We start from the raw sequence: 144,179 nt of genomic DNA, 5'->3' as shown, positions 1-144,179 counted from the left end.
TAAACTCCAAAAGTACATTTAACCATTGGCTTACCCTCAGAACAAAAAGACCTCCCCCTCTAAAGCAAGTTACAGGAAATCTCTTGACTCAACAAGTCAGCTAACTTTTCCCTAGCCTAACATTTTAGTGTTTGGCAATGATCCAGGGCTTCCGACTAAGGAAAAAGATGCTGAGGGAACAGATTTTTGAAGGTGCTGAGCACCCACAGAACATGCTGATTTAAGCTGAATTTGCATATTCTGGGCCCCTGGATTATCCTGCCCCATGACGTCTTCAATTCACTTTCTCTTGGTGTGACAGAGTATCACTTTCACTTGTTTTTGTTCTATTTTCTTGACCAATTTAATTCCACAAAACAGTGATGCTTATATCTTCCTGGGCTTAGCTGCAGAACAGAATTTTCATTTGAAAAATCAAGTATTTCTACACTTTCTTCTCCAAACAGAGCCATCACAGGGTTTTGAGATCATGCCTGTGCTTTCCATTGCTGCTTTGATTTATTCGAGCTAAAAAGGAAAAACGGAAACTGGAGGTTTTTATTTCAACTGCTGGACTGGTCCCCCAAATGGGTGACTCAGACCTTGTGCCATTCATTCCTTGTGCATTTCTCACACATGAGCAATGTATCTATACAATGGAGATGATGTGGTTTCCTTTCTTCTGTTCTTCCACCCTTTCTCTTAACGAGTTGGGCAATAATGCCTGCAGGAATCCTCAGCTGAGAGCTCCAGGATATAATGCTATGAGCCTACAGCTGTATTTTCATAATCATGTTTAGGGAATTAAATGTTCAAAATGTTGTATATAATATCTGTGAGGACTTGTTACAGAAATACCAAGCTAAAAGCCCTGGCAGTGCAAAAGTGCCACAGGGCACTTGGTCTCATATTTCTCAAGCAGATCACCTCTACCATGAGAAAAAAAAAAAAAAAAAGTATGTGCAGAAGAAGGGCTAGACAGAAAGAATCTAAAGATTACTAATGGCCAAAGAGATGAATTGTCTCTAAACGACTTGCTGCTCACTGTTGGCTAAATCATTGCCCCATGTTTGGAGAAGCAGAAGCTCTCAGGACTAAAACAGTAAAAGGATTTATTGTAATCCACCCTTGTCTTATATGTTTTATAGAAAGTCCATGACAGGACTTAGTTTTCACGTTACAAATGGGATGGAAAAAAAATCAATGAAGAAGCTAAAAAGGCAAAAGATAATCATTGGGAGTGTCTCACAGAAAGCCACAGGGGCGGAAGGAAACACTGAATGTTCATGTCTTCCTGTGCTTCAAAGCCGTTTTCTTTCCATTTGGCTTTAAAGAATGTCGTTTTGGCTGGTTTCATGGCTTTTATATCAGGAGAAGCAGTGAGCCTTTTGCAATGATTCTGTGCTGAGACACACCTGAAAGCTAGAGGGGAGCAAAGAGAGAGGAAATAAAGCTTTAACTCAGAAGAAAATCAAACCGGGAATTTTTTATGATGCTCATTTTTTTCTTTTATTATTGATGGCAGGGTATGAGGGGAAAAAAGTGGTTGAAGTAACTGATTTTTGGAGTTAAAAAACAAATGAGCAGATGAGCTTAGCAGTCCTAGCCATGGAAACATGAATACCTGAGAGAAAAAATATATTCAACTTCATTATTGCATACTCCTGCAACAAAATCTCTTCCGATGGTATAATAAGAAGTCACAGAAAGTAATTTTCAGATAATGGTTAACAAGTAGAAACAATTTCAATATTGCTGCAACATTTGACAACTCTCAGTACCATAAAATCTGTGTAAGAAGTGCTGGTTTGTTCACTTAGAAGTGACAAGTTTAAATATCTGTAATTTATAGTTTAATTAAAATGAATGTCTTAAGTGCAGGATCATAAGAATCTGGAGATATACACTCAAAATCCCCCTGGAATCCACAAAGGCACACCCATGGCTTCATCAGACTAACTACACATTTTTCTTGTCCTGTGTAAATATGTGTTTTTCATATAAGAGAAATTTGGCAGAGGTTTTCTGTAGGTAACTCAAACCTCTGTCCATCTGGCTTACAGTTTGCAAGTTCTTGAAGTCCTTCTTACTCATGCATTGCTGAGATATTTCCACTTGTCTAGCTACAATAAATGGGTTCTCCAAACAAATAATAAAATTTTTAATAATTAAAAATTGCCAACCCAAGACAAGCTAGTTGATAATTAGATGCAAACTGTTTCAGAACTAAAAAAAAAAAAAAAAAAGTAACAGGTAAGATTAAGGGGTTTGGTGCTCTGAAAACTGTGGTGTGGGTCTGTCAGGTTGCCTGTGCCCTTTCTGGTCAGAGCATTTGCAGTTGAAGTTGCTGCATTCAAGTTTCATTGCTGCAACCAAAGAAAACCTACTTCACTGCAAACTAGCAAGTGTGGGAAGATGGATACACTTCCTCATGGTCTGGGACTCTGCTCCAGGGTTGACTTTCTTGGAGACAAGGGTAAAAGAACATGTCAAGTTGCTACCTGAGAAAACTGAGAAACATTTGAACTGCTTAGATTGGCAGATAGGAAAAGACTAAAACTGGACATTTCCACTTTTTTTAATATTTGTTTGTGTGTGTAATATCATCTTTCAGGAGTTCCTTGAGGACTGGATGCTCTGCATCCAACCTTGCAAAAGAGACAGAGTTAGGGGGAGATCAGGCCAGATCCCATCTCTCCCTATCTGGATATGAGATTACAAGAGTGGCTCTAAGTCTCAAACCAACATTACATCTCTCTTCATGGCATTTTTTTAAGACTGTAGGAAGAATTTAGGTGGTTGACACCTAATTCTGTATCACCAGAGAGGTCTAGATCAGGGCCTGTCATTCATCTCTCTTCAGAAAGATCCTGCTGAGCACACGTAAGAGCTCCAAGTGGGAGTTTGGGAACTCTCAGGTTAAGCAGACAGACCCCTACAGGGCTAGGCAGCCCCACTGCAGGTCACAACCTGACAGGTTTCATACAGCCCATTTGGGCTGGGTTTAAACTGACTCAGTGGTCATAAGGGACTGGGGGGATTTAGAAGATACTGTACTCCACAGTGCATAGAGAGTGTTTGGGACAGGCACAACCAATGCATGCAAAGACCCTCAGACACTCATAAATGTCACTACATGAACCAAATTCTGGCTAACTCTCACCAGTTTACACTTTCATTTGCATAAGACTTTGTGCTGAGATTCTGGGATTGTTCAGACTTCAGATTCAAAGTGAAACCTGGGAGTGAACCAGCCTGGCTCATAACTAACTGAAGAGAAAATTCATCAGCATCCTGAGAGGGAGAACTGACAAGTTTCATACATTCCTGTCTCTAGCACAAAAAACAAAAAAAAACAAAAAAAAAAACAAAAAAAAACAAAAAAAAAAAAAAAGGGAACACAATGAAAGGCTTATAGAAGGGAAATTATCAGATTACAGGGCAAGAAAGTGTTCTTCAAACCATCGTTCATGAATCTTTTGATGAACATGCTCAAAGGTATGTCTGAAGTGCAGGCACAAATTGGTACATTTTTCATTACTTCTGTCATCATCCTGCCAAAATTCCCGACAGCTTGGAAGAGCCCTCAGCTTCCGTCTGGCCCAAGGATTCTCACCCTGAGGATTCCAAGCACTTGGCAGATGACTCTCACCACCCTGCCCTGTTCTCAGGATTCATCTCCATGGATAAATCCTGTAGTAACAGGTGGGATCCATTTCGATTAGATCATTCACCAGAGAAATCACATACTTAGACCCTGAAGGTCTGTCTTAGAAGGTTCAGCACATCCAGCAACAGGAAGGGTACAGGCAGGGAGTACCAAACTGACAGAAGCCAGTAGTGGGGTGAAGGCATCCATACCTATTCCTTTCCACCCTGGTTCCCTGTAGGAACATGACCCTTCTCCAACTCTCCGCCTCTTACAGGATAACCTGAGAGATCTACCTGTCTCTGGATCCAGCAGCACTTTAACAAGAGTTGGAATGTGTTCCCCAGACTTGTTTCAGTAGTCTAAATGTGCATGTCCAGCAGAGGAGCAAGGGGGTAGTCAGATACTAAAACCATTTACTTGTCCCCATGTAAATATGCTGCTCATGGGAGTCAAAGCCTTTAGCCAGCTAAACCTAATTTTCAAGACCACCAGGGTGCCTTTAAGGTTGTCTGCATCTTATAAGTATTTTAACATTTTTATTAATCTCTGTTCCCTGTTTATGATAGGAGATAATAACATTCCTCTCATTTACTGGGATGCTGGGGGAATAAATATTTATGAAAAAAAAAAAATTAATGGTGAAATTCCATAGGATGCAGCAGCCTTGTAAGTACCATAAATAGATTGCTAATATATTGTGCAAAACAAAGGAGATTTTAGCTTCTATTGCCTCCATCCTAACACAAGGAAACAAAGTTTGTTTAGCTCTGTGCTGCACAGCATCTTGTGAGATCAGGCAATTTTTAATTTTGTATGTGTGCATGAGGTTTCTACAAATACCACAGAGCCAAATCTTGTCATGATCTTTCACTCTGTCCTACTTCCAGTCCCAGGCAAAAGCAGGAAGTTTAGAGGAGTGGAAAAGCATACAAATCAAAAGCAACTGAGCATTTGTGTGTCTATTCAAAGACTTCTTTAGGCACTGGCATGGAGGATATGGTTGGGACAAGGATTTGATTTCACCCTTGCTGGCTCCCACGCCCCTAATTAGAACTGAGCTCTTTATAGGTAAATAACATTTAAGTGGAACTATTTCTGACCACTGGGGTCCTGCACTCTGCTGTGCAGTGCCCTTTCATTAGGAATTAGCCGACACGATGCTGAATAAACACATTGTATGTTTTGCAAGAGCTCTGATGTGGTCTCTGTTAATTACTCTCTTTAACCTATTACAATCATGTGCTGCTTAGCCACACACACCACAGGACTGCTTGGGAAGGGGAAGATTATGGGGTATGCACTGAGACTTCTTAAAGGGACAGACAACATAAAGCGATGCCACAATGTCTGTTTGAACTGGTGTCAGCTACAATAATGAGTGGCTAGGAATAAAAATAAATACATGGCACTTCAGGAACACTTCACATTCTCCAGCTGCTATTGCATCAAGCAATATGAACAGGGCTTTCTCTCTCACCAACACCCTCTTGGCTCGGTTGAAGAGACCAGCCTTGCTTGCTTATTTGAGGGTTTTCTGCAATGCCCTTGGCAGTGGTTTGTACTTGCAACCTCACCTTCTCCCCCTCGCCCTCAAAATACACTTCTATTCATGACTGCCTATTGAAAGGGTGCTTAGATGCATGCTTAATGCTTTGTTGCTAAGCTTTCCTCACAGGTGCCTAAGGGCTTTTATCCTTGGAATAAGAAGCTGAAAGTCCACCATTCCCCTCTTCCTCAGGTCCCTGTGCTGGAACTCCTAGAAGATTTGCGGGGAGGCAGCCAGAAGTCACCACTGCAGGGGATCCTCACTGATCCAAGGATAATTGTGTGTCAGTAATCGGTGCTTTACTATCATTAGCAGCCACTTTAATACAGTCTTCACTTAGCCCCAAGTTAGGCTTATGACTATGGAATTTGCTCTGTCTTATCAGCTTCACTGGAGCATGTGAATGAGCTCAACCTCTGACTATTTAGGCACATATTCAGATGGGAAAAGTAGGCAGAAACCTGTGGTTTTTTCACATTAGTTATATTAGTCCAGTAAAACAACTCCTTTGTTTAGTCCTGGAGCTGTCTGTCTTCACTGAGTGTCTCCAGCAACACAATTATGCAGTAATTACCACAGCACTGATTCCCTTCATCTAAACAGGACCCAACTTTAGATATCCTTGGTTAAAAACTCAGTAGCCTTTCTGAATCTCAATTCCCACATTGATAAAGGAAGAGGCATTACTATTACCACAATTAATTATTAATACAATATTAATATGTGCAAAGCCCTAAGGCTTCCAGATGAAAGGTGCCGGATAATTGTAAGGTGTTCTCCACACAGCCACGGGCTGTTAGCAACCAACTCAAATCAAAAAAGATTATCAAATACACACACTTAAAGAGATTGGGCTGATCAAGTGAAGAATTGCCATGAGATATTGGTCTCCCACCGCTACAGAAATTCCAAAGCATTAATCTCCAAAAAGCATCACAAAGGATCAGAGGCTTTTCTCTTCAAAGTGGGAGGTATTACCCTGTCACAATGTCTGAGGACTATGATGCTCTTATGCCAAATCTCTTGCTGAAATTGTAAAGTTTCATGCAATGAGTGTCTGCAATACAGAGTTGCTGTTGTAGAACTCCTTCCCATTGGCCAGCCAGAAACTCTGTGGAAATGCTGACACTTTCAAATTTTATTTTTTTTAAAAATATTTTAGTCTTCATAGAGTCTTTTATCTCCTGGGGTTAAGTTGTTATGAATCAGTCAAGCCTATAAAGAGATGTACATACGGACCCCTTCCTCTGTTGGAAGTAAGTCCCAAATGGCCTTCCATTCCTGTTTTCAAGAGGTAGCCCAGATTCAGCCCTATCTAGATTGTAGGTACTCTGTAGTCAGTGCAGACAGACAGGCATTTCCAAAGGGCAGGATAGCTCACAGCTGTGATGACTTGCCATCTGTAGGTGCCTAAATTCCCTGAACATGTATGCTGGAATCCCCAAGCCTCAAATCAAGTCAGTCTAGGTGCTTAAAGGAAGTGTTTCAGTTATGTGATCATGATGAGGTGGGATAAATTTAGCACACACTTCCCAAACTGCCATGTGTACAGCCAGACTGCAGCAAAGAAAACTTGCAGGAGATTCCACCAGGGTTTTCTTGTCAGCAAGAGCAATGTCAGGACCAGTTATGACACTGCCTTGCAGCTGAAGTAAGCCTGCTGTGATGTAATGACAAAATTGGTGTTTGGTATAAATCTGCTCTCCAGACTTTTCACCACTTTCCTTCTGCAGTGGATTAACCTTGGCTAAGGGTGTCCCTGCCCTGGCATGGGCCCTTCCGCAGGCTGCAGGTCTCCAGGGACAGCTGCTCCCACTGGACTCTGCACAGCCTCAGCTCCTGCAGGGAATATCCCCTGGGCTGTAAGGGTGGGTCTCTGCTCCAGTCTACAGCCCCTCCTGCCCTCCTCCTCTTCCAGCCCTCCTCAAGGTCACTGTGTTGCTGTTCCTCCCTCCTCACCTCCCTCTCTCCCTCTCTCCCATTGACACCTTTGGCCCTTTCTGGAACCTGTTTTCCCCAGTGGTCCCAGCCTGGCCGAGGGACTGTGCTCTGTGGAGGGGCTCTGTGGAGGGGCTGCTGGAGCTGGCTGGACCCAGCTGTGTCCAGCTTAGGGCATCCCCAGCCCTAAGGAATCCCCAGACCCTCAGCATGGGCCCAATACACTCACTCTGCACTGCTGACACACAAGTGAACTTTCATGGTCATCCTCAATCCAGAGCTCTGGAGTAGCCTTAGAAACTGAGAACCTGTTAACTATGGTTCTTCAGCTTGGGACCAGATATTTCTCAACATCTCCAGAAAGCTGTGCCATAGCTATCAGAAAAAGTTTCAACTTTCTTGAATTCAGGAGTGGCAAATTTCTACCTCAACCCAGGTCACTCTAGGCACAGGTCCTGGTGCACTCAGACTTGGCTAGGTAATGTGACTCAGGGGATGGAAAGCCCTTAAGGATCGCTCCAATGCAATTTAGCTCCTCTTGCTCCTCCAAGAAGAGACTGAGAGGGCACTTTATTGCGGTCCACATCTTCCTCATAAGGTGCAGCAGAGGCACAGGCACTGAACTCTCTGGTGACCAAAGACAGGACCCAAAGGGGTGGCTTGAAGTTGTGTCAAAAAATGTTTAGGTTGGATATTAGGAAAAGGTTCTTCACCAACAGGGTCATTGGGAGCTGGAACAGGCTCCCCAGGGAACTAGTCACAGCACCAAGTCTGACAGAGCTCAGGAAGCATTTGGACAATGCTCTCAGGCACATGATGTGCTTCTTGGGATTGCCTTATGCAGTACCATGAGTTGAACTTGATGATCTTTGTGGGTCCCTTCCAACTCAGGGTATTCTATGGCTCACCTTAAAAGTGAGGATGCTCCCATAAACAGCCACCTCATCTAAGCTTCTGCACATACCTTTGCATGGCACATTTAAGTCATTTCACCTTGGTCTCTGTACACCTTCTGCTCTTATATTACAGATAAGAGAAACAACTCTCAGACTCCTGGAAGGAAGTATGGTTTTGGAAAGAGATCAGAATGGTCTGGCTGGAGTTGTATTCCATAGCAAATGGCTTGCACTACCCTTATAAGTAGAGTTGGAAGGCTGTATGCATGCATCTCTGCTTTTCGGACTGGTGGAGCTAATTGGTTGCCCACTGCTCTAGCCTAGAAAGCCAGACAGCTGGAACCATCAAGGACCCTTCTGCCTAAATGAATTAAGCAAATGAATTAAGCAATCAGACACAAAGGAGTGGGTGTGCAACAATTGCCTATCATTTGAAACTCAAGGAGTAGTAATTGGTTGTGCAGTTATTGTGCTACACGATGTACATACACATTCCTTTCTCTTGCTTGCAATGTGGAAAAAGTAACTGCAAGACACAGATGACAATTTGTCTTCCCCTGTGTGATAACAACACCAGTAGTCATTATCCTTAACTCTTCCTTCAAAATATGCTGGGCACTTCAAAAAAAAGGAACCCTTTGCTTGAAGGACTGGGAGTCTGTGCTGGATTCTGCTTCAGTCAAATAACACTCAGCTTCTAATACTGGCTGGTTGGACAATGGCTCAACAACAGCCCTGAGGGGAAGGAATTGAAGGTGCTGGTTGACAAAAAGTTCAAGGTGATCTGGCAATGTGTACTTGCAGCCCAGAACACACACAATATCCTGGGCTGAATCAAAAGAAGTGTGGCCAGCAGGTCGAGAGAGGTCTCATGAGAACTCACCCAAAGTATTGCATCCATCTCTGGAGCCCCCAACACAAGCAAGATGTTGGACCTGCTGGAGTGAGCCAAGAAGAGACTCAAAAAAGATGGTCAGAGGGCTCAAGCACCTTTCCTGTATAGACAGGAAAGTGCTGAGGGTGCTGGGGCTTTTCATCCTGGAGAAGATAAAGCATCAGAGAGCAGCCTTTGAGTAACTAAAGGGGTCTTACAAGAGATCTAGAGAGGGACTTGCTATAGAAGGGCATGCACTGATGGAACAAGAGGTAATGGCTTTAAACTTAGAGAGGGTTGGGTTAGATAAAAGGAAGAAATTCTTCACTACTGGGGTTGTGAGACATTGGCACAGATTGCCCTGAGAAGTTGTGGATGCCCCATTTCCAGAAGTGTTCTAGGCCAGGTTGGATGGGGCTTTGAACAACCTGATCTAGTGAAAACTGTCCCTACCCATGGCTGCGGGTTTGGAGTGAGTGCTTTGAGGCTCCTTCCAATCCAAACTATTCTATAATTCATCACTGGGATTTTATGTAGTGAAGTCAGATAAAAAAGAGGGAGCAGAAGTGAAAACAAGAGAAGCAGAAGGAGTACTTGGTTATTCTCTGCATGCTATCTGGTTATTTTTATAGGCTATGTCTTAAATATATTGATGCTGGCAGGTGAGGAAGCACAGCAAAGCAAAAAGAAGGTGACAATTATGGTTGTGGCAATTTGGCCATTGGGATTTGATGACTGGCATTATTGACAGAGGAGATTGCAAGGGTCCCTGTGGAAAGAGACAATGGAATTCACTGAATAAATAAGACATGCTGAGAAAAAGTTATGAGACCATATATCTTGGTTTACACACAAGAGCATCCAACTCAGCTCTCCTTAGAAGCTTTCCACCAGCTTTATCGAAGCTAGATGGAGACAAGGATATTTGTGCAGAGGTCAAGTTCTTTCTCATATATCATTTTTGTTTAAAAGTGGTTTCTTTCTGCAGAACAGTACCTTAGGTTTCCAACAAGCAGAATTTTTTTAATACACAGAAATAGTATTTCAATATCTAGTTTGAGAGAAAAACAGAGATAAGTAGGCACTGAAATTATGTCAATTTGCACATAAAGCAATAATTTTTTTAAGGACAGCAAACCCTTATTCAGATGCCATAAAATTGCATCCTCTTACTCTTGTATTACTTCAGAAGGAAATAATTAAGAAGGATTGAACAAACATCCTAACAGCTCTGACAGATCATTTTTCTGTCACTGAAATGTTTAGATTTTGGTTTCTCCTATACAAATACCGTTTCACCAAGTCGATCTTCAACCCTCAAAACATGAACAGAAATGTTGGACAAAACATAAGAAGACTATTGTTTTTCCTTAAGTATTGGACTCCAAGACCCAGACAATAATACTTATTCATGACCAGTAGATCAATTTATGATAAAGGTTGGGACTAAACCCTGCTCAGGGGAAGTCCATTTCAGTCACATTGTTTTCTTTCTTCTACCCACCTGCATCAGGAGTGCCTCCATGTATTGGCACACAGACATTGAAAATAGCAAGGGGAAATTACCTGGCTATTATGGCAGAGAATTTAGGTGCAAGTTGGTTTGTGTATGGAAAAGAACAGAACAGTAATTTTGTGTAGGACAGATGAATTTCTGCTCTATGGGCCTTGTCTAGACATGTGGGATGGGAGGGATTTGATGGAAGCAATTTGATTTTAGATAGGAAACATCCAAGTCCTAATGTGAAAATTGAGAACTTAATTTCAAAGATTTCAGGAGCCTGAGGCTTAGGTTTAGTTATGGATTTCCTTCATTTGCATTTTCTTAAACTCTTTGATACTGGGCCAAACTTAAACAAGAACTCAAACATCTTTTGCCTTGCTAACGTTTCTTATGTATGTATGTATTTTTCTTATGTTCTTATGTATGTTCACATATAGCTGTGGGACTTGTAATCTCAAAGATGTAAATGCCTGTGGGATGGGGAAGTCTCTGCCACAGCTGATGATCCAATATGGTTTATCATCCACCACTGGGAGACAGTCTGGGATGAGACTGGAGCTGTGCTGGTTTTCCATAGTGTGAGAAGAAACTACTGTGACCTCAAGTAAACAGAAAGGAAAATCAACTATTAAGACAAGGAGAGAAACTGAGTTTTCAAGCCAAATTTTGGACTAAAAATGTGCCCACTTTGCCAGAAATCAGAAGTAAATCATTGCAATGTCCTGTCTCCCAGAAATACACACATGCTGATAACTCGGGGTGTCCTCTGGCCAGTTCAGCCTGCACAGTTGGGACCTTTGTTTTTAGTTTTCGGTCAAAAGTGGAGTAAATATTTGCAAGAGAATATTTTCCTAACAGGGACACTCTCAAAAGTACATTTTCTGGAAAAGAGCTCTGCCATCATCCTCTTTTATTGTGCAGTCCTGCAAGCCCAGGGCAGTCAGGGACAGAGAAATAAATCAAGTGTTCCGAACCTGCATGTTCAGCCTTTACAGTAAACCATGTAAGAGTGGTTCAAACAGGAGGGTGCCGATAAGGTGACCTGACTTCACAGAATTTTGAAGAGCAGTTCTTTGAAGTTTGAAAACCTCATTTGTAAGAGATAAGATTTATGGCCCTAAAAGGGGCAGGAAAGAGTTGACAAACTGTTGTCACCCGGGGAAGCCTTCCCAATGATTTTCCTTTCCGGTTCCAAGAACAGAGAGTTTTAGAAACACAAGTGGACAATAACCTTTTGGCTGAGTCTATTTGACTTTGATTCCAGTCAAATTGACATTTTAGGCTTTACTTTAGTAACTTTGATGTACTTTAAAGGTTAGGTCCTGATAGTAAAAGAACCTGTACTGTTTCTTTGTTCAGATGTTATCAAAATAGGGAAAAAACATCTAAGCACTTTTGTCACCTGCTTTGTCATTTGCTGAATAAAGCATTACTACTGTTTTGTCAATAGTCATATTTTATTTGCAGCTCCTGTATCAGAACCTTCTGTGATAAGTAGTGTTTATTAAAGAAAGACAGTCCACCCTGGATTCAGGCTGGAATCAGGCTGACCTAACTTGAGACATTTACCTGAGAAATCTAATTTAGGACCAAAATCAGTTGATGCTTCTTCTATAAACAGTGGGCCACTATGTAGGATGCTCCAGCCGTTTGTCAGCCACTTGCCCTCTGGAGGTGATTCTCTCCCTTGGCTATACATAAATAGTGCAGACACCTGAATTGTGGAAAGATAGGTAAAATAAATCTGAGCTTTTCTTCTCATGCAAGGGAGTAGAGTAAAATAACAAAAGAGAAAAAGAGTAGAAGATGGAAAATTTTTAACCCGCTGTCTACACAAGGAGTGTGAGCAGCACAGCTTAGGTGATCTGCCCAGGGCCAGACAGCAGGAGACAGGCCCAGGTGTTGGTCATGATACTTTGAAAGCAGCATTTTACCTATTGAAAAAGCTTATAACTCTGGCAGTGGCCTTAAGATTTTCCCTAATATAAACAAAGACATCAGAACTGGAAAATGCTCCAAAAAACCCAAAACAAACAAAAAAACCCACATTCAATTTATTTATTTCCACTTTCAGAAAAACATTGAAAATTACTAAATCTTAATACTTTTCACTTTTCCCACAAAAGCTCTCAGGAATATTTTTTTACATCCATAGGATATGAAGTTTATTATCACATAAAAGCTAATGCTGAAGTTTGTTTTTCATCTACTGCATGTAATAGTTTTGGCCGTACAACAAAGCACCAAGACTCCAAAACCCAGTCATGTCTCTGGAATGGAGCTGGAGTTGTGTGTTACATACCTACCCTCAAACATGACGAAACACAAAAATCTCCAAAAGTTTCGTAATTATTGATTTCCCTTAAAAATCAGTTAGTTTTCACTTTCTGAAGCTTTGAAGTAGAAAACAGTGTTGTGAAGAACAGAAAGAAATGTTCCATTCAGACACTGAAAATCTGGGATGTATCAACATTTCTTCTTTAACTGTTGTAGATTCCTTAGAACAACCCCCAATATCACAAGCTTTACTTCTGATTTTTCCCCTTTTCCTGGGGTATAAATATGCACAAATAAAAGAATGATTAGAGCAGATGAGATCACAGGTCTGTCTGGTTCAGTACGGAATCAGTCCTATGTCAAGGTCTATTTTTCATTTAAAAATGCCAAGTAGATTGAACAAGAGAACTGAATAGCCAGAAACACAGTTGGCACAAGTAGCCAGTGCACAGCAAATGGATTGAAATATTCATGCATAATATATGCAACAAACAGTTCTGAAGTTGCAAGCAACTGCACAACACATAGAGTTAGAATGGAACTAATGTAATTAATTATTTGCTGTAAATACTTTGGCCAGTTGTTATGGATAAAATTTCTGCTCCAATGAAGAGAAAGAAAAATTCTGAATTATGGAAAACAGAATCCCATTCAGCATTTGACACTAAGAGTCTGAAATTGTGTCATAATAAGAAGGAGATGTTCACAGACTAGCAAAAAAGAAGAAGAAAATGTATTGCATGAGCAGTGGAGTATGAAAAGAATTTTGCCAGGGTATCCTATCTATCTTTGATGTCCACTTTAAAAAAACATTTAAACATTTAAAAAAAGCTTATGGAGATGAAAGAGAAGAAATAGAAAATCATGTGAAAATTACATGAAATGTAGTGCTGTGAGGCACTGAAAGAGCTGCACTTGCTTAGCTGGGTCCTCAAACAGAACACAAGCAGTGAAAGGCCCAACAGTGGAAAGCTTAACCAACAGGAGACATTCTTAAGAGAAAATGCAGGTTGTTTATTTCTTGATTTTTTTTATATACTCAATGTGTGCTTTACTGAAACACAAATTAATTAGCAGTGCAGAGTTGTGTGAGAAGCCATGCCAAATTTGCAGGTATTTATGAGGGAGACTGTTTGTTTGCTTAATAAAAATAAAGCCTAAATAATCTTCTCCTTGATCAAGTAAATCAGGGATCCAGTAGTCAGGGTGCCTAGGAGCCTGGCAGAAAGAGAATTTTATGTGGACAAGCCCATTGTTTCTTCCTGGGAGAAGGCTTGTTGTAGACTTTTGCTCCAGAGGGTTCACTGTCCTGCTGTACTGGAGTTTCTTCTACTTTTAAACAGGCTTTAGTCATAGGTGAGTTTGCAGTAAACAGGCAGCTGATCACAGGGAACTTTGTTCTATGTTGACATCAAAAATACTCTTTGTGCCAGTGACCTAGAGAGCAAAGAACCCTCAAAGTGGCAAAACTGCCAGATCACTCCACCACAGTCCATTAGAAAAGGCCATGTGCACACAGAGTGTTCACCATCTCCAATGGTCTGTTTGTCCTTGGAAGGCCAAACACATATATTGCCCAAATAAACACAGTCCTTTAAAAACAAAAACAGTCAGACTACTTAGAACTCCATTAAACTACTCAGGAAAAGCATTCAGTTCCCTAGAAACTGTGATGCTTCTTACCCATCCCACCATGGCACCTCTCTGATAGGACTTGCTTTTGCCTTTCCCATGTCGCATAAGATGCCCTCAAGAAAAGGCTGACAGGGATCTTAACATAGTTATTCCACACACGGTTGGAAAGGAAAGTAATTAAAGTCATTAGTTCATTGGAAGGAGGAGAGAGAAAGGAGGTAAAACAGATGAGAGAAGGGGTGGCTGTCTGGGTCACAGATTAGTTTAGGTCAGTGAATTAGTGAAAGGGAAATGAGAATTCCCTATCCAGATCCCATTCACATTCAGCTATTTAATACAAATAAGAACACAAGCAACTAAAGCAACTCTAAGGTTATTAGATGAGGCATAACCATGTGCTGAGAATGATCACCAGATTGTAGATTGTGACCGTCAAGAGAGACCTGCAGGAAACACTTTAGGAGTTTTCTGGGGATAAGGGAAAGAAATCTCAGGGTTATGAGGTTCTTAGGATGGCCTTCTTCAAATCTCTATTCAAACAGCTCCTTGGGTTTTCACAGCAAAATCTCAGATTAGGTACCTGGAGGCTGTAGACACTTCCAGGTTTGGTTGATAATAGTGCAGCTGCCCTGAGGGTTTGAATTTTAGATTTGGGTATTAAAAATGGGAGGTAGGAGGCATCTTTGATGAGTTTAGTCTTTGTAGAATGCAAACACTATCTAATGCAATGCCTCATTAAAGTATTGTATTAAAGAGTTTTAACTTTTCATTCTTAGGATCTTATTGTCCTTTCATTCCATCACTTCATGGCTGGAGCTAACAGTCCGTTCTCTTATATTCCCTAATCCCTTTCATTGTATATTTTGCTCAACTACAATTGTTCACAATGCTTCACCTCCAATACAAAACCACCTGGATATATTTCTTCTTCCTCTTTGTTTTCAGTACCATTTTATTGCCCCCGTTCTTACTCTTTTCTGTAAAATCTTCTTCTACATTGACCTTCTAGGTGACAAAAGCAATTTAAAAAGCAACTACAGCTGAAGCTAATAATTTCAAATTGTTTTGCTTGCAGTAGGAGTACACCAATAACATTCTCTTCCTATACATGTTCATCCACACAAGTAAGAAGTTATTCCTCAGTTGTGACATATCTGAAATCATAATGAAGTCACCTTGTACAAGACAAGTGGAGCTGAACAGAAAGTTTTCCATTTTTTGTGAAACCTCAAAGTTCTGATACTTGTGGCAATGCCAAATAAAGATCAAAATTTTAAAATTTAAAATTGACTCCATGTGGCTCAACAAAAGTCATGAAGGCAGAAGAAAAAACCCCAGCATACAGTGGAATAATTAATTTTTTCTGCCTCCTTGTTTCTTTCTTCCATCTTCTCTACAAGCTCAACCCAAAGGTTCTTCTGTTATCTCCAGATGCTATCATGTAGAGAAATAGCTTAGTCTTCTCTCCAGTAGACAAGGAAAAGAGCAGGACTGGTTTCTTCTGAAAAGAAATGTAACTTCTGTCACCTGAAGGGAGCCATCCATAATGTGGATGTCTTCATCTGAGTTCCCTAAGATTCTTTTATAAACATTGGGAAAAAACTGGCATTTACAGATTGTGAGGTTCTTCTTTTTTAGACATTTATCTGAATCACCCACTAATATCTGTACTTCCTGCTGGTTGTGAGGGAATTAATATTGGTAGTTCAGATGGACTCCCTATTGGAAGTATTTACAATGAGACAGCATGGAATTGCTCAGTACAATAAGGCTTTCCTTCTTGAACAAGAAAATATTAAGTCAAAAATAGCAAAAATGAAATTCTGAATCCATGTTAGATTCAGAACCTGTATAGTTGCCTTCTACTGCTAGGACTGTAGATTTCAGTTATGTTGTGAGTTATAGATCCACAAAATTGGAGACAAGTTTTAGATCCCCTTTCTGTATGCAATAGCTATTGACCATTTTCATTGGTCTGGCCACTCTGAAGTTGACTGCAGAAGCCAAATCCTAGCAGGATTGGCTGAGAATTCACTAGTAGATTTGGAATAAAATAAAACATACAATACAAGTGAAGATGAACTTCTCAGGGTGATTTGGAAAAATGAAATACCTGTAGCTCTCAGTCTCCTTAGTGATTTGCAAATGAAGCCACTCTGATTATGGCTCTGAAAATACATCAAACTTGAATTTTACATCTTGAAAAATGGCATACTAAAAATATTCTAAAATGATTTCGTTGCTCTCAAGCTTTATTTAAGACAAATAAGTTAAAAATTAGGTGGTGTAATATTGGTTGGCGCAGCCTGAAGGATTACTGTGTTTCTATCTAGTGAAAATACATATTAAAATCTAGAACAAAATGTTCATGAAACATGCTAAGTACTCAGTTGTTACTGAGTACTTAGTCAGTTGTTACTGTCATGATCTTCTTGAAAAATCTTGGGGACCTTCCTTGCCACTTCAAAAGAAGTAAAATACAGGAAATAACTATTAACCTGATCATTCTCATAGTGAGAATATTGGCTAACCTCAGTCAGTTGCTTCCAAGATGATGAATATATTGTCTATTTTCATCCTAAAGTCACCCTGAACTCCCATCTTTTCAGGATGAGGCCTGCAAGTCTCTCTTGTGGAACAAACCAAATGAGAATCAAGTTTAATTAAGAAGCTTCAGGCTCAATGTTGCAAAATTTCCTCTCCAAAATCCAGAATTGTTTAGAGCTCAATGGGCAATGGTCATTAACACCATATCTAAAGGAAATAATTATGTACATGCATTGCAGTTCCTTACCAGTCTTTACCTGTACTGCAGGCTTCAGGCTCTACAGTCAACAGGTACAATTAAAGCCAGCACTGCATCACTAAGAGGGAATACAGATTACCAGAGATCTGAGCTTCAGCCCAGACTGATCTGCCATCCTGACTGAGTCACTTCATCCCTCTTATCTCCCCCTTTTCATGTCCTCAGACTGTGAATGCTAAGGCAGAAAAGGGCTAGGGAACCTGCTGGAAGAATCCACATACATTTTGGGATGCTGATTAACATGAACGCTTCTTGGGAATGGGCCAGAAGCAGTCTACAAGATGAAACAATTTTTCTGGTAGTAGCAGTTTTCTCTCTGGCCATTCCAGGATGTTGTAGATTCTACCTGACATGTCAGGGAGAAATCTGGACATGAGAGGGCTACAGGGCTACAAAAGCCACTAAACTTCTCATTTTTAGTGTGTAAGGCTAATATATTGCATGTATGTATACATATATATGTATTTAAAAATATATTTATAGATCTTAAATATATCGATCTGAAGCATAATATATGGTTCTGTAGAGTTATGTTACCAAAATGTGTAAACATAAGTAAATAACTTATAACCTCTTAAATTTAATATTCTGACACTGAAGGAAGTGAGGAACTGTTTTGGAGGTGCCGAAGTAAAATGAAAAAGTAGAAATTACTCTTTTCACTTGTGTAGCATTTTGCTTTTATCAAAATCAACAGATTCCCATGACTTTTTTATTTTTTGAAGAGTTGAGAACATTTTGTTCAATTCTGGCCTTGAAACCTTCTTTTCTTCTCAGGCAATTTTTTCCTAGAAGCATGAGGTCCCTTTTGCCTGGCTTCTCTGTGCAGATAAGCCCCTAGACAAATATTAGCTAATTATTTTTGCCTAAGCCCTGTTCCATCACAAGCGTTGGAAGGGCAAAGGACACCTTTTCCTCCAGCACAATGGATTTGGCAGGACATCATTATCCTGGGTAGAAATATTGAGTGAACTTGTAGCATTACAAAGCAAATTCACCGTCAACACGTTCTGTTAAGCTGACAAGAGAAATTCTGTGCAGCTACACTGCTCTCTGTGATGGCATTAGTCTGTTTAATCTTTTTTGATAGTTGCCTGCAAACATCAACAGAAAAGGAGAGAGGTCAGCTTGGACCTACAGGAAGAAAGAGAGCTCAAATGCAATCTGTGGCTGTTGAAATGGGTTGTTCTTTGGTTACTTGAAACAAACATTTAAACCTCTGGATAATGGAATTTATACTGTTTGATAAACACAGGCAGCAGCTTCACCAGAAGTGTATTTTTCTTTCCCTTTATTTCATGCTGAGTAAAAATGTTGTACACACACGTGTATGTGAACATGCTCAATTTTGTGCATTTTGAAAGCATGTTGGTCTATGGCTAACAGGTCACACAAGCTTCTGAGGGAGTTGTTTCTTATTAACTCTCTCTTTTTTTTTTTTTTTTTTTTTTTTTTTTTTTTTTTTTTTTTTTTTTTCATTCCCTTTTTGATCATGGCTACAGGAGTAGATGGTGACAAATGACACATAAAAGGACAAAGTTGGAGATTTTTTGTTTATCGTCCAGAAGAAGTTAACTTTCTTTCTGAGCTCAGCTGACTTAATCTGAATTAGAAATGCTCCCCTTAAAAAGGTTTCCCCAGAAAAATTAGGCAGGATGGGTTTAAAATAAGGCTAAGTTGGTCCAAGTGATGATCTGTGGCTGATCTCCTGTCCATGACCTGGGGTATTGCCCTGGTGCCCCCCAGCACAGACTGGCTCAGTGCATCACTTCTGGATGCTTCTATAACCCACACAATGTGTCCACAAAGTGCAAACACTGGGCAGCTCTGAGATGAATAGATGAAGTTTGGCAAGTCAGGAAAATTATGTGAGGAGCCCTTGTAAGGAGGAAAGGCACTGGTTTTTGTGAGACCATGATCAAGCCTTAAAGAGGTCCAGTGCATGAACTATAAACTATTGTTAAATACTATGGAATAACTGGCATCTCCTTTACTGGAAAGGTTTAGAGTTAGGTCTGGTAATGGAACTATTTTCTCATCATTACAGAGGCTTATAATGCTCTTAGACTGTTCCTAACCCTGGAAAAGATCAGTTGCTGTGCCTTTCACAGAGTCTTATTTCATTAATAGGTATAGATGCTGCAAATTTGGCTCAGGTAATGGCAGGCAGATTAACTAAAGTACTGCCACACCTCCTGCAGCTTTAGGACCCAGTGGAAATTACATTTTGGAGCTGATCTGAGCAGACTGTTTAGTCTTCTGTATCACAAAGAAGCACTAGAAAAAGACAGATTTAACAGGCTAAATGGAGAGAGCAAAAAGAGAATTTTGCTATGTGCAAAAATGTGCTAGGCTTTCCTCATCACAACATAAAAAATAAACATTGGAAGACAATTTATTGGCTAAATTAAAAGTCTTTATACCTCCCTGGTAGGTAACTCTTAAAGGACGCTGTCCATTCTCCTCATCCAGTGCAGACTGGGAAAATGAGGCAAAGTTGTCACTCAGTAGAGATTTTTTAAAATCCATTTTATTATTTGCTCTATGTATGGAGTCTGACTTGAAAGACAAAACTTTCTGTACCATGAAAAATCACAAATAATTTTGACGCCCTTTAGAAGTGAATTTCTTGAGAAAACAATGCTGGAATTTATGAAATAGAAATTGTGGAGACTGTATGGGCAAATCAAGCCTGGTTGACTTGACTGCCTCCAGGGATGAAATGTCCTCTTGTTTTGGTGACAAGTATGTATTGGATAAGTATACTTGATTTCACTGAGACTTCTGGCTCAACTCCACAGTCCCCTCATCTGGAAGCTTTTGGATTTGGATTTATAGTCCACCAGATGTCATGAAAGCTGCCTGCACTGTTGATCTCAAAGTCTACCAACCAATACCTCGATTGGTAACCATCAACCAGTTGTTGGCCAGTACTAAACAGTGCCAATGATCTGAATAATAAAATAGAATAAATCCTCAGCAATTTTGAAGATGCTAGGAATTTAAGAGTGGTTGACACACTGAAAAGCAGAGCCTCACACAAGCTGGTTATTGATAAAGCTGAAGACAAGGATAACAAAAAATGTTATGGATCAATGAAGCGTGATGTTCTTGCACTTGGCTGGGCCAACCCCAGGCATCCAATCACTGGCTGCCGGGGAGAAGCCTGGTGAAAAGGACAAGTAGACACCAGGCTGAATAGGAGCCAACAGGAAGTTTTCCCTATAAATAAGACAAACCACATCCTGAGTAGCAGCAGGAAGCGCGTGTCCAGCAGATCAAATTACAATCCACCTCTGCACACCTGGAAAACTGTGTCACACTGTGGATGCTCCCACTCCCAAGTTAAGAGAGATATGCAGACCCAGCAGAGAGATACCAAAATGGTCCAGAAGATAGATGACATAACATGCAAGAAGCTCTTTTATCTGATGAAGGGGAGACAATGAAGTCACAAGATATGGCTGGGGAGGTTCAGTTTGGACACAAGGAAAAACTTTCTTAGGAGGGTAACAGTGGAGGAAGTGCCCAGAGATGCTGCAAAATCACCATCCATGGGGATTTTCACAACTTGCCTAGACAAAGCCACAGCTGACAGCAGGTGTTGGCAGTAGTCCTGCATAAGAGGGATGCTTATCCCAATTACCTCCAGTTTCTCTGTAATTCTATAAAAAATATAATAATTTCTCATTCATTTTATTCTGCAATAATTATTAATAAAGAAAACCCACTGATTGATGAGTTTATTTTGCTATTAATAGAAAATATAATTACCATATTTGTTTAGCTTTCCATTGTCTAATGGTAGTTTAAGCCATTTATTTTGCTGTTCTGCATACTTCCAGAGTTCAACTGATAAGTGTATCCGGCTATATTTAGCAGAAGCTGTGGCTGTATAACAGCCTCATCCACTTGACACTGTTATGTTTCACGTGAGGCAGCCCATCTTGGTGCTGATGACTCATTGTCACTGAAGATATTTCTGTTCAAACTACTTAAGCCATTTCACATGGTTACTTCATAAGCTTTCATGTCTTCTCATAAACCATCATGCACAGCTTTTGTTTTCATGTGTATTACAGGTCATACATGGAGTCCCCCTTCGAACAGAAATCTCATTCGCAGGGAGAAAAACAGGCTACGGAAATATAAAGCAGAAGGAAAGGAAAGGCAAAGAAATAAAGCCACACATATGGCAGTCTGCTGCTGTTTCATGGTGTGTGAGCTCTCTCTCCACAAGGCCTTGGGACCACTGATGATGCTGATGGGAAGTAATTGCTACACTTCTTCCCTGTGCTGGCTTTCCCTCAGCATAGGATGAGGTTTCATGTAGAGTCTATTACGAGAGTTGGGATTCTCTGGAAGGCAAAGAGTAAAACTCATTATAAAATGTGAAGCATTGACTTGAGTGTTGTAGCACTTATTAATGACCTGATTCAGATCTAAAGAATCTCTCCAACAAAGGAGGCTCTTCTGCCAGTGAAGCACAATTTGAGACTCATAGCTTGTATACACAGGGAAAATTACCAGCATAATTATGCCAGTATAATTATACTAGTTTAGCTATGCCAATAAAATTCTCCCTCTGTGGACACTGCTGTCCTTGTAAAAAAATATTTCTTTTCTATGGAGCTCATCTCAATATAATTTAAATCAGGACATTTATCTTGAGATAAGAAGAGAATGGGAAGTTTGACTGGCAGAATATACTGGGGCAGCTATCTATACCAGTATAGTTAGCCATTTCCATATAGGCAGCTTTCAGTTGTTCACAGGAGTGTGAGATTGTGTCTCCTTGATGAAAGCCTTGGGTTTAAGTGTTTTCACATTGCTTCATCTACTGAAGTCAGAATAAATAATTATAAAAGAGAATCAGCTCAGTAATAGGATCTGATAAGCATATATCTCTGCTCAGCAAATTGCTGTGCTTGCCTCATTAGGATTAACCACCCTGCAGACAAAGGAGCCAAGTCACAGCTTCTAAGGATGCAGTGCCAGATGGAAGTTCCTATTCAAAAAATATCTCAGGAGATGTCTTGGCATCTGTTACTGAAGAATGTTATGGGTAAAACCTTAAGAGCCAGCCCAGAAAACGGGCAAACAGATGCTGGTGAAGCTTTTGTGAGGGTCTCACAAAGAAATTCTGGAAGTTCATGTTTTTTAGCTGAGCTGTTGCATCTCAAAAGTATCCATTATACAGACCCATAGCCTGATGAAGATCCTTTTACCTGGCTCTTCATGAGAAAAACCTTCAAATTATTGCCATAAAAGCTTTGGCTCCACTCTTTCCTGTGGTTAATCACAGAAACTCACAGCTCTTTACAATCAATCATGTTAAGAATTCTATTAGGAACTGGGGATCACTCCTGCAATGCATGAAAGAAACAAGCAGGAAGGGCACTTACCACTGGGCTTTCCCTTGCTGCTTTTGGAAAACCACACCAATACAAGACTGAAGGTCTCAGAACCTCCACCATTCCCTATTTTCATCACGACCCCAGGAACAATTTTGGGCAGGGACTTGCGAGAAATGTCAACTGTATTTGCCATTTGTGTGCATCTGTGTAGTCACCATAGTGTAGATTTGAAGCTAATCTCAAGTTCTCTCTTTGCTGGACAGCACACACTTGGGTGTGGACTTCAGCCAAGGTCTACAGTGCAGTAGAGCAGGAGCCAAGAGGAAGAGCCTGGCAGGACTGAGCAAAGCAGGCAGCAAAGCATTAGGAGACACATTTCCTCAGGACTTCTCAAGGGCTCCAGTGAGGGCTCTGAGCCTGGGGTGCAACAAGGATAACATCCATCAAAGCAGCAGGGAAAGGAGCAGCCCATGGGATAGAGCATACTTGAAGTCACTCTTAGATTAATCCTTTGTGTAAGGCAAAGCCTGGCAGAAATGAAAGAATTAAATCCAAGGCAGTGAAAGTGCTACCAAAAACTATCTCCAGCTTTTGTGAAGTGGTATGCCTGGTCTACAGATAAGAGGTTCAATAGACCTTGCTCAAAGGCCCAGTTGACTAAGAAGGAAACACTCAGATTAAACTGGTCTGAATTCAATAAAATATCACACTTTTTTCAGCATTAACAATGTCAGGCCTGACCCACAGCAGTGACCATCTGTTTTCCCAGAAGATGCCCATGGATGTGAACTTTTAGGACATGCTAAATTCATCATGAGATGAGGCATCCCTTCTTCCTTATGTAATTCATGATCCAAAACTGTTCAGGATTGCTCAGCCACTAGATGTCCCTGCATACTACAGGGCAAAGCAGAGATGATAAGCTCTGGGCCACATCCAAAGGAAAAGCTGGACAGCAAACAGCATGGAAGCCTCCTTGATTGTGTGCCAGTTCTCTGCCTAGGTGGAGGTAGCAATGCAACGATTTACACTTGCTGACAGACTGCATAGTTGTGAGCATACCTCAAGGAACTTGCTCCTTGCATGCCCTGGCTTGAATTATTGAACTCCAACTTGGGAATAGTCACAGAAAAAATGGGAAGAGAAATCCTTTTCTCTTAAATCTCTGAAGAGGCAAATCTGACTCCAGTTCCTCCAAAAGCAGCTTTTCTAAACTAACCAGCTTCACCATCCTAGCAGACTGACCCAGAGTGGAAGGAAATTCAACAGCCAAAGCTCTTATCTACTCTTTCTGTTGGATAGGTCATAAAAGGACAGCAAGTGTTCCCTCAGACCCTTTCCCTGTGTTATTTCTGCCATGTGTACTCACATGCACTCTTCTAACAATATTCTTGTGTTCAGGACGTGTATTTAGCTCATCAGCACTTTGGAGCATGTAAGGTCAAGAGCCATAAAAATAGGTTGTGCAAATCTGATGGGGTCTGCAACAAATGCCAGACTCTGATTTGACTGCAGAGGTGGAAATCAATAGATGAGGAACGTGTTTGAGTGGCTGCAGAAATACTTTATCTTTTATCTTTTGCCTGGCAAACAACTACTTTGGCTTGTGAGTACAGGACCTGTACCATCATACAAGTGCTGGGGACACATAAACACACAAACTTAGAGGGGAAAATATTAAAAGTCTTCCTTTTTTTTCCTGTGAAACACAAGCACAGGTCCAACTGTGGATGCCAGCTTGGAAATACCCTTTCAAAGAGCTTAATTTTTAGAAGACAAAAACCAGATGTGTCAAACTGGGCAACCATGAAAGGAAAGCTACATAAATCACACTCTTGACAAGCTTGTCCATGAGATCTTTACCTCTTTCCCATTTTACTTTCCTAATCCTAGCTTGCTTATAAGCAAGTAAGGCAGCAGCCAATGGTTCTGATCTAAAAACAAGGATGCATTGCATTTGCAAACAAGAGTTCTCTGGTGGTGTCAGGACCACCACAATATTTCATAGAAAGCCTTACATTTTTATATGAAGAGCTGGTAAAAAAAGAGCTGGTACATTAAAGGATACTTCCAATAGTATATCTTATTACTCATCACTGACTCAGTTTGATAATGTAAAGTCAGTGAGAGAAGTTGCCAGCATTCCTTTGTGTTATAATCATTAAAGAGCAACCGCCAGCGTTCCCACACTTTCAACTTCTGCAAAATTATTGCTCTTTGCCCTTTACCACATCTGTGTTTGCATAACCAAGTGGTGTTCAGCTTGTCAACACCTCTTTATGTTTTACCTTCCTCCCTCCAGGGCTTTGTTTATGTGTCATCAGAGCAAATCCACTTCTGAGGATTAGAACCTCCTTTTCCATGGCATACAAAAGGGATCAATAATTGCCATATTAATTCTCAAGCATAAGCTCTGAAGGAATGAAAAAGACCTGTACAATGAAATCCAATTTTAGGAGAAATAGTTTGGCTAATTGCCTCACATCCTACACTGCTGGGGTTCTTTTTTGGCAGTGTTCAATGTCAGGTGAAACCACCCAGTATGTAGGCAGGCAGGAGGAAGGTACCAGTGCTTCACCTCTGGCCAGGGTCACTGCAAGTCCAACACCAATTCCTTTACCTCTGGTAGCACATGTGTTGCAGTGCCCATGGGCTCAAGTCACAGGGTATAGGAATGTGCCACCACTCCTTGCCAGAAAATTTGGGCCACATCTGTCTTTGGTGGAATGTAGGTGCTTAGAGCCATGTTCATCACCTCCTTTGCACCCAAGCCCTTGTACTTTCTTTTCCCACTGACATCTGTCAACCACTCCCTGCTCTCTGCCTTGCTTACATCCTCTGAATCACTTCACTTCTCACCGAGTAGGTGCAGAGATTACAATGAATTTAGGGCATCTATGAAAACAGCCTCTAGCTCCAAAATTATGGCTTGTTCCAGTATCGTGTGATGTTGATCGTGTGATGTTGAAGGTGGTGAAAAATCTACTCAGCCTCTTGTGCTCAGAGTTGTGCTCAACCTTTTCTCCTACCAGGACCAGTCAGTTTTGCTTTACTAAGCATCTAAATTGTTGCAGCTCCAAGGCAGACAATGAGGCTCTAGCATGCTACCTCAGAGAGGCTGGATTTATTAAATGTGCTCACACTCTGCCTAATACTGACAGCATCAAAACAACATTTGCCATTCTGACTCCTGCATACATCAGGATGTTAAAGACCAGACTCCAGAGCCTGTCCAGGCATATAGCTTTGCCTGCTGTTTCCCAGAACCTAGCCAGATGTCCACTCAGTGTCTTTCAGAAATGAATCACACCTATAAATGTTCAGTGAGCTCCCTGTATTGGCAATGAAGAGCAATAGGCTCCTCTGTTGAGCACCTAAATTGCCCACTGTCCATTTGGGGAATCCCAGGTGCCCAGCTTAGGTGGCATGAGTCACACTGATGGATTGGGTAACTGCTGCCATCATAATACTTACGTTTGATGTCTACAGTGGAGCAGTTTGAACATGGATTTTATCCCTTATTCAAATTGTAGCACCTTGTTCAAACACTGAAACTTCTGCATTCAGATCTTGGTAAGTAAATACAGGGAAGTTGGGCTGGTTTCCTCGGACATCAAACTCTGAAATACCTTTTAGGGAAAAATTCCCTCGACAGCTAAACTGCAGCTGCTGTAGTTTGCCTGTTTCAACAGCAGGCAGACATTTTCTGGTCTTGATTCTAAATGCTATTCCACCTCCTCTCTAAATTTCCTTTTTTGATGTTACATAGGATATTTGCATAAAACTGAGGAACTTGGCCAGATACTTCACTTACCACTTCAAAGCTGCTGACCTCCAAGAAGCTGGACTGGTGTAAACGAGGGAAGAATCTGATGCAATAGGTTCCGTGTAATTATATATCCACTGTCCAAAACCACCAGGTAGCTGCAGTTGTGTCTGGCCAAGGCCAAGGTAAGTTTGGACTCAGCACCATGCTAACACTGTCAGACATCTTCTGGATCACAGCTGATTCATGCCCTGCTGGTTAGAAGTATAGCCAGGACTTGCTTTCATCTCTCTACAACAGACTCCAGTAGATATTTGTTGAAGATGGAGTTTAGACAATATTTTAATACAAGGGAAGTCATGCTATGTTTCTTATACTTTTGCATCCAGACTGTGAGGAATCCTATTTACTGTTTGATTTATGATATTACCAAAGGTTGTAGTCAATCTGGGAGGTGAAGTAAATGCAGAAAACATGGGATTTACAGAACAAAACTACCCAAAAATGGTGGTTATATTCTGTAAATTAAGAAAACCCCTCTGTTCCGTAATCAGAATAATAGGCAAGTGACTGAAGCAATTGTGTTTCTCCATATTCCTTAAGACTGGTTATCCTGGTTAATGTCTCAAAATTGTCACACAAGTGACATTTTGAGTTTTTGAAACAGAAGAGGTTAGTTGGACTATCTCTCTTTTTAGTAAATGCCCAGATCACTGCACCACCATAGGTAAGCTGTGACATGTGGACTGAGTCTGAAATGCTGAGTACTTCAGGTATTTTGTAGAAGAAAGCAAATTGAATACAAAATTCCTTTAGCTGGGCAACAATAACAGGATTTCACAGGACTGGACCATTTGGGTATACAGCATCCTTGGGCTCCATTACTCTGTGCCCCCAACAATCAGCCCTTAATTCTAATCTGTGAGCATACTCAGATTGATTTTAATTAATCTGATTCATACTTTATTAATGCTCAATTCATCAGGAATTTCAATATGCATAATAATACTAATAATAGATCTGGAGTTAAATTTGAAATAGATCTTAGTTTATGATACAGACTGCATGGCAGAAAGCCAAATGTGAAGACAGGGATGAATAAGCCAGCCTTGACAAAAATTAAAATCCAAATTTTGAAAACACATGTTCAGGCATGGTAGGTTCAGGAATAGGGATATTACGGACTCGTATTCTGATACAGAACATACATTCTGATCTGCATTTATTTTAAATTAAATTGAGATAAAATTCTGTGCGTGAGGAAATGGATCAAGCCCATAAGGCTTATTCTATGTGATGTTTTTTAGGATACGACAAACATTGTTGACTCTAAAATCTTCTCATGGACTGTGAGCCTGGAAACTCAGAATTGTGGCCAGCTGTTCACTTTGCCTGAGATTTCTTGGATTGATCTCTGAAGCTTCAGGTCAGAGACCTTTTTGGCCAAGAGCTCTTCACCACAGTTGCAGATCTGACCACACAGTATATATGTGCTTGAATGTGTTCAAATTTCATAAATAAACTGCAGTTAGGAGAAACCCATATTCTTTGGCAGTCAACAGATGTTAAATTACTGCAACTTGCTTTTTTTTTTTTTTTTTTTTTTTTTTGCTGTTAGTTTAATGGTTGATTCCAACAAATAGATTAATCTGTTAATTAACTGCAAAGAAATTATTTCACTTTTCCATAGCTTTTTTATATTCTACCAGGCTCCCTATATCCTATTATTTCAGGATGTGGCCATGATGTGCCATAATGTATATAATTCATAGAGACACTATCAGATGTACTATAGCAAAATAAGGATCTGGGGAAAGGAGAGCTCACACTTTGATGACATGCAATTATTTCAGATAGCAAACTGCTGCAGGCAAAGTCTGATATACCTCCATTAGCCGTGGGCAAGCATACTCATTCTTGAGGGAAGACATGCAGTCTGGTGGCTGGAGGAGTGGACTAACTTTGGTTTTGTGCTCTCTATTGACAATGACCTCATGCAACCCTTTTGAATTTACTCTGATAACTGTGAGCAAAAGGCAGAGAATTACTAAGCCATCTTTCAGAGACCATTAGTAGGCTTGACTCATTGATATCAATATTGCCTGTAAAATTTTGGAATATCACAAAGGAACACATAACAACAGTAGGGATGTGAGGTAGTAGAAAGAGTAACATTGCTCCACAAAGAAGGATGAGCTAGGAGCTGGCATTAGCACAGGTTGTGCTCTCATCCACAGCTCTTGCTGCTCCTAATGACACACTATTCTGAAGTCTCAAAGTTAGGTATGTTCTTTGTCAATCTGAATTTCTACTGTTGGCAGCTCATGGCCATTTGTTGTCATGACAAAAATTCCTTTTCTTGAAAAGTTTTGTTTTGAAGTTTTTGTTGTTCTCAACTCTGGTTTGTGTTTTGCTGTTTGCTTTGGTTATGGGGCAGGATTTTTGTTTGTGTATTTATAGCTTTTTAAATTAAGGACAATGGTATCAGTTCCTCCTTATCACAACTCAAAATGCCTTATCTGCTATGTGGCATTTGCTTATTTTACGGCCACATCACAACAGTTACACCTAATTAGCCCATGATTGACTAGTGCACACTATTTTGTTCTCTGTCCTTTTCAATAGATGCAAACACAGTTTGTAATGGAAATTGTTGTGATTATTCACTAAGCACATGACCTTGCACCTCATGCAGTTACACACATCCATTTCTATTAGCTCACTCATCAAAATTCTTCCTTGCCTTCCATATTCTGATTCTCTGCTGTATTGATGATACCTCTCAGCTTTGTGTCAACAGCTAATTTAATTTACATGTTCTTCCTGTTTATGTAAAGGTCACTAATGAAAAATTTGGCAATGTGTGTCAAGAGCAGTCCCTGATGTTTTGTATTAGTACCCTCTTCTCACAGGGTCAGTTGATAAATTCATAGAAAAATTGAGGTTAGGAAAGACTTCTAGAGGTCCATTAATCCCTTGTCCAAAGCAGCGCTGATAGCAAATCTGTATGATGTTGGTCAACCCATCAAATCAGTTTTCAAGATATCAGCAGTTGTTTCATTTCTGTTTAATTTCTTGGGGAAACCTGAATCTTTTAAAGTTCCCATATTTTGGTCATCTTTTCTATATTAAAACCAGTTCTCATTTGGCAATATATTTAGATGTTTACTGATATACAACAATCATAGGTCTGTGCTGCTTCATTCTTCAGGAGATGAAGTATTTTTACTGACTTCCCTTTTGCTACTGTCCTCGGTTGCAGTGTAGGATGTACACAAAGTATTTATTCTATCACCATCTTCACTGCCCCACCTAGTTTCAACAGTTCATGTTCTTCCCAGGCCCCCTTCCTTTGGGCTGCCTTCTGCTAATGGCCCATCAATGCCTTGCCCATGACTCACAGGTAACTCCCTCCAGCAGTTATCTCTGTTTAATGGGCCATCAAGGACCCACTTCACAACTCATCATCCCATTGTGAGATGCTCCGCCCAGGGGGAGGAGCCAAGCCTTCTCACCTGGATAGAATCTGGGATTTGGGACAGTACAAGAAGCCCTTACCCATTGGATTCCCAGAGGACCAGAGCTACCAAACCTTTCTACAGGATCACTGCTTCAGGAAGAGCACCTCATCTGGACTGCTTCCACTATCCTACTCAGGTTGTATTCTGACTCTGTCAATTGATAAAAATAAAATTTAAAATGTTTATCCTATAATAAGCCACCTCAGTGGCACGTGGCACCTTTCCTCCCAGACCACCTTAAAAACAAAGAACCCGTTCCCATCAAAGAACTCTCAAGCACCGCGCCCCCACCCCAGGTCAGAGATGGGGCGAGGGAGCCGCAGCGGAGCTGCCCGCCTCAACGGAGCTCCAGCCGCAAAGCAGTCGGCCATCTGGCACGGGGAAGTCCCGACCCCCGCCGCCGCCGCCAGAGCGGAGGAGAGAGGAGCCGGCCGCTTCCCCCCCCCAGGCTCAGCACAAAGAGTTCCAGCCGAGGAGCAGCCTGACTGCAGTCAGCCGCCGCCGGTTCAGCGCGAAGAAACCCCGGCCGCCCCTGCCCGCAGCCGCGGAGCAGCCTCTCCCCAGCCCCAGCCGTTCCCCGTGCCGGAGCGGAGAAAAGAGCCCCGGCCGCCCATCCGCCCGCAGCCGCCACGCGGTCAGCCGCCGCGGCCAGATGAAGCGTCCCTGAGCCGGCCGGACCGCTGCCCCGCTTCAAGAGAAAAACCCCACACCCGCCACGTTCCACCTCCCACCGCACAAGCCCCGGCCCAAACCCCTGCAAACGTTGCCGCCGCTGTGAAGCAGCATGAGACCCCGAAACGCCATTGCTGCGGCAAGACTACCACGCGGCCGCAAAGAGCTCCAAGCGCCCACCCCGGCTAATCCCGCATGCAAATTAAGGACTCCGAGAGCGTCTCGGGATGAAATCTAACATAAAAAAACCCTTATCAAATAAAAACCAAGTAAAATTAAAACGGATAAGAACCAATGCTCAGCCGTGTGGACCCTAGGGAATCAGAAGAGCTAATTTCTCCGGTTTTGCTTACTAGCCGTAAGTTAAAAAGACCAAACCAGAGATGAGACCACAGGAGAAAACAAAGAACTGTCAGGACTCTGGGATTGCTTCCCAGCGAGGGCCAGTCCTCCAGCTCTGTTGAATTGCATGCAGCAGAGCTGATAAAGCCCTCCTCCTCCACGGCGACCACGGGCAGCCAAAAACCCCTCGGGCAAATATTAATAAGAGCTGATTAATAAAGGCGTTTATGGAGATTAATATTTTCTCCGCTCATTTTTATTCATAACATCAATGGTCTTTTGTATTACTGCATTTATTTTATTTTATTTTATTTTATTTTATTTTATTTTACCTTTTTACCTTTCTTATTATGATTTTTTATTTCTGACTTGGAGCCTCTCACTCATTTTGCTTTCAAACCACAACAGCTACTAATTCTGAATATCAAAAATGGGGCTTTGGCCTATCCAGTGGTATGGAGGTTTCTTTCATATTTCTATTTTCTCTAGAGATAATAAGAATTCAAGAAATGGAAAAGATGGGCCTTTGAGATCTCAAACTACTGTAATTTCTTCCCTCAATCAAAATTGTAATTTTAATTTCTATATTAATTATTATTCTCTCCTCTTCCTACAATGCTACAGTCATATGATCTATCATTAAATGAAATTTCCTGTTGCCACACAGGAGACCAGGTTTCCCGTTCTTGAGATTCTTTGTAAGTCAGCTGGAACCTACTAGGAACTTAACACCCACGTGTAATCTAAATACAAAATTTCTCAAACTTCCCTGAAGTTCAATGCTTTGGCAGAGCCTCAGGTACCTATTTTGGCAATGCAGGATCATTTCAGAGAAAATATCGACGCTGGGAAAAAAAAAAAAAAAAAAAAAAAAAAAAAAAAAAAAAGGAGCCTTTCTGACCACTATCCAACAGAGTCAGTGGATAATGAAGTTTCTAGTTTAGACTATGCTTCCTGCTGACCACTGAAGCATTTGCCAGTGCATCAGGCCAGTTTTTCCACTAGTGTAAACCTCCACAGCAGATAAAGTTTATGCCTATCAGCAGCCAAACAAAGGTGCCACTAAATGAAGGCCAAACTATAATTGCTGTGCACAGCTAGTGAGAGTTCAGACAGCTTGAAAGAACAGCAATGAGACCAGAAGACTTTCATCTTTATGTCACTGATGCAACTAAATGTAGAACAGATCAGTGATGATCAAAGTCTTCTGAAAATGCCTCATAAGAAACTGGTGGTGCAAGCTGCACTGTTTTACTTGAAGATACAAGGGCAAAGTTACAGTGCCAGAACCTGGTCAGATTTAATCCTACTTGGTGACATCAGGAGTAGGGTTTTTTAAGATAAAGATCATAAACTATGTGCAAAGTAAGAATAATAATGTATATTAAGTGGAATGAGAACATAGCTTTCTCCTCTTAGATGTGTAGCCCAAATTTTTAAGAAATGTAGTTTGAACTTGACATCAAACGTAGATTTTGTGGGTCATTCATGACACTCACATTTACTAGTATTAGCCTTACTTGTGTTAGAGTTCCACTTTTGAGACTCCAATGACAACCTTTTGGATTTCCATTTTTCTACAAGCTGCACAGAAGATCACAATCCCTTGGAGTCACCAGGGCCAGCAGAGGTGGTTAATGCCCAAATTCCACTGCAGTACAAATTTAGAAGGAGCTGAGAACTGAGAGAAACAGGAATTTTGACTCTGCCATAAGGCTGGGGCAGAGCCGAAATATTTCCCAACACATCAGCAGGAGGTAAGCTCGTTCCTACATGCTAAATCATCTGCTTGCTTAATGCCAAAACCAGGCAGGCAGACAAAGCACTACAAAAATGGTAGAAAGTAACATGGAAAAAACTGCTACAAATGTGACAAAAATTACCTGCAACTGGGTGCAATCACAGACATGGAGGCAATGGAGCGTTTGATCAGACAATATTCTTGCCTAAATAGCAAGCATCCAGGAAACAGAATTAGGTTACTGTTTTCTGCACAGCTAGAGGTTCCCATGCACCAGCAGGCCCAAAATGGGATCCAAGAATCTCTTTAGCCATCAGGCAGGAGTGAAAGCTCATTCGAACACTGGGACTTGGGGTAAGCAAACAGGTACAACGTCAAACTATGTCAAACATTTCTTCAATGGATATTTTGTTCTAAATCAAAGCATACTGCCAGCTAATAAGGTAAACACAATATAGTTCAGTTAGGAAGTAGGTTAAAGCAGCTGTTCATTTACTTTCTCAGTGTCAGGAACAGGAACTCAGCAAGTTCCTTGAACTCGGCATTCTCTTTTCTTTCAGCTTTATATACATGCCTTCACAATCTCCTGCTACTTTTTTTTTTCCCCTCCATACTGCAGGCAATAACTATGAAACTCTTTAATTTAACAGTATGTTCTTTGTCCTGCAATTGTTCCTGTTTTGCAACCACATAGATTATATGTACGGGCCTGTAGGAATAGTCAAACAGTTAATAAGGGTAGGGTTTGGCACGCTTCACTATGTACAAATTCTACAATCAAGTCCTGACAGGAAAGCTCTGTATCTTCTGTGGTTCCCAGTCTTGACTAAAATATGCAAAATATCACTACTGGGAATGATACCTATTTCCCAGAAAGCTGCAATACCAGTTTTTTCTTATCAATGCATCATTGAAACATGTTTTGTTTACAGTTTACACCATTTATTTTCCCAGGCATATTAGGTTTTCAGAAGTGATCCATGGCTCATTGTGCCTGTCAAAGGTACAGAGGTGCTATTTCAAATTTCATTACACCCTTAATGCAGTATAAATGAAAGAACTAAAGAGAGACATGTACCAGAGAACTGTATTAACCCCTGAGATTAAAATTCCATCCACATGATTCCTTGCATCTTATGGTTTTCTCTTCGGCCCCTTTACCTGGGGGTAGTATACATCCTTCAGGCAGGCAGAAATGCACTGTGCAACAGGCACCACAGTCAGGATGAGAAGATGTGCTGTGCAGAACAAATGCACAAACTCAGTTGTGGATCCTGCTGATGAGATGAGAACAGGAGTGAAATCCAGCATGTTCCTCTAGAGGTATGTCAAGAGCAGCAGGAATACAAGAAGGGAAACGCAGTAAACAAAAACCACTTTATTTGTATCTAATAAACTAAACAGTCATCAGTGTGAACACCTACAGAGCCCAGATCTGGAAGGTAAGGAAGTAATATCTTTGCATAATTCCTTTTTACTCAAGAAATGTATTTAAAACCCTTAATGTGGGCCTGGGCCTTGAACTTGGAGACTTACTGAAGCAGAATCTGAGGACAAAATTCAAATACGAATTTTCTTCTCTTTAAAAATTGCCTTTTAGAGGTACAACCTCAAAAGACTTGGAATTCTTCCTCTGACCTCAGAAGACTTTAAAAAAACAGTTGCTTGCTTAAACCACTGGAATGCACAGGAGCAAGTTTTCTTATGAGGTTCATGGTCAGCATAAAACCAGAAGAGAAGAAAAACCAGTCAAACATTTTAGATGTCTACAAGGCAGAGATTTAAGTTTTAAAGAAATGTGAGAAATTGATTGTTTGGGTATGCTGTTGCTCATATATCAGATGAACCCAGTTCCAAATTCAGCAAGAGTAGGTCCCATCACACTGTCTGTAAAGGTACATCCAGCCTGCTAATCAGGGTGAACATGGCCTCTCAAAAGAGAAAAGTTTCCTATTCCTGCTTTCCTATGATGCAGCAGCCCCTAGTCCTGGCTGAGCTTGGGGAAACACCCTCACTATTTTTCTCTACTATATTTAGTTAGCTTTGGAGCTCATTATATTTCCTGGCCAGTTTTCCATGTATATGGGGCCATCTGCCCTGGAACTCATAAGCACCGAGGAGCACACTTCATTCTGCTATCAAAATAAACACTCCAAGGAGAAGCACTGAGAAAAGAGGAGCAGCCTAGAGAAAACAGAAGAACCTTACAGAGAGGTTAAAATAGATGGGAACAAGAACCTCACCACAGAGTTCATGAGCCATCAGAAATGATGGTGCAATGCTGTTCTGCAGTCCAGCCAAGAAGAAGGATCAAAGTTCTCTTCTTTATAGCAGCAATTGGAGAGCCAAGCTCTCCCAGCTTCCTTTTGCTTTAGGGACAGTCCTGATCACCATGAAATTCTTCTCCAGGAGCTCACCAAGTCATCACACTCTTGGCAGTTTTTCTGTAGGAGAAATAAAGAGGACAATTCAAGGTGTTCTCTATGTTGTATTCAGCAAGTCCTCTACCCCCCGCAATGCAAGAAGGTGGACAGGAGTAACCAGCTCACCTCTCTCCCCGTGATTTGAGTGTGTGTATCTGATATGGGATTTGCACAGGTGCCATGTGCTCCTGAATCTTTGCCACCTGTGGGGAGACCAAGTCTCCACCCCTGTGCTAAGCCCTCTCCCCTTTGGGCTTGGCAAAGGACATGTGTTTTTCTCGTAACAAGTCTCCAAGAACTCAGAAAAGCAGCATCTCTGTGCAGTGCCATATCTCCTAACTTCCCTAGACATGCTGCCTAATTAAGCCTGCTTCACTCCTATGCCCCAGGTAGTCTAGGGTCATTAAGCCAGAGCTAGCTGCTGTTCTTGCCAAAAATGCATTCCTCTGTGCCAGGGGCCATAGACAGTAGTAGAAAGTTACACCTCCTGGCTAATGCAGTGTTTTATTCAGTATGGACTATTGTTCTAGCTCAGTGGTGTTTAAAAAGTTCGTATTCTTCTCACCAAATTTATTTTCCTCTAGATAGATCTGTTACATAAATGAGCATATATGCCCACAGCACCACAAGAAACAGATACTTTTACTTTTCTCTTCATTCAAAATCACATCATCACTAGAGTTAAGCACTTTTCTCACTGGCACTTTTCTCATTGTGCACAAGGATTGTAGTGATACTCAGAATCAGGCTAACACAAAATCATCCATGATTGCTTTAAAAACAATGTCCCTAGGGTATTTATATGCATTTACTTTGATAACTCAAAGGTCTGAGAAATAGGAAGTAAGCAAGCACTGCCCTTAGTGTTTTCCATCTAGAAGGCAAATCAAAAGAACTCACCAAATTACAGATATAAACAGTAGACCTTATCTGCTTATATCATTTGGCTGTCTTCCATGTACTTAGACTTAATATTCCCAACAGTTAGAAATATTGTTATCTGTAAAATGCCATGGACATTTATGGTGCTATATAAATGCATATTATTAATCAGTAACTACAATATTTAATGCCAACATTTTAAACATTTACATGACCAGCCTCATGAACAACTGCACTGATCATTTTCCCTCAGCTCATTGGACAACCAGCAACACCAGTGAACCACAGCCAAAGACCTCTCTTTGAGGCATGACACAGTCTGTGGGACAGCCTTCCCTCTTCCCACATCCCTCCCTGTTCTATACTCCTTCAGTCATCAGTCTTTGAGTCGTTGCTGCTCCTACTGCTCAAAAGCTGAGCCCCAGTCACAGGCCACAAGAGCCAGGTGTGCTTAGCCCCAAGATGTGACTCAGTTCCAGCACCCACAGTTTCTCCCTGAGGCAAGTTGTGATCAATGGTGTAGACAGTGATCAGAAACCTATTTATGCAAACTATTGTTTATTTAGTACTAAGAACAAAGCGTTCAGAGACAAAAGGATTTCAGAACAAATATGCTTAAAAATCTTTCTGTCCCCCAAGGCTACTGTGCAAAGTAGACCTCTCAATTCTTGAGACTTGCTCTTCCTCCAGCTAATACTTCTTACATCAGTCAATCTCCTAAGAGAGTATACTTTGAGCAATTTACTTAGAGTCTCATCCTTAAGATTCAGAGTGAAGCGCTTCCATCTGAAGGTGCATCAGTGATAATCAACAATCCATTGTATTAACATGTTAATGCATTAGTGGGATTTGATCCTTCTTGGTGGAGTTAATAGTGAAATACTGAATCCATGAGAATACGTTATTGACTGGCTACAAATTTGCAGTGTGAAAAATGTTGCACACGGCTACAAACCACAAATTCATCTGCTAGATTGTGGACTATTTACTTTTTCTACCATTTGCCCTCACCTGAGCTGTAGTGTCCAACTGCCTCTATATCATCATCTATTTTATAAACTGTGCAGCAACAAATCATCCGCCAAATTCTCACCCAACACCAAGTTCTGGGTAGGAGATCCTACACTAAGCAGGACAAAGAGGAAGACCATGCTGAGATGTCTTCCTTGCAAACTGAGGTCCAAAATTATCTCTCTTAGCCAAGTGTTTGCTGTTTGCCTAGAGGCACAGAGCATAGATTTGTCCTGAGTACTGACTCTCCATTTTTCCAGGCTCTTCATCCTTGCAACACACATGAAATCTGGCCCCTCACTGAACAGAACCTTTTCACAAAGACCCCATCCAAACTCTGCAGCCTCCCACTAGGGAGCCCTCCGTGGTAAGGCAGGTGGTCTAGCAAAGCTTCAGAGAAGACTGTTAACTACTTTCAAGGAATTTGGCCACAGGATGAAAAAATGGTGGAAGAGGAAGAGGGAAACTTGAAAAGATCAGAGGCATGTAATGAAGAAAGAAAAGAATCCTGAGAGGAGCAGAGGGCTCTGACCTAGGGCTAGGCTCAAAGGTCTTTTCCAACCTAGTTAATTCTATGATTCTGCGATTCTGTGTGATTTTTGCATAGCCTTTGGCTGCTGACTGTGCCAACCTTGCAGCATCTATGTGGAGCATAGGGGGCCTTTTCCTTCTGTTTCCACCAAGTTTTTTGGCCTTTTTGATCTCCTTGCTTCCTCCCCACCTTCTCCTTGACACCATTACTCATGGGCTGTTTGTTTCACCCTGGTGCCTGAGGCCTCAAATTCTCCACATCATTCACAGCCTTTGTGTTGGGCCCTCGACAGGCACTACCTGTTTAAGTGGAGAAGAAATGGGAGGGAAAGTAAGAGATATATAATAAATCACAATGAACTCACAGGATTTTAATTGTGCAAGAGTAGTGTTCAGTCAACTGAGCCTGTAAAGTCATGATACCATGGCAAATTGAAGAGAACGGATATATCTTTTCCTAATCCTGGTGTAACCTAGATTTATCCTAGAACAAAATGTCTCCCTAGCATTGTCAGCTCAAGGTAATATTTGTAGAGTCATGAAGTGTCATGCAGATTGCATGATGGAGTTGCATAAGATAACTTCAATGAAGTCAGCTTTTTCTGAGGTGTAATACATATGTGTCAGATTAATTTTAGCTAGATGAAAGGTACATTTTTAAGAGCTCCTTCCTCCTGGAATGGTAAATGTTAAAACGTAGCAGACTAATCATTAATAATATATAATTATATATAATAATGGGGTTTTAAAAATACTGCAAATAAAAAGCTGGGGGAACCCAGGGCAACAGCAACCAAGAGTCCCAGAGATGCAGGCTGGTGTAGACAAGGACATGGTGATAAGCAAAGGGCAGTGCACAGAGATGACTTTGGGGCAGAAGGACATTTGTCTAATTTCAAGTGATTCCCTGCAGATATTATTGTGCTTTTTTCTACCTAAAGATTTAGTTTGTTCTATGTAACAGGATTTACGAGAAAAACGGTAGGAAAAATTTTGACAGTAAATCTTGAGGAGAGCCATGAGAAAATAAAAAGGAACTTTTTCCAGGAGGAAACAAATGAAAATACGACGCTCAAAGAGTCAGAAAATGTACTCAGTTCTGGACAACTTGTGTCTCTGAGCTGCATGGTGCAGCCACAAGGCAGAATGGCCTTAAGGAGTGGCTTTGCCAGGATCTCTTAGGGTGTGTTTAGATGGCATGATGTGATTCCAACACATTTCTCAGATGCCTGAGCATATTTATCCTGGCTACTGTATGCTAATCACCAACATATTTACTATAGGCCCTCAGCCCAAACTATATATACAATAATTCCAGCCTACACTTCTCCTGACAGCAGACGAGGTCCTTTTAAAATAATGTTGACACACACGGTGCCTAAGTCTGACTGCAGTCAGCAAAATATTCTAGAGACTAGTCAGCAATATTCTGGAGACAGTATTCAGAAAATAAAAAAAAAATCCCTTTGGGTTAGTATTCAAAATTTAGCGTGAGCTTTGGAAAGAAGGCAAAGAAAACAAAGGAAACAGAAGAATACAGGAAGCAACAAAGAAAGTAGACAAGCAAGAAAAAAAAAGAAAATAAATAGAAAGAAAATGAAAAAAAATCTTCAGGTGGAGAAAATAAAGTGTTCTAGTCCTTTTCTGTCTCAAAGATTACTAGTTTCAAAATCAGTCTCAAATTTATAGAAGCTTTGAAAACTCATTACTATTTTTGTCAGCCAATGACTTCCAGTTTTGACTGCGTTGATCTGACAAAGGTGTGAAATTCTCTTTTGGAAGTCCCCCAGACTCCTGGCTTTCAGGGTCATTATGGCAGTAACTCAGGGCTGCATCCTTTTTAATCCCCAGTACAGTTTAATCTCTTATGCCATTTACACATATACCTCAGAGGTATTGTACCTCAAAAATAAATCCTGGAGGATTTGCACCCAGAGATATCTGGCACAAAATCAGATGTTGAGCAGCACAGGAGAAGAGTCTGAGAGGAGCAAGAACAAACTGAATAAGGGAAGGGGGTCCAAGGTAGGACACCAGTGTGAGGGCAGGAGGAGGGAGATTGTCTGGTACAGAGCCAGTTCTAGGTAAACTTGTTTTGTTACACACCTATTATGTATGTTGCTGCCGACCCAAAGAAGATCTTTTGGTTTGAATGTTTTTATTTATCTTTACAGGTAGGCCAATATTCTACATTGGAAATTTCTCCTGTGGCCAATGATGGTTTGAGGAGAGTAGGTGCATCTATAGATAGGTGTGAAGCTCTATATAGACTTTCTACCCCAGTGAAGAATCCATGTGACAGTTGTGTTGGCAGTAGTCTGGTTGGCTATACCCTATAACTTACCCCTCAATTTCTCCCAAGGAATTGGTATTCCTACTGTGTAGTACACTTATTTTTTGGTAGCTTACTCAGCTTCAGATTTTCTTCCTTGCCTAGAGCCTTTGCCTGTGAACTCTCACTCCTCTGCCTTCAATCAAAATGTCATCTCAAGAAATGTTTACACTCCGTATACAGAGAAAATTATGTGTTGGTTACTGGTGAAACATTTCAGTATGTAAACAGTTCTCAAAACGTGTTGTCTTCCAAAAGCATAAATATGTTCTCTTTTCTGTCTGCTGGAATATCCACTCAGAAAAATACCTTGCTATTGTGTAAAAAAATACTATACAAATAAACACATTTCTCTTTGTTGGCAATAGCAAATGTTCCTGTCTTACGTGTCTGTACACAAGGGAGGATTGTAGCTTTCATTTATACTATTTATGTTCTTTTACTCTTTCTACTGCTTAATAGACTGATCTATCTGTCCATCTATCTATCTATCTATCTATCTATCTATCTATCTATCTATCTATCTATCTATCTATCTACCTACCTACCCACCCAACCACCTACCCACCCAACTACCTACCTACCTACATACATATCCATCTGTGTCCTCTTTTAGCTTTAGAAGAAACTAGATTTATGGTAAATTCCCTAACACCTGTACCCTGTAGGGAGCTTCCACATCCTCTGAAATATGTCTTTAGGTGTGTCCTAAAAGATTTTAGTCCTTGCTTCTTCCAACAAAACACCTTCTTTGGAAAATTAAGTGCTTGACACACTTCTAACCCAGTGCTTGTTTTCACACCACTGTTTGAAGTGTTGCAATTTAGAGATTATTATTTTTCCTACACATGAAATGCAAATGTATACTGCAAAAAAGATAAACACTTAATTTTCACCACAACACCTTGTGTTTTATACCTGCCAGTCTTTTCAGCAATGCCACAGCTCATGTACTGGTGCCTAGTGTAAATTTAGCTAATGAATGGACTGTGTTAGGTAGACACCCCTGGAGTGTTCTGCTCCATTGAAGTCCATGAGGGATGCCTGAGGATAGTCTGTAGTGAGTCAAATTCACATGTTTTTTTGCATCTGAACTATTTAGAGACACATTGCGTTCCCCATCAGATTCAGGCTACCAGATCACCATCTGCTCACTATAAAAGTCGTGATGGACTCAATTTCATTTGGCAAATTCAAAACAACCTTGTTGGTTAATTCTGGATCTCTTATTAGTCTCTGTCAAAGTTTTATTATGACTTCAGTGTATCTTGGTTTCTCACAAAGAGTTCCACTGAAGCTTTCTCCCAAACAGTTCTTCAGCATTAAAATCACACTCTGTTCTACAACTAAATGTTTCTCTGTCAGTCAAATGCTAAAAACTATTTTTCTCTGAATTCTGATTTTGGAATTTGAATTCTGTGAAGTCAAATTTTTTATGATGCAATTTCATACCTATACTCCTCCACTTGAATTAACTGAAAGCATTTAAATGTAGCAAGGATACCCTATTTTGTTTTCATAGACTTCATTTTCTTTGAGCCTTTGCTTGCAAACAGACAGTTAAGTATCATGTAAACCTAATTATCTTCTGTCTTTCCAAAGTGTTTCCATTTTAGTTGCAAAATACTTGGTTTTGCCATTAGGATTATTTCTCTCACTTTGCTTGTCCTCCTTGTAGCATTTGATGTCCAGCCATCTTTGCTTCTTCCCCTGGCTCAATTCAAAATGCTTCTCATAAGAGGTGATTTGTTTCTACAGTTTCTCCCCATGACTCCCCATGTATGGGATCACAAAGCACTTTAAAGATGAAATTCCCAATATAGTGGCGGCCACTTAAACCTGACATACATGGTTTTGAAATTTGGTCATTAATGTTCACTAATCCCACACTAGCTCATGTCTAGAGAATATCTAGAGAACCAAGATTAAATTCCGCAATATCACACTGAGATTTTTTCATTTGTGTCCTAAATGGAGTTTTTTAATACCTGAATTGCAACATGGTAAAAGAGGCTGTTTTGGGTAGCAGCTTTAGGAAGTAATTATGAAGCTGGCTGTCAATGAGACAAAAACAGTTTCAGACAGCTTTTTTATATGCAGGCAAAAGTCAATTTATGTGAACAAACAGATTAAAATCATAATCTTGCACAGGCCATGAGCAGGAGCACTGCTGTTTTATCACAACAGAGACAGGGAAGAAGATGTCTTAGGAGTCAACTTACCCAAAACTACTTTGGGTAATGCATTTGAAGACAAAATTACATGATGTCCTATTCCTGAAAGGTAGTATTTTTCTGTGTTTGTTTATTTAAATAAATAATTGCCAAATTTGAGCATTGCCAGAGAACAGCATGCAAAAGACCCCTCCCTTAACCCAGCTCCACAGGGCAGGCTAAATTTTGATCTATCACCATATCCCAACAGTCAGTGATGTTCTTGTAACACACTCCCTTTCTTCTAGTTACTGTTTGATGTTTTCCAAGGTGCTCATAGCATTTGGATCCTTTTTGGAACCACAGGGTGTTTAATGTACCAACCACGGGGATAAGTTTTGTTATGAATTTCCCTACCCATTTATAGAATATATATACTGTCTCTTTTTGTAGTGTTACAGGCTTCCTCAATAAATTAAAAAAATAAATGTAGAAAAACAAAGCATTATCCTTCAATGACTTAATAAGATTTTGCATCATCATCACCATTATTACTATTATTATTATTAAAGTATCCAGGCAACAGAATAATAAAATTACACTGATGTGAGCAATTCACACAGCTTTGATTAAGGATGTGTCAGCACTTTCCTACATGAATCCTTCTTTTTGGTGGACTGAGAAGGAGTGGGAAGGAGATAAAAATCGCCTGCTGTAATTCTTCTTGGGCTGCTTCATAGCAGATGATGTTTTAACAGAGGAGCAGCTTTTTATTAATCTAACTTTACAGAATAAATTAGCCTGAAACATTTATGATCCTTATTTTTAGGACTGTCTTTACACTTAATTTGCAGGCCCTAGTGTCTGCCTGACAGGTCAGTTAGTTTGGGGGCTGCAGGTCTGAGGGCACGTTCACTAATGGCTTGTATGAAGTCATGGAAACCAGCATGATTTAGAGGTGATACCAGGGTTTGCCCACAGCCACATTCACTCATATCCATCTGAATCCAGGACAGAATAAACCCATCAGAGCAGAGTTTGTCAGTTTAAAGCACTGGTGCTCTAATGCAGGTATAACAAAAACCTGTATAGGTGGAAGGTAAAGTCTGCAGTGGGTTCTGAGTTATACCATCCATCTTCAGGTGCCTGACTTATCTCCCCTGATGTCTAAGAAGCAGGTAATTGCCTCTTGTAGAATAGCTCAAACACCTAGACTTCCCAATACAAGCAAGAACGAGATCAGACACCTCCTGAGGGCAATTCAAGGCTCCTACATGCTAAGCCAGGAGTTTACTTGAGCTCTTGGGTAGGAAATAGTTCCAGTGTGGGGAGGAGGAGGCCTTAATCTAGGTAAAAAAAAAAAAAAAAAAAAAAAAAAAATCCAGAAGAAAAGTCTCCATCCACTTTTTGTATGGTCATCTAATAGTTAAAGTACACTCCTAGGATTGGAGGGTCCCAGACTCTCTTTGATTTGAGGGGCTTCAGGTCTTCTTCTCCCACCTCCCCAGGGCATGATCTGATCACCAGCCTCCAAAGCAAGCTGATGGCTTTCACAACTCCTGTCCACCTGGCCCAGATGGCTCATCCAAAATGGCACCATGAAATGAGCAAACAAGAAAGACTGTGAATTTGCAAGTGAGTTGTGGAATCCCTGGGAGTGTTAAAGGTGTGGCTGGATGGGATTTTGAGCAACCTGGTCTAGTGGAAGATGTCCCTGCCCATGGCAATGGGATGTAGATGTTCTTTGTGGTTCATTCCAACCCAAACCATTCTATGATTCTCTGAAGTGTGTTGTTGCGAGAAAAAAACATGATTTGGGCTCATTATGTTCTGATCCTACTTTTCACTGGGTAGTCCGTCAATAAAACCCATGGATAATCTGTACTGTGAGTTAATCTTGTTGATTGACAAGTCCAGTTTAATGTTCATGGAGTAAAACACATTGCAAGGCAAGTAAGGGTACCACTGGTCTGTCTGTTTGCATTTAGCATTTATATTAACTCCTAGTGGTAACAGACAAAGAGCCTGTGTCCATGCCAGTAAATTAAACAGTCCCATGGAGCATTGCTGGTCATCAGAAGACATCATCTCTACCACTTGGTTATGGAACAACTCCTGGCACATTTCTGGCCTGTGACAAGTAAAACATTCCGAGATTTAGTAGAGCCCACTGCCTACTTCCCACAGGCAGCCTGGATGCAACCACCCCATCTTTTAGAATGGAAAAGAGTTTAATAACAGGGGAACCATGCCAGAGAATGGTTGTAGGCAGGATTTTAGTGCTAGAGATGTTTCCAGCAGGAGTTTCAGTGTGCAAGGCACTGTACAAACAATTAGTGGGTTGTCCCTGAAGAGACAGAGACTCTGTTCTTAAACAGTCTCCAGTTCAGCTGTGTTCCAATACTTCTTAATTTACCGATGGCTCTTCAAAATAAATTTCATGTGCTGGACTGCAGCAATTTTCTGTGCCTATGAAACAGTCATAGAGTAAAGAGAGCAGTAAAGAGAGCTGATGAAAAAAAGATTCTTGCAACATGTCCTTTTGAAAGGAAAAGGGTGTAAATTCAAGATGATCAGATATTGCCTTGGAAGGACACAATTGCAGAGGCTGCCCCACATGCAATGCTGCCAGTAAGGATGGACAGCTTAAAACCACAGTCTGAATTACTCTTCTGTACTGAGCAGTGTGTTGTTACATATGCAACAGAGCTTGTGGGCAACACTGAGGAATCATGGAAGTATTTTAAGCAGTGGTTTTCACAATTTATGGCTGTGACAGATACAAAGCTAATGAACAACACAAGAAAAGTGACCGTGCTAACTCTCCCATAGATACTTATCCAAGACCTTTTTGGCAGAGAGAGGAGTCTTTTCCCTAAGCCTCTGTGAAAATTTGAGGTGAAAAAATTCTTAGGGGTGACAACAAAAAACTACTTGTTTCTACCTTGCATATAAGAAGGAAAATATTAACAGAAATATTAAGTCCAGGAGTGGAGTCTCAGTAAGGAACAGAAGGCAGTAGTTTTGAAAATCCAGGTACCTACACTTACTTTGGCAGGTAACTACATATCCTGATTTTCAAGAGAGTTTTCTCTGGCCTAGAGAGCCAAAATCTGATTTATAGAGCAGATGATCCATCACAGCTTCCCAGATGACTCTGAGGATCTCAAGGAATCCCACAGCTCAGAGACTACAGGCAGAATCACTCAGCTTAGCAGTGAAAAAACATAGTACAGTTCCTTCTATAGAGAGTCATGGAAGACATAAATAATTGTATATACAAGTGGAAGGAGCATAGTGCTTGGGAGCTGGCAAGGAAGGCTTTGTGAGCTCTGCAGGGACTGCCACAGTGTGGGGTTACCTGACAGAGACATCAGAGATGTCTCAAATCCAGTTTCTTGTATGAACCCAACCACACGTTGCATTTCAAGAGAGTAAATACACAACTGCTGTGTTCCTCCAAGCTGCATAAAATGTGAAGCAGAAAACACAACAATGCAGGATTTTTTCCCATTGGCTTGTAGTACTAGTCTACATTAGTAGTAATAGACCTGAGTAACTGGCAGGTCAGCTTCTCACTTTTAGCACCCATTAGTAGCTTCATTTTAGTATTTTCATCTGAAAAGCAATTCTTTTCAGCAACAGACATTGGTCTGGTCTCTTTAATATCAGTAGCAAGCATAGAAAGAGTTCATAGATTTAAAACTGCCTCTCTGAAAGCAGGAAACTGTGCCCAGGATACCTCTCTAAATGAAAAAGATGAATGTCCTGAAGCATATGATAGACTCATTTCCCATGCCGGGAAGATGCAATCTTCACTCAAAGAGGAAGAGGATTTTGTTTTCTTTGTTATTGTTCCAAGTGACATAGTAACATCTACCTGAAAGCAGACAGTAATTGCGACTGATACACATCAGGGTAAGTAACATTATACAACAGGATTTGACACAGCACATGGGGAACTCAGTCATTTTGTTAAAAGCTGGGTGGTTACCAAAAATGCATACAATAATTTAGGGGCAGAATTCTTGTCTGGCTCTATGTCCTTCCAGATAACTGTGTTACAGAACAGTTAGTTGCACTCAGAACTGTGCAGACTGTGGACTTTTAAATTCTTTTTTGTTCAAAGGCTGAACTTTAAAGTTTTGCACACTTGTCTCACATCAACCCTAAATATATTTGCCTGTGTAATTGCTTAATAAAATCAAATAACTAAGTATCACTGGGAGGAGGGGTGTTGTACAACCAAGACATCTTGTTCTACTTGAAACAAAACTTTTTACTTCATTTTACTGATATTTTACTTACATATAATTTTATGTTCTTAGTCTTACATTTTTTCCCAATTTTCTAATTTTCATTTGTTTTAAACTGAAAAAAAATCAAATGTGCCAATCTTGTCTAAATCTCTTTGTTTTCTTGTTCAGCTGAAACTAATCCACAGATTTAATTTTAATTTTCAAATACTTTCTGTAACTCTGCAGCAAGCTATATTTTTGGGGGAGAGATCCACAAGCCATCCTATGCAGTGCCATCCATGTCCCTGAGGGCTTTGGAGGTGGCAAAGCATTACAAGGGTGTGAGGCAGCTGAGGGATGGGAAAGGCTTGGGGCAGCTGATGCCTGGTCCATGAAACAGAATCCCCAGGTCCCATCACGGTGTGCTGCAGCCCTGAGGATTTCTCCCCTTGCAGCAAGAGCAGCTGGCCAGACTCATCCCTGGTGCAGTGTTTGGGCAGATTCCTGTTTCTGAGGAAAGAGCATGATGGCACAAGTCTCTTCCCTCTCCTGACCATTGCTTTTATAAATGCCTACATTTCGCAATGAGTTCTGAATTATCTTCTAAAATTATACATGGCATCTCTCACCTGGCTCTGATGTCAGCATGGCACATGTTTACCACGGGAACCTGAAGAACACTCTGAACTCCAGCAAGGAGAGAATCACCTCATTTCACTGTTAATGTCAAACCTGCAGCAGCAGCGTGGTTTCTGCAGGTGGCAGCCAGATGAAACAGTTGCCTCCCTGTCTCCCGCAAGCTTGGATGCAGCTCTCCAAGATTCACCAGGACCTCATCACGTGGGGCAATCCAAGGAGGATCCAAATATCCCAAGGCTTTCTTTGCAGTCCATCACTCAGCCCACCTACTGCCTGAAACTCCCTGGGGACAGAGGAGACAAGCCCAGACCTTCCTGTGCTTCTTCCTCCCATCACTCTTCCTGAACCTGCAGGAAAATATTGTTTAAAAACTCAAATATGTTTCAATGCTCAGCTACAACAAAATTACCTCTGTTGTCACAAGCCTGGAGCAGGCTTCAAAGAGGACTTCAGTAGTCTCCATGCAGAAATGACATCCTTTGAAATAAAAACATTAAAAAAACCCTTAGGTAGTAATTTTGATATTTTACAACCATTTCAGTCATCTGTTCTGCATTATTTTTTTATGTCAAGTAGCTAGAAGTAGGTAGTCCTGACAGACTGTGATGGTTCCTGAGACAAACTGGTCCCTCGAGTATTTCATGCATTGCTCTGTGATTCTGTCTGACTTCTGGAACATTCAAAAGACTTAAATGAATGAGGAAAATGCCGCTTTGACATTTGCTTCTGACCTATTTCCTTGAAACAATAAATTTTTTTTAAGGGTAGGGACAGACCCCTTTGTTCTCTGTGTATGCAGCACCTGTTTCAGTGTTGCTATATACATGAGGTGGCTCCACTTACTACTGGTTTCATTTAGTATTTGAGTTTGTGTTTGATGACAATTTTCAGTGCATTTAACATGCCTTGATATGGACTACACTGTTCTATTATCATTTACTACTCCACCCATGCAGTAATAGCATATCATCTCATTCAAATAGGACTCTCTCAAAAAAAAGGTGCCAAAATTTTAATGCAGGAACAGGAGATTAACCACATGAGGGAGAAAACAAGGTTTAAAGCACCAAAAGATCATTACAGATAATTTTAGGACTGCCAGAACTGAAGAACTTCATAATAATAGTAGGCAGACACACACGCTTTTATGTTGTGCTGTCACTCATGTAGAAACAAAGGATATGTAACTAAATATAGTAAATAAACCTTGATAGGTTCCCAATCCTGACAGATGACAAACACCTCCAGCTCCTTACACTAGTTACATGGTTTTGTTCTTTACCAGAACAGACATGTTATGGTCAAAATCTTGGGAGAGAAAAAAAAAAAAAAAAAAAAAAAAAAAAAAAAAAAAAAAAAAATTCTAGGTTTCATGCTCTGACTAATTTGTAAATTCTAGTTTTTAAAGACATGAGAGTCTATCTGCAATCACATGAAGAGACCCTTTACACACCACAGGACTTCTCTAGACTAATTTCTGCTTGGTGTCCAGTTGCAGAAGTAAAGCTGTTCACAACTGCTTTAAATCTGCTTTATCATTATTTGCAAATCACTTAAATGTTCCCAGGAGTATTCCTCTAAAGAGAAGAAAATCAGAGCTACTGCTAGATCAGCACTTTTTGTAATGTTCTTGAAGCAGCCCATTTACCTGCAGCAGTCCTTCAAATAGAGGAGGAAAAAAACAATAAGCTGTGTCAAAGGAGGTTTACAGGAAGACAGAAGAGGAACTTTTCACAAGGGCTTGCAGTGACAGGACAAGGGGCAATGTCCTCAAGCTGAAGAAGGGCAGGTTTAGATTAGATATTAAGAGGAAATGCTTTACTATGAGGACAGTGAGGGACTGGAACAGGTTGCCCAGAGAAGTTGTGGACTCCCCATTCTTGGAAGTGTTCAGCACCAGTATGCATGGGGCTCTGAATAATCTGGTCTAGTGGCAGATTCCCTGCCCATGACAGTGGGGTTGGAACTAGATGATTTTTAGGATTTCTTCCAACCCAAACCATTCAATGATTCTATGATTCTATATCTCCTATTTTAATTAAAAGCTTCCTAATGATGGACTATGCATAACAATCTTGGGAAGCTTTTTCTCTTATTGAATTACCATCACTGTTAGAAATGTGACCATTTTCAATTTTAAATTTGTCTAGCTTCAGCATTCAGGCTTCAAATCCCATTAAATATTTGAATGCTGGATTGAAAAGCCCTTTGTTTTCAAATAACTGCTCCCCATGTTCATCACCACCAGTATATCAATCCATAATGCGACCTTCCATGTATTAACAGATAAAATGTGCAAGACATAAAATGTGCTCAATATCTACTGATCACCCATTGTTAAAAGAGGTTTAAAAAAAAAACAACCTGGACACAAATCCATCCAAACTTCACTGAGTCCTGTGTTCCATTGCTTGGTAGTTTGCCAAGAATGTGTTAACATACCTGTTTCCATATGAGCAATAGCTCCTGTTATGGGAGTGTTTGAAATGTCCTGACAGGAAAGTTTGAACTGCAGCCAAAGGAAGCTTTCACTTCCAAAAGGCTGGGATTTGTGAGCTCCTGTGGTGGATTTAGTTACACACAGTGAAATGTTCAGGCTTGTCACACATCAGATCATGAAAGCAAACGAGGAGTCCAATCAGCACTGGGGCCAACCTCCAACATTTGGAAAAGTATCTATAAACTCCCTCCAAATTTCTGATGGGATTGGAGACAGGAGGTAGTCCCACAGCAAGGGTGTCAATTGGAGGCCCATTTCTAAATGAGACATTTTGAAGCTACCAGGAAATGCAAATAGGCACAAAGCAAAGTACGTGATTTGTGTTACGGTCAACATTTGCATAACACGGTTACGCACATCTGTGTGTATGGGTGTAGAGCAAGCACAGCTAATAGTCTGTAATTATGCCTTGGAAAATACACACTCCAAGGAATTTCCAAAGAGTCTGACCTGGCAGAAAATGCAGTCCCAGGAGATCTGCAGCAGTTTGCTGAGAAAATCCCGACATACGGTGGAGCTGCGTGGGTAAGAACTAGGTTGGTCAGACAACTCTGATGGGACTCTGCTTTTCCCTAGTTGAACATGCATACAATAACCCCTTGGAACACATGCAAATTTTAAATTTGGGTCCCTCAGACATGCCCATATGCAAAACTGACTTTCAAAAATGCCTCTACCAATAAAAATCAGCTGCTAAAGTACTCCTGGAAAGTAAAGTGTCACAATCCTTAAACAAAAGGGAATTAATTTTAAAAAACCCTGAACCTGGAAAAGGCCACCTTTACAAAAAAATGCTGAGATACTCTCACAAAAAAAAATCCAAATTTTATTTTGTCTCTAGAAGTTTTCTCAGCTTTACAATATGAAAACAAAAGCTGATTCTCTGCTTATATGTATCTACTTTTTAAAAGGGTATGTGGTGATAGATGAGGAGTAACAGTTTCAGAATGAAAGAGAGAGCATTTAGGTTATATATTACAAAGAAATTCTTTACCCAGAGGTGTTGGGGCACTGGAACAGGCTGCCCAGAGTAGCTGTGGATACCCCACTCCTGGAAGAGTTCAAGGCCAGTTTGGATAGAGTTTTCAACAACTTGGTCCAGTAGAAGAAATTGCTTCTTATGGGAGGGAGGTCGGAACTGGATGTTCATTAAGATCTTCTCCAACTCATACCTATCTATGGTTCTATACTATTTCTAAAAGCATGATAATACCCATTTAATAAAGCTGTAGTAAAATATTCTGCCACTGACATGGCTGCTCTGTAAATGCCTGTCAGTATTGACTTCTGTTTCACCTCTGGCCAAGTCTTCGGTTTATAAAATAATTTAAAAATACACAGAATTTTTCACTTTCTGCTTATAGTTAACTAGGTTCTTTATTAGAATAAGAAAATAATATCACCCTTAAATCTGGACTTTTTTTTTTTTGTATTTACTTCATTCTAGAGTTTTGATATAGAATAATTCCCAGTCTTTTTTTGTGCCTTACCCCTACACCAATGTCTTTCTCTCGTGCTTTCCAGACATCTAGGTTTTACTTCCATCAGGACGTATGATTTCTCAAGCCTTCCTCATTTTGACAAGATTTTGTTTAAATCTGTGGATCTTTTCCTGGATATTTAATCCCAGATACAAGTGGATTTGATGTAATGCAATAGACATCTTAACAATTCTTCTATATCTGAGAATAAGTGACTGTTTTCATATTTTTCACCTCGGCAATCATAGGTATTAAGATATCTTTGAGGCAGGTAAACCCAGTGACCAGGCAGAGGAAGCAAGGAGCTTGTTTTACACTTGGGTGTGCAGCAATGTTGCAGGAAATGAGAGAGAAGACACACACACACAAACCACCCCACAATCTATGTTGTGTGTGATGTGCCTGATGTAGGAGGGAAAGCTCAGCTCTCTGTAGGACGGCGTGTTAAGCAGGGAGCTGGAGACCAGGAATCTGATTCATGGATCAGAAGCAGCTCTCTTCATTATCTCTGTGCTCCTGCTTTACTGCAGCTGGCCCCAAGGAAGCCACAACTTCTGTATGCCAAAATGACTGATGAGAAAAGACCCCATCTCCCTCTCCCCCATACAAATGGGTTGAAGCAGTTTGCTGCCATAAGCTAATGAGAAGAGAAAACTGTCTTGAACCATTAAATGACAATATTATGGCTGACTTTATAAAATTTGAGTTTTGAGGAGACAAAAGCTGAATGCAATCATCACTGGTGAATCTGCCCTTGTCTTGGAAATATCATATTTTAGTTCAGCAGTAATTGTCTGGTGGTTTTTTTTTGTTTTTTTTTTTGTTTGTTTGTTTGTTTGTTTGTTTGTTTGTTTTGGTTTTTTTTTTTTTTTTTGGTTTGGTTTGGTTTGGGTTTTTTTGGGGTTTTTTTTGTTTGGTTTTTTTTTGTTGGGTTTTTTTTTGTTTTGTTTTGTTTTGTTTTGTTTTGGTTTTGGTTTTTTTTGTCTGTTTGTTTGTTTTTTGTTTTTGTTTTCTTTTTTTTTTTCTTTTTTTTTTGGGGGGGGGTTTGGTTGTTGTTTTGGTTTTTGTTTTTTTTTTTTTTCATTTTCCACAACACACACAAAAAAATATATTTCCAGTGCTCGAGATGTTACAGATTTTTCTAGATTGTCCTCACAAGAACTATCAGGACCCCCTTATTTTGTGGTTTAATTCTGTCATCTGTATCATTATTTTCTGCCTTTTGCCCTGCTCCAGATGTACAGTGTTGCCAAACTTGTGTATGTCTGCAAAATATTCCTGTCTGATGAAGACTGAGTTACTTACATACTTACATTTTTATGGTAAACTTCATTCAATTTGCACAGAATAGTGACTGTGGAAATAAGCATCCTTTTGTTTAATGAGTCAGCATTAGGTCTTTATATATTTAGTTGCTCTCTGTTTGAAGATAATGAAAGAAAAGTGTATCATGACAGTCGATCTTGACGTTCTTAGGGATAGGGGGTTCTGAAAGATTAATTTGATATAGAATACAACATTCATTACAGAATGAACTGCACCTTTTCAGACTTTGGCTTGGCAAAGTTGGAGGACTTAATTTATTTTTAATCCTTATTACATGTCTCAGACATCTAGCAGTTAATGCCACTTCCTTCCCATGACAGCTGCACAGGAGTAATTAAACATACCAGAAAATATACAGAAATACATACACAAATTCAGTGAAAACAAATGGAGTCATAGTTGGTTTTACTCTTGATATAGTCTCTTGCTTCATGATGTGATAAGGTGATGTGTACTTCCTCACTGTGTTTCTCTCTTTGTGGAGTTAATTGTTTTTAGTATGGATCATGTGTATCAACAATACCTATAGCTGATTATCCTGTAATCAAATGGAATATGTTGTTGTTACTGCAAAGCCTACCTTTTTCATATGAGACACCTTTTCTGCAAGCTCAGGTGAACTTCAGCATGATGAAGAGTTCCCAGAATGCAGTGCAGAGCAGCAGATGAAAATACACAAGGAAATTTGGGCATCTCTGGTACACTGAACACATAGACAGGACTAGAAGAAGCCATTTGAAAAGAAGGTACCTCATTGCCTGGAAAGGTTTGTTAGCACATTTCAAGTCAGTGTGAAATTGTGATTCACCTTCATTAGCTTGTGCCCAGAGGGGAACTCAACATTGCTGAACCACAGTGGTGTTATCCTTGTAGGGATATGTGTCTGCATTGCACAAAGGTGTGACTTGCTAGACTAGAAACCACAGGCTATGACAGGCCAAACTCTCAGGTTATATCTCATTCTAATCAAAAGTATGATGGAAGTGCATGCAGACATACCCAACTGAGCTTTCAACACTTCCATTTGCCTTCAGAATAAGATCCAGCCCAAATTCTGTGGGATTTGGACAGACCTTCCCTCCAAAGTCTCAAGAGCAAGACTTTTCCTGCAAAATTTACAGTGGGAGGTGCAATGCCTCTTTCCTGGAAAGTCTCCAGCCAAAATGTGCAGACTCTAAAGATCACAGATAGGCCCATGGATGCAAATATGAACTTCTCAAAAATGTGATACTGCTCCTAATAAGTTCAGACTCACCTCTAATTCAGATGAAAGCTTCACCCTAGGGTGTTTATCCAAATTACATTCCAGTGACAGTTATTCAATGTCATAAGAGTTTTAAATTTACTTTTTATATTTTAAAAAGGAGCAAATATCTCTTTTGCATATACTTTTATGTTAGAAAGAAGCTTCAAGATAACACTGCTAACTATTGCAGCACCAGTTCAAAGCCCAGCTGACAGCCTACATACAAACACAGAAAAGCTGTAGCCTTTTGAAAATAAATGGCAATGTAAACAGACAAGGCAAACAAAGTTGTGGGAGTAGAGCATAGCAAAGCTATGACCTGCAGGGCCATGTTGGACAGGAACAGAAAGGGTGAGACTCTGGGAACAAAGTCCATTGAAGTCAAAGTGTTTGGACACAACGTTCCATGATGTTAGGATTATAGCCCAGATACATCTAGAAAAAATGGAATGTCCAATATTTACTCCACTCTTCCAAAGCTGAGAAGAATAATGGCTTTAGAATTTCTTTCTTCTTCATTTGTTCTGTTTAGGCAAACCAGAAGGTATGTCAGCAGATGACATTTAAGCAAGCCAGTTGGTGTATAGCAGTGGGTGCAAGTCAATGTATTTATGTTGATTTCTACTTTGTTACCCAAAACTGTGTGTCCCAAGACTCTCAGTCAGCAAGCCCATAACACCAGCAAATCAGGCGTTATGAACTTTCAGGTTTCAGTATTACCAGCTGAAAATGATAACTCCTTCAACTCCAAGAGAATTTAGGGACCTTTTACCTTGCTACTTACAGTTGAAGTTTTAGGACTGATTTGAGCTATATTGTCAAGCTCTTTTCCATAGAACACCCCAAACCGAAAATGTGAACCATATTTAAAAATGTGAAATTCTTACCTCTTGCAGAATTTCAGCATCCTGGCCTTGAAGAGAAAATTGAAATGGCACAAAGTGGATAAATGGCAGCTGCTCTGGTGAGGCAGAGGAGTACAGTAAAGCAGTAACAGCAGTGGAAGGTTCTACATTGAGTAGAAAAAGAGCAGGAGGATCACAGGTTTGGTTTTGGCACCAGGAGCTATTTAGGAGTTCTCTGATATCCTAAGGCTGAATCAGCTGCCCATGTGAGTAACCAAGTCCTTCTTCCCAAACACCTTCCTTAATCCTCTTCCTTTGCTGAAACATTTAATTTGGTGCAAGTTTTTCGAGAAAACTGGAGAAAAATTCACATACAATTTGGAGATTTTTCCTTTTCCTGTTTTTTTGCTGGGAAACAATTTTTGAATCCATTTTGATGACAATTCTATGATTCTATGATTTTTTCCATCTTCACCCAAATCTGATAGTAGGGTAGAGTTCTTAATGGAAAGGACTTTTAGCAAGAGGCCTGTACAAAACATATATTGAGGTTGTACATAGCCTGGAAAGCCACTTTTTCAGTCGACTATCTTCAGAGGAACATGGAATTTACTTCAGCTTGTTTTTTAAAGAGTTGGCTGCTCAGTCACCCATGCAGACCTTGATGATTTGTAACATCTGTTGTCTTTTCCAGAAAAAAAAAATAAATTGAGAAAAAAGTATCATGGGTTAATCAAAGGCCACTTCGTTGTTCTGCTACTTGTGGAACTTTGAACTACCATTTTCCACATATTACAATCAGCAGAATATTAAAACATCCAGCTATGAGACACAAGAGTTTTCTCCTAACTGCTTGAGTTCTCTTGCAGAATGAAAGGGCAAAATTAGCATCTTCGTGAGCCTTCTGAGACCTAAGACACATAGACAATAAAAAAGATCATTGCATGGTAACAGAAATGAAACATTTGTCTTCTCAGAGATCACTGTATTCTTCAGTGCAGCAATTTCACTTGGGATCAGGTGCCTCAGGCCATGTGGTTGCTGTGTAAAAAGCAACTCCACACCTTATGAAAGCATGTAACCTTATATGACAAATGGGAAATTATTACACAATAATTATATGCTCTTGCATATAATTGCTGGTACCTGACCTGATTGCTGCTACCTATCATCCCAAAGTATATCTTCTAAGATTTCTATCAGGTGGCTCACACTGTAACAGTCCCTCCAGTAGTGCCCTCCCTTTAAAACCTGCAGTGTGAGGATTTTCACTGGCCCTCCTCCATGGACTCCCTTTGAAGGATCTCAGAGAACCTGCAGACGACAGGTTCTAACACCTGCAAGCTGATTATGAACTGAGTGCAAAAGACACAACTGAGGTTTCAAAGATCTATCTCCATATCTTCTCTTTCTGTAGAAGCATCTGTGACTTACAGGGACAAGGGACTCTGCAAACCTGAGATATTCTAGAATATGTGGTTTTATTGCAAGGGTCGTGGGTAGAAAGGGCCTTCCCTTCAGCCACCAGCCTCGGCTGAAGGGAAGTCCCAGAGAGAGAACGAGAGGGAGAGCAAGAGGGTAAGCTGGCAAGAAGAGGAGAGAGAGCTTGAGAAATGTGCCAGAGGTCAGAGTGCAGGGGGAAGAGAGAAGACAAGAGGGGCGAAAGGTAGGAGAGCCAAGACAAGAGAGCAGGGACCAGAGAGTGAAGAGAAGAGAAGAGAGAAGAGAAGAGAGGAGAAGAGAAGAGAGGAGGTCGAGGTCCAGGTTACAATACATTATATCTCCTTTTGTGATGAATATTCTAATTTACAGTGACCAACCAATACAAGACACAAAATCCTATAGAATCTACATACAGCCTATAAGAACTACTACATTACCGTGTGTTATATTTTAAACTCTAAAAACTACTTTTTAGACTTTTCTGTTTTGCTACATTGACCTTTGGATCCCTTAGCCAGCAGAAAGGTATTGTTCAATCAAAAGGGATTCTCCTTCAGCTGGCCAGGCTATTGTCTTTAGGTTATATAGTAACTAAGACTCGGTATCCTACAACTCAAAGTACGCCTTCATTTCGATTACAGGTTTCATATTTTCAGAATCTTTTGCTAAGCAATCATATTTATAAGGTTTTCCTGATTCATCTTTCCCAACATCTTTCCTCTGTAACATTGGAAGAAAACACTTCTGTTTGAGTTTCTCAGCTAGGTCTGTCCTCCAGGACAGAGAATTACCTTTTATTACATGACATTTCTGGTACCTAGAATGACACTGTCCTAAACTCAATTATACACACCATTCTGATTGTGCTATGGAAAAGGAATAGTAACAAACTCACTACTATTTGGAGGTGCACTTATTTATGTCAGAGGGGTTCATCATCACTATCCGATTAAAGTGAGCTGCTGTTAATCAGAAGCAGTGAGGTTGTTGAGGGAGTAGTGCTGACATGGGGAAAGAAAGAGATTAAATATCATTAGCCATTCTATTATCATATCAGAACAGGTTCTCTGCCTAAGCCAGGTCAACTCCCACTTTCCCATTAATGCACTGGAGGATATTTTCTGAGGGATTCAGCCATACGGCTTTCATTCACTACAACTCTTCCTGCTTGTGTGAGCACTTTTCTTACCAGTGTGATATATCTAGTCAAGACATGCAGAAGCAACTGGCACATTTTTCACATACACAATCTATTTCAAAATACTTCAAAGTGTTTTGAATTCTTATTAATTTCAGGAGGGGGGTTTTGGTGATTTTTTTTTTTTTTTTTTTCATTTAATGAGCTGGGCTTAGTCTCATCTTCCAAAGGTCAAGAAAGAAGTGACATTTGGGGCATTCACCCTTATTACATCCTAGCATTTTATTAGAGAGATCCTCTAAGAAACAAGAACTTCAGTTCAAAGGATCCAGCTATGGTCAGGGCCCCGCTGTGCTAGACACCATATACACAGAGTAATTACAGTTCCTATCCTTCAGAAATTGCAATGGAGTACAAAAAAATAAACGGTGATAGAAGGGAAGAGGTTCAACACAGTAAGAAGTATTGGAGTATTTTGTAGTTGTATAGCATCTCAGAGGCCTAATCCAAACCAATTCAATGTTTTGAATGAAAGAGAGCACACCCAGTCCTCCCCAAGTGCCACAATGATGTGGCTTTTCTCAAATCTAAACCAGCTCTGTGCCACTTGTCAGTGTCAGAGCAGGGAGCAGCTGGATGCCACTGTTGGTAGTCTTTGCAGAAGGGCTTGAGGGCAAACCAGTCTTCTTCAGATTGCTGTTTTGATAAAGAACATCACTTTATCCATTGCATCCGTGCTTCTTGTTCTCGGTAGTTAAACAACATATAATCCAATTATTTTATACATAAATATCTGAGTGTGTACATATATTATGTATTTAAGGAATAGGTGTTATGTTTAACAGTCACATGTGATCTTTAAGTTCCTATTTTCTCAGTTCCTACATTATTCCTTTCTTTGCAATCTGTATTGGATCTTATGTTAAAAGAGCATGATGGGAAGCAATAAAATTCACCAAGGAGATCAACCTGGCAATAAATAAGACGCCAAGACATGAGATGAAGACAGTGATTAATTTTGGCAATGTAATGAAATGGCATTGAATTGAAGGAGCCTGTAAACACATTCTGAGAGTTGCCCAGCCTCCATATTTGTAACTTAATTTCTAATTTTTTAGAATACTTTCTAAATGCTGAGGTATATCCTACAAGTGTTTGTGTCCTCTCATCTTCTGTTGCCTGAGGTCCAGCAGGGATTTTTTGTTGTTATTCATCAGATATTGGCATCTAATGAATACTGTTAACACAAATGAACAAATCTCAACTGAAACCAAGTTAACTTTATAGTAAAGCCAGAGAAGTTCTGGTGATTTACATCAGCTGATAGTCAGAGACTTTGAGTTCCAATGTATTTCATGTCATCAGGAAGCTGTGGCAGTCCTTTCTGGATATGTGCCTGGTCCAATGTGGTCATGTCACAATGTGGTGCAATGCTGTTTTCCTCACACAGAGCAAGTGGCTTTACAGAACAAGAATTTTCCCTATTCACTCTTCGAGAACTGGATTGCATGAGAGATCAAAACATATCAAACTTTAAAACCCCTCACATTTCTCTTTTGTAGGGTAAGAGTCTACTCTTATATAAGAATGGGGTGTGTAAGGATACCAAAATTAAACCCAGAGCAGCATAATTAATCTTTCACTGCACTCCATTCTGTACCAGGCAGCAACATTTTATTTTTAACATTTTTAGGCAAGAAAGAAATCTAATAATAGATTCTACAAGAAGTGCTGGAATGTGGACTCCCTGTACACTCTCCACCTTTGTGCTCTGTCTCAGCCATGATGCCTTTAAAACCCTCTCTCCCACTAGGCAGAGATTGAATTATTACTCCTACAAATTGTACACATACGTTAGCATATGTGAAAACATGCCCTTGCCACTGTTAATTCATCTACCCTCCACGTTCCACTGCTGCATCACCCACTCACTTTTCAGATTAAAAGTGCTTTGGGGGAAGAGCAAATATTATCTCTCAGGGGCAGATTGATGGGGGAAGGAGCCAAAGGATGCTACAGCCTCACCCCAGACTGCCTGGGGGAAGGACCTTGTCTGTTCTAGCCTTGCGGCTGAAAACAACTCCCACTTTCCCTATCTAACCCTTCTGTTTTATATGTCTGTATGGTCTGTTCTCATGATGGAGATCTGGCATCAGAAAGTTAACACTTATAGTTACTCCTTTTTTTTAAAACATTTTCTCTTTGAGGGGAAAAGTATTTAGTAGCCAGAAATAATTACAGTGGCTGGTTCTGAAAATATTTATAGTTCTAGCTATGGCCTGTGCTGTCACAGTGGATTTTTTATGACACTTCCTTGGCTAAGCCAAAGGCTGTGAGGCAATTAGGGCTCTTGACCAAGGAGATAACATCCTGGATTTGTGTTTTTGTTTATTCCATATTGTTGAGAGTCATCACTTCCAATAGTAAGGAGAGACAAAGGTTAGAGCAGTGATGAAGATCTTTTTAGGTAAAACAGTAGTCATTTCAAAGGTGTCAGTGTTTGAAGAAAAACAGAAAATCTCTGAATTTTTTTTTTTTCATATATTTTCAGCATCTGGAATTCTTTAAAACGCAGCATGGGCATTTGGGTCTGTATCTTTCATCAGTGGCACTGTGCCATCAGACATGGGTTGCTTCCCACAAGGATTAGGAGCACCATGACCTGCCATCCAGCCAGGGAATATGCTCATGGAGAGCATTAAAACAGACTGACCAGATCATACCAGAGACATTCTGTCAACAATGACCAGCACCAAAGATGCTTTAGAAATTCTTTTATTTCTTTTATTTTTAATTCTGCCACATAACATAAAATTCCGATAAAATTTCCTATCTCCTAAATCAATACAAACTTGACTTTCAGACATTGTTTCCCAACAGTTACACAAAAACCTTCACAGCTTTTAAAAGCATTCCTACTTGCTGCACCGGACTATTGATTTGTACTGGAATTTCCATAGATTTGGATTTTTATTCTCAAGTGAAATTTGGAGCTTTTGATTTAGTTTAGCACCACAAAAATGAGTTATTTGAGTTAAATAAATCCCTCAATATGCAAATTCAGAATCAAGTCAACACAGCATAATAAGTTCCCAAATGTCAGTTGAACTACAGTGACTGCCCACATATTCAATCACAGCCTTGGGCAAAGGTGCAGCAACTTGTTAAAACAGAAGTTTAAGTGTATAATCTGAGCCCACAAAAACCTTCAGAGGAAAACAACAGTGTGAGACAAGACTACCAACACAAACCTCTGAGTCATTAGTCAGTGGAGGTAACATGATTTTAACAGAGAAATCACATCCCCCCTCCTGACTTTTTCATTGTTTTTCCCAGAAGAGGATTATTTTAGCGTGGATTGAAGAATGGAACACAGAACCATAAATATGTTATTTGTTACCCTCAACTTTATTATTACCTTATAGTTGTCTACACCTATACTGCTGTGTATGCTGTACATAAACAAGCAGAAAACAAGCAGGTTCCTTCCTCTGAACCACACATAGCTTAATGTGGAGAACAGCAACCAACCCCAAAACGCGATTTTTCTGACAAGCAGTGGGGAAAGATGTTACAGAAAAAAGGAAAAGGAAAACAGAAATCATGAACAGAGCTGCCAAATTCCAGCACCAGACTCCTTTCTGTATTTGTGACCCTCCTGATCAAGGCAGACCATCTGCAAACAGGCACAACAGAGATGGCTCTCTGGGAGATTTGGAGGAGGATATTTAGCTCAAGACTGATGGAGAGGTGAGGATAGGAAGTCTGTATTACCACATCTTCTTTACTCAGAACATCTGCTGACACTGGAGGATATCGTGTCCTGTGGGATGCAGAGCAAAGAGAAAGATGAAGGGGTGCCTGGGACTGCTACCACTGGAGTTTGGAAAGTAATTTAGAAATGAAGGGTCTTACTTAGTCATGCCTACTTTGTCAATTTTTATCATTCTTCCTCTCCTCCTCTGACTTTCAATGAATTAGAGTGACAACTCAGAACAACTCCTGGGCACCAAAGCTGGAAGAACTAGTCACTGAGCAAATGAAGCATCTTCAAATAGAATTTGTGACCAAAAGCAAGGTTTTACTGATGTTCATGTTGAAACAGAATACCTGGCATACCTTCAATGACATGTCTGATAGAAACTGAGAACCAGTCCAGGTCCAGACTCAGTCTTAGAAGAGTTTTCCTCAGTGCTGTTCTCCACAGATGCTGTGTAGTGTTCAAGGCAGTTCAGGGTCCATGTGTCCTCTTGCCTCAACAGTTGCTCAATTACTCATATCTACTTTTTCCTACTCTATGAAATAGAGGAATAAATTCATCTAAGATATCTGTTGTATTTTAATGCACCCATTGCTGGAGGATTTATTCCAGATGATATGGCTTCCCTGTCTATAATAATCTGACCTAACATCCGGACACAAAAGTTTTATCAGTCTGAATATAGCCAAGACTGAACATGGTTTGGTTTCACTCAACTCACTCTTTTTTTTCTGGGATGTATTCATATGATATTTCCCTTCTAATTGCCATCTTCAAGGAAAGCTCTATTGTTTAAACAACAGCTGTAAAAAAATTAGAGTATAATAATTGAATGTCACCCCCAGACTATATGCACTTGGAAAAACTGTTGTGGCCTTTGTGAACCAAACTTCCAATACTGACCATCAGCACACAGTCCCTGCATCCTTGGACACAGAGAAAGATAACTTGCCTCAATTTGATTTCTGATTTTGGCTTCTGATTTGTGCAAGCTGATGAGACTTCAGAGGGATCTAGATGTCACTCCATACCCTAGTAAAACAAGCTCTTCTTTGGCTCTCTTGTAGGCCCCATTTAGGTATTTCAAAGTGAAATAAAGTCTCCTCAGAGCCTTTTGTTCTCCAGGCTGAACAGCCCCAGTTGTTTCAGTCTGTTTTTACAGGAGAGGTGTTTCAGCCCCCTAATCATCTTTGTGACCCACTTTCTCACCAACACTCTAGAGTCCTTCTCCTCAGGGCAACTCTCAGTAGAGTAGCAAAACCTTGCACTTGGCTTTACTGAACTTCATGAGCTTTATGGGTCCCACCTCTCAAGCCTGTCGAGGTCCCTCTGGATGAGGGATGTCACCCCTTTCATCCAGTGAGTCCACTACCTCACACAGCTCAGTGTCATCAGCAAACTTGTTGAGGGTGCACTTGATTCCATTGTCCCTGTCACCAACAGAAATGTTAAACAGCACCAGGCCCAGTACTGACTCCAGAAGAGCACTGCTCATCATTGGTCTCCATTTGGGCATCAAGCCATTGACCACAACACTCCAACTGCAACCATTCATACCATTACTTATCCGAGTGATCTGTCTGTCAAATCCACATCTCTCCATTTTGGAGACAAGGATGTTGTGCAGGACAGTGCCAAATGCTTTGCACAAGTCCACACAGATGATGTCCGTTCCCTCATCTACCACTGCTGTGAACCTGTGATAGAAGGCCACCAAATTTGTGAGGCACAACTTGGCTGTCACCAATCTCCTCTTTATTTTCCATGTGCTTTGCCATATTTTCCAGGAGGATCTGCTCCATGATCTTTTATAAGCATTTAGGTGAAACTGACTGGCCTGTAATTCCCTGGGTCTCACTTATTTCCTTTTCTAAAACTGGGGATTATTGCTTATATACCTATATATATATGGTTTATGTGTATATATATATATATATATATATATACATAATTACTGCTTGTAACTTCCATAGCTACAAGCAGTCATTCATAAAACTTTCCATTGTTTGCCTTGTACCCATGCAGGTTGTCAGACTTCTTCATTGTTCTGAAATCTGTAAATCAAGGTTGCCTTCTCCTTATCAAACACATAAGGCATTTCCACTCCCTACTTCTGAGACCTCCAGCAAAACCAAAAAATTCATCTAGAGAGATCAGATGGGGTGGTATATGAAGTGTTCACCAAAGAGGGTTAAAGTGTGGAAACAGAGGCTGAAGTTAACATTATTTACACAAATGATTCTGTGAGGAGTCCAGTATATTGCTACTGAAGAACAGCTGTGTTCAGCTCTTTAACATCTAAGTGATAACTGGGACAGGTTTACACAAAATTGCAGTGTTAACTGAGTAAGCTGTCTGCCTCCTCTTCTTACTACTTCTGTAAGAAGACAAGCCTAAGCTGGTGCAAATTCCTCCTGGAATTCATAACAGAAACAAAGAAGTTCTAAGTTTGAAATTTCTAGTGTTTATGTGACTCTTTTATTGGAAAGTCATTAGGCAAATCATGACAGGACATCAGGGATCACTCTTAGCCTAGCAGGGATTTCTTCTTACATATTAACTTCCTTTTTCAGGACTTGAAATACTTCCATCAATCCAACCATGATATTGAAACAGTCTTAAAACTTATCACACACCAATCTTAGATGTTTGGAGTGGCTGTCAGTTTATCCAAGAGGGAGGTGCAAAGCACTTGTATCTTAAACCACTTATGGTGGTATCCTACAAAACCAAGGTGTTCTCATCCCCAGATTCTGAGAACCTCTTGTTTAGTCTTTTAGCATTGAATCTAAGCTTTATCTGCTTTTTTGCTCAATTCAAAATCATGGGAGGTAGGTTTCAATGTGATTATTTTCCATGGAGTTCCAAAATTTTGCAGAGTTCACACCAAAGTCTTTGGCAAAGAGCAGATCACACAATCAGATGAAATTATATAAAGGTCCCTTCTGGCTTTAAAATCTGCATTTGCCAGAAATTGTCAACTGTAAGTTAAATATGACAAAACTGTTCAGGTGAAAGCTAAAGGGAGCTTCTAGGTCATCAAGACGGACAAGTCAGGGGGTTATAGAAATTAACACCAAAAGGTGACCCAACTGTATGACCTGTGAGACAACACCTCAGGTGATGTGCTGGCCCATTGCTCTTTCTGTCTAGGAGGGAATTTTACCCAAAAAGTAGTCCTCCAGCATGAATATTGTGTAAAATAAGTAAGTAGTAGAGAGGTGCTTATGTTAACAGAAATATACAAACACCCAAAGAAGCGGTTCCAGGCTAAAGAATGAAAGCAAACACATATAAATTTCTGCCCTGTTCCTTTGAGTAGAACTAAATTTAAAACAACCAGTGACACCATTCACTGCCAGGAAGAATCAGGAGATGGGCTAATAGAGGAAATTAATGTCCATAAGGCAAAGGCCAGTGGTTTCTTTTTGCTTAAGCACAGCTGAGAAAATATCAGGATAATGTTATCCTTCAAACAAACAAACAGTTCCAAAAGTGGCCAATTCTTTCTTCAGAAACCAGCTGCCCATGGAAGCTGTCTGTCTGCACATTTTCTGTGCACGCTTTCACCACAGCACTTCAGCACTTCCCAGTACAAATTAAGGATGCTTGAATCAATAATAATACTGATATTATCACAAACAATGACAAAACTATGTTTTCGACTAAATAAATTAAACCTGCATTGAAACAGCCATGCTATTTTATTTGTAGGAATTAGAACACACCTCAGCTCTGTGTTGTGCTTTTGCTAAGTCTCATGAGAGGTATGTTTACCCAACTGAGAAAAAGGCAGGTTTCCTTGAGTTAGTCTCACACTCAAAGGATAAAGATGCCAAAATAAGCCCTGCCAGAAGCAGCCACAGCTGTCACAGGAGTAAAGGAGACATACAACAGTTGCTACAAAGGCTCTGTTTTGCCTAAAGAATTTAAGCACGGGAGGATAATCTTGGAAGAAAATATCTCTGTTGGAAATAAACAGTCAAAACAAAGATAGCCATGAGAATAAAAATGCCTTTGACTGGGATAATTTGCAAATGGTGGTAAAGACAAATCTATTTTCAGGAAAGGGAGGTGACAAAAGAAAGGCATGGAAAACCTTTCATGTGGAAAGAGATTGAAATGAGCACGTGCATGAGAAAGGAAAAGAACAAAGGGCACTCAACTAAATTAAAAGGTAGGACCTCAAAACCAGCCAGGGAACTACCTCTTTTCATACCATGGGCAGTCAAACCGTGGGATCCAAGACTGCAGGTCTGCCTTGAGACTTTAAAATTCAAAAACCCCACTTGCTTGGACATTTATATGACAAATAATAATAATAATTTCATAAAATTGAGGAGTAGCAAATTTTGAAAAGACTATTGAATGGCCTGGCTTTAGGATGAAGCTAATCTATTCGTCATGATCTGAGAAGTCCTTTGTCTCTTCATTTTTGTAGCACAAGGCTGAGAGTGCAGAATATTTCACATCAGCCTATTGCAAGAGTTTTCCACAGCTTCCTTGAGAACAAACCATCTTGGTCTGATCACTACCATGATGCAAATATTTTTTAGTTCACTAGCACTTCTGAAGCCAACACAGAAGTAATTTTTTCCCAGCTATCTTTCAACCCAAATTCATTCTGGTACCAAGCAGCTTTTCTAATAAAATTTAAGAACATTTCTTAATGAGAAACCATTGCAATTCAAGAGAAATAAGAGCATTTTGAAAATGTAACCCAAAACATGCTATTAAAAAAGTCACGTTTTCTTAGTTCTGCAAGTCAGAAAAGTTGAAGGAAATTGGGGAACAGTTTGGCACTTCCAAAATCATGAGATTTTTTCCCCAACTTCTTGATAGCTGGTGAAAAAGAAAGTCTTGCATGTGATCCCAGATGTGAACAACTGCCTCTCAGTCCATGTGTACAGAACCTTTGAAGAGCCACATGAGATCAAAAATATGGAAGAAATGCACAAATAAGGAACAACACAAATCTCTGTTCTGTGTCTATACCAGCAGGAAAACAAAAACAAAAACAAAAACAACAAAAAACAAACAAACAAACAAAAAACCGAGGGGAAAAAAAACCCTAAACCAAACCAACCAACAAACAAACAAACCCAAAAAAACCTGCTGACCAGAAAATTGGGTAATTCATTATCTACTCTCCTACTCACAGTTATCCACTGAAGAACTTTCCTGTGCCATAGATGGTCTTTCCAGACTGCCTTGGAGATGACATCTTGATGTGGTCGTGACTTGGACGTCAAAGTTTAGATGATTGGGATCCTGTAATGTGAGAAGGAGTCATTGGTTGGTTGGTTGGTTGGTCAGTTGGTTAGTTGGTTTTTTAGCTGAGATCATTGCATGATTCTGGGGAAAACAGACCATAAAGAAGGGATTTGGACTGTACAAATTTAGGGCACATCTTTAGAATTAGAATTCTCTGTGCCCAATGACATTCGCCATGCATTGTTAAGTCCATTAAACTGTAAGGAAGCAAACAGAAGAGTATATCTATAAAGATAGCATGTAGTCCTACAACCTTCTCTCTTGTTTGAATTTTCTTATTGCAGAAGACAGAATAGTCTCTCCATGCCTAAAATGTTAAGCAGATACTTGAGCCTATTCATCAAAACTCTCTTCACAATTCTTCATTTCCTTTAAGGTCCAGTGATCATTTGCAAGAAAATTTTTAACCAGTTTATTTCATATCAAAGACTTACAACAAAACTAACAGACCTGTTAGTGCTGTTTGATTTCATCAGTTTTTCGGATCTTTATTGCCTAAACTGAATATGTGTAATTAGAATTCCACTGAAGATTTTCCTGCTTCATTTTTCACCCTGATTTAATATTGAGTTTTGGCATCCAGTTGAATACCATCTAACAATATCCACAAAAATAACATCTATGAATTTCACTATTCAAAATAAACAAAATGTTATTATTTCCTTTAATGAGATGTCACTATGTATATGAATTTGTACATCTGTACAAACACAGGGTTGCACACAGATTTGTATAACAATCTCAAAAAAATAACTATTGTAGGTGATAAACAAAAATTAGGTCAAACTGCTTAGTCATTACGTATTGGATGAGCAAGAGCTGGTTCCTACTGCTGCTCCTCTGCTGAAATTGTGCACATTGTCAATTCTCAGGTTATAAATGGGTGGGTTTGCCCACATGCCAGCTCACTTTGCTACCCCAACAGAATGTATGCACCAGCTGATCATGTTGCCACCAGCAGTGAAAAGGAACTTATTTGCTCTGCCTTACTTAGCCAGAAACTCTGTGACTCCTTCCTACAGCAGCTGAGCCCATCCCTGCACCCACTGAGGCTGCAGGCAGTGCTGCAGTGCCAGGAGGGATCCAAGGACTGGGCAGAAGGGAACAGACACGTGGTGAGATGGGCTGGCACAGACTGATGCCTATAGGACACTCCCCTGAGGTTTAGTTGGCCATTTTGGTCAAGTGTCCTTTGAGGTAGGTAGAAATGATTTTTCATGAGATCAGGGAATGTTTGAGGGACTAGATGAATAATGGTAACAACAGAGTAATTTTGGAAAACTTGCAAATTCAGAATTTCCCCCCTCCAATTTTTCTTTCTTAAAAACAGATTTGTAAGACAAGTCCTAGGTTTAGTCTCTCTATATTGTTTAAGAAAACATATCTCTGGTGATTGCTCCTAGGTAATCCTTATAATTCTTTGAACATTAAATACCTTGGTTCAACTCTATAATAAAATTCAATTCAACATGTGTCACTAGAATATACCTTTGAAAATAAACAGCAGGGTTGAATACTTAATGTACTCTTAACAGCAGTGAATACTAGTGCTTTAGAGATTTAACTAGTAGTTAGGACATCTTAAAAACAGATGTGGCATCTTTGGAGTGAGAAGGGGAAAAGCAACTATTATCTTCTTGGAATCACCCCTGAAAATCTATAAAATTTTGGCTTTCAAGTGTCAAAGATGTTTTTGGAAGTGGCTGATCTCATGGCAGAAATCTCAGCTTGGGAAAAGGCTGGAGCTCTTCAAGGTGTGAAAATCTCACCTGCTCTTGATCCCATGTAGTGAGAGCTGTTACCCCATAGCAAAGCCAGCAGAGGCTGTGGGGTGAATGTCACCCTCATCCAGCAGGATTCCCTGAATCCCCTGGCAGCAGCTGCCACTGAAACAACCAAGTGCCCATCAGAGCAAGAAGTGCTTATGAACAGGGCTGGATGCAGAAAGCTGCAGTCACCTCCAACCACATCAAATAAGGGCCTGCTGGGATGTTTTGCTGTGCCCCACATCAGTCACCTGGTTCTGAAAAGTATGTCCTAATGGCTCCTAGAAAATGGATTAAGGTGCTTCTCAATAGCATCACTTCCCCCGTTGCAGCTCTGGCCTGGAGGCATGAGGTACAATTAATTATGTGTGCCATGTTTTTGCTCTATTATAAAAAGCACTTGTGCAACCAAACCTCTGCTTTGTTGTTTGTTTGACAGAAGCATTTGGCTGCTGTCACTAGGTTACAGCCAGGTTGTGCATGGTGAGGGCAGTAAAAGTGTGACATTAATACGGTGGAAAGTCATGATGCAGAAAGGAATCTCTTTTCAACCTTCTACAGGTGCTAACATCATCTGATTTTAAATATGGCACTCATGCTTTAGTCCCTTCTACTTGTGCATTTGCATTAGTTTCACTAAATACATGTCCTTATGGCCACAACTCTGCTTGGTGATGTCAGTTAAAGCATTGGTGTGTCATTGGTTCTAAATCTGTCTGTCTTTTATCAATTAGGTATCAAATGTACTGGGCCAATTTGGGGCCAGTTCCTAGAGCCCTGCCTGTCCTCCTCACAGGTCAGGAGCTGGGTATGTACTGCCAGATGGACCCAATATCACACTCAGTACCAAAATCAAATGTAGCATTAAGAACAATGCAGGAAAGGAGGTGCTTTATCAGGAGATATATAAATCATGATTCCCAGATAACACCTTTATTGGCAGTTATTTCTGCAAGGCTTGAGCTGAAAGAGAGTAGAGCAGTTTTTGTAGGTGCAAGAGAGGAAGAGAAAAAAATCAAACTAAGCCAGCATTAGAGATGGTGTTTTCCAGGCCTGTGAAGACCATTTGAGAAGTCTGGATGCCTCACACCAAAGGGATCTGTGTCTGCTTTATGGCACTCTCAGCCCTATTTATCCTGAGGCTCAAACTGGCCTGGAGATACTTCTAGTGGCACCTAAAAAATAAAACAACTCATCTCATGTAGCTGGTGGACATTTGTACTCCCTTCCCATGGATCAGACACATGGGGTGGGAAAGACTGTGATGAGCAGCTGGATTGGCTGTCCTACTCTCATCAGGAACAGACATTTTTCCAGGGGACATCCGATGATGCTGCTTGTTCATATCTCTCTACTCCAGTTTGTTATGAGTATCAGGCACAGCAGTCATGAATGGTCATTCCTTACCCATCACCCTTGAAATGTATATTTTTATTTAAAAACTGATTTAAGCTATTTAGGAAGCACTTTGGCATATTTATTTTATATAGCTTCTTTGGGAATAGCTTTAAGTAGTTTAAATCATATACTAATTTGAATCTATTTTCTGTAAGAATTTGTGTTATATTTTTATTTGTTTTCTTCATCAATTAGACTTGAGGTGAAGAAAAAGTACAGACTTACTAAATTTCTCAGTACTCAGCTCAGCTATGTCTGAACTGCGTGATCAACAAAGGCACCATTCAGGTCTTCTGGTATTTAAGGGTATTATAACTGTCAATGAAGGAAGAAAGGGAAAAAGAAATCGTATCTTAATTTTTAAAAAGCTGTATTTTCCTCACTCCACAGGGTTCATCACCTGAGTATATTGCCATTAATAATGAGACTATTTTTTTTTTAGAAAGCAGAAGTAGCATTGCTATATTTTTGTCAAAACTTAGTGACTTTTTTATTACTATTTACATAGGATTCAGCTGCCCATTTGAAACATCACTGCAGAGAACAGATATCTGCTATAATTCACCATAACACCAGGTAATTCCTATCAGAATATGTGATTTATAGCTAAGAGGCCTGACAGCCTGTTGGATGAGGAAGAAGCCAAACTAAACTCAGCAGAGTTTGTGCAAATTGTTAACTTGTGGGACTGTGTGAGTCCCAAGGATCATTTCCTCCTCTAGTTGGCCTTTTTTAGTTATTGCTTTGCTGTTGTTGGGGTGACTTTCCCTCTTTCTTATTGTAAGTTCCTTAACTCTGAGATCAAGATTTCCTAGCAGTAAACACATACCTGACCCATCAACACCCAGGTTCCCCATGAGTCTATTCAGTGCTACCAAAATCATGGGGCCGTAATATTACCCTCTGCCATGCCAGAAGTGTATGTCATTAAAAGCTTTCAAAATGCTTTTAAAATGGGCAAACAGTGTTACTGAGGGGAGGAATGGGCCACAGAAACCTGCCAAGGCTTCCCAGTGATTGAGCTGGACTTAGAACACGCTGCTGGTCTAGTGTGTATCAGCCACTGGGCTCTGTTTTCCTCCTGTAAGATAAAGGCAGTGATCCATCCTGGAGACAGAGTGCAAGAATCACTCCCCAGCAAGTCCACAAGCACAGAAGTGATTTGTTTCAGCTGCCTCCCATGACTGCTTTTGCTAGAACAAGGGCATGTTCTCCACTTCTACAAGTACCTCTCACTCATCACAGGTATCAAAACACACTGAATAACATTAAAAAAAAAAAAAAAAAAAAAAAAAAAAAAAAAAAAAAAAAAAGGGTCTACATTTACATATATTGCAGTCACTGAACTGTACTCACTTATCTGTGCACTGACCAATCTCTTTTTCCTGCAGTAGTCATAGGGCCAGAGGGACCAGATAGGAGAGAAGGGCACATCAGAGCTAAGTCCAGCAGGGCAATGCTCCAGCAGATGCTTTGAATGCAGTGAAAATGAAAACTTCACAAAATTGGGCAAATTTACCTGAACATTCTTTTAGTAGACTAAAAAATGACCTATTCCAAGGACTGTCCTTTTTAAAAATTTGTATAATGTGGGAAGTTTTTCTTTGTCCTCTTCTGATGCTTTCAATCAGGTTCATAATGCCTCATTTGGGAGGCAACCAAGCTACAACTGAAAGTATTTTAATGGACCTAAAAAGAAACTTTTGCAAAATTCTGCTGAGAAAATTTCAAAATACTCAGTTTTACTCCTATTTGGGATGAAACAATTCCTGTAGCTCACTCCTGAAAAAAAATCCCCTTTCTCAGCCATAGTGCCAGGCACAGTGTACATCACTGCAGCTATGCAGGGGATCACTTCATTCAGGACATGAAATCACATTTTGGCTTTCTGTATCCCTTTCAACCATCAGCAGAATTACAGCCACATACTCACATAATGCCAGGCAATTGTTCAGAAGAGGAAAAAAATACTGGTGCTTAACACAAGAAATAAAATTGATGGACTATCAGAAGCCAGCTATACTTGCTTTGGATTAATATCTCTGCTTTCTCTCTAATTGCCATTAGCAAGGCACTTGGTCCCAACCCCAGTTCTTTATCTCTTTGTAAGGTGGCACTTCCAGCAAGATGCCAGATTTTCCTCTTCTATGCTGGAAAACTGGGATGCAGGCAGTCCTCAGGCTCTCCAATTGAGCAGAAACAAAGCTTGCATCTTTGACTGGATTATGACAGGCACACAGTGACATTTTTTTCTTGTATGTTATTTTTGATCCTGGCAAATTAGCTACATGCAATAGGGAATAACAGTATCAGGCAATCATTTGATTTTGTCTACTATAAGGTATGGAAGTCACACAGTAAGTTAAAAGCTGAAGGTTGAAAATGATCATTAGAATTATTTTAAACAGATTAAGCTATTGCCAATCACTCATTCTCTCAGAATTGAACAAAGCTTTAGTAACTCTTTGAAAGAGCAAAGGACTTCAAAATCCCCCATCTTTTCCTTGAGTAACTTAAATGAAATCCGAGCTGGAAGATAAGGATGTTGCAAAAAGACACCTCTTCGTATAAGCAAAAAAAGACTTGAATGGGTTAAGCCATATCTGGCTGAGTCCCAACAGACATAAAAATCACCTGTGCCTGCTCTGAAATAAATCAGTGTCCTTTTCTGCTGCTGCCGTTGTCTGGAAATAATGCAAATGCAATGGGCCTGCAGTGACATTGTGCCGCACTCGAAGGAGACACATAATAAATTGTCCCCTAATACTGTTAAAGAGACATTTTCGTCTTACTCAGTAGCTTTTGAGGTTGAACTGTGCTACTTACTCATTGAGGATTGTGATATGGTGTCATGTCATTCTGCTTTATTATTTGCTTAGCCTCTTATTGCTTATATGCACATTTGCTTCTTGAGTTTAAAAATGCATTTTGCTTCTTATAGTCCATGATAACACATTTGCTGGCTTGGAGGGAAAAAAGCAGGGAGTTTTCTTTCCACTTTGTTTCTGTTGTTTCAATCATTTCTTTCCAATAGCAGCTGGAACAGATCGTAGATCCATATGATTTGGTTCTACTGCATTCATCACTTGGAAAAATGCACAGCTGTGTTAAAGGAAGACAGAAAGAATTTGTCTGCCCAGCGGGAAGCTATTGCTGTTCCATAATTGTTTGCTAAAAGGAAGCTGGAATAAAAATGGAGGTAAATGGATATCAGTGTCAATCCAATCCATCAAAATGAGTTTAACTGACTGGGGAGTCACAGTTAAGGAGCTGGATGTGAAAGCTGGCAAACCCAAGATGAAAGGAAATAATTGGCTACTTTAAATATTTTGCATCTTTAAAATTATATCTGATTGTATCATCTTCTACACACACACACACACAAAAAAAAAAAAAAAAATAAAAAAAAAAATAAAAAAAAAAAAAGTAGAACTATCAGCAAGACATTTCCTACTATCCAAGGAATAATGTCAAAGCAGAAAAACCATTTGAGGACAGTGATAAGCAAATGTTTAAACTACAGCACATAGTTGTATTTGGTTTTGTCACTAAATTCCCCGAATGCCCAGTTCTGTTCTAAAATTTCCCTCTATTTTGTAACAAGTTGGGTAGGAAAATATTTGTGTATTCTTACAGGGAAACAGCTCAGGGACTGATCTTACTAGAAAATTGCATACTAAAATGGAGGGAGGGAGGGAGGGAGGGAGGGAGGGAAGGAAGGAAGGAAGGAAGGAAGGAAGGAAGGAAGGAAGGAAGGAAGGAAGGAAGGAAGGAAGGAAGGAAGGAAGGAAGGAAGGAAGGAAGGAAGGAAGGAAGGAAGGAAGGAAGGAAGGAAGGAAGGAAGGAAGGAAGGAAGGAAGGAAGGAAGGAAGGAAGGAAGGAAGGAAGGAAGGAAGGAAGGAAGGAAGGAAGGAAGGAAGGCTCAAATTGTTTTCCTCTGAGCTGGCTGCCCAATTCTTTTCATGCTTTTGCCAGAAGAGGATAGCATGAGGCTGAGAAAAAATGCCTCTGCAGAGCAGATCTGTTAATATTGCAACCCATTGCCCACCCAGCTTTCAGGATCCAGGTTATTGTATATAAATAAAAAGCCTGTCTGTCTTGGCACATTTCTCTGCCTCATTTTCATGTGTGATCACAACAGAGAAAACAGAGACAATGAAAACCACTGAACCAGAGTAGTGAAGAAGGGATTTGGCCTCAGGCACCAGTGCTGTAAAATTTGTAAGCAATATGGTTAAAGCCATTAAGTCATCTCCTGCACATCAGGGTTTCACAGGGTAGGGAGCAATAGCTGAGTAAGGGCTAAAGCATCAGTGATCTTTGGAGGGAGCTGTGTTTTGGGCTGACATTCCTAGATCACAATGTTAGAGGAAACATATGTTTATTACTTAGCCTGACCATTGTAGTCCACAGACCGCAGGACTTGCTTGGCTAATTCCTGCTTCAAGCTCCTGATTTAGGATTGAATGGTAATTATTCAATCTGTGGTCCTTGGAGAATTGTGTCCCTAGAAAGTACATATTTTGCCATTAGAAAAGATTTTCAAATACACTGTACAAAGGTGTCTCATGTCACATCCCTGTAAATGTGCAAGGCCTGGTTAGATGGGACCTTGAAATTGTGGTTTAGTGGAAGATGCCCCTGTCCATGGCAGTGGGGTTGAAACTAGATGATTTTTAAGGTCCCTTCCAGTCCAAAATGTTTTATGATCCTATTATTTCTCTTGGGAAATCCACAGGGATTCACATATCAAAGACAACCTGAGACCACATACTACAGCAATAATCTTTTTAACGTCTCCCAATATTGACCTGAAATTTTGCACTTCTACATCAAGGAGTCACTTGATGATATCTTGGTTTCAATTGCCATATCTGTAGTCCAATTGTGCCTTGCTTCAACTGCCAGATATTCAATCTGCTGGATCTTTTTCTGTCAAACTGAAGAACTCTCTGTAATCATGTTCCTGTTTCCCAATGAGGTACTCATAGACCAGCAAAATCACCCTTAAAGCCTTGAATAAGTTAATCAGACTATGCTCCTTAAAACTTTCTCAATAAATTATGTTCTGTGGTCCACAAACTTTCTCATTCTCTTCTCTTAATATTTATTAATTTATCAGTCACTCCTGAAATACAGCAGTGGGCACAGTATTACTGTGGATGATGAGAGGACCATTCAAGTACAGAAGAAAATTACACTCTCCACTTCACATCAAAACTTTGACATTCATATTTACATTTCTAAATTAGCATTTCTGATAAAGTGGCTGTAGTTTGTTTCCATGGGATGATCTTAAATGACCCATAGGTCTTTCCAAGACCTACACTTTCCCAGGACAGTCCTCATGCTGCAAAAGCTACCTGCATTCATTGCTCTTCATTGTATGACACTGTACATGTTTGCCCAGACCTACTGGTAATTATGCTCTTTGCTTCCACTCTTTTTACAAAGATGTTCTCATTAGGAACTCCTCCTGATTTTAAGGTATAGTCAGAGAAACTGAACCAAAGTAAAAGCTGCACGTGTGCTCTCCAGGTACCTCCAACACCATTCACTTCATGCTCTCCTCAGCACTGTGAACACTAAACACATCTCCAGTCTTTCTGGAAACAATTCATGTGTTGTATTTATAAAAAATAGACAGTTCTAATTTTTATGCATACCTGCTGTGCATAAGCCTGATGTAATTTTACAAAATCTCCTAATATTTGTTAAATGTTCATTCACCTTCTGAATTCCAACCAACCTTGATTTCACCAATAAAATCTGGTAAATAAGAAAAGGAACAATGATATACATGAGTATCTAGGATTTTTTTTTTCTTCATACCTGTCAAGAACATTGACATTTACAGAATGACCAGACTTTGGAAATTCTTTGACATCCCACATGGCTTTACCTTTATGCTCCTGAGAGATGAAAGACAAAGGGAAACCCTTACTCTGCTCCTTGTGGTTTTTTTTCCTGTATAAAAGAAGCAATAATAGCAAGGTGGTTTATGTTTCCCAAGGTCCACAAAGATATAGCCTATGGCCCAGGGCATAATCTTTTGATAACATTTCATTTTCATTTTGAGACTACTGGGACATGACACATGCCACACACTTCACAGGCCTGCAAAAGCATCTTTATGTACTGCAATTCTGCAATGCATAATCCTTTCTTGCTTGTTCTCAGAATAAACTGGTTATTTCTGTACCTTTCCCAAGCCACAGGCTTCTACAGGACTTTTTGTCTTTACACAGGACTGGAGGATTAGTGCTGTGTCATATAAAAAAGAATTACTTCCAGAAGAGCATTTTTTCCTGGTCAGCTTGAAATTTAGTCTCAAGATATTTTGACCAAAAGCCATTGAAAATATTTTTGTGCAGTGCTCTGCTGATTGGGAATTTTTTAGTCTCTGGAAATTTCATAAGTTTGAGAGTTTTGTTGTTGGTTTAGTTTTGGTTTGAGTTTTTATGGTCTCTCTCTCTTCTGTGCAAAATTACCAGGGAGATAAAGTTCCCTTGGTAAATTCAGTTTCTAAGTCCCACAAATACTTCTAAACATTCTTTGCCATCAGGATGTTTTCAGAAGATGATAAATTGAAAATAATGGATTATACTAGGAGGTGAATCTTTGGTAATGTCAGTAGCTCTCAACAAAAGCCCCTGGAATCAAAAAGCTTCTTTAACTCTAAAACTAATTCTTATTTGCATGAACACTGAGAGATTTATATCCAAAATTACCACGAAAACATGGGAACCTCAACTTGAGGTATATAAAATGAACACATATTGTTCTCCCTCTAGAAGACTTTCCCATCCAGAGCCCTCCCAGGGAGCACAACATTTGATCCTCCACCCCAATCTATTCAGGCGGATCCTGCTGCTGACAGGGTGTCCTGTGATGAGCCTGTTGCTTCCTCTGGGCAGAAGTGTCTCCATCCCTCTGACAGTCTTCCACAACTGAGACCTCCCTCCTTGAGTTTGGAGCCTGACCTGTGAATTAAAATGCACTTCGCAGAGATAATCCATCTACAATTCCCCGAGTGTAGACACAGCACTAACCACTTCAGTGGATAAGGAATGAGGTGTTGAGTGATCCTACAGATGACACGTGTGACAACCATATACTTCTGTAGCCTTGGGCCTGTGAATTTCTGGAATCTCTCACCTGTGTGCCACATAAAGCCCACAATATCACAGAATTTGAAGAGACCTTCTTTCTGTATCATTGCGGGGTAACACCATGGCACAGACAAAAGTCAGGAAAGAACATTTCCAAAGACTGGTTTAGCTTTCTACTGAAATAACCATAAACTCATAGAATGGTTTGGGTTGAAAATGACCTTGAAGACCACATAGTTCCAGTCTCTGAATCTCGGGTAATGCCCTACTTTGTGGCAGCCCTCTAATATTTAGAGTCCTTCTAGCAATTATTAGTCCTTTCTGTATGGAATCATCACATGAAATGCAATCACCAAATAATTATACCAAGGAATAATTTGGCCAACTGGATAAATAATAGATCTTGTTGTACTTTATTAATTTTAAACACATAAGCTTATAACATAATTGCCAGCTGCATTTCTGGCTTTACAGCTTTCTGAGGAAGAACAGCAAGGAACCAGTATTTCAGGCTGCAAACCCGTGGAGACAGCCTGAGGAGACACTATCAAGAAGTAAAAATACCACAGTCACACACACAGAGGCACAACAGAACTGAGGAAGGATCTTTGATCTTTGGTTCAACCTGGTCCATGGCCAAGAACATTTTGCTTTTCTAAAAGAGCTGATGAGTGTCTCCTCAATTAAAAAAAAAAATCCTCACAATCCACCCTTATATCACAAACTTGAAAAAGGCAACATTCCATGCTCATTGCCATCACTTTAATCCACACTGTTTGAAAACCCAACATTTGCACTACTGCAGTTGTTTGTTCATGATGCCATTTACCTTCTCAGCCTTCATTTCATAAGAATAAGGTCCACACCACTTTCTAACTCTGAGCCCATACTGAGAGTCAAAGTCAGATCTGATATACAGCAACATCCACATGTATGTACAGAAAGCCTGAGAGAGTTGCCCCAAAGGGGTGAAATAGTTTATGTCAAATGATGTTGAATCCTGGACTCTCTCCTCTGGAAGTCCAGCTAACCCCATTTTACAAGAGACTTGTACCTTGAGTAATTATTTCCTAATTTTACTCCTAAATAATCACTCTCTGGAGGAAATATGACATTTCTTCTGCTTTCTCCCAAAAGCAAATTTCGCCATGTAGTAGAAAGTTCCTTAGGAAAATCATCTTGCTTTATCACCATATCTGTAGAATCTGCAAGAGAATAGAAGAGCTAAAAAAATACTGGAACGTGCCAGAAACATCAGGTACCTCTTCCTGATGCTTTGCTAAGTTTGTTGCTGACTCTTAACCTGAAGCTTTGAATCAGAAAATCAATAAGGTCGCTGAAACACATGTATAATCTTTATAGTCACTGTTAGCAGTCATTAGCAACAGCTGGACTCTCCAAAACAATGCTTTGCCCTCAGAATCATTAAAGAATTTAAACCATTTGCCCATATTTTAAAGGATTTATTTTCCAACATACTGAAACAAGTTTTGACTCATAGAGAACGGGGAAAATGCTTGGCTGAGCAGGATGAGGGAAACATTAATCTGAAGAGCTGCATCAAAATGAATGGAAGGAATGGCCACAGGTCAGATTCAGGCTGAGACTTCTCTTTACCTGAGCTTCTATACACTATCTGCAATGATTAATTTAAGCATTGCCTAACATCTTGGACTAGCTTTGTAAAACCCAGTCATCAGCTGTCTTTAAGATGGGCTCAAACTGGGAACACAAAGTCTCAGATTGTATTCACAGATCTGGAATTGTTTCACTCTTGAACATGGAGACACCATTTAGTTTGGGGTTTAGCACTGGCCTCACTTCATTGTTTCTGAAATCAGTGGGATCATCATGGACAGCTTTAAAAAAGTTCTAGGAGACCTCAGGAAAACATTCAAGGGATGGCTGTACAACCTTCTACAGGCAGATATAAGCTTACCTTGCCAAGGTACAAGCTGACTCTTGGACAAAATAACTCAGTGCAGAGTCAGTATGTGCAGACTCTCAGACGACTTAGCTCAGTTTCAGAAACATGATGAGGAGACCTACAGGGCTTCCACTTTGCTAACAGTACAGTCAGAGCAAGCTTACACTTGTCTGGAAATCCTACAGAGGCTGCTCCAAGAGAGGATGCAGTCATACCTGAAAACCTATGCAGCTGCACCTGCAAACCTGTAAAACTTTATTCTTTTTCCCCAAAACATAGCTGTAGTGGCAGAAACATAATTCTGATTTGTCATGGTAAAGGCACTGATGAACTTAAAAATGATGCTAGAAGAGCTCATGAATCAAGTATCAGTCCTATAAAATGCATGCATTTATGTGCCACACGTGTTCCCAGCAATTCTAATAGCAGTTACAGTGTGTTTATGGAACATCCCTGCTTCAGAGCTGAAGAGAAAAGAGTCTGTCACAATGTCATGTATAGCCATTTTTTCCCTTCTTTCTTTTTTTTTTCTTCCTGTCTTCAATAATTTCACCAGAAGATGATAAAATATTTTTACCATTAGCAAAAAAAAAAAAAAAAAAAAAAAAAAAAAAAAAAAAAAAAAAAAAAAAAAAATCCTGACTAAGACAATAGGAAAAGAACAAAACTGAAAGACCAAGTACATTTGGGGCTGAATTTCACCAAAAAGCAAGAAATTTCCTTGTTCAAGAAAAAATATTTATGTGTAATAGGTATTTAGGATAGATGGGCCTAAACAGGATTAAAAGCAGAGAAAACTTAGTAGAAAACTTACATGTTTTTGTAAAAAATAATGTGAAAGCTAACTCATTTTAACATGCTCTTGGTCTGAACTAGGCTCAGATTCTTCCATCAACAATTCAGTCTGAACCCAACACCTACTTGTGAGCCCTTGGTTAAGGTCAAATACCTATATTACACTGCCCTTCAAGCAATATTGAATCAGTAAAGTATCTTTTCAGCTACAGTTATATTAGATATAGCTATTGACTTCCTTCTTTTTTATTGCACTATAAAACACGCTGTAGTGAAAATAAAGGTTTACTTTGCAACAGAGAATTCACAGACATCTATTACTGCTGACTTCTCAAATCCTTGGATGTGTGTCTTGCTGTCTGTGTTGATTGAGATATTCTGAAAACCAATTAACTGTCCTTCAAGCAGCGTCTGACTGGTGTAATTAGTGTAGTGTGTTTCATGTATTTGTGTAGAGTAGATGCTGAAATATTTGTCTGTGTCCCTTTGTGTATAACCAAACTATTAATAAAAGGTTAGGTTTCTTTCTTTCCTGTTTTCAGAAAACAGACAGAAAGCTGCCATCCTCACAGAGGCTCTGGGAGTTGGCTGCCTCTTTTTGATTTTAAAGATAATAGTGTCTCATTTTGATTCATCCCGTTCTAACAACTGAAGATCCAAGTGTTCTTTTGCCAAATACTGAGGTAGCTTTGAGACTGGTGTAGCATCAGGAACGAGCAATTATATTCACTTTTATAAGCCTCAGGTGGAAGGTTTGACAAAGGAAATGCTGCAAGATCCTCAAGCAAATAATCAGTAGCAAAAACAGGTTCAGGTTTTTAAATTCCTAAAGTGTTCTACAAAAGAAATCATCTAAGACATTTTAAAGTGTTATTTTTCAAACACCTCAAAGATGTCTAAAGTGCAGAAAGATCCTTTTTACACTCAGTCATCTCATCTCTGATTTCCCCATTCCAATACTGTAATGTAAACTCCCATGAGAATATCTCTGGTCAATTTAAAAAAAAAAAAAAAAAAAAAAAAAAAACCAAAAAAAAAAAAAACAAAACCAAACTCCCAATTAGTAAAACTAGCACTATTACCAAGGGGATATACAAGAAAGAAAGATGTTCCATAGTATTCAGCTTCTGAAAGTGCTCAAACAGAGGCAGTTTAGACAAACCCATGTTTTAACCACAGGCATTTTGCTTGCCTGGGTGCTGCAGATCCAGGAGGCATCTCAGATTGCTGTGAAAATAGACCTTTACAGTATTAGTGTTCCTGGACCATAGATGGCTTTGACTATCTACCTACCAGGAGGGAGCCCATAGGCTTTTGTGTCACATATTGATGATTCCTGTCAGGGAACAAAGAATCAAATTTGCTTCTGTGCTGAGTCATATCTGCTGAGGTCTGTCCTAACAAAGTACAAGGAGCCTCTCAGTACTCTTACAGTCTCTAGGGTCACTGAAGAACCCAGAATATTTATGCAGAGATCCAGGCCTCATTGCAGAAAACCTCCTAATTAAAGTGAAGCAAACAGCATGGGAAGTGGGAAACCTGAAACAAGCAGGAGCGGGGATAAAACACATAAGCAGAGCAAACAACACAACAGCAAATGTCTGCTATTAATTCCACAGCCAGATCCCAAGCTTATGTAATTTTTATCTCTTTCCTTGAGGATTAGAGGATGTCCAGGGAAATAATTGAAAAGGAAGTGAGGAGGATAAGATGGAGGAAGGCTTGGAAGAAATTTCATGCTGGAACCACAAACCCAGGGTGTAGCTACCCCTTTATGATATGGCCAAGCTCATCAGGAATCACAGCAAACACCACTGAGGCTCACGGTAGTCCCAAAAGCTGCAGTGACATAGTCTGGGCAGGGAGGGAGAGGATAAGAATGGGGCTTTTGAATTAAGAGCTAAAGGAATGCATGGGTCCAAATCTCAACTCTTTGTCTCAACAATTTGTGAATGAATCAGATAGGTTCACTGATATCCCTTTCTGTCCTTCAGACTGTCTTAAATCAGACAGGCACCTCTTTTCTATGTGTGTGTGTCTGTGTGCTGGTAAACACAACAGCTCTTCCAGTACTGCAAAAATTATATCATTTTACCTTGTAACAAGTGTGAATTTACATAGTAAACTCCCATAGTTAAACCAGGAAGAGCAAGTCATCCTTCACACACTATCACTCATCTATTGAAGTGGTGGGGACCAGACAGGATCTGTGCCCTGGTGAGAGCCAGGTATGAGAGGTACTACTACCTGCTGCCAAGAAATTCCTCCATCCTCCCAGTGGGGTGTAGATGCAAAACACTTTCCTGCTGGATTGTGCTCCAGAGAGGAAATGTTTGTCTGAGAAGGGAATCAACACTGTGAAACTAGACTGCTACTTGTGTTTTGACAAGGTTTTGAGGCCTTCATTGTATGGACAAATTATAGTCTGCTGAAACAAAAACAGTGAGGAGAGAGGAAGAGAAATGCCAAAGATGACATATATTTTGATTCTTCTGCAGGTGAGTTTGCCATTTTAGCCTGTCACAATTTGCATCTACATTTGCATTTTAATTGTTCTGTGAAAACCTTTGCATTGGAACAAATCCAGAAGGAGCACACATGAAACATGCATCCACACACAGATACAGGTCTTGGATGGATGCCTAATCTTCTCCAATGGTAAGAGTTCACTGTATGCAAACTCAAAAATTAAACCATTCCTCCATTCACCTCAGATGAGTCAAGTGAAGCTTTGTGGTAGGAACTGCAGACAAGCACTCATCTGTTCAGGAAACCAAACATAGATTATATCTATCAAAGATATCTAAACAAGGATTTAGGGGGCCTTATTCTGGTATCCACCTTTAAAAGTACATAATTACATATTTCCAGTTGAACCATAGGAATGCCAAAAGGCCCCAGTGTAGATCAGCAACCTCTCCTGCCAAGGACTGTGTTAACAGGAGAGTCTTGCCTGAAAGACATGGAAAGGAAATAATCACCATCTTGTTTTTCTGACATGAAACTGAGGCCCAAGGCCAAACAGAAGAGCTGACAATTGAAACAAGACTGCTTATTAAAAAGAAATGCCAGGCCAACAACTTAAATCAAGGCACTCTCCTTCACTGAACATGAACTCACTGATTATCACCTCAAATTCATGCTCAATTTCCATTCCTCATCCAAAAAAAGCTGCTTTCGGTGCAGTTTATGCAGGCAAGTTATCAGAGTTGAGGCTGGAAGGGAAAACCCTGTCTCTTTTCTCTCAGCTTGCTCCTAGAGGGCTGGTTCCTTTGCCTCTCTACCAAAACCCATTCTCCCCACAGGAAGGGCACCAAAGATACAAACCACTATGATTAAGAGATGCTTTTGCAAAAGGAAGTGCTTTAGCACGTGCAGTCTAGTCACAGTGTTCAGTCCACAGCTGTGGCACTTACTATGGGCAGCAGCATCCTGAAGATTAGTTTTGCCTCACGAGCCAGACCACAGTGGCAGTAAGTCAAGCTGGATCCACTCTGCTCAATAGAAATTACATCTAGTCTGAGTAGGGGAGGATTGAGACCCAGGGAAGATAATGATTTTTGCCTCAGTGAAACACTGTAGACTTGCAGTTTCCTTAGTGGCTATCAATTTAATTGCTGTCAAACACAAAGGGATGCTTTACTAAGTCATAAACAGGTAAGAAACTCTGACTTACAGCTTCCCAATTCCCACACTGCAAAACAGTTTAAGGTAGGAGTGGTGTTTTAACAAAGAAAAAAAGAAGGTAACATAGTTTATATTTGTGTCCCTATTCACCAGGATGGTCTTTTGCCATAGCAAGAAATAATTCCTGGGACTCTTCACGGAGTAACAGATTTGTAAAACTTTCTCAATTAAGAGGAATATTCTTTAAACCTCCCTCCCCCCTCATTTAAAAAAAACAAGTAAGTCTAAGTAAGGTCAGTTTGTTTTTTAACTCAGGTTCCTTACAGAATTGGGTGAGAAGTAATCAAACAAATGGTTAAACTTGCAAAACCAAACTGGAGGCAGCCTTCACAAAGAGCAGGGTGGGAAGGCCCAACAGGGAGATAGCTTCATTTGGCTCAGCACTTTTCAGAGCAATTCGTCTGATCATGCCCTCAGCAAAAGAAGTGGGAGGATTTTTTTTAAAATGCCTGTGGGACCTATTTCTGAGCTTGTATTCTTAACATACTTGAAAAACACTTGAGCCTTTAAAATACCGCCCAGACAGAATGAGAAAGTCAAAATAAAGTAACTATGGACAGAGAACAATATTGCCCCCAATAACAAGTCTCTCACCTTTCTTTAGAAAAAGAAAGAAAGAACAGGGCAAGGGGAGAGAAATTTTAGAAAAATCAAGCTTTTATAACTCAGGCCTGCATTATCAGACAGGAAGAACTACAGAAATGAAGATGCTCAGCATTGTCTTGACTCTGCTCCTTTGTGTATCCCTAAATAAGATATCTCTTTCCAGACTTCTTAATTAGCACCTCCTAATCAGTTACTTTCAGAACAACAGTGTGTCTATTGCATCTCCCTAATCTCCACAGCAGGAGGTAAAGGGTTAAAAGATATAGGACACACTTTCCTTTTTTATATGATAACTAAGAGCTGCAATATAATTGCCTGATTGCTCTATTTCATTAAGGCTCCTTTTCCCTTCTACTTCAAAAGGTTAATGCCACTCATATTTCCTTTCTTTATTGTCTGGCTTCACATAATGCCATGGGACAAGACAAAATAAGCAGTTGCCTCAACAAACTATAATTCATCCCAGCAGAACAACGACTGGCCGTAACTCAGTCTATTTTTAAATCCAACAAGTAATGAAAATCACTAAAAATAATACATTTCCTAGAGCAAAGACAATAGGCCTAAAATGTGTAATAATTAGTGCTCTGGCCCAAGTGCTTCAGGCTTTAAACTGTTTTATGACTGCAAGATCTGTTCTTAGCAATCAGCCCAGTCCATTGGTACCTACTTAATATCTTTATTATTAACATGCTTTACTTGTACCATCTATGTTTAACCACAAGCTGAAAGCACCACATGACTAAAAAAAAAAAAAAAAAAAAAAAAAGTATCTGCCTCCTTGCTTATTCCCCCTGGTTCAGGACACTCAGAGGTAACATAAATTAATTCATTGTCTAAAAAGGGAAAGTCTGGCAAAAAAAAAGAAAAGACAAGGAAACTGTTTTGACACAGTTTGATACATAGCCATATTTATATGTACCAAAGAAAGTAGGCTGTGGGTCAAAAAATATATAAAAAGCTTTCACCCAGGCCAGCTGCCTCCCCTCAGAGATATGAAGTGGTACACAGACACAGATCTCCACTCCTTCTCTTTTACAGTAGCATTCAGTGATCTTCAGCAAGACCTTCTGTTCTGCATAAGTTCATGTGTGTAAGGGGATAATAAATATGGAAAAAAAATATTCTGAATTGTCCCTGACAGCCTGCCAAAAAATGTCTGGTCCTTCAGCAGTGCTTTTTATTAATCTGCATATGATTTTTCCTTTAATTATTAGCTCACACAGTGCTCCAATATCTGTGAAATTTTTTTGTACCCAGTTTTGCATCTTCAGAAATAGTACTTTGAGGATGAATGCATTGTTTGGAATAAACATGCTCTTAAATAAAACAGACATTTTTCTTAGGGCATTTAAGTAACTCTCAGTGCTACTGCAACTGACTTGGTCTAAAAATCATAGAATCATAGAATCATTTAGGTTGGAAAGCATCTTTTAAGATCAGTGAATCCAACCCTTAACCCAGCACTCCCAAGTAATCACTAAGCCATGGCCCCAAGTGCAACATCTACACATTTTTTAAATCACTCCAGGGGTAGTGACTCAGCCACTTCCCTGGCAGCCTGTTCCAATGCTTGATAATGCTTTTGGTGATTTTTTTTTTCCTAATATCCAATTAAAACCTTCCCTGGTGGAACTTAAGACATTTCTTCTTGTCCTGTCACTTATTACTTGGGATAAGAGGCTGACCTCCATCTGGCTACAACCTCCTTTCTTGGGAGTTGTAAAGAGCAATAAGGGCCTTCCTGAGCCTCCTTTTCTCCAGGCTGAACAGCCACCCCTCATAAGGCTTCTGTCTCTGAGTCTTCATCAGCTCTGTTGCTCTTCTCTGGACATACTCCAGCACTTCAAAATATTTCTTGTAGTGAGGGACCCAAAACTGGACACAGCACTCATGGTGTGGCCTCAGCAGTCTTGAGTACAGGGGGACAGTCACTGCCCTGGTCCTGCTGGCCACACTCTTTCTGATACAAGCCAAGTTCCATTGGCCTTCTTGGCCAACTGGGCACAATCTGGCTTATGCTCAATCAGCACTCACAGGTTATTTCCTGCTGAGCAAAAAATACTGGTGATAATATTGAGCCCTGGGGAACATCACTTGTGGCTGGCCACCAGCTGGACCATTCACCACCTGACCAGCCAGCTAGTGAACAGGGCACCTGCCCAAGCCTTGAACATCCAAGGTATCCAAGACAATGCCATGGGAAATAGTCAAAGGCTTTACTAAAGTCCAGGTAGACAGCACTCTTTCCCTCACTCAATGAGCAGGTCATAGAAGGAGAACATGTTGATGGAGCAGGACCTGCCTTCAAGACCCCGTGCTGGCAGGGTTGATCCCCCTCTTGTCCTGCATATGCTGTGTGATGGCACCCAAGCTTCTATAACCTTTGCTGACACCAAGGCCAGGCTGACAGGCCTGTAGTTTTCCAGATCTACCTTCCTGTCCCTCTTGTAAATGGATGCCCACATTGTTGAACTCCAGCCTTCTGGCACCTCCTGCTTAACCAGGACTGCTGATAAATGGAGAGCAGCTTGTTGAGCTCTTCCAACAACCTCCTGGACTGTTTCCTCTACACTGTGCTCTATTTCCAGAAGATAACTACTAAATTGAAGGCTCCCAACTGCTTAAAGAATATCTTGTCTACCTTTTCATCCTGGTTGGGTGATCTATAACAGACTCCTACCACAATATCTGCCTGTTCTCTGATTCTTATTCATAAACACTCCATCTTTTCATCACAATTGTTAAGCTCAGACAGTCAAAACACTCCCAAACAAATGGGGCTATCCCACTGCATCTCTTTTCTCACCTGTCCCTTCTGAAGAGTTTATAGCCATCCACTGCAGCATCCCAGTTGTGCGAGTCATCTCAGTATGCTGAGGTCACTTGGCTGGTTCAGCCAAGGGAAGGGGAGACAGGGGAAACCTCATTGTGGTCTGCAGCTTCCTTACCTGATCTCTTCTTTCTGGTGAACAGTGATAGAACACAAGGGAATGGCCTGAAACTGTGTCAGGGGACGTCTGGGGTGGTTATGGAACCCCAGGAATTTGGTCACAGCACTAAGCCTGCCAGAGAAGAAGTGTTTGGATGATCTCAGGCATTCAGTGTGATTCTTGGGTTGTCCTGTGCAGAGGCTGGATTGGACTTGATCCTTTTAGGCCCCTTCCTAGTCAGGATATGCTATTGTTCTAAAATTCTATGTTTCTGTGATGACAGCTGTATCACAATTTTCCAGCTATGCAATGACTTCCAGCTCCTCCTGTTTGTTGCCCATGCTGTGCACATTAGTATAGATGCACTTCAGTTGGGCTGTTGAACCCACCACTTTTTGGAGTGGAGAAGCCCTCATTCCTACCTGGCTGTTCTCAGGTGCTTATATGGTTATTAACATACCAATAAACCTTTTATCTTTGCTGCTGCATGGGTTTCCATCCCTTACCACCACTGAGACAGCAGGCTGAAGGACGTTGCTAGCACACTGTTCCTCAAATATTGGCATAGTGCCCCCATGCTTATCTCTCTAGTAAGCCTGTTTTATTCCCTTCTCCCGTTTAAACTTAGTTTAATGCACTTTTGACCAGTCCTGCTGTCTCCTCTGCAAAAATCCTTAAAGGCAGATGTACCCCATCTGTTGCCAGCAGTCCTAGTGTTGTTTAAACCAACTTGCAATCAAAAAACTGCAAATTTTGCCAGTGAAACCAGGCTTGGAACCAAGTATTGACCTGCAGGGTCCTCCTCTTCCCTCCCTCATCATTTTCCGCAACTGGAGGGATAGAGGAGAACACTACTTGTGCTTCTGATCCTTAATCCATTCATCCCAAGGCAATGAAATCTCTCTTGACTGACCTTGGACTTTTTGTTTCCATTCCATTGCCTACTTAAAAAGAACAGCAATGGTCAATAATTTGAGGGCTGTACCAGGGCAGGACTATTTCTGCTTCTCTTCATATCTTTAACCCATCTTCCAGGAAGGCAATAGACTTCCCTTAGAAGTGGATCCAGTTTGCATTTTGGGCATTCAGAAGGAGTTCCCTACAGAAGGGAGTCTCCTATGAAAATAACCTGTCATTTTTCTTTATGGAATCAGTTTTGATAGGGGGTGTGGGCCAAATTAACCTTGGCAATAAAGCCGTGGTAGATGAACTATCATCTCTTGTTTGGTTCCACAGACCATTTCACGCTAACTTTTGCTTTGTTGAGCAAACAGAATGAATTCTATTCAAACTTCACAGGCTGAGTTAGTTAAGGAGAGAAAGCATTGAAAGGGCCTGACATAGACTCAAAACCCAGCTCATTACCTGCTTTGTCATTCTAACCTGGCTATTTTTTATAGCCCAGGATAGCTGAGAGTCTCCATCCCAAGCACCTCTCTGCTCAAAACTGTACAGAAACAGAGGAAATTATCCCTGCCCCAGCCTAGCAAATCTCAAGCAGGACTTTCAACTGCATTGAAAAAACCCACACTCTTTCATACTTAAGGGTTACTTTTGGCCATGAGAATCTGTCTGAAGGCTGGTGACAGGAGCACCTTTATGCATGTGAAACACCCTCTGAGGTGGAGCCTTGTCTGTGGGAGAGCATTAACATCAACTGCATTTAGAGAATAACCTTGATATCGAAAAATAAGAGCAGGGCAGAAACCTACGCCATTCTTTTTCAGTGTATCATGCCAACAACATTCATTTCAGCCCACTGGCTTGTGCCTCCCATCATACAGAGTTCCATCAGACTTATATGTGGCATGGACACCACCATTGCTGTGACACCATGACAGCACTTCACACTGGTCAGCTTTGGTCCTCACTTCCCTCACTCCTACCCAGTGTGGAAGCAAAACACAAATATTGTTCCCTCAAATTACAACTGCTGGCATGCTCAGGCAGACCAAAACAAGTCCCAAGACCTCAAAGTCTCTTAAATTTTGGGCTCCCAAATATTAGCACAGTTAGCATCAAAAATCTTAATCTTTATGAGAATCTGGGCTTGCACCACTCACTCAAAGTGTTTCTTCAGCAGGTCTGGACATTGAACCTGTCTCTGCTGAGCCCCAGCCAGCCCTCCAGCTACAACCCAGACACATATTTTGAAGCTTGCATTTGTACAGAGGTGTCTATGCAGCTTAGGAGCAATTTGTATCCAGATTATTACAAAACATCCCCAAAGCTTCACACAAATGAATTAAAGCTTCTTCCTTATCTGAGCTCAACTACAGCTACTGGGCTTTAATATCCAATCTTTAGGCACCAGTTTCATTCACAACCCTTTTCAACATACTGTCACAAACCCCTGACATTAAGGCTTTGGTTATGTTTGGACCCCGCAGCCACTACATTGAAACTTCATCATGTCAACCTTTAGAGGCCACTGAGGAAGTCTGCAAGTAAGACAGATATGATATTCCCTTCTCATCACAGCATGTTCTCTGCTACATCCATGTGAGCTGAGAAATTTGAGGGATCAGCTCATGCCAACTTCAGCTCTCCTACTCTTGGTCTCTTCACACCTGTTTCCTGCATCCCGTTTTTCCTTAAAACCAACTGTGGAAATAAGAGACCAAGCTTGATTCCTAGAGATGAAAAGATTAGAGAGGACATTGTGAGGGCTCCCTCACTGAAGATATGCAAGAACAACCTGGACACAATGCTGTGCCATGTGCTCTAGGAAGACCCTGCCTGAGCAGAGAGGTTCAACCAGATGATCCCACCAGTGGTCCTTTCCAACCTTACCCATCCTGTGATCCTGGAATTCTGTAAACCAGCTGCTATTCTGGGAAGTACAGCATGAGTGCCCTTTCTGCAGCTTCATTGGTACAATAGAGAGAACAGGCAGCTCAGGGGCTCTGGTAGAGTAAGGATTGCCTTCAGATGGAAAATAAGTAAGTCAGCATGCCCACAGAATGCAGTAAAGAGCCCTGAAGACTTCATTGAGTAGTGGGACAAAAAGAATCCAAGGAGGACAGGGCAAAGTGCTGAGTAGTTGGTCATTACCTTGATTGCCTTCATCACTAAGCAAGGTAGGGCCCAGGAAAGAAATAGTTAGAAGCTGTTACTCACCTGTAGTGACTGAACTGAAACTATTTAAAGAATTTAAGAGGCTGTTAACCCAAAATGACATTGAAGATGTTCCCCTCTTCCCAAAATTCACCTGCAGAAATATGACAATTCTTGGTCTATCCACGTATAAACTTCCTAGAAAAGAAAGACTTATAATAAATATTGCTTCTGTGAATGTTGAATTTGAATTTCAACAAGTGTGGTATCAAGCAATTCAATATCCAGGTCCTCTGCTTGAGCTGGACCTTGGGATTGACACAGGAGCCTTGCTGGTTTATGACTTGTAGGTTGAAATTAAAAACGACAAGATGATAGTCTATATTTTTCCAGATGTAAGCAGGGCTACTCAAGAACACAGTAAAAGGGTTTTTGCCATTTAGATCAGATTTAAAGTCATTAAGACTTCGTGCTTTGTGTTCTTCCTACAGCAAACCTCATCTTGATAAAAAAGGATTTTTTAGACCAGTGAGTGCCAAGTCAATGATTTCCTCAGTGTGGAGCTGCATAAACAAGATGTATGGAGTGATGAGGCAGGGTTTGGGTATCTTGAGACTGTCTGAGTACTGCTATTTGATTGTTTTTAACCTTTCAATCATTTATGTTTATCCAGTGACAAATAGTTGCCTTTCAACATTTTTGGCTTTTAGATCAAAATGCCAAGTAAACAGCTTTTTTGATAGAATATATTTAGAGATGAACATATGTTTTTCTCCTTTTTCATTATTTGTCTTTGATGATCTGCAACCTTAAAAAAATAATCCTCTCCACACTTGAATCTCAGACCTGGCTTTTCGCTTGTTTACAGTTTGGTTAAATAGTGAAGTGAGCACTGAAAAAGAAAAGACAAAGAACAAGGTGGAAAGGGAAAAAGAAGCAGTAATCACAACTCTTCCTTTATGACATCCCATAACTATTATTTCAATACCAATGAAAAATAGAAATTATGCAATTTTTAGGAAATCTGTCCAGGAACCTGGAAAACAAGGCTGACTTCCTGTCTGACCTTGGCCAGTTATTTAGGGCCATGTTCAGGCCATGCACCAGAAGGGCCTCAAATTGAGCATCACAGACCTGTGACATCCCAGCAGTTCAAGCCACTTGCTGTGTGCCAGGGAAGGGATGAAGCAGACACATCACCTGGGTTAGGCAGCTATAGCCACAATGGGGCAGTGCACTCACCTTGGGCACTGATTTCTCCTGGTGACTCTAGGCTGCAGCTGAGGTGTAGCACTGAGAATGTGACACCCTCTTTCCCTCAACACAGACAAAACACCTTTCCTATCTTGCTTAGGTATTATAAAAATTAACGTTCTGGTGGTTTGGTGACTGGGTGCCAGTGACAAAGGTCAGGTAAACACTTGGGCTGTAAGCTGAGGCAGTATCTTTCATTAGACCAACCGCAAGAGATAAAGAAGGACCTGTACAGATAGCAGGTTATGGGACCATAAAGATCCCAGTGCCTCCCATACTCAGTTTGTTTTCATGTTCAGGAGGGGAATTGCAGAGACTACTGGATGGTGAGGAAGTGGTAAACAAAAGAAAATATGTTTTGCCATGTTATTCATCTTGTGGGCCCTGCTCCTTGTGAAAACAATCTAAAATATAAATTTAAACTAAATTTCTCAAGGGAAAGGGGAACCTATCCATCTCAGTTCTGCCAGTGAGATGCCAACACCTGTAATGGATGCCTGGAACAGTGCAAAGGCATTCCAGATACTCCAGCCAGCACACTGGCTTTATCTGGGGCCCAGCTCAGATGCCTGTACAGAAACACACGTAGTATGGGGAACAAACAAGAGGAACTAGAGATTTGCACATGCCTGGGTGGATATGCTATCACTGGGATCATGGAGACAAGGTGGCATGGCTCCAATGACTGGAGCACTGCAATGAAAAAGTTTTAGGAAAGATAGGTAGGGATATGAGGAGAGGGTATAGCCCTCTACATCAATGACCAGCCAGAGAGTATGGAACTCTGCCTGGGGAAGGACAAAAAGCCAACCAAGAGCTTGTAGGTCAAGTTAAAGGAAGGGCAAGTACAGGAGATGTCATAGTCGGAGTCTGCTATAAACCACCCCATCAGGAGGATGGTGTGGATGAAATCCTCTACAGAGAGTTAGAAGCAGCCTCACACCTGCAAACCCTGGTCCTCATTGGGGATTTCAACCACAGGGATATCTACTGGGGGGACAACATGGCAGGACATGAGCAATCTCCAAGGTTCCTTGGATGTACAAAGACAACTTCCTTATACAAGTGATTGAGGAGCCAACAAGGGACGGTGCCATGCTGGAATGTTGGCTGATACTCAAGGATCACCTCCTCCTATCTCAGGCATGATACATCCTGGCAACAAAGATGTTTGGCAAAATCTCCATGAATGGATAAGGAGCTACTGAGCAATTTCAGATTAAGGAAAAAAAAAAAAAAAATATATATATATATATATATATATATATAAATAAATAAATAAATAAATAAGTCACTTTGAGGAATACAGGGAAATTGTACATAAGTTAGAGATAAGGTCAGGGAAACCAAAGCCCAGTTACAATTGAGTCTGGCCTCCACAGAGGCCTCCATGTTTTGCAAACAAAAAAAAAGCTAGAGATAATGCATGTCTTCTCCTGGTGGAAATAGGAGACCTGGCTATGCTGGACAAGGAAAAGAATGAGATTCTCAGTGACTCCTATGCCTCAGTCTTCAAATACCCTAGCCATGGAAAGACAAATGCAGGGACTTGGAGAATGAAGGGCCTAAGACCACTGTAGGAGAGGATCAGGTTTAAGATAATCTGAATCTGTGCACAGGTCCATGGGACCTGATTGAGAGTCCTGAGGAAGATGGCAGCTGAAGTTGCCAGCTGAAAAATCCTGGCAGTCAGATGAAGTTCCCAATGACTGAAAAAATGGAAATATAAAATATTTGTCAACAATGTGGACAATGGAATTGAGTTCAGTTTCAGAAGGTTTACTGATGGCACCAAGCTGTGTGGGGCAGTCAACATGCTGGAGGGAAGGGATGACATCCAAGGTCCATCCAGAGAGACTTTGACAGGCTTGAGAGATGAGTCAGTGCAAATCTCATGAAGTTTGACAAAACAAAGTTCCTACACCTGTGTTATGGCAGTCCCAGGCACACCTACGGGCTGGGCAGAGAAGTGATTGAGAGTAACCCTGTGGAGAAAGGGTTGACGGTTGATGAAAAACTCACCCTGAACTGGCACAGAGCGTTCACAGCCCTGAAAGCCAAACAAATCCTGGGCTGCAGCAAGAGGACCGTGGGCAGCAGGCTGAGGGAGGTGATTCTCCCCCTCTACTCTGCTCTCATGAGACATCACCTTTGTGTCCTCAACATGAGAAGGACATGGAACTGTTGGACCATATCCAGAGGATGCCACAAAGTTGACGAGGACTGCAGCAACTCCCCTTCAAAGACAGGCTGAGAAAGTTGAGGCTGTTTGACTTGGGGAAGAGAAGGTTATGTGGAGACCTCATAGCAGCCTTCAGTATCTGAAGGGGACCTGGAGGGAAGCTGGAGAAAGGCTCTCCATCAGGAACTGTATGATAGGACAAAAAGTAATGGGTACAAACTGAAAGAGGGGAAATTTAGGCTGAATATTAGGGAGATGTTCTTTACTGTGAGGGTGGTGAGACGCTGGAACAGGTTGCCCAGGGAGATTGTGAATGCCCCAACCCTGGAAATGTTCAAGGTCAGATTGGATAAGGCTTTGAGCAAACTGGTCTATTAAGAGGTTTACCTCACCATGACAGAAGGAGTTGGAACTAAATTATCTTTAAGGTCCCTTCCAAACCTTAACACTCTATTATTCTGTGATTCTATGAGTCTAGTCATAATTGGATGCTTAAAAACTTTGTTAAAAGTCCCAAGAGATAAGAAATTAGCATTGTTACCTTATACAGTTATAAATGTCCTCTTTACTTTTAGCTTTCCTGTTTGAAGTGTTTTTTAACCTCAGCAGCTCTAGAAGAGGTGAAAAGCAACAAGTCTTCTCCATTAGGTCCAAGGCCAGAACTCTCTGGAGAGCTCACCACATGGAGCTGGATCATATTGCTTGTTAGCCGGATCATTTGGTTGTTAGCAATTGCTCACACTTTAGTCCTAGGCTGCTTTTTAGCAGCATGCAGCATCAGTAAAGAGTCTCATTGTGCACCAAATCATCTCTATGACACATTTAAATGTTATTTTTGGTGATGTACAGCCAGAGTGATTATCCACATAATATTCACATTTCTCTCAAGCCCTTTACCTTACTCTCCAAATGACATATCAGAAGAGAGCTGCTCAGCCAGCTTTCCTTGCATGGCCACTGAAGACCAGCAGCATGTATGGGATAAAATCCACCCACTGACTGCAGGGCTTTGCTTCAATTTGTCCATTGTGACCCTTTCCCACAAAAGCTGTAATAAGCAATTCTGCCTCCTTAAAAAGGCAGTAGTGGCTGGTGTATCCAGTGGAAATATCAGCCAAGAAAAAGCCCCAAGGGAGCATTAACCAATCCTTCCTCAGACCCAGCCGTACTGGCTGGTACCCGCAAACTCCATGTCACACAGTGGGGAGCAGCTGCATTCCCCCATCAGCCACACCATTCCTGGTCCTGACCCTGTGTTGCTGAGCATCTGTCTGCAAGCATTTTACTCCTCATGATTTTTCTGTGATAGCAGTTTTCTCTTAAGCTCTCATCTGAAATGCTGCACCTCTCTCAGGTTCAAAATTATGTCAGCATCATGCAGGATTTTGTCTGGCTGGAAAGCCTGAGATGCCCAACATCAATCCAACAGTTGTGCCAGGCATTGTAACAGGAAATGAGTCCATGCCCTGATGAGGATTCGATTTGAATGCACAAGATGGGCAAAGGGATAAATGCAACAAGATAAAATCAAAGTTCCCAGATTCTACAGCATGGCAACAGCCAGGCCAGCAGCGGAGCCAGTTTCTTTCTTAGGAACCCTGAGACCTGATCCCTGGACCAGCCAACAAGAGCTCACGACCTAAGGTGGGGATGCTGCTTTGGATCCCAAATAAGCCTGGTAACAATGATTTGACAATCACTAGAGAATATCGACAGAAGACATTTTTATGGAGGCATTTGTTCACTTCAATTGAGCAAACAGCTTAATTAGATTTTTCTCACACAGCAGATAAACAGCATTTCACTCTGTCCTGTTCTGTATTTTGTGAATGATTCTTAGATGTGGTTTCCCCAAAGTCATTCCTTAAATTGGAATGATTAAACACAGCCTGCATATTTTTTGCTCATAGTAAATGTCAAACTGAAGGCAAAAATAAAATTAAAATTATAATATCATTTTGTGCTGGCTGCAAATTCAACCAGTTGGAATAATCTCAACGCCCATGAATACAACCATTTTTCTCTTCAGGCAGTCAAGGCAGATGTCTTGGTCTGCTTTCTTTGAGAGCACAGAGGCAGAGGAACCTTGACAGTGTTGTACACCATGGCTCCCAAAGCCTACAGCCTCTTCCATCGTGAGTCGTGGAGCACAGTGCTGTAAATCCCTGGGGATATATCACTGATCAGAAAGATCAAATTGTATATAGCAGAACAAAATGAAAGAGATGTAATTCTCTTCAAGTGCAGCGTTGTCTCCCTGCACTTCCTCTCTTTGTGCCTCATTGAGCCTTAGGGAGAAAGGAATGAGGAAGCAAGTAGAGCAATTGCTGAGAGATAAAAGCATTGAGGCCAAAAATTAGGGGAAGATTCAGACCTACAGAGATGACAAGCTTTTTCCCTTCATTGAATCAGGCCCTTCAGGATCACTTAGGAGGACAAGTAATCTCTGTTTGCAGTTGCCACTTCACAGCACTGAAAGGGAGAGGGGGACACTGACTGTTTTCTCTGAGAAGCGCTCAGCCTCACATGGCAATATCAGATCCTCTATGTGAGCAGTGAGACTGGGACAGCAGCACGGACAGATGAACAAGAGGAAATCTCCCTCATGGGGCAGCTTGGGCACCCAGGAGTTTAATTTGCCTTCTTTACCTACAGGATTGAAGGAAGAACAAGTAACCCTTCACTAATCACCCCTTCCTCCATCCACATGGATTTGGATGCAGTCTTCTGGCAGTAATGCAAGTTAAGCAGCAACTCTCCAATGAACCAGAATCCATGGAAAAGGCTATGTTAGTGTCAGATTTTCTGGAAGCTAGCTTTTGATATTTCCTCTAACCCAAAATTTAATGACAAATTACTTTTTTTATGTCAGCCTCATGTTCGGTGGTGCTAGCTGGCTGTGCAAGGCAGAGACAGATGTTTTTTATTATCTTGCCAGTACAAATTGACTTCCAGCCTGGCATTAAGAAAGTTGGGCTGAGGTTTTTAACCATCAGATCAGTTCTCAGAGACTGGATATGGCAGCAGTATGCAAAGAGTGCATGTAAAATCCTTGGAAATAAACTATTTTTATGAATGGTTAAGTTGCAAGATTCAGAGAAGAACTTCTAAGTCCTCTAATTCTTATGTTATAATAACAATGTAAGATTATAAATAACCTGCAAGAGTTGTTTGGGTCTGTTTATCACATTTAGAAAGCAGGGGGAGAAGGGGGGAAAATAGTATCTCAACAAAAAATGTGCACAGTATTCCTGGCTTAATTGTTCTTGAAAGTTACTGTCACTTTAGCTGCTCCAAGATGTATTCCAAGATATATGTTTGCTTTTTATCTTTAGCAAAGATTATGGAGAGTTAAAATGGGGAACCAAAAGGTCTGGGGCACAAACAGTCCTTTTATGTTTCTTGGAGCTGATACTCAGTGTGGGCTGAAATTAAAAAGAATAATATTGGAATAACCACCTACTCAGTACAAAAGAGACCTCACAGTGAATTTGTATACCTGGAAATTTGTTTGAGATTTTATTTCACAAATATATCAGTTGGTGTAATGACAGCACCTCCACTTAAAGGCTTTCTCTCAGATACTTGGCCCATCATAACTGCAGCCATCATTTCTATTGCAATAAGAGAGGTGGCTCTGATCATTAGAACATTTCACACTTTGCATGATGAGTAGGGTTTTTAGCCAGGAAAAGTCACACTTTTCTTTGTAACTCTTTCAAATATGTGTTCTTTTATTTTAAACAAATTTATTCTTCCTATCAGCTCCTTGATATTCAGAGACAGTTTAAGGCAGGACACTTCAAGACAGGTCAAAATCTGAACTTTTCCAGTGACATTTAAATCTTGACTATAAAATTATTTCCATTTTTCAGATGCTCTCAGCAATTCAACTCACATCCAATTCATATTTCTTTCGGTACCTACTATATCATTGCATTATTTAAAATACAGATGGTTCTCCATGTTACAAATCAGTAGCCCAGCAACATACCTTGTTTCACTGATGAAACAAGAAATTTTTAGCACCAATACTGACTGACAGCTGACACACAGTAATCTATCATGGGAGCTGCAGCAAAAAGAACTCAGCCCAAAATGCATGTTTGTGTAGCCATCATCTTGTGTCAGTAAAACAGGTCAGTTTTGCTCTATGGGAAAGCAAAAAGTCCTTACAGTATCCCTTATTCTTCAGGCAGAATTGGTAGCATCTTCCTCTCCTGAAAGCTCCCATCATTTTCTCATTTAAACACCTGGAACAATGAGAGTGTTAGGGAGCAATGGACCTACATACAAAATAAGGTACATTGATTAAAAAAAATATTTATTAGTCATCCACCTCAAAGGTATCAAAATTATTTGTTTCAATGAAATAAAGATGCCTTTCTTTGAAGACAACCTAATGAAGACCTCAGCTCAATATGCAGCTACAGGAAAGAAAATATAAGGATTAAAAGAAACGTTGACTAGACATTGCAAGCTTGTGGAACAGCACAGAGAGTACTGGAAGACACATAATGCATAATAAACCAATTGCTCAGCCATTCCTGGAACGGAGTATGCAGCATTTGTTACAGCACTTCAAAAGAGAACCCTGGAATTGTAGGGATCAAAGGAGAATAACAAAATACAGATTTGATAAAGACAGGGATTGCTTATCTTTAGGAGGGTAAATCAGAGGAAGACGCAAGAAAAGTACCAAGTAATGAATAGTGTGTAAAAAGTAGACAAAGAATTTCAGCCTTTTACCAGGGATACATTTGTGCTAGAACAGCTCAGGAAGGTGGTGCTGCAGCTCTAAAATGATCTATGTCCCTCTGTTTCATATACTTTTGGCCTATGAATATATGTAGATACCCACGTACCTCTGATATAAAAGAAAACTCAAAACCAGAACATATTCTTTCATGAATAAGAGCATTCACACGACAAAAAACAGCACAGAATTAATCTGGGAGTATATATAGCAACCTCTGCTCCAACCTGCAGGCCAATCCCTATTTGTGAAGCATCAGGACGAAAATGAAAAGCTGCAAGATTATTCTGTGTTAGATGTACGTTGTTAAATGTCATGTAGAAGCATCGTTCCTATTCTCATTAAAAGAGGCAGAACTGCAAGGTGCAGCCCCATGGTCACTGAGATGTGTGTGGCTCCCCTCCTTGCTCAAGAGCATCCTTCCTCAGAGTTGAGTACTCCACCACACAGGTGAGCGTGTGTCCCCCCTCCCAGGAACTGAATTCATGGTTGAAAAAAATTCCATCACCTCTCAGTGGGGGAAAGCCTCTTCCAGTTTCCCATTTTATTGAACAGAAAGGAGAGGTTCCTCAGAAACCAATGCAGAACAAAAATCTAAATCCAGAGCTTTGAATTGATCCCTGGAGATGGTTCTTTTAACTCCAAACGCATCTTAAGGAGATTTACCTGGGAAGCTGGATGCTACAAGAGTGGTGAGAATCCACTCAATCTCTGTACACTGCAACCATGCCCAGGGTAAATATTTATTTTATGACTTTCTTAAAACTTTCATAACAAGTTCTAGTTACCTTTGTACCTGAAATTGAGAATTTCAATCTGTAATTTGATAACAACTTTAAAAGCAGTACAATAAAGCTTTTACTTCAAGAAAGAAGTCTGGATAATGATTAACAGGATTAATCCCACCAACATAAAACTAAACAACAGCATGCTATAAAGCCCTGTAGATGAACCCTCTTGAACAGAAATAAATAAACTGAAAACAAACTTCCATTATATAATTCTTCCCTTTTTTACAAATGTATAACACAGAAGTAATTCAAATCAAGGCTGCAGAATAATTCAGGAGTTGAACAACCAGAGATCAAACCACATACTACAACAATGTATGTGGAATTAAAACCAAAACTAACATAATGGCAAAGTCACAAAACCAAAAGTGGACAAGTGATGGATAAATCTTTTTTGCATATATTTTTGCAAATACTAATGGAGCAGAGGAATACCACTTACAGAACTGCAGACTTCTGTCTCCCCACAAAAGACTTTATGGATCCGTATGTGCTTAATAGATTTCACCCATAACATGTACATTCATTTATTCTTTCTCTATTGAAAATCTCCAATAAACAATATCCCCTGAGCTGGTGAGAACAACCTAAAAGAAGCATGTTGTCACAGATGACAGTGAGGCAGAATTGATCTAGACAGATTTATTCCCAGGTTTAGCAAGAAATTCACAATTACTGCAAAAAGAAGGGAGAGAAAAATTACTTTTGCTTGGGGCAGTTAATGGCTGCTGCACTATCACTTGCCTTTTAATCACTTGCTGCAGTGAAGCAACAATCAATACAGTGTAAAAGAGATCACAAGAGGACCTGAATCAGATCTCACTAAAATCAGTAGTAGGAAAAAAAGGCCTTCCCCAGGGGAAGATCTCTGTGTTCAGGAGAGAGCCAGAGTTCGAGGAGAGAGCCAGAGTTCAGGACCTGCAGCTCAGCCTTCCCATAGAGCTCCAGGATCTGGAGCTGAGACCAAGGTGACTTTGAGCCCCAGTTGTACTCCTCACTTAAGACTGCTTCAGAGGACTGAGACTGATCCTCAGGGAATGCATCCCAGTCAGGACAACATCCCCAGGCCACTGCAGTAGCACGATACTGCAAGTCTTGCCCCAGCCTTGCTCCACTGCACTGCTTCCCTGACTGTTCTCCCTGCACAGGCCCCATAGAGAGTGCCCAGAGGGCAATGGGCATGCTGCCATGGTGCTTCCACAGAAGGGAGGGAAAGAGACCAAAGCTGAGGCATCTGAGGCTCTGTGCAGCTGGGTCTCAAGCCCTGAACAGCAGAGGTGGAGCAGACACAGAAGGCTTCACACTTTCCTGAGAGAGTGAAGAGTTATAGGATGGAAGAGAGCTGATCCAGGATCACAGGGTTATTCCAGAGGACCTTCAGTCATTATTTCTTTATATGGGATTTCTGTATAACCTCATCACAATAATTTTGTGCCTGTGCCTCCTTTCTACAGAAAGCATATTACTACATCACTGACTTCAGAGTGGAGGGATGGGAGAGGGGTTGACCACTAGCTGTCCTAAACTGTGAGCTCCTAGGATTGTAATATGAGAAGAGTCTCAGATTCTATGAAAATTGCACGTTAGACGCATTTCAAAATTTGTGTTTATTATTTTATTGCAAATAAAATGCTTTTTTAAAAAAGAAGGGGTTTTTTCCCCTAAAATTGTCACTAGACAAAACTAAAGTATGTACTCTGGCTTCTCTCCAGGGCTGATTACAAACCTGGATTTGCAATATAATTAAAAAATGAAATAATTACAAGGCTTAGACATGAAGAAAGGATTTTTAATGTTCCACACCCAGCTTTGCTCCTGATCCGTCAGTGACCTCAGGCAACAAACCAAAACCGGCTTAAACTCCATCGAAGTTTCACCTCTGGAGGCATCAAGTCAGTAGGAGTGTTCTTGTAAAGTCAGACTAAAGGTCCATCTAATCCAATATTGTTCTTGCAAGCATGGTAGGATGCCCAGGTGAAAGATGTAAGAACCCAGCAAGAATGTAAGTTACATTTTGTTCTATACAGCTCAGTCTCTGCCTGCCTGTGGTTTATGAACTTGCTCAGCAATGGAAATATCTTTGCATGCAATAACCCTCCATGCAACTTTCTTTCACAAATGTAGCTAATGATTTTTAAGCCTATGTAAACATTTGGCTCCCACAACCTCTTCTATCACTAGGATTTTTAGGTGCTGCTAAAACAGAAGCCAGTTCAGAGTTTTGATTACCCACATTGTCCAGTCGCTGCTTATTTTTCCGTTTTAGTCTATGGTTCTAGTGATTGGAATACCAAACCTGGATTTTGTCATCATGAAGTTGCCTGAACCACACAGAATGTTTTATTCTCTATTCCCTTCCTAAATATTTATCATATACATCTTCACTTTCTAGTCAACATCAAGTTGATTTTTTCATGGAGTTCCTGAGGTTTTTTTCTCCCAAATTCTCAATTATAATCCCAAGATTTCATTCCTGATGAGCAATGTCTACTGCACAGCCTGTTCTTCATAAGTTTTTCTCCATATATGCTACTTTATATTTTTTCTTTATTTTTCAATATCATGGGAGTTTTCCTAAATTCTTTATAGGAAGTTTTGATTTTACAACTTTAAATAGTTTAGTATCATGACTAAACTTTGTCATCTTACTATTTACATCCTTTCCTAAATGAGCTAAGAAGATACTGAACTGTACATGCTGACTGAGAATGTCTATGGGACACCAGTGAGGTTTTCCACCATTGACAAAACTGACAGCTTAATCCTCCCCTTTTTTCTTGTGCCTTTTAACCACTCTTTCATCTATGCAAGAACCTTTCCTTTTATCCTCTTGTAGCTCAGTTTCTTTAAAAGTCTTTGATGAGAAACCTTGTCAAGGGCCTTCTAGAAACCCAAGTATTGCCTGGATCTCCCTTGTCTACGTGGTTATTGACTCCTTCAAAGGATAGATTTGTGGTGCCCAACTCTATAAATGCCACAGGGACTCTTCCTCAATACATCATATTTACCCACATGCCTACTAATGTTACACTTCACTATAGTTTCTATCATCTTATCTAGTGTGGATGTTTGCCTTAATGGCCTGTAGTTTCCTGGGTTTTCCCTTACTCTTCCACTTTCCATTCCCCTGACACCACAATAGTTTTATGCCCAAGGTTCAGCTCATAACCAGTCACAAGATGTCAGACAGAGTCACAGAATCACTGAGTATCTCTGGATGGAAGGGATCCATAAGGATCACTAAGTTCAACTCTCTGCTCTTTGTAGTACTTTAGAGCAGAGCAGATATATCTGGCCCACTTATTTCAGGTACCAAAAGCTTGGAAAAAAATATTTAAAACCTCAAAATTCTATTGAGACTAAGGAATATCTAATGAAGTTATTCCTCACATTCAACACATTTTATTTCATGCATCTCAGTAAGACAAACACCAGGCCATTTTATGAGGAAAATCAAACATCATGCAAAGAAAACATCCTCTTTTGAGGAGCAAAATTTGCATTGATTAATGCAAACCTAATTTTTAATGTACTGAGCTCAAGCAAGAGACTGCAAGCCAGAGCAGCAAGAGCATGACAGGCTTCTCTCACTGCCATGGGGTCAATGACATACAGAGAAGGTGCAGATGTTGTAGGGAGGGCAATAATTTCTTAAAATGACTACAGGACTCTTTTCCAGAAACCATCTTTCGGGTGGCCTAAGTGCTGAAAAAAATCAGTCTTTCCTGGCTTTTGCTGCTCAAAGAAAGGTTTGGTGCCAGTCCTAATAATGCATAAACTGTACAGGATGACCAGGGAAATGTCACTGTATTGCATGTACTGCACTTTCTAGGAATGGAACAGCACCTACAGGAGTGTAAAGTCTGGCAGGTTTGGGAAAACCAGGAGAAAGAAGCACCTGTATGAGGAACTCCATTCACTGTGATTGTCCCTGGACCTGAAAGGAATGGCAATGCTCTATCTACATCATTAAGGCAGAAAAGACATTTCAGTCCACTTCTATTCTGATTTGTATGTACTATTCACTGTGCTATTGCTGTTTACTTTTACTAAAATGCCACTGGATACCAAGGGAAAGAAGCAGTTACAGTAACAGTTTTGCCTTCCAGCAGCATTTTAGCATCATTTATAAACCATCAAAGCTCAACATAAATCAGCTATTTTTACACTTGATTTTCAGTCTCTCCATACACTGGAGGAACAGAATAGTTACTATGACTCTACAAGCTGAGACCAGTAGAGCCAATGGATCAGCAGAAAGTAGAATATTTTTTCCCTAACAATGGCTTTTGGGTTTCTTCACAATGAAATACTAGTCTGCAAATTTTCATGAAAGTTCTGATTTTCAGAAAAAAATGGGGTGAGGAGTTATTTCCAAACACGATTCACAGAACAATTGAGAATTATGAAAACTATTTTCTAAATGGATCTGCTTAGAAGAACTGATGAGAACAGAACTACAAATCCAATGCCAGCTCACTATTGAAAATTAGGCTGGGAGTGTATGTCTATAAGGCTGTTTCCTAGTGTGTTTAATGCATTTTGCTGCTTTCTGCTAAGACAGATAGCATACTAAACAGATCTGAGGCATTCTTCACTGCAGCTCTGGAGCATTCTTTTTAATGGAGGGTATAATCTCATTACAAGCTCTGGTAATCATCTAGATTACAATCTTAATTGCCAAAGTAGGTAAAATAGATAAAACATATTTCATCTGTCCCCTCCACCTCTTTTCTTTTTTTTTTTTTTTTTTTCAAGGTTCAACAAATGAAGACTGGATTTTTTTTTCTCTCTCTCATGAGCTTTTAAGCACCAGAAAGATTTCTTTGTCTTTGTTATCCTCCACATGATCCTCCATGACATTACATTTCAAATTTCAGATTTATGATTATAAAGCCAGGTTTTCCTTTGACAATCTTTCATCAGACACTGAGAGCTCTCAGCATCTCACAGGAGGTGTTCAACACCATGTAGGATTCACTTCTCATTACACTAAGTCCTGGAGCACACCTCTTGGTGGTTCAAAAGGTACAGTCTCCTGAATAGAAATCTCATTAACGCCACCATCCTCCTAAGCCTGTAGTAACCTACACCATAGGCCATCTACATTTGCAAATAGCTGTATAAACACCCCTAAATCAGCCTCAAGTCACTCCGGGAAGGAACACGATGTCTTCTTGCTAAACTTAGTTTATGTATGAGTAAATGAAGGCAACGAGATGAGAGATGAGAAAGCCTTAATGTGGAGGGACAAGGAAATCTTGGTGTCCTGGTAGTTTGCTGCTGCCATAACCCTGCTGATGTCATGTCCTTGAGAGGACATTTAAACAAGCATCCCAGGTCTTTACCTCACCACAGCTGAACTTCCAGCCATGACCAGATCTGAAGCTGGGCCACATCAGCACTGAAATTAAGTGTTCACTCAGAAAGAGGAGCTGCTGAGAAAATATAGGTTCACAAGTCCATCAAAAATCAGGAGGAGGGTCTCTCTCCAGCCAGGCACTGCAGTTCTGCAGTTTCTTCAAAACAGTTCATCCCAAGCAGTTCAAATCTCAGAGCAAGTGGTGCCACTGATGATCAGCACTAAAATCTGATTTCCAAAATAAGCTCTTGGGAGACATTTACTATCTTGGTGATGGAGTTGCCCACTGCTGAGCTACTCCATCAGGAGAAAGGCCATCTGACAAGTCTTCTACATCCTGTCATCAAACTACTAAAAATGTACTTCAAATAGCTTTAGCCCAGACCACAATTTGCAGAGGATCTGGAAAGCAGTTGCCTCTTGCAGTCACATGGATGGAAATGGACCCTTTTAAGCATTCTGGCTGAAGAGATGCTCAGGCAGAGAGATCTTGGGATTACATTTATTCCAGAATAAAAAAGACACTGAATTCAGCCACAATGAGTCCTCAACTTCCTTAATTTCCCTTGAGAAAATGACTTAGCTCTGTTTTCATGCATGAGGTTCAGCCATGGCCAGTGCTCTGAAATAGATCTGGGCAAAGATCCTCTTTTTTGGGTCCCATTCCCTAGAAGAACTGAGCTTCCAGAACATTCTGTCCAGGGAAAGGGAAGTGCAGGGTAACCCATGTCTGTATTATAAGAGGCATGAAAAATTTGTATTCCTTCTCCACTTCACGTTTATGATAAAACACAAGTGGCTCAGCTCCATTCTCAGACTAACCCAATGTGTGAACAATACTTTCATTCTGTCAGTAACCAGCTCATACAGAAATGTCTTTGCCCCTGATGTCCTACTCCAGAATCTCATATAAAATCTGAACTCTTCATAATCACATTTGTATTCGTTCTGGATTCATGGGTGTATCAGCTGAAATGCTGGTGTCAGCATAGTTAAGAGATCAGAGCAAACTTGATACACTTAAATACTGCTCACCAAAAATTACATGATATATGAGATCCATTTACAGCTTTTTCACTTGTTTCTTCTTGCTGCAGCTAAAGTTGGGATTTGCACATGTAAATGACAAGCTATTCTGCTGGGAAGGTGTACCTTTACAATTATGTTTCAAAATTAAAAGGAAAAAAAAAAACAGTGAAATGCCTTTCAGCAGACAGGAACAATATCTCCCTTTGTAATTAAAATTTAAACAAAAGTGCTTCTAAAATGTATTTATTAAAGGGAACACTATACTCTTCATTGGTTCAAACATCAGCATAGAAAAGTATTTAAAATCTTAATAATGAATTGTATCTCACAATTAAAGCTTGCATCACAACATCATCACAAGTTTGACAATACTCCTGCTCGAGTTCAAAAGCATATATTGTGGGTATATTTGAAGAGGAAAGAATGGATGTTTTTCATAGACAATAATTCCATTGCATTTCCAAACTACAGTGGCAAGAATTACAGCGTCAGACATTTGATGATTGTCACTTTTCTTTTAAGCTACTACATGGCTAAGACACTCTCTCTGTAGGATATTTATTGTTCATACTCTCTCATTTAGCAACAGGACAGGAAAGTTCATGTATTTTACAAATCTGGACTTAAAGCAAATTCTTCTTTGCCAAACTACAGAAAAAACAAATTTCAGAAAATTATTGCCATTTGTGATTTTTCTTCTTCACTCTGTGCTGGTTAGTCTGTTCTTCATGCAGCCTGTAAAGGTCATGAGAAGGTACAAGCTTTGCAGGGCTGCAGGCTCTACAAGCATGTTGTGAGTGAGAGCTCCAAGGGATTTTCAGGGCTGGGGAGCCTATGCAGATCTGCTGTGCCATCTGCCACTTTTCTTCTTGTAGATAACTATTTACCATGTGACTTCTTATTCTCAGGGACTTGACAGAGCTGAGATCCCCAAGGATTTCTGAGAACTTTCCATATGGAGGCCAGTATCTTCTTACTTTATGTCATCAAGCAAGACTGGAAATTGTGCCTTAAGTTGAACTATTGTTATCCACATCTGTGTAGTAAGTTGTTCCTAATGGTCCATTTCACCCTTGAATATACATTACTAGAGTTCACTTCCAGTCTATGGCCAAACTGTGCCTGTGTCAGTCCCACAAAGAGGGGACTAAATTGTCTCACTCCAGCAAGAACTCCAGAATTCCAGATGCACATTTCAGGGGAATATACTGTGCTCTGGTGCCAGGAAACCTGCACAGAATGTATTCCCCACTTAGGAATCACATAGAAGGGTTCCAGACCTGTCTTGGTCCTCACTGACATGAGGTTCCCTCTCATACTATGCCCACAGGGTGGCCTGGATTGCAATTCTGCATCCAGGCTGGATGGAAGCTGAACACAATGCACTGCCTCAACAGGCTGCTCTTGGAGCTGTGGATTCAAAGAGTATGCGAAGCTGGAACAGCTCTGTGAGGTGACTCACTGAACTTCACAAGTTTTACCAAAAAAAACGGGACAGGGATAGATGCCTATAACAGAGACCTGCCACCTATACACTAAAAAAAAAAAAAAAAAAAAAAGCATTTCTGCCCTTTTAAATAATTAAAAGTCACTGGTCACTTAGCTTATCTACATTATCACTAGGAAGGGATTAGGAGCAAGCTGGAATACATTTGTGTACAACATAAAAAACCTGCACATGCACCCCAGTGCATATATGTGTGTGTGTGTGTGTGTGTGTGTGTGTGTGTGTGTGTGTATGCACTTGTGAATGAAGGGGGTATAAAAATTCAGCAAGAAATCTGCTTCATTTCTCATTCTGACATGATCCTCCTGAATTCAGATGCAATGCAAACAGGACTTACTGAGAAGCAGTCTCTAATAAAATGCTTGGATTAGTCTGTCAGTCAGAAGCTGCAAATCTCAGTCAGCACTAAAGATCAGTTCCTGCCAAAGGGGTTTTTTTCATACAGTAAATTCCAAAGAGATACAGCAGTCCTAAATAGATCTATTGCTTTCTAAGAATATAGTGCAGTGTGCCTGCTAGGCAACTTGCCTAGAAATTCTTTTCCAATGAAGTACTGGAAGAGACAATTTCATTTGCTCTGATCTCTGTTCCTTGAGTGGCCATAGCTCCAGTGCACTGCTTCAGTTTCCCATATGAAGGCATTGTGTATCTAGAAATCTTTTCATATGAAGGAGACATAGAGTCCAAGGGCTGAACTCTGCCATCCATAACCCATCATAAACCATTGAAAGTGGTCTTGTTAAAGACCAAATCACACCATTATTTGTGATTTAATTCAAACCCCACAGGTATCAGTGGGAAACACCAGCAGTGATACATTTTTATGGGGACTGGCCTGCAGTGGGGAGAGAAAAGGCTATGGACCATCTTATGCTCTTCTGTAGAAGGAGTCAGGAAGGAGAGCACAAGCATCTAGATATGTTTGAGTTAACTCCCCAAGGTCTTTTCCCAAACCACGAGGGCCAAGAGCAGAAACAAAAATTTCTTAGCACGGCACCACATGATAGCACAGGTCAGTGTTGCATGTGAGACATTCTCTGCAAGGCCTCCTGTGGATTGACATGGGACCAGTCTCAAATCTGGACCCCAGTTTTACAGAACCCCAGACAGTGATGGTTCTGAGCATCAGGAAAAGCAGAGGTTTCCCATCATGCATGTCGGGATGTTCAATGCTCTCATCTCCTGTCTCTCCACAGCTGCACCAAGCCCCAAGGACTCACAGTCCTCATCAGGCCCCTTCTTTATTGCAGCAGGCTACAAGACCCTGGTGATATCTGAAACCACCCAAATCCAATGCTTAAACCCAGAGACAACTGCTATGACAATTACAGATTTTCAAAGCAAGGCAGCCAAGAGAAACCACACACTGGATGCTCCTAGGGGGAGAAATCACTCTCTGGGAAAGTGCTGACTGCTCCCAGGTAAGGCTGTCTGACACACACACAGTGCTTAGAGAAAAATAAATCACAAGAAAGTGCTACTGTCAGTGCCTCAGTTCTACCCTGATGCCAAGACAGCTTCCTACCAGGATTGCAGAGTCACTTTAAAAGACTGAGAAACAAAAAATAGAACTGAGAGTCCAACTGAGGTTTAGCAGCTTTCCCACCACCCCTTTCACAAGTTTTCTCCTTTCCATTTCCCACTAGTAGGATATACCCAGGACAACAGTTCCTAGTTTGTTAAGTGGAAAATCTCAAGAAAGATGAAAGCACAGATTGCAATACCAATTCCAACAGCCCAAAGTGTCTGAGAAAAGCTCCCTGGAATGCCTGCTTAGGAATTCCCCTTCCACTGCTGGGTGGCATGGTGCCAAGTACTGCTGGAAGCTACAGCTTCTCATCAGCCACGAGAAGGGGCTTCAGATCCCACTCAAACAGATAATTTTGCCCACAGGCAGAAAGGTAAAACATAGACCTACATTCTCAGTCTCTTGATTTATTCCAGGGAATTGCCCGAGTACTTTTGGGGTTTTTTTATCCTGAGCTACAGCCAGGACAGATATGACTGTTTGCCATGACCTTTTTCCTCCAAATAAAATTTGTGTAGTGATGATGACTAATGGGAGGGAAGAATTGTAATTCCACTGTGGTAGCTCATAAGAATAAGACATACCAGATCACAAGTTACAATAATTCATACAGAACATTGCAGCTGGATACCACCCAGCTTACACTTTTCTGATTCCAGTGCTAGAACCATCTTCATTTTATGCATTATCCTGACTTGGTGGAATGTCCAGCCAAATCACAGTAATGTGATCCTGGGGAATTATTCAATGCCGTTTAAAGTTCAAAACTCATTGCCAGAAAGTAACGCCCCATAATACATTAAACACACCACAAGCAATGTAAAAATACTGCTCTGACTTGAAGGAGGGCTGAGCCCCACAGACTTCTGAGGATAAAAACCACAGTCATCAATTGCAACAATCAGTCTACAATAGTTAGCAAAGATCCTTATGTGTTCCCCACTGCAGACATTAGCACTGCTCAACTGGCAGAAGGCTCATGGCAGTGGTACATCTCCAGGGGAGTAAACTTGTAGTGAAGACTTTGATTAAAGTGGCAGGCTAAGGTTTTGGGGTTTTGTGTTGCCAATCATCAACTACCATTTCATAAGATGTTGATTTTTTATGTGCAGCCCACAGCTATGCCAGCTCCTAGTGGTATATCTTACCTGGTGGAGGACATCAGGACAAGAAATAGACTTGCAGTTCATTACCGTCTCCTTTTGTTGGTGGTTTGGTTTGGTTTGGTTTGGTTTGGTTTGGTTTGTTTTTTTTTCAGTGCTCAGAAAATTCCTCACAAGTTTGTAGGAATTCAAGATGCATGAGCCAGGCAGGATCAGATGGCTTCTCAGTTCATAAGGAGATAGTGAGAAGGCAGTGCTACAAAGAGGAGAATGGGCTTGTGGTCAAAGTGCTGGCCTGAGAATACAGACATCTGAGTCCAGCTCCTCATCACTGACTTCAGGCAAGTCCAGTGGGATAAGCTGACCCGTAAAAATTCATACCCACACTTGATCTGCCTATGTCCTGGACTCTTCCTACACCTCTCAGCTGGGCTTGTTCACTCAGCTGACACATGGTTTCCATTCAGCCACTCTGCCTTTGAAATGAAGCTGCCACATGTCTGTGCATGAAGCACCTATTTACATCCAGGTTAGTCATCACCTCCAACTCCATGTCTTTTCAATGTCTCCACACAGTCCACTTTCACTTCCTTTCTCTACTTTGTAGTAAGATAGAAAGCTGGGAAGATGGGCAGTTTTTCAGCACTTATCTGTCCCTTTAGGTGCCTAGTATTAGAGCACATGGCATCCCTAATATGGAATCCTATTCACTTGTGAGAGTCTGCCATCAGCAGCCCATCTGGTTAACTTTCCAAAATCAGGGTGGGAGTTTTTTTTCATTAGTCCCAGCAGTTGAGTCTAGCCTGGAATCTCTCTAGCCATTTTAACTCTGTAACCTTTCACAGCAGCTTGTTCCATTGCCTAATTTTTTGAGTAGCTGAAACACATCTCTCACATATGTAGCCGGAATTTTCCTTTCTGCAGCTTAGATCAGTTTCTGCGCTTCTTTTCTCTCTGGCTAATGAGAATAACTGGCCCCTGTTCCCTTTATCACATCATTCCATGTATTTGTAGACAGCTATTTTGCCTTTCCTTAGTCTTTGTAGACTGAACATGCCTGTCTCAGCTGCTTCTCATAAATCTGATTTTTAAATCTTTTCTAATTTTTGTTATTGTCCTTTGAGGTTTCTTCAATTTGTTAGTATTTTTTCTTGAAGAGCAGCATCCAAAACTGAATTCACTATGCCAGCTGAGACTTTTACCAGTGCCAAGTGGAGCAGAAAAGAGATCTTGCTTGTTTTATACATGACGTGTTCCTTCTTTATGCAGTCCAGAATATTTCATTGTAAAGCACCAATGGTCTAAATGAGAATATATAGATGTGGAACAATTAAGAGGAAAAGAAATGTCTACAAGCTTTCAAAAGGTATAAACACCAAAAAAGAAGATTGTTTGGGTGTGCTTGAAAGGAAGGAGGAGGCTAAGAATAATGGGATTAAATTAAATGGGAGGCTAGATATCAGGAAAAATATTGTAACAGTTCAAACTGTGGAAAACTCTCTCCCTGGAGAAGTGGTGCAGACTCCATAAGTTGAGTCACTGAGAACTAGACTAGACAAAGCAATGCAAACTATACAGCACGATGACTTAATATATTATTGGGATAGGGGCTAGATGGGCTGATAAACTTGGCATTTCTAAATTTCTTCTTCTACAGCACTCTCAAATAACAGAACTAACCTTTTCTTATGTCAATATTCACTTTCTGTCCCCAGTAACACCTTCACGTGTTCTCTATCTGACACATAAGTGTCAGCAAAGCTAATTTAGAAAGGCTTTGAGAATTTCTGGAAAAGTTTGAGGGAATTTAACATTTTTCCTGTCTCTGTATCCATGGGCCCTATATACTTGCCAGGTTCCAGTCACAGTCAACTAAACACTAACAGATCTCATATGATGTAAATGGAGAAAGCCAACACATCCAGCAGAGAATGTTATCCACGCCTAAACTGACAAAACTCTACCACCACCATTAGCACCATGACCTGCCAATGCAAGGAATCACAGGGGTGCAGAAACACCAGTGGCTGGTAGCCAGTGGCAATAATCAGGGCAAATCCCCAGTCTAGACAAAGCTTTAGTTATTGTGAGCAAAACTCTCCAATCTCTGGTTCTAGTTTTCCTTTCAGTAACACAATTTTAATATTGGTGGAACTCCATAAACTTCAACAGAGTTGCTCCCAACTCACATTCCCCAGAGACAAGCAGAATTTCCCTTTGCTGGGAAGGGCAAAGTTAAGTGATATGTCTTTAATTATCTGATGATCAGAGAACAATACAAAGTCAAACAAATTCTAAATATGATCTTTGCTGATTTGTCTCTGGAGATCACAAATATAAGGTGCAGTAACTTGGGGAAAACCAGTTGGAAGGTTATGTGTCCACCACTGAATGTTCATCATCTCTTTTTTCCTGGTGTCAGAGATGCTTAGCTCTACTCTTGTTAGCTAGATTAGACAGTTTCAGGTTCAGATATTTTATTCAACTCAGAATAAAGGCTAGAATAAATGTAAATTTCAGGTGAAGAAATGCAAGCTGAAAGGAAGAAAGTTATTGATGTATAATGTATCTTAGAAGACAACAGCTATATACAGTTGTTCTTCATGGCCAAACAGCCAGATCCTTCCTAGTAGAAGTCTAGAACATACATTCACTTAAAAAAATTCATTTTATATTGATTTTGAATATTGCTGTATCCAAATGGCTGATGCCATTCTGGCTTTCAGACCAAGTCTTTTACAACAGGGTGGTCCAATTTTGAAAGTCAGAACTTTTATAAAAGAATGGTTCCTGCTCCAGAGAGTCTACAGTCTAGAACTGGCAGACTAGTAAAAAGAAAACAAAGAATTATGTTATACACTAAGATGAGCAGCATTATTGTAACTTGGGAAATGTTTTTCCCCCACCAAATGCTTCATAGTAAAAGGGAGTCTCAGGGATATGAACAAAGCATGACCTTGAAGAGCTCTGAAAAGCCAGCCTGAGGTTAAATGACAAATTGTCATACAAAGAAGAGAGGTCTGGTATGCTTAGTTGTGTTAGTTGGTAAGTGCTGGAATCACTGGCTTAAAATGCCAAGAAGTGGTTATTACATTACTGAGTTTATAGTAATTTAGTTGGGGCTGTTGCATAACAGGCTAAGATGCCTAAATGAAGCAAAACTCTCTTGTCTGGCAGGAAATTGTCTCCCTGTATTAGCTGACCAGCTCAGTAGCAGGAGCCCTGAATGCATTTGCTGATCTAGTGCCAGCAGGTCACTGCCAAAGCTCTCTAGGAAGGAGATGCCTGTCCTTCCCCTCTTCTCTGTCAGAGTACTTGGCATTGTTACTGGCAGGGTGCAGAGGCATGTCGGTGAGAGGGAAGCCAGGGAAGAGAGAAATATAGGTTATTGTGAGGACCAAAGAAGCATTGTCCCACCATTTGCTGAGCCACCACAGCACCAAACCGCCTGATAGAGGACCCCTTCGCTCATGGCTGGGTGTCCTGAATTTTCTACATAAGTGGGTTTTCACTAGTATTGGCGTAGACTTGGAGCATTCAGGATCGTCCAGCATTGTAAAGAGCCTTAAAGGTTGCTTTATTTTTTTCTCTGTTTGTGTCCTATACAACATGTCATTCTGCTGGTATCTTTTTGGGAGTCAAATCTACCTTAAACATTCTGGATAAAAGTGCAGCATTTTGTTGCTTAGTTTAAGTACTCATAATGACACTTTTCAAAGTGTGAAGCGTCTCATTTGTCTTCAGTCTTTGTGGTCTACACGTAGTGCTTTCCTTTTCACTTCAACATCCACCTATGGAGTGAAACTTCCTCAGAAACCTGAACAGTCCAAGTCTAGCAACAAAGTAATAACACATACATTGTTTATTCAGAGGCTTGTGCAGATTCAGAAAAATACAGTGAAGGAGCCAACACTGAAGGAGACTTTGGTCTCTTCTACTCAGGGCTTGTAGTTTATCATAGAACTCAAAACTGTTTTGAACTTGAACAGCTCTGACTTTTGAATTAAACACAAACAACTCAGCATTGTCTCCATTTGCAGAAGTTTGAACTTGATGACCCCAGGTATCATTTGTTCTTAGTCTAAAAGACTCTGCTCTCACTCTGAGTTAGGCAGAAGTCTTGGAGATGTTCTCAGAACTGTTAAGAAGTCCTACATCTCATAATTATCTTTTATACTTCCAGCTATGCAAAGCACAGAGTACATGCAGCAAAATGTGTAAGACCCTTTGCTTCTTTTAACACTCAAAATCTTTCATATCTATGCATTAATCTTGTAACTTGTGATGTAGGTACTCTGGTCTAAAAAAAGACAGGGTCTTGAGTTACAGTCCTTTTCTTCACTCAAGGGGAGAACAAGTGGGTATTCCCTGACCCAAATCCTCAAAACACAAGGAAAAACACACTATTTAAAGCTTCAAGCATTCATTATTCAAAGTGTGAAAAAATTATCATTTCCTGGTTTTTTTGCTTCTAGCAAATGCTTTGTCTGTGCATTCACTGCCAACATGTTGCCATCACCATCCTTCAGGTTCCTCTGTTAAGATGACCCTTGGCTCAAGGAGAAACTTTGTTTTCATTGAAACATTGCAAAAATCCTTGTCTTCTCTTGATGTGGAAGTCACAAGTTTTGTCAGCTTGAAGGACCTGCATCAGTCCTTTATTCCTTTTGAAACTATGACAAGCAAAACTGTTTAACACACACTGATAAGTTCTTATTATGTCAGCCTAAAAGATTTCAATTGAAATCCAATAACAAAAGTTTTTGTGCACTTGAATTCTATTGCCATTAGTACTAGCTGATCGAGTGAAAGCAAATGAGATACATCAAACATACCACTAAACAGAGAAAACAGCAACACAAACTAAGGGATTTGGAGTTCTGTTTTATCAAATAAAAATTTTAAAAATTAAGAAAAATAGTCAGATTTGCTGCAATCAAGCCAAACTAAGCATTATGTAGTAAAACTACAAAGTGCTGCAAAATTTGGCAGAGTTTCTGCCTTGAACATTCCCAGGAATTTTAGCAGAATTCAAAGCTGATCAGTTCAGATTTTGTTCAACCTTATTACCTGCTTATTAATAAATATGGACCAATAGTCTTGCCTAAGGTGGTGGGGATGGCAGTGGTTCTGCCTCTTGCTGCTGGAGGTGCCTCCTGCCCTCCTGAACCCCTCAGCCCCTGGTGGGGTTTGGGGCTGCTCTGGCACCTCTGCTTGGTGCCTTCACCTGTGTCCTGGGGAAAGGCAGGCCAAGAGATGGCCCAAAGGAATTTCTGACATGATTCTGTTCCTGCTCACCAGAGTGGCATTTTACTGGCTTAGAGGGATTTTCTGCCAGGGGTATTTTGCCTGTTGAAGTCAGGGTCTTCTGCATTTACTTTTAGGTCTTTCACATCTACAACTATGGTTGGAAATTTGATTCTCAGCAGGTCATATATTTAGGAAATGACTATTCCTACAATATCTGACCATAGTAATTTAAAGTTTCCAAAGGCCATGTCCACTGTGCACTCTTAAGACCTTAGCTTGTTTGTCAAGAAAAGAATATGAGAGGAAAATAATTGTGTGTTGGTGTACAGAAAACATGTTCCTAACACTGTATCTTTAACACCCTGAAGCCAAGCATATTAGTCTCAACACTTAGACCTGCTCTCCTTAAAGCTGGCAGAGCATATATCCCCTAATCAATAGAGAGTTCTCCTGAAGGCCAGACAGAAATCAGTCACAAATCAGGGGATGCAAGTAATGAATAAACAGCTCATTATCTTTTAACACTTGTTTATTCAATAGCCTAATGTCATATGCAACTGGGAAAGCATCAGAAATTAAGGCAATTCTACTCCTCCTTAAGATATCTAGAAGGAAAATCCTACTAATAGAATGAATATCCTTATGTGTCTATGGTATATGCCAGCAAATTTCATGGTGTAAATCTTTATTCAGAAAGACATAATGACTTGTCAACAAATTCTTCAGGCCTGAGAAAAGGATTCTGCTCTACCAGACATGGGGATTTAATGTGTGGAAATATAGCCTGGCTGGCTGTGTACCCTGGATATGGGGCTTGCCCCAGTTGTCAGTGGCACCCACCTCACCTCCTTCCTACAGCCAGGATTGATTTGGCCTTTCTTACTCACCCTTCTCTTCATCTCCTTTTTATTTTGGAACCTCACATGGCATTCCTGATTCCCCATGTACATTCACACAGCTGTGACTTGTCTTCCCTTCCCCATTCCTGCTCCATCATACAAATTCATTACTAATTAAGCAGCACATCCTGGGATGTAAACCAGCCTTAAACACAAGTCCGATAGTAGTAAAAGGGCAAGTTTGGGCTCCTCCAATCCCTGCAATATCTTCTCCATCAGTGAAGCACCAGAAGTGCTACCAGAGATCTCTCTCCCCACAAGGGGAGCACAGTGCAGGATAACCCCACAGATGTGAAGGTTGGTGGATCACCACCCCCACTAGGAGGGCTCCACCTGTTCCTTATAGAGCTGTGATCACCCTCCAAGCATACGCTTTAAGCATAACAGAACTAATAATGGTTTTAACTAAGGTACAGATGCACCCTCACAATGCCATGCAAGTGACGATGCCATGATGGCATCTTTCACCATGCTGCTGTGGCAAAGAGCAAAGAGACTGCCTTTTCCTGGACTAATGGGGTGCCTCTACTCCTTCATTCCTGGGGAAGTGGGGGGCAGGGGTGTAGAAAGCTGTCTTGTTCAAACAAAGAAAGGACAGCAGGTACAACTGCTCTGAGCCCCTACCTCAAAAGGCAGGGAGGATCCCTCATCCACTCCTGGAAAAGCCTCGCTTCCTGTCCATCCCCCTGTCCTGTGCTGCAGTAACTTTTATCAGGAAACCTCACTTTGCTGCCTACCAGCTACAGCCTCAACTCCTCACTGGGCCATGCCCAGTGTCTCAACAGACATATGGGCTTATCCCATGGAAAACCTTCAGTGACCTTCCTCCCACACCAGCAGAGACCCTGTGGTTCTTCCTGGGAAGAGGCAGCTGCAGAACTGCTGTGATTTCTGTGTCACTACAGGGATAGGCTGCAGGAATGTCTTTGTACTGTCCCAGTGTGTAGCACTGCACAGTCAGTTCCTCCTCCGAAACGCTGAGATTTCTATTAGATAGAATCTGCAAATCAGTCTCTTCTACTGACCTGCCTTGTAACAGCAACAAACATGGGAAATCACCTTCCTATTTCAAATTCGCTTTGAGACCCTCTTTTAGTACATTGGCCATTTGAAGGGCAAAAGCTGGGGCACAAAGGACAAAGGGGAAAGCAAAAGTTCATTATTGTACTAGGCAACCAAAAGCTACAGTGCTCTGCCAATAACACAAAGGTCTCACTATGGTCTCCGGATGCAGCATCACCACTTCACCCTCAGGTTGTTCATGCCTCCTTTGGCAAGCCATCACTCACACAGTGCACTCTCATAAAACACACAGCACCCCATGACAGCCCCCTCTGCTGCATACTCAGCCAGGGCTCTTCAAAGCCAGACTGGACTGTTCCCTTTTTAACTCCACTTTATGGTAGGGAAAGTAATCCAGTGGAAACTCTGCTTGGGGTCTCTGCATTCTCCATTTGTCAAGTCTTTTTCATTTGCAGGTCTTTGAGGAGGTCCAGATGCAATTATACAGGTCTCTCACTCTGTTTCCAATGCCTTCTGCATCAGAGGAATTTGCCTTTAAAATAGGCTTAGTAACTGCCAGCTTTCCTGCATTCCTTTATCCCTGAGATTATGTTCCTCAGAGACCTTACTTACCAGTTCTCCAAGTCTGCTGAAGTCTACTTTTTTTGGAGTCATTATGCATATTCAGCTGGTCTAGTTTTTTTCCCTTGGAATAATGAACTTCATCATTTCATGCTTCCTTTCATCCAAATTACCACCCAATCTTTAGATGGTCAGGCTGTTCTTCTCTGCTCGTCAGAAGAGCAGGTGCTTCCTTGCCCATTTCCTCCCACTTTCTGAAACAGCATCATCTTCACCACATCCAGGAACAGAACACCTCATCTGTATCTTGCTGTGTTGCTCTTGGTGGAGGTATCAAAGCAATTATCACATATTACTGCTGGAAGAGTTGTCCTACTGATGTGTCGTCCTGTTGCTTGGGAAAAAAAAAAAAATAGCCACTTCTGGTCCCAATGAGTTGATCAGTAATAAAAATTCCTGATGATTATTCTTGGTTTTCTTCCTTTACCAAAAATGTTCAAGAAATCTCTCTCCTGTTCTTTCCCAAACACCAGGGCTTGGTGCTCAGTGCCTCCCTTGTCCTCAGTTGTACCTCCTGGACAAATCTTCCACACCATTCCTCAGCTCCCATGGTGTGCCCTGCAGGACTGCCATTAAGGTTAAAGTTCTGCCTCCTAGTTATACAATGCATTATCTTTCTCTGATTATTTTCTTTTAGGAATGAAATGGATGAGGTTTTATAGATTAAATAATCTAAAAAAATTTGGTGAAACAGAATAACAGAATATCCTGCATTGGAAGGGACCCACAAAAATCATTGAGTCCAGCTCCTGAAAGGGTGTAGGAAGGGAACTTTTTACTCTCCAAAAAGTTGCATCTGGGTATAAATGAAAAACACATAATCAAAAAAAAAAAAAAAAAAAAAAAAAAAAAAAAAAAAAAAAAGCCCCAACAGCAACAACAACAACAAAAACCCAACACCCTCAGTTTTGGCATGTAGGTTGCTGAAAAGCTGGAAACCCTGCAACAGGTAAACAAAGAGACTACCTAATTTCTTGGATGGACCCCCACATACAGGTTTCTCCTGGGTTAGCACCAACATGACTGTGGAATCCCCTTGTATATTAGAGAGAAGGAGCAACTTAAAGGGCTGCTGTTCCTCATTGACCATATGAGGAAAACCTAATTTTTTCATAACACATTTTTTCCCATGAAAGGGAAGAATGAAAGCTAACAGATGCTTTCTTCATGAAAACTCTATTTCCTTAGTGTTTCTTTTCAAAGTCAAGCGTGCAATTCCTTCTGGCCAGACAGACCTTTCACGTGAAATATAAATCTCCTGCATCTCTTGGAAGAGGATTTGGAAGCCTTCCTGGCAGGGAAAATATCTACAGCAGTTCTCACTGGATTGAAATCACTTCTATTCTTCACTTCAATAGATTAAGGTGATCTGCACAGTCTATACCTTCTATAGGTGTTCTAGATGCCACTGTTTTCATGGCCTTTTAGAGATGCTCCCTTTTTCCTGTGAGCATTTTTGGCCCTGTGTCTTTAGACATATTTGATCTTCCTCTCCTGTGCTCCACCCCAGAAATGGCTGCATTGAACGGGGTGCTGACTGGTGTGAACTACTTGATCTCTCAGGATAAAAGGTGCTATTTGAATGCAAAACACTCCAAAAGCTTCCCACTTCTAATGGTTTTGCTTTCCCACGCTGGAAAATATCTCGGATGTTCATTTCAATTTTTATTTTGTTTCCACTTTTGTGGTCCTTACTAAACTGAGGAATGCATATCATCTGTGAGGGGGAGGGCTATCTGAGCTTCAATCCAGACTCCCAGGTGACAGATAACTTCTGGTTTGAGTAATGGTACCAACCAAATTCCAAATTCTGAATAAATCTGGGCTTAGACGGCCATTCAAAGATTGCCATCCAAACTTTGTAGTGTGCAGAGCTAGAAGAAATATCTACAAGTTGACTAGTCCAACCCTTTAACCTCAGGAAAAATTAACCCTCTCTATGACTATTGTTTCCACCCGTTTTCTACCCATCAGTATTCTTCAGCTGGGCTGATAGATAGATCACTAGCAGATGATAACCAAGATAACCAAGTCCATATTCACAGCACACTGCCCTTTGCACACACTGCTTGAGTTTGCTACAGACACTTGGTACTCTGGGATGACTTAGCAAATACCCAGACAAACCACTCAGAGTGCAGCAAGAGACATACCATATTGGAATTTAGGAATGGTATCCTCCAATTGAGTGTTCCCATTGAAACCACTCCAAACCATGCACCTCTTGCTGCTCACTCCCTCCTCTCCTGTGGCAGGCTTGAGAGGAGACTTGGAGACACGAAAGGTAAAGATCACTGGTTGAGACAAGAACAATTTACTGGAGACAGCAATGAGATAAGAAATTAAACAGTAAGATCAACAATACTGTTGTGTACGAGAAATGAATTTTTCACCTTTGGGTTGTCACTCCCAACAACACCCAACCACTCACTCATCAGGCTACACCAAACACAAAGGGACCCATTCTCCCATTCCTGAAAAATGATGGGATGTGGTACATAATAATCCAGGTTCCCTGGCTAGTCCCCCTTCCTGGCTACTGCAAAAATTGACCCTGTCCTGACTGGAACCAGGACAGGCTGGCAATGCCATCCTCAAGGAGAAATGGCAGCAGACAATACTGTCATTTGGAAAGGAACTTTGCAGATGCCCAGCAATTGAAACAGCCTGTATGAAACAGCTCTGCTACCACAGGGGCACTGACAGGATCTCCCTGTGCAGCCCCAAACCATGTTGGTTTGCCAGCAGAGACGGGTGTGCCAGCTTCTCACCAAGCACAGCCATGCCCAGCACCCACTGTCCCTATTGCCTGCACGGGGCTCACCCCACTCCCTCTACTCAGGAGCATTCTCAGCAGCCAGGTTTGGGGTTCTGTCTCGGGTTGCTTGGTGTATAATGATCTTTAATCACAACCAGCCTAAGCCACTCTCAGATTATTTCATTTGCCTGCCTGTAGCTCCACAGTAAAATACATACGTTATCATCGTCGTTTTCTCATTTTGTTCCATTGCAAGAGTCTCAGATGGGGCTGGGTTCTCTGGGCTTTGATGTGTGTTTTTTTAAACTGCATGAGAACTATATTTAGTTTCAGTTCACTTGCAGTGTCAGGCTTCCCTGTCATGGCCCTCTGCCTTTACCTTGGCAGTGTTACAAGATCCAATTATGGCTTAAAAATCTGGCTGTGGAGAAGGAAAACTGCTGGCTTTTTCTTCATTACTAAACAAGGACCTTCTGTTGTCCACAACACGTGCCTGACGTGAAACCATTTAGGGGCCCTTGAAGAGGCAGTTCTGCTGCTGTCCTGCCTTCATGATCTCTTGAAGTCCTCAAAGTCTTAAAGACTTTCCTGCTATAAAAGCCCACAAAGCCTTTGGTGTAAAAACAGAGCTCAGTCCCCCTTTGCCGATCTCTTCTTTCACTTCCAGTCTGACCTGTCAGACAGAAATCCTACTTTACTTAAAAAAAAAAAAAAAAAAAAAAAAAAAAAAAAAAAAAAAGTTGGAAGTGGGAACACTCATTTGAAGCCAAATGACCTATTACAGACGCATCCACTTACCCCATGGGCTGAATTGTACTACTCTGCCTTAAAGCCAACACAATGAACCAACATTTCTCAGGGAATACGAAAGGAGGAGGTTTTATTCCCTTGGTTTTCCAGAACCATTTACAGTAGCTTTTATGTTACCCTGGTTAACAGTTGGCTTCTGGCTAACACATATTATATTCATCCACAAAACAAAACATTTTCTTTTCTGACACTGGATGTGAAGAATATGTTTGTTTTAAAGTGACTGTCTCATTAATATGTTTCATTGAATTATGCACCCTATAAAGAAATATTGTCCCATTATTAATATATACTACAGCAATATCCAAGAAAAACTTCTGGAGGAAATAATACAGTGAAAAGCCAGCTCTGTCTGCACTTTACATATTTATTATTTTTTTCTGGAGCAATGCTTTATGATTCCTTGAACATAAAGGAAATATTGTCAGCCCATGATTTTAAGAATTTTATTTTCCAGGTCAAAAGAAAAACAAGAGAAATTGTGCTAGTTTCTCCTCAAAAATGTGTTTGGGGTACTTTAAGTTATATTTCTCTGGATGAAATCCACTACCAATAAATAAAATAATCTTGCAATAAAAACTTTTATTGTTCACTTGACACATAATTGTCATGGAAGAAACTCTCAAGTGACACTGACCTCTAATGATATCACAAAGGAACACATTAAGAGCCCTGTTTAGGACCAAGACCAAGTCAAGATCCTGATGTCATCTTCCTCAAGTCACCTCCACCAAGTGCATGGAGCAGCACTCCCTGGTCACTTCACCATCAGAGGACACAGGGACACCAGGGATATCAGGGTAACCCCCAGCTCACCCAGGCCTGGTTTACATGCAGAAATTACCCGCCCTTAATGCTTAAATTGGTTGATGAGTGCTTTATGCTGATTTAGCTTAATTTGGGAACAAACTCAATTAAGCTGAATCAATGTTAGCTACTAAAGGGGTTGTACTGACTAAACTAAATTAATTTAGAAACTTATTTAGTTAAATTGTAACATTTGTGTATGCAGACAGACCTCCATTTAGCACACACTCTCATTGCCTTCATCTGAAGGAGTAAAACCCCTTGCAGAAGGCACCTCTTTCTCCACTTGTGTAAGGCACTGCATCTCAAAGGCAGATGTGTGTGCATGTATGGGGTTATATGTGCACACATACACACATCATTTCTTACAGACTCCTCCCTCAGTCAAATTTTCCCACATTTTAACTAATATCCAGCAAAGGTGACTCAGTCCAAGTCCTTGACATTTTAAAAAAAATATATGGAGTTAAATTTACATTTATGCTCATGAACACTGAGTCGTTTTATTTTGAGTGCCACTTCACAAGTAAGGCATCAGCAGCCTGGAGAAGGGGGAGACTGAGGAAAGATCTCAGCTGTCTACAGCTTCCTCATGGGGGAAGTGAGAGGGGCAGACACTTATCTCTTCTCTCTGGTGACCAGTGACAGGATCCCAGGGAGCAGCATGAAGATGTCTCAGGGGAAATTTAGGTTGGACATTAGGAAAAGCACTGGACAACACTCTCAGGCACACACTGTGGTTCTTGGGGCTGTCTTGAGCAGGGCCACAAGTTGGATTAAATTATCTTTATGGCTCCCTTCAAATTCAAGATATACTATTATTCTATGATCTTCAGAAGACCTATTTTCTATTTTTCCTCCAGCACAGCTGAAGGCAAATGTACACCATAACAGGCCTGTGGAGGCTGTGTTCCCCCAGCTGCTCTGCTCTGTGATGGAGGGTGCCCCAGTGGGCACAAGGCAGGACAGGGACCTCAGCCCTCTCAGCACCTCAGGTCAGGACAAGGAACAGCCAAGGCCAAATGTGCTTTGATTAGTCCTTGCTGTACTGGCTCAGACTGCCACTTTATGCCTCTTATCTATTTGAGATGGTGTCAGGATCTACTCTTCACTTCTTCCCAGCCTCTGGTTACTGGTGAGGATAAGGAACAACAGTGTGCTCTCCCCCATCAGATGGGGATGGTGGGGAAGAGGAAGAGCACCATTCTGTCAGCCCTGGCAGCATTTCAAGGGCAGATCTGGAGGCTGACAAGATCAATAAGTGCATTTCTATTGTCATGAAACCACAGGAGGTCCTGCATTTGCCATTCACACAAAAACAGCAGATCTCAAGTCCCCTTTAAATGGAGGAATTTTTTCCTCCCTGCCATGCCTATGCCAAATACAGAGGGCATTGCAGAACCCATCTACCTGTCCTAGGAAGTCACAGCAGTTTCCTAAGGCAGAAAATTGTTCTGGTGGCATAGTGGTCAGTGCATCATCCCTTCATCTTCCTTAGAAGATCTCTCCCTGAAGGAGTTCTAACCAAATAGATTTAAATATAAGTCCCAGTCTTTCTTTTTGTTTCCTCTTTTATAGCACTGGGAAACTAAAATATAACCCTAGAAACATGGTCCAGGCTCTCTTTGTATTCTGTTGAAGCAGAAGTCTGGGCAAGCATCCCTCCATCACTCGTGCTGCCTCCCATGTTGTACCTGCACACCTTGATACTGGGTGCTGATAAAATTGCAGTTTGCAGAAGCAATATCCCTGTCCCTTTCTCTGTGATTTCAGCTTCCCAAGGATTAAAGTGGTTTCTCTGACGGAACCTCAATACATATCGCAACACCAAAGCTCAGCAAAGACAGAAACTTCCTTTGTTGTGCAAAGTTATGACAGGAAATAACACTGGGTTGGACTGATAAGCCTTTCACATTCACCTGCTGCATATCAAATGTTTGGGAAAGGTGTGTAGCAGGACATTCGAAGTCAACTATTCACTGCCAAGGCTTTATAGCAGCTTTGTACATGGCAGGCTTCTGGATGCAAATAAATTTATATCTCTTCCACAAAGAAAGTTTGAAAAGTGTATTGATAATGCCTCTGTAACATGACTGCCTGACTGGCACTAGTATTACAATTGCTTCCATTGCTGCCAAAAATGAGCCTATGATGAAACAAACACCACTTTATTTTTAATACCATGGCAGTTCTGTGTTGAAATATTTTTTCGGATTGCCAGACACCAGCACTTGTGTTCAGATCCTGTTGGATCACAGAGGTTTCTGAGTTGCCTGTCAGTGTTTACATAGTGTGAGTGTCTGTTGTATTTCGTATGGGATTAAGTATAATCAAAATTCATGTTACCCTTTGCAAGCTGGCATCAGAGGAAGGCATGTATATTTCAGCTAATTAATTAACAGGATGAATGTGTTAACGTGAGCCTCTTGAGACTTGCTTAATAACCCACTAAGGGTCATATTTGCAAGTGGCAAAGCTTCTGTGGCTATATAGTGAGCCATAAATTATGGGTGAGGCCATTTTCTTTCCCAGTCCTGACTATCTAGATTCAGCGGGTTGTTGCGACTCTGCTTTCACAGAAGGGCAAGGTTTGCTATTTTTCCTTGTTTTCCTCCTAACTCTTTCTGTGTAACTCATTAAAACCCTCTGAATGGCACTGATGGCAGTGTGAGGAAACACAAGGTTCTCTTTCCAGCCACCCACAGGAGCCTTGGAGGCTGTGTTGCCTTCATTATCTAATGCTTCCCTGGTGTTTCTAAGACAGGGATTTCAATTAATCTGTAAGCATCACACCAGCCAAGCCCATGTCACTGCAAAGAAACAGCAAAATGATGCTCTATGCAGAGCCATTCCCTTTGCAGAGGCCTGTTGCCAGCTGATGACCAACCTTGTTGTAGGTCACCTTCCCACCTCTGCTGCAGTGAGTCTGTGAACATATTAACCTACAGAGATGGCACCAGTCTGGCCTGTTGCTTGATGAAGGTCTCTACCCACGTCTCCTACAAGATAAGCTGTGGAAGTGGGAACAATCTATGCAGAAGAAACCCACCTTAGCATTCCTGGAGCCACTTTCCAGATGGGCACACTGAACCTAGGTTCAGCTGTGACATTCAGATAAGCTGAGAACCGCTGCATCACCTCTGCACACTCCCCGTTCTGTAGAATATTTTGCAGATATTCAAGATTTTGTAAAGCCCCTGCTAGCCAAAATTTTGTGTGTCTCTAAAGAGAAGCTGGTGAAAGCCAAGCATGAGATCACAGCAGACTCCACTCTGCTTTCCTTCACACAGCCCACAGCACGAACACATGGAAAAAAGCCAAGTCCTTCTGCAAAAAGCAAGGAGCCTGCACATCCTTTCTAACACATTTTAATTACAAAAGTGGCACAAAATAAATCCTGGCAGGGCAACATGCAGCTGACAGAGATGGGGAACTGACTTTCCTTGGCAGTGCTAGGTTAGCAGTTGGATGCAATGACCTTGGAGGTCTTTTCCAGCCTTGATGATTCCATGACTTTATTATTCTGCGCCCATGTTCTTGGGGGTGTCTGTCACAGGTGAGGTGCACAGGTTGCCCACAGAGCTATGAGGCCCCACAGAACCCCTCCACACACAAGGGCAGAGGGTGAGGGAAGGCCAGAGCAGCTGAGAGAAGGGTGTCAGGACCTTTGTAGGGAATCTGGCTCATCAGTTTTCTTCAAGCTGTAAAAAGCTGTAAAATAGAAGAAATAGAAAATCTTGGATGGTGACTGCAGTGCTGCCCTCCTCTCCCCAAAGAGCACAGTAGACACAGTGCTGAGCCATGAGCTCGAGCCACATCCCTCTCTGGAGTGATGGGTGTGAGGTCACTGCTGCACTGGCAGTTTGTCCTGCAGTGGGGTTGGAAGGGCCAGGGGTGTTCCCTGCCAGGCTGGCTCATGGGCAATGATCTCGGGCAGGGATCAGTGAAACTCTCTGCTGAAGGAATCTCACAGCTTCACACCAGCTGGGCTGTGAAACAGGACTGCCTTATCACCACCTTCCTCTGCAGAAATCCTCCAGGCTCGCACACACCCTGGCTGTGTGGGAGATGGGGTATTTGGGATGTTGAGTTTCTCAGGCTTCTCACTCCTCCAGCCTAGGTCTCTCCACTAGAAAGTCTTCATTATTTAGGGAAGTTGCAAATCCATGGTGTAACCTCTTCAATGACAACACAGGAGGAGAGAATAGCCTCTAATAAAACAGGAAGCTTCAACATATAATCTGAGGTGTTAATTTCCATTAGGGATGAGCTTCATTACTCCTCAAGTTTTATAGCTACTGTGGTTCTCAGCCCCTACGAAGGGTGAGACTACACAGGAGATGTCTGAAAAGTCTGATGGAACGAGTGGGTGAAATTGCAAAATACATTCACCAGTGAAGTGCCCAAGGTCAGGGTTTATTTGAACAGGTCTCTGGGTACATCCAAGAGGTTTATGGATTTGCCCTGAGGAACAGAGCAAGTTAAAATGCCACTGAACATATCTTTCCCACAGCATTTAATTCCTTCTTAGTCCTATTTGGAGTTGGTGAGTTAATGGCCTAATCGCTTGTAACACTTGTCCCAGCTTAAGCACAGGGAGAGTGGGAAATCATACTGCTCATCACTGCTGAGCTGGCATTTCTCTGTATAAATAGGAGCATGCTGGGTTACAAAGACATGCCTGAGTTGAAAATTGAGGAAAATCAGGGCTTAGTCCTCTCATTTACCTACACTTGAGCTAGAAGAACAAAGATGTTTATCTGCCACTCACTGGCACATAGATACACATCTGCCCTGTGAGATGTGTTGCACAGGTCACAGACAACACCCCATTTTCCTCTAGGAGAGTGGGGAGTCTGAAGATACAGAGTATAGGTAAGTAAACCAATTCAAATATTGTAATTAAATCCCATAGTTACTATTCCTCTCATGCCCATCATCACTTTCAGGACAGTTCATATTTGCAATTCACTGGATCAGCCATCTGCCAAGCCACTCTCAGCTGGCACGGGGAGAGGACCTAGGCAGGACCTAGCAGTAGATGCATGTCCTTCTCCCACCAGAATCCCATCAGACCTCAAAGAAACAAGCACTGTTGAGGAACCTCTCCAATGAAGCATGCTCAAGAGCTTTAACCAAACAAATTCACATGGTTCCAAATGGAGATTGTATTTCCAGCTGCAGCCCGGAGAAGCTACAAACTCCTGACTAGTTTCTCAAAAGGCTGCATTTAGTGATCTCTGCCTCACTGAGCATTTCAATAAGTTGCTGGGCATTCAGAAGCCTTAGTAGGGAGGTCATCAACTCCCTACATCATCAATCTCTTTCCATATCCTGAAGTTGCCACCCCTTCCCAGGGTTGTCTCATCTGCTCACATCTGTAGGCATGTGCTGTCAGCAAATGGTTTTACTCTTTTGACTCTGCCCTAGCTGCACAGTCTAGTCCTTCCTTTCACCAGTTCTGATGTTCATCTTACCCTTCTGGAGAGCTGAGTTGGTTCATTCAGTTAGCAAAAGGTTCATGCTTGTATATGATCAGCACCTGAGCCTAGCACAAGAGAAACAGCAGGAGTGTCTGGCCATGTTAGTGCTAAAAGTGGGTCTGTCTTCACTTGGGGAGGGTAAATTGGTGTAATTGCTCTCACCAACCCACAGGTACAGACCAACCTTAAAGTACCCTTCCAAGAACACACCAGTCAGAAAACCATTCAATCAAGGGATCTCTTACCCTGGCTCAATTCTATCTGGAATACCATACCTGATCACAGCCTGAGACCACACATGGAGAGCTAGAGGTATGAGTTTACCTACCCCACACATCAGTCATCGCACCCAGCCACACTGCTGCAAGAGCACCTCTGAGAAACCATTATAGCCATGCTGCTGCTGTGGTTTTGTAGGCTTAAATTTGTAATTGCAGGCTCAGCATTCACTCTGAAAGTGGCCTGTTGTATCCAATTCCAAACAGTGCCCTGCCTAACAGTCACGAGCGAGGTGCCAGCCAAAGCTACGCACTGAGGTTATTGTTTGAGTGGAGAACAAGGGGTGCTGCAAAGAAAAGACCTTGGCAGCCCTGATGGAGGGCTACAGAGACACACAAGAGTGTACACAGGCTGCAAATAATCACACTTGCTACAATTGCCCAATTTCACTGAGCTGCCACTGCACTGGAAGAGACTTTACAAGAAAATCAGACCTTTGCCACACTTGCAAGTCAGCACAGAAATTATGCTTCTCTTTTGGCTATATTTTTCCACTTGTTGCTATGATGAGGAAGTATCTCAGATTTCCATCACCAGCTAAGGAGGGTACAAGGACAGTTTCCACCTCCCCTGCCTATCAGTTAATTACCACACAGGAATGTGCTGTCAATAAAGGGTTTTCTTCCTTCTGATTGGGCTCTCAAAAGCAGGTTCTGAACATAGATTTCTAACCTGAAAGAAACTATAAAGTACAATCACAGGTGCCCCATGTCACAGAGTACCTGTTTGTATGTGATGGAAACAGAAGGGCTATCTCTGCCTCACTTGAATTTCCAGACACAAGAGTGATAAAGAAGGCCACATAAAAGGAACCTTCCACCTCTTTCATAGTTGGCTGTGAAAAGTGAGCACCGTGCTAATGGCCAGAATAGCTTCTGGTACGAGGTTCCAGAGATCCCAACTGCTTTTAAAAAGAACCAAGCATGTGATTCAGTAGCTCTGGCAAAACTCCAGGCACATAATTTCCATCTGACCCTCCACTCACTATCTTTGTGTCATCAGCTTGATAAGACACACAGACCTGTCTTGAAGTGCCACAAAAGAATGTGTGAAAGGAACTTTCTTTTAACCTGGAAATAAAACATTTTTGCAACTAATTATGGCATTTCGTCAATAAATAAATAAATAAATAAATAAATGTGCCACCACCCTTACCTAAACACGTGTGTCCTGCTGCCTGGATGGGCCCTTGCTGTCATTAATGGAATTCTGTGCACCCATGAAAGACTTCCCGCATCGATTGGATTCCCTGACAAGAGCCTAAATGTAACATAAACTCCGTGCAGATGTAGGACTCGACATTTGTAAAGCTGCCTGAAAGGGCAATGCATCATACAACGTAGTCTAATTCTGGTTCTCTCCATCAGTGCACTTTCCTTAATGCCACTGGGGTTAAATCACTGTGAATATGTTCAACTTTTTTTTTACCTAGTTGAACCTGATCAACAGACTTGGGTGTCTATCACTGAACTGAATGGACATTTTTATGCTTCCAAAATATGCAAGAGATACCCAGTTATAGATGTGTGTACATGTTGTTGAGCTCTAACCCCAGCCAGCAACCAAGTACCACACAGCTACACACTTGCTCCTACCCCTTCCTCCCAACCCCAGTGAGACAGGGAGGAGAATGTGAAAGAGGTAAAATCCATGGGTTGAGATAAGAACAGTTTAATAAGTGAAATAACGTTGTCAGTAACAATAATAATGCAAATTATAATAATTATAATAGTAATTGTAAATAAAAGCAAAAGGAGAGAGGAATAAAATCCAAGAAAGGCAAGTGATGCACAATACAATAGCTCTTTACCCACTGACTGATGTTCAGGCCAATCCCAAGCGGCAATCAACCCCTCCTGACAAATTCCCCCCATTTTATACATGGAACATGACATCCTAGGGTGTGGAATATCCCTTTGGCAAGTTCAGGTCACCTCTACTGGCCATGTTCTCTCCTGGCTTCTGTTGCACCTCCTTCACTGGCAGAGCCCAGGACAGTGAGAAGTCCTTGGCTCAGGGTAAGCACTGCTTAGCAACAACCAAAACATCAGTGTATTATCATCTTTATTCTCATAGAGGACCTAAAACACACCAGCTACTAAGAATAAAATTAACTCTATCCCAGCTGAAACCAGGGTACATGCCATGAAATGCAAGCTTCATTATTATCAAGGTAACATCTGGAGATTTTGTGCTCCAGAGTCCTCTTAAGCTGTGTAAAGCACAACCAAGAATCAGTTCCCACACTGAACAGCTAATGTAATATTAATTTTAAATGGACAGAGGACAGATTCATCAGATATAGAAAATACCAAGAGACAATTAAACAAATAGTGGTCTGAGGGATAGGAGACCTAGCTCATCATCTGTTTAATGCTCCCATGATTAACAAACCCAAAAAATGCATGTCTTCAGAGGGATAATTGTCCCACCCTACACATAGTGTGTACATCCATGAGTAAAGTCATCCATAAGTAAGTCAAACACAGGAGCAACAGTGCTTAAAGGCAAGTGTCACCTGCTAAGTCAGAGAAAATCCAGGTGGGCATGGCCAGAGCTCGAAGAAGAGCTACAGCTGCACAAACAGTTGGCCAGGTGGAGCCTAGAGATTTCTGGAGAAGGATTATGCAATCTTGCTGCAAATGTTTTGGAAACACTACTTGTTCTTTTTTCTGTTCACTCAGCAGGGATTACAGGCACAGTAACTTCATCTATCATTTGCACAAGGAGATAAGAGCAAGGAAGGTGTAGCGCAGATCAAGCATCTCTCCTTTCCCCGTTCTCACACTTCCTCCATTGCAAATTTAAAAGGTGTACAGTACAGCTCATGTGAGTGCCTCTTATCTGGTTAATACGAGGTAGGAGAATGTTGAACTAGTTTATTGCTTCCTGCAGCTGTACCACCTGAAGCTCTGATCTATCTCATCAAATATCATAAATGGCTGTAATGATGGACAGACGTGGTCCTGCAGAAAGGCACCTCTAGAGAACGTAAAACAGGCATGGAGTCTCCATAGATGGAGGCATTTTGCTGCCACCTTTCAGAGGCCACAAGATCAAATGTCCAACAAGGACATTTGGCTCATATCCTGGGTTTCATCAGAAGAAGGGTGTTCAGCAGCTTAAGGGAGGTGTTTCTCTCCCCTTCCTTTGCACTTGTGAGAGCCCATCTGGAGCAGTGTGGCCACCTCTGGGGCCTCAGGAATAAGAAGAACATGGAGCAGTTGGAGGGAACCCAGAGGAGGCCACACAGTTGATCAGAGCCCTGGAACATCTTGCCTAAAGGGTCTAGGAGAGCTGGGGCTGTTCAGCCTGGAGAAGGCAACAGGGAATCGCCATTGTGGCCTTCCAGTACCTAAAGGGGGCTGCAAGAGAACTGGAGACAATGTGTAATGATAAGGAGGAAAGGCTTCACACTGAAAGAGGGAAGATTTAGATTAGATATAAGGAAGAAATTCCTTCCTGTGAGGTATCGGAACAGGCTGCCCAGAGAAGCTGGGAATGCTTCACCCCTGGAAATGTTCAAGGCCAGGTTGGATGAGGCTTTGAGCAACCTAGTCTAGTGGAAGGTGTCCCTGCCTATGGCAGGGGAGTTGGAATGAAATGATCTTTAAGGTCCCTTCCAATCCAAACCAATCAATGATGCAGAAGCAGACTGCTCATTACAAAAATGTTTTAGTGAGTTTGGCCCATATATCACCTACCAAAGTAGGGAAGATTGTCACATTTATTCAAGGAAAATCTTTGTAGAATCACGTATCAGGCCTTTGAGTGTTCTCACCTGCCCTGATAAATACTTAATTTTTCTTAGTCGGATAGAGCAAAGAGGAGACCTGCAATGTACATTAGGACCCTAACTTTACCTAACTTTTAATTACCTAATTAAGCAATTCCTAAATTCACTACATAGTCAAGGAAGAGAAGGGTTCTAGAGGGAGATGCTGCTAACCAAAGTTTCCCACTTGGCTTTGTGCCCTGATGTAATTTGATTAAACCCATATCTTCCCAGTCTCAGACATGAGGTGCCTTTACCTTGGAGAAGGTGACTGTGTCCATTTCAAATTTCCAATTTGTGAGTGTGTCAATTCTAGTAAAGGCCACTGCAACCCATGATGTTACATGCAATACAAGTATAAATTATTATAAATACAAAGTGTAATTAGTTGTCTAATTGCTTATTGGAAAACCTCTAAACCTTCCACGATGATGATAAAAGGCATATGATGAACAGCATTTTTTAAAAACCCAGCTATATTTTCTTGAACAGCACTTTGTTTACACATTATTTGGTTGATACCCTCCTCCATCCCCAGAGGCTCTTCTTTGAAGGTGTTGAGGAACCCAGAGTGTATGAACCACTGACAATATTTACTGAGAGTCTGGTAGCAATCAAGCAACCTATATGTCTGATTCTCGTTATTAAATATTCCAAACTTTTATTGAGATTATTAGAACCTATTTAATGGCTCATTGAACTTAAAAACCATATAATTTTTCTATTAGCCATTTCCATCTAAATATTTATGATACCAGTTCATAAGAGAAATAGACACAAAAAATGAGGAAGAGGGTGGGATTTCCTCAGATGCCTGGGAGCAAGATCTCTCCGTAACTCTAGCATAAACCAGTGGTGCAACTTAAAGGAAGCTAACTGAGAGACACAAAGCAAATCTGATGATGATGAAAGGAGAACCTGGTCATGTCTTTAAGGGAGTCTGCATAAATTTGGATACAAGGCTCTTTTCCATGATTAAAGAGAATATTTGTAATTACTCATTTCATTTCTTTTGGGTGTGGTAAGGAGTTTTCCAGCCGAATCACTGCCTGGTATAAATGGATGTATCTATTTCAAACTAGAATATAAGTCAAAATTCCAACACATTTTCCATCAGCATATAAAAGCACAGCTGTGGCAGAGGAAAAAATCATTATGATTTCTTCTTTGGATGGAATATTGGTGGAATTTTGAGAAAAACATAAGTTGTGATAGCTTGGGAACAAATCAATGCAACCTATATTTTCAGATCCTCTAAACTTCTTATATTTCTACATACTCTGGAGTCTGAGTTATCAACAAGAGAAGAAACAAAGAAGACAGGACTGTTCTTTTTATCTAATTATCAAAAAAGGACAATCCTACTGCAGAATTCTTCAATCCAGGTTGTTTAAGTGTATTTCGGTACCAGCCAGAAAGCACAAGCAAAGCAGGGCAGAACCCTCTGAAGAAAGTGAGGAATACACAGACAGTGGGAGCAGACACCATCTTCTTGCCTCTGCTCTGTGCATGTTCCATGAAAACGGACACGTTGGAGTGCAGTTGCAACAATGTGGCACTGAGCCTGAGTTAGATGCCTTGTCACTAGAGAGGAATTTTTGGCCCAGGCTAATACTACGATGCGCAACTTCTAGACAGGATCTGGCTTGCATCCAGCTGGCTTGCAGAGTACTGGGAAGAAGGACACGAAAACTTTCTGACCCATCCACAAAGAAGCACTGACGTTCAAGGGCATAATCTTCAAAATTGCTGCCTCATTGTACAAACACCTCTAGTTTTCAGCTTAAGGTTGTGTAGGCTTCTAATGTTCTGCTTGAGGGCTCTGTAGGAGTATTGCATAATACCAAGAAGAACGAAACTTGGCACCTAGCTGACTCCTAAACCTGATCAGGAATGTCAATAGCCAGCTGGTTTTCATTTTGGAAGAGAGAGAAGGTGATAGTGTGCACAACCTACCATTATCAGAAAGGTGAATCAACAACAAATAAAAATAATGCGACTTTCAGGGTTCCCTTGTCTTTTTTTTACCTTCAAGGATAAAAGGCTTGAGCAGAATAAAGAGTAATTCTACCCAGACTGCTGTGAAAGCTGATGTGGGACTGGTTTTGTGCAATATACATAAGTATGACTGGGAATCTAAATATAGGAGTGACAAATCACTAGGCCTGGGAATTCTCCACCGATGTAGCCATTGTGATGCTAAAGAAGAGCATGACTCCAACTAAATTAGGTCATGAGATATTAGCACCTTTCTCTTTATGTTCCTTTTTCATAAGGAAATAAAATAACACAGGACCCACAGATAATAAGATTATAAAGCCAGTAATTCGAAACACAAATAATGGAAGAACTGAAGTCATGTAAGTGCCTCCTCATACCATCCATACATACATATTAAGAGACACTCCTTTTCCAGGAAGTTTAATCCCCAAAATTATTTCTGAGGAATCCTGTAATGGCAACACAAGAAATAAAAAAATATCCAACTGTCTTCTCTCTTCTGATGGAATTTGCTGCTCCCACTGGAAGATGCACCTGTTAACACGTAAAACATAGCAGCCATGGTGGGAGCTGTTTTAAGCCAAAATGCCAAGTCTTGCAGAAAAATGGCAAGATATGAACACTCATTTACTGCTGCTAATTCCCACTAAGCTGGGGAGGTGTAGAGGTGTCTAGTGGCAGTCATCAGGATGAGTGACTCCGGGGTACACTGTGACTCATGTGCACTTGTCTGAGTGCCCAAAGTGAGTAAGATTCTGGGCATGAGGAAACCTGATCTTTTCAGAGAGGAGCCTCAGGCAGGGGAAGGTGGACTAGTAAACTAAGGCACAGTGTGTTCCCTGACCTACACTCTGCATTAATATTGCCAGCTAAAGAACATCAGCAATTAGCTGCCTGAAAGCTCCAAAATGATTTGCTGCATGCATGCAGCCCTGGAAGAAAGAAGCCCATCCCACTTCCCCACTTGACATCAGCTCTCTGATATCACAGGATGGCACTCCAGTAGCTCAGCTGAGCCAGAACCACCTAGTTATTCCCCCTGTGGGCAAGTGTCCCAGAGTCTGCACTGTGGGAGGGTAGTGGTTTCAAGCTTGAGTGTGGAACTTGGTCTGTGCTCAAAAGGAAGAGTATAGATCCTGCACTGACTGGTCTTCCAGAAGAAAGACTGCAATGTCAGAAAACAGAGTGTCTCTCTGTGGAACAAGTTCTTCTCTTCTACACCCAAAATTCTCTATTCCATAATCAGGATGACATCACATTAACTCAGGATAGGGCCTGTTTCTGTAAGGCTCTGCTCTGTCCATCATGTGTTGTCTAATTGCCCTTTTTCTCAATCAATTCAATAATGAAGAATTTGCCTTCATCTGCTTTCCTTTTAAAATACAGCAAAGCTGAAGCAAGAACTTTATCTTTCCTTTTTTATCTATGACAAATGACAAACCTTAATAAGCTATAGTATAAATGAAAGCAGGGTATCATAAGCAGCATACTGATTTTCAGGCTATCACTTTATCAGATAGTAAATTAGATATAAAGCCATTTAGTTGAAAGATAATAAGGTTCATCTAACTAATAACTAAGTCTCGTAAGGAATATTGCTGACTTCATTGCCTGTGTTAAGTCAATATCTACCTGTTAAACCCCTGACCCTGCTGTGGGTCTCCTTCTGTAACCTAGGAAGAATGACTGGACTTTAAAGTACCTACTCCTTTCCAGTACATTTTAGAAATAGAGAGAGTTAGCATAACAAAATACAAGAACATAAGAACAGCTACACTAGATCAGACTAGAAGTCTGTGGAGTCCTAGATCCAGCTCCTGGCAGGGCTAAGAACAGGTACAAGAAACAAGAGAGGACAAGCTGGGCATATGGAAATGCCTTCATAGAACAACCCTGCAACCCAGAGATTTTTACCTCAGGAATTTCTAGACTGAAAGCAATAACATATTGTTCAGAACTGGCCTGTTCCAGCACTTCTGGTCCTCATATCTTTGTTATGGTGGCACTGCCCTGCCATGCTCCAGACCACCTCTGCTCAGTCTTGGACATACATATGACAAGGTAACAGAAAACTGAGCACCTAGCCAGATGAGAGATTAGAGATGAGGAGGTGACCAGGATCACCTGGAGACCTGAAGCAGAACATCCCCTGATTCCCAGTTCCATGGCAGCATAGTCCTTCCCAGCACCCTCACCCTCTCCATGTTTTTGCAGGAGCTGCTCAGCAAACACACGTGCTCATTTTCTCTTCTAAAGACTCCCTGATACTTGACACCTTCAAGACAAACACAATAAATCTTTACTGACAGATACAGTGAGCAGTGCTTATTCCTTGTACAGTTCCACTGAAATCTAGGCAAAGCATTACCGACATTGATGGAATTTCCCCTTCTGCTTGCTGAGTGAAGGAACAGGCAGAGCCCAGCTTTGCTACAAGAGGTTGATCTCTTGACACCTAACTCCTGCTGCTTTCTGGGGATAGAAAGAGAAAAGGAAAACACATCTGTCACAGGAAAGGAAAGACACAATTTGCAGCACTCTTGTATGAACACCAGTGCCATGGCAGAAAAAATGGGACAGCAAGAGATATGAGTGCCTAACATCCTCCAGATACCACATTACATACATACACCTCCACAGGATCGTACATGTTTGTGTCAAAATCCAAAGAGTGGCCACAGCTTAAAGCATTGCATTTTTTCCCCTATCACAGATTGATATTCAAGTCATGGTTGTTCAAGTCCTTTTCCCTCTCTGACAGCTTTGGAAACTACCAGAGTTTGAGTTGTGCCACAGCAGTGTTCCTCAGCAGGTCAGATCAAACAGCACTCTGATTTCAAATGTAGTTAGGCATTCAAATGAGATACAGACTTTGAGAGTTTGAGAGCTATACATTACAACTGGAAACCAGAAAATATCTTCTCTACCTCTTTTCCAGTTTTCCTTCCTGATGTAAGATTTTTCCAGGCATTTTAGGATCAAACAGATTGGAAATAAAATGTTCAGTGCAACTTCTGCTATTTTCATCTTTCCTTTTTCCTTCTTTTCTAGGATATGCTATATAGACGACTACTACTACTACTAATAATAATATAATTTTATAGCATAACACTCCATTGCATGAGAGAAAACTCTGAAAATCACAGGAAGCATAAACACACAACAGTGATAGTTATTGCATGATGTTTCAGTGTACAGCAGAGAGCACTGTTTGTATCTGTCTTAGATTCAGTTTCCTTGCTGCCAATGAGGAGTTTGCTTAATAGTATCGGTTGAGACCCCGGCCTTCAAAATCACTGTTATCATTTGCAGAAGAAGGAGAATGGGAGGAAGATCAGCATGGATCTTAAATGAGAGGCATGCATATAAGTTCTCTGGGATGTGATTTTTTTAGGGGTGTCAAAACTGCTGGAGACATAAGGGAACTTCAAGGAAAAATATATACATCTGCAAATGAGTGCCATCTTTTCAGTTGACAAGCAACATAATTCAGAAGGAATACAGGAAAGCAAAATAGGAGAGGACTTTCACTCATGTTTTCCTACCTTTTCAGAAAACAGACCATGTGAGAAGAAATTGTCACGCACAGGAGGCAGCTCCTCTCTCTGAGCAGGCTGGCTGTGATGAGACGAGCCACGGTGCCGCTCGCTTGACTGCACAAGTCTGCCCAGAACCCTCTCACAGGGGTCCTTATTGGTAAATCAGGACCTCACAGCACATTCCGTGCCCTGGGATGTCATTGTGTCACTACTAACACTTATTTGTATTGGGGCAGGTTCCCAAAGGTCTGCCTTTCCAGGTCAAGGACCTCATTGTGTTTGGCAGAGTAGAGAGAGAAAATCTGTTCCTGAAGAGCTGACACTTTAAACAGAAAATACAAGCAGTGAGAACCCAGACTGAAATCCAGGAGGCATTTAATTTCTTCATCAAATCATTTGACTATGAGAAAAACAGAACTGATAAAAAATATGCTCAGAGATATACTATAAATAATTTAATTCTTAATTAAATGTTTGTGTTTCAGCTATCCTTAGATGTGGGTCTTTCAGCAGCCAACCACTGAAAACAGGAATCTACTTTAAAAAACAAATCTGTTAACACCTGAAGGCTGTAATCTGCCCTAATGCAATCAGTTAAATTAGTAACATTTTTTGTTTCATTGTGTTGGTTTATATTAAGTTTTTGGAGCTAAATTGGCCATGAATGATGAAGATATTTTAATCTGATTTCATACCAGAAGTAAGTGAGACATCAAGGCATCATTCTGTTTGTCACTGTACACAGCGCTGCAGAAACAAAATAATAGGAGGGATTTTTAAGCTTGAGAAAATGCTGGGCTGAGAAGTACACATCTGTGTAAATCCTGGAGCTCAAGAGAGGCTTGGTTCTAGTGTGACATTTCATGTGCACCACTAATACAGGCTCCTTATACTCACTGGATAAAATCTATTCAAATGCATCAACTTCACAAATGTTTTTATTAAAGCTCAGGCATGGACAAATTCAAAGGTTAATTCTGTCCTCCAGGCACAGGGGGACAGGGAATAGCATCATCTAATCATGCTGCAATTCCCGGGGATCAGGCAGTTCAGCTGTTTCAGAAAATGTAGCATCTCTACTGAAAATTCAGAGATGCTTAAAGGTACACACTTAAAGGTGTAGAGTGCAGTATTTATATTGAAATATTACTTGGTCGAGCTTGAATAGAGCTTCATTACTTACACTTCCCTTTCTCTAAAATATTCTCACCAGAGAGATCCCTAACTTGTGGCATCCATGCCATGAAGATAACCAGAGTGAACAAAAGTCTACCATGGTAATAAGAGACTCAGCTGGAATGTATCTACCAGAACCAAACTCATCTTTTCTATTTTTAAGATTTGCAATGTGTCACTGATGTGCTAAGAGCCAACATCTCAGATTTGCCACGAGATACTGAGAAAAGACTTCATCGCTTGTCCTTCTTTTTGTCTAAAAGCCAAAACACATCCAATGGCCCTGATTATGATTTTTTTACCTTTCACCAGCAAACACAACTGCCATGGTACAGTTTCCCAAAGCCAGTTCTCTCCTCCCATGGAAATCACCACCTGCTTTGCCAAGTTCACTCTACAAGGGTGACCTCAGCTCTATGACTTTTTCATCAGCCAACACCAGCAAGCAAGGAGACTTGTGTCCCATATGTCCCATTCAGCATTTTACTTTCCTTATTTTTTTTGCCCACACATCCCATCCAAACATCAGAAAAGATCCTTTACAGCAGGTGGTGGTGAGTGTCAAGTCACTCACCAGGCATCCTTTGTACCAATTTGTTTCAGAAAAGAGCAGGCTTAACATAAAGAGCACTGGCATTTTAAAGCCAGATGCATCACATTAGACTTCTGAATAGATGGGCTGATTCTCAGGCTTTCTGTGTACCAATTTCCTATCAGTAGGTAATATTTTTGCAGGATATAATCATGGAGTAGATGTCCCAGATAACATGTAATCCTCAGTAAGCAACAAAGCAAAAGAGCATAAAACACATATAAATCTCTTAGCAAACTTGTTCAGCTCCTTGTCATAAACATGCTTCTTTAAAACTCAATTTCTGTTTTATTCTCTTCTTTGGGGTGAAGTCTGGATTTATTTTTAATTCTTTTCTTTCTAGTCAAATTTTGTAATTCTATAACCCCTCATTTTGTTGGATGTGGTATGAATTTGGCTGTTTTGGCCTTCCTTTCCAGTCAGGGATTACAGCAGAGTTAAACGAAAGATTAAAGTTAGCAAATTCTCTCCATTAACATTCCAGACATGATTTCAAATTAGAGAGAAAATTATGCAACTGTTGGTAAGAAAAATTTAATTTATGTTTTTGGAATTACAGTATTTGTTGACGAATTAAACATAGCCTGAGGAGAAACTTGAATTTACCCCAGGGAATATCAAAATGCAAACCTGTGTCTGATTCTACAGTGCTACAATTCTTCCAATATTTTAAAATAATATAAATAAATTTAAAATAATTTTGAGTAAGAATACTCTAGATGTTGTGAGAGAAACTTTTGAGGTCTCAATATCCTCAAGCACTGCTAAATCCACTAAAGGATGTGGAATTACCAAGGAAGGATAATGGTACTTCCCTCCTCAGTAAATGGTGTTGAGATCTTGTGATGAAAAGCACTAGATAAGTGAGGTACTATCTGTGCCACCAGTCAAATCAGACAGCCCTGTGCACAATCTGTTTATTTTTATAGTGAAGTATATTATACTGTCAAAAGGACACTTCATCATCTATAATAAATATTCATCTACATATATCATGTGGTTGAGCTGCATGAAAGTTGAATTCAAAGGACAGAAATGAATGAGAAACTTGTGAGATAAATGTCACCTTTCAGTGCTGTTCTTGTGGATAAATTGCAGGTGGATATAAACAAAGTCAATTATTTAATTCAAGTGTTCCTTGACTCAACGTAAGTGTTCCTTATGCCTAGAATAAAATCCTAGACCTCATTATTTACCTTTTGTCAGAGAATGGCAAGAAGAAACAGTATGAAGTTCCACTAACTGAGGATAATTATGTACAGTAACACACAAACATTATCAGATATATTTTCCCACAAACAAAGGTCGCATGCTATGCTGTTGAACAAATCCTCACCGGTGCTTACTAAACAATTCCATTAACTACTAAAGAAATATTTTTATTAACACTAGCAGAGAAGGTAGCATATAAATTGAATTTCCACATGCAGTTATCACACAGCAATGACTCTGAAACATAGCAAAATATCATTTCCATGACCTCAATCACACAAGGGAAAGCAAATTTAAAGTAATCTTTGACTTTGCTGCACATTGAGTTTGGACTTGCTAGTTTTTTAATATATTGACATGTGTTCTAATTAATTTACTGTTATCCTTAATTATCTTAGGAAATAAAATATTTTTCCTGGAATATCTTTTATTCAGTTTTAAACTGTATGACTAGTGCATGACTATGCAACAACTGCTTTCCATGACCAACACTAAATAACTGTGTTTTGTAATATACTCAAAGAAGAAAAGTTACACAGTGGGAAAGGCCCTGTTTCCTATGTTTTGTCTTCTGCAGATAAAACAAAAGAAAACAAAATTATCCCGAGGAAGTAGTTTTACAATTCAATAACTTCTAAGTGTTAATTCTGAAAATGTGTTTTATACTGATAGGAAGCCATGGACGGTGGTGTTGGGGCACTGTCACCTCCATTACAAGACATTACATTTAAAAGTTATGTATAACCATTCAGGTCATAATTTGGAATTTTTTTTTCCTTCCTATTAGAAGTTTGATGTCATTTTGACATTAAAGCCTGGACAGCATCTGAAGGTTGAATGCAAGCACATTGTGGCTGCTCAGCGAGCTGCCTGTGCCCTCCTGTCTGAGCAGAGATGACCACCTACACATCATACTTGGTCCACACAGCCCCAGTCACGAGTCCCACACATTAATTCACCTCAGGTAAGGCAGCTCAATTTACTTCTCACAGCCAAGGCAGCATAAAACCAGGACAGGGTCACTGTTGGACATCCAGCTCCACACTTGCCCATCTGCCCAAAAGTTTCTTATTCATTCTGTGTCTAACAGCATCACCCAAAAATCCAGCAAACCCAACTATATCACAGGGGTCTGAGCTTTAAATTTTCCTTGCTTTCTAAGTATGCAAGGAGCCTGCTCTGCCAACCTTTACTGACTCCAGGGGTAAATGTGTTGCTTGTTCTGCCTTGGGAGCTGGAAGTTGCTGCTCTGTGATTGTTTGCAAAGGGATGTGACCCTCAGTTGCCCAACTTGTGCTTCTGCACCAAGAGCCAGCCAGCTCTGCCTGCACTTTTACTGAATTGCGCCTCAATGAAATATAGGAGAATAAACAGAGATGCTGTTCCCTTGAAAGCCACTACATCTGAAAATTGGCAGGCTGCAGTACATTACACCACCAACCACAGGGTCATAATATCTAAATGCGTTGTATATAGAAAATAGTTACTGAAAAGTAAGTATAGTCAGCATTTGTAATAAATAATAGCTAATAAATAGTGAAAGCATTACATTCTAGGATGCAGGATCCTATGTCTTCCACTATTTAGTAATTTATCATGTGAAATCCACTGACCTTTCCAAGCTTTCCTTTTTCCCTTTCTGTTTTGGTGAAACAGGAGTGTTAATTATGCTTTCGCTTTTTTTATTGAGCAACATTAGCATACAAATAGGCCATCAATAAGCAATTACAATCTCCATCTCAGAAAGAAGAGAACTACAATATTAAGTGTGGCTACTCACGCAAACACACAAGTCCTTTTTACAAAAGACAGAGCAACTCACAATTGAATAAAAGAGGAACGCACAGGAAAACCAGACAATGACAGATGGATAGATATCAGCCTGGCTCTCAGGCAAAGAATTCAAAAAGGTCTTTTGTATTCATCAGACAAACATAAGACTCAAAATAACCCTAGTTTTCCTCAGACTGCCCTGCCACTGACTTCAGAGATTAAAAATCTGTTCAGATCTCATGCTGGTAACATTTATGAATTTTACTCAAGTGGAAGCTATTGGTTGTGTCAAATGGCACTGACTTATGTCTTTAGCAGCATTTGACTTATTGCCAGTGAAACACTAAATCTGCTTGCTTCTTTTTTATAGTGGGGGATCTATATGAGAGAAAGGATGAATTTCTTATATTTGACACTCTTAGGGTAGGTTTGTACTGAAGATGAATAATAAAACAATCACCACAATATTTTTTTTTTCTGTAAGTACGACACACTGCTGCTGTGCCTCTCATCCAAGACCTGGTTTAAACCTGAACCTACACTGATTTAAATAAATATGTTCTTTTGAACTTTTTTAGTTTAATCAGTTTCACTTCATACTAACGGCCTAAACTTGACTTCAAATGCAAATAAAAGTAAATTAATTCTTAAGTGCCCACACAAGATGTTTCCATGTTTTTACCTAGCATTTAAGACTATTTGATCTTAAAATTGGTTATGTCTAATGTCAATCAGCCTACACATTTATAGAAGTCACTGACCTTCAGCTGAAATGCTGTAAATAACCAGATTGTGATTCACAGACCACTGGGAAAAATGTAAATAGCTTACTTTAAAACCATTTTTGACTGAAGGATGACCTCTTACACCACTATGTCTCGATCTGTTGCAAGTTTCATATCTGAACCATTTTGTGCATATTCTGTTTGGGGAGTACATGCTGTATGGCAAAATGTAAACACCTTGGATTAATGAAACCAAGGCCTACTGAAGAAAAACCTGCTTACAACTTTCCTGAAAGTGATCTTGACCCTCTGCCCTATGGGGCTTTTTCCATTAAAATTATAAATAAGTCTTTGAAAACTACATAACACTGGTTGTCTAGGAGGTCTTCTTTTGTTTAGGACTTCAGCAGACAAGTTCAGCCAAATCCTGCCTTGCCAGCTGTGGAGACAATTCCTTTGGCTACCCACCTTTCCTGCCATCAGCAAATACCATCCCTGGCACAGAGAGAGAACCACTCAGCAGACACCACAGTTTGCAACCCACCATCTCAGTTTAACCAAATACAGATTAAGTTGTGAATTTCAGCTGTCAACATTGCCAATCTCACCCAACTTTTCCATCTCCCCTGTGAGGGTGTTATCTTCTCAGATGCCCAGAAGGACTCAAAGATATTCATTAACAATGGCATTCCCTTAACACTGTTTAACAATCCCTCTGTTCACCAGGTTTCCTCAAGCGCAGGCAAGATATGAGCTGCTAAAATCCAAGCTGTTGTTGGATATTTTCTCTGGTTTTAAAATACAACTAGAGAGTGATAAATATATTTTAACTCCACTATTCTCTTCAGTTCTTGTAAAATCTCAATTTTTTTTTCTCTGGCATTTTAGTGATCTACTACTGAAACTTTGCATTGTATTTCCTGATGTCTTTTTCTGGTAGTGTTAGTACATGGGATTAAGACATTGTTGAGGATCACACAGAAAAGAAATTTTGATATTTTGATATAAGCACTGAAAAGAGCAAGGGAGACTTGAGGAAAAATGTTCAGAGGAGCAGGTTTTAGGGTGCAGTCCCATGAGCTGGGGTGAGCCAACCTAACAACTCACTGTCAAAACCTGTGGTTCTCCCCATGTTCCCCCTATGCCACTCATCCTCCTCCTGTTCTTATCTTATGTTGGCTCAGATGTCTTTGAGCCACTCCTTTCACCAATCCACTTCACTAACCCAGCACAAACTGTGCTGTAGGTTGGGAGAAAAAGATCAGATTGTAGTTTCTGTAGGCTTAGTGAGCTCACAGGAAGGAGACTCAAGACCAAAGTCAGTGAGACAGAGCAATCACAGAATCTTGGGTTGAAAAGGATCTCTGAGATCATTAAGTCAAAACATCTTGAGGCTATATAACCAAGAGAAGGGGAGTGACACCCACCTTCCATGGAAATGACAAGACACCTGAAACCAAAGTTTAACCCAATTTCATCTAACATGGTAGGATATTTCCAACCACTCTCAAGGAATTTGCTGACCTATTCTCAAGATCCTTGCTTTTGATTTGATTGTCCAAGTGGTTCTGTCCAGGGAATGCAGACAGGGGAATCTGCCATTGGAAAGGAACATTTCATTACACAGACTTCCTGGTTACCTTCCTGATATCAGAAAGTACCTAGAGAATAAAGGTATAAAAAGACAAAAGGGTCTCAAATTCTCAAAAAGGCAGCAATCTGTTCTATTAGTTGTTTAGCAATGTGCTAACAGATTTTTTTTTCTCCATAATTAATAGTACAAGAGTATTATTACTAAAGGGAAGGGCACTTTTTAAGACCAAGTCTCCAATGTCTTATTTTGGATTTCTGAACACTAAACCTGTTATAATATGAAATGTGAAATTTTGCTTTTATGCGTTATGATTTTGTCCATTTAAAAATAATTATATTTCCTTGAATATTTTCTATATCTAAAATAGAAAATATAATCAAAATTATATTTCTTTCTGAAAAAGAAATTGGCAGAAAATCTTCTTCAGGAAAATGTGGTATCTCCCTCTAATTAAATAAATTTTAAAGCTCTTGTTAACTCTCTTTATTACATTGCACAAACATATGCCAAGGCAAAACTTTTAAATTATAATTTTGCAAGGTAATATTGCAACTCATTTTCAAGATATTTCAAATCAGCAGCCCAGCCCATAGACATCCATTCCAATTGTGCTCTGATTTTAGAATTGCTGAATGTTCATACTTAATCATAAACACAGACTGTAGAACCACAGCTGTTATTAAAATGGAGATAAGATAAATCTTAATTAACTGGTTGTATGTCTGTAAATAAATAAACTAATCCTATTTCCCTAAATTGCAAGTGACAGATTTGCATCAACCTGAGGAGAAGAGATTTCTTTTTTTTTTTTTAATTTCTTATTGATGGTTACAAACCTCAGTAATAGAAAACATACAGTTTGAAAAGAATAGATTTAACAGTTCTTTTAAATTTATCTTGATGCTTTAATGTAAGAATGAAGAGTGTTAATGCACATTCTTATGACTGCCTTCTTAAAGCTGAGACATAAGTTGGACTAATGAGTGACAACGTATTCAGCTCTTGTGCTCTGTGTGGCAAATCTATCACTGGGGCAGGTCCACTAACTTTAATGTTCCTGCCATTCATCTGAGAAATAAAGTAAAATGGAAAAGTTAAGATCACAGCTCTGATGCTGTCTTGGCATTGCTGATGACCACTTTCAGATACCTGTCATAAGCATCATTATTTCGTTGCAGTTTGGGTATTCTGACATGATCTATGTCTGTGGTTCAAAATCTTCCCAGTCTTCAATAAATGTCAACATATTACACCTCTATAAATACAGAATTCCACATCAATATTGCTAGCAGGCTATCCTAGGGTTATTTCAATGACATTTTTATGCCTCTTATTGCTAAG

Source organism: Zosterops lateralis (assembly GCF_965231275.1).
Source record: "Zosterops lateralis genome assembly, chromosome: 1".
In the NCBI taxonomy this organism is placed as follows: domain Eukaryota; kingdom Metazoa; phylum Chordata; class Aves; order Passeriformes; family Zosteropidae; genus Zosterops; species Zosterops lateralis.
This window is presented reverse-complemented; position numbering follows the sequence as displayed.